Source organism: Protopterus annectens, chromosome 1.part2 (genome assembly GCF_019279795.1).
Source record: "Protopterus annectens isolate FY-2018-M chromosome 1.part2, PAN1.0, whole genome shotgun sequence".
Lineage (NCBI taxonomy): Eukaryota > Metazoa > Chordata > Ceratodontiformes > Protopteridae > Protopterus > Protopterus annectens.
The window spans coordinates 748,719,545-748,863,723 of record NC_056727.1 but is presented as its reverse complement, the minus strand read 5'-3'; positions in this window follow the sequence as shown (position 1 = coordinate 748,863,723).

Here is a 144,179-nt window from a genome sequence, read left to right as displayed (position 1 = left end):
TTCTTACTTGTATAACATTAAAGCATGCATTTGAATGATCAGATGGTCTATAAGTCTTACTTTCACAGACTGACAAAGTAGTCATTAGGAGACAAATGTATGATAACTAAAACAATAACACACTTTCCCTGGGATTCAGAAAGAATTCAAACATGAAGGTAAACTGCAGAGGCCAAAAGGGGCAGTTTACATGTATTACATCTGGTATCATTTCTTGTAAAAATCTAGAAATTCAGCCATATAAAAGCAGGCTTCACAGTTTGCATAACCTTTAGTCAAGAATACTGATAAGAACAGAATGTGCTGTACATTTTACAAACACATTTTTGTTTGTGTGCTACAAGGCTTGGAAACCAAGGCTATGGAGGAATGTAGAGATTTGCAGGATTTTGGTATTATTAGGAATTACTTCAGATGTAGTTAGTTAAGTTAGTTTGTTTGGGCTGATATGCAGAAAGTCATGGCAGTGCAGTCTTCAGAGGGAGTAGAGACACTTTACTATGACTGCAGAAGCCAGGTCAAATATCCAGCATTTCAGAATATTAATTATACTATTCAGGACGAAAAAGATGAATGCAGAGCACTATTTTCAGTTTATCAAAGAAATATGAATATGACTGCAGAGGACTATTTCAGTTTATCCGCACTGTTATTGGAAACAGTATTCGGATGTTGTTGACATCGACCTCCATTGTACATAATGAAGCATTTTTAACCTAACTTCAGTGTGATCATTATTCGTTCTGAAAAGTACAAGAAGATTTGATTCATAAAAGAGAGACTGGCACCAGTTCAGCACAGCTCTGGGTAATTAACATAAAGATATTCATTCCAGTCTCATTCCCGTTTCTTCCAGTTGTTTCCAGCTCATTCCAGTATTATACAGTAATAGCAATCCTTTCAACATGATTGTGTAAATTGTGATTCAGAGACATGATTAGATGCACTGAAGAAGACCTCATTGTCAGATAATTTGCATGTTTCTGAATGACAGATAATTACTGCCAGTGCTAAAAAGCACTTTTCTGCAGTAGTTACTACTGGCAACCCATGAACTGCATCAGCAGTAAAACCCCTTTCATTCACTGTCCCATATAAATGCAAACACTCAACACACACACACACACACACACACACACACACACACACACACACACACACACACACACACACACACAACTCCACTGTAACTCACCCTCCAGCTCAGTTGTAGTCACTAACCTACTCATCCACTCACTCATACACAAACACACATCTACACATACACACACACTAAAATCTAATGATCTCATTACTACCTAGAAATTGTAGATCACTTAACCTGACAATACTCCAAATTCACACCCGCAGATGGACACTTACGTCCAGTAAGTCTACTTGTTAATAAAGTAAATGTTATTGACACAAGGAAGTTTCTACCCCCAACTACCTATCCCAAGTAATGCTCACCACCACAGCCACACATCTGGAAGGATGAGAGTATCTACTATGATAGACATTTGATAATAGTTTTTGAAAATATCACTAAAACCACCTCTAGCCACCAACAAAGTTCAGAAAAAGTCAAAATAGAATACAGAGGCAACACTTTTTGTCACTTTGCCCTTTACCTCAAAGAATATCAGTGTACACAGATTGCATTTAATGAGATACAAAAAGTGATACCACTGTTGCAATTTTTCTGCTATCATTTTAAGTCAAAAATGAATGAAACAGAATTTTTGATGCTGTGTTGTATCTACAGTGTATGAAAGAAAGTGAAATGGATTTTCTGAGTACTTGAAAGCTCTATGAATAAAATACACAGCATCAAAAACACAACTGTATTTTGCTAACATTTTTAACTGCAGCATAACAAGGATGGGGTAAAGGGGGTAACTTCCCCTCAAAAGGTTGGTATTTTTTTCTGTACAGATAGGCACTTTGGTCCAGCTTTTTTTTTTCTTTACTTGAAGAGCTGGGGGGGGGCATAGATTTAGTGAGGCATGATTGGTTGAATTATTGTAGGAAGCCAATCAACTTCCTACAGTTCTCAGTAGATGTATTTCTTTTTTGCTTTTTTTTTTTTTTTTTTTTTTTGCACTTCACTTGAAGAGCTTGGGGGGTGCATGGATAGGCTGCTGTACTGCAGGAAGGCAATCAACTTTTTGCAGTAAGCAAGCCAAAGTCCTGTTTTGACTGTGTGCTATAGAGATGAGGGGGTGGGGCACAAGTTTGTTGGACCTGCACAGGGTACTAATTGAGACAGTTATGCCTATGATTTGTAAAGTCCAGCACTGAAAGTACTGTAGTTAAGAATCTGGAAAATATTTATAAGAAACCCAACAAGGCACATACTGCCACATCCCAGGGTGTCTCATCTCTTAAGGCCATAAGGCATACAACCACAAAACCTGCTATTTTGATCATCCACTCAGAAAGGCACTAAGAAGACCCCCCAAGAAATTCCGTTAATTCCAATTTATTGAATAGCAACAGGAGGCAGAAATAGCACGTAACTGTACACAAAAAAGCAAATTCACTCTTTTAAAGTGTTTTGGCAGGTTTAAAGGCAGACCATCCAGATAGCAGGATCCTTTAAAAGATTATAAGCAGGGGACAAAAGATGCTCAAGGTGTATAGATGATTGTCCTGCATACACTTAAATGGAAGTATACACCATTTCTGGTAACATCACCGATGGTTATGGCCCTTCTGTATTTCCCCTGAGTATTGACATGTTCCCCTTTATTATGGCAGTAATGCTGAAACCAGTGGTGCAGAGCAGACAACTGGGGTAGATGGGGTGCTTCAGTATATGTCCACAGTGAGAAACGCAGAAGAGAGAAGGAAAATATGGGCAGACCTGAGTGTTGTACACAAGGGAGTGGTAAGCAATAGGTAGCCTATCTACCACAAGAGGAGTGGTTTCTAGCTCCCTTTCAACTTTCTGCTTTAAAAGCCTCCTATTACCGGTGCCAGAAAGTCTGCTCTTCAGTTTCTCCCTTAGATCTTGCTAGTTCTCTACTCTCTTGCATGTAACTAGCTTATTTGCCTAGCACTTCATCTGGTTTCTTGTAGTATTTATTGTAGCACACATAAGTGCTAACAGCACTAAATGTTCTATAAGGAAACAGCTCCAGTACTTATTAATAATGACCATCCCTCCTGGCATGTCTAAAGGTCATTTCCCTGTGCTTTCTCCTATTAACCTGGTGAACTTGGGCATTATGAGGCAGTGTAGCAACTGCCTCATGTACACAGACAACCCTCTCTTCTTACATTCCAACACTCAGACTTGTGAGAGATGCAATTATATATCCAAATTGGAAGACATGCACTCTCCAGCCAAGACCAGAATAACTGGTCAAGGGGAGGTCAACAGCTGCACCACACCACATGCAACACATAACCCTCCAAAACACCCACCATCACAACTCTCACATAAAAACACAAACCACACACCCACCTTCACGGAGGCTCTCAATAGAAATCTACCCAAACAGCAGAAACCTCCAAATCAGAAATGCAATCGACCACTACAACACAGCACAAATCGCAAGACACATAGCTGACCTACGCAGTGTGCCCCTCAACCTAAGCCACTAAGGCAAAACAGCTTTCCCAATACACTAATCATAGATGACTCAATAGTGAGGCACACTGATATCCCACTCACTAGGTTGAATAAGGAGAAGGTAACAGTCAGCTGTCTGTCAGGTTCCAGAATCTGACACATAACACACGCACTCAGGTTACTTCACAACAAGTACAAGTATGACTCTGATATTGTCCATGTGGGTGTGAATGACCTGAGACGTACTTCCCTAGACTACATGAAAAGAGACATGGAGGAGCTCTCAGATTATGTGGCCCAGGCAGGTATGACCCTAGCCTGAGCAGCATCCTACCATCGCCCAGAATGATACCACAATACAAACAGAAAATAATTGACTTCAACAATTGGCTAAGTTTCTGGTGTCATTCTAAGGGGATCCAGTATCTGTCTGCTAGGGATGACATGAATGACAGAACACGAAGCTTTGCCAGAGATGGCCTGCATCTGTCACCCGTAGGTTTCCAGATACTGGCTAATGCTCTTGCCACCCCTATAGTGCCTTTTTTAGGCTGTCTTCCAAAGACCAGATTACCACTGTAACAGCTATAAATAAATGCAATATAAGGGTCATGCTGCTCAATGCTAGAAGTCTAAATCTCAAGATGCACTCGCTCAAAGCACTCCTCAAAATGGAGAACATCGACATTTGTGCTGTAACAGAAACCTGGTTTAAAGCAGCTGAAAGCACCCCTGCGCTACCAGGCTATAACTCATTCCATACCTTTCGGCCCCAGAAATTGGACAGAAGCTCCCAAGGTGGTGCATCTCCATATTCATAAAGGATATACACACCTCCAGACTAGTAGCCCAGAATAATGTATTGGAGATACTTCAGGTACAACTAACAGTGGGTAAGATGGTGATTCAGGTCATAGCCTGCTATAGGTCACCAACCATGTCCCAAGACTCACATTCCAAGTTCATAAGCATTCTGGAAACGATTAGAGTCCAACCCCACACTCTCATACTGGGTGACTTCAACTACTCCTCCATTAACTGGGAAAACTACTCATGAACCAATACACTTGCCCAATGCTTCCTGGAATTTATTAATTCCAATGCGCTGGACCAGCTCATTCTTAACCCCACTAGAGGAAGTAGAATCCTTGACCTGGTTATTGCTAACATGGGCAACCATTGCTCAACACCAGTAGTCAATTCCTCCCTGGCTTAGATCTGAGCACAAGCTAATTACCGTGGAAATCCACATCTCACTCACACCACAAGCAATGGTAACCATCATGAAAAACTTCTCCAAAGCTGACTTTGGGCTCCTAAAAACAGATGTGGCTAACTTCACGGCACCTATTCAAATGGAAAATAGGTGCATGACCACTGAATCATACACCAATGCACTGCACGTACACGTACATAAATGCATGGAACTAGCCATACCCAGCAGAACTAAGATGCTCTCCTCCAAAAAAAGGAAGCCAATCTGGTGGTCCCCAGCCATTAACAAACTCTGCAACAGAAGGAAGAAACTGAAAAACTCCCTTATTAGCCTCAACAAAAAGTTGATATTTCTCATCAAAACCTGTAAAGCTAGCTATTAAGGCAGAATTGTGGCAGACACTAAAAATAACCACAAAGCCTTCTGTAGTTGTATCGTACCTTTGTTGAATGTTGTGCGTCAGGGCCGGCACGTAAAAATATACTGCCAATCATTAGCAGACCAGAGTTCCGCTATGGCGACCCCTAACCGGGAAAAGCCAAAAGACACAACAACTTCTATAGTTATATCAAGAATCTCCATGGCAATACCCAGATTTGCTTTGAGTTACTGCACAATGGTACCTCCTATACTGAGCCAACAGATATTGCCATCATACTGGCCTACAGATTCAGTGCCAACTTTACCCCTCTCTCCTCCCCAAAGAACCAATCACAATGCTGGAAGAATGCCAGGCATCTAGCATTACTGCAGCACAGGTTAAAGCTGCATTGTTCAAGGCCAAGAATACAGCTTCCATGGGACCCAACAATATCCCTGTCTGTGTTCTACATGAACTACAAAGTGAACTGGCACCATACCTGTGTGCACTGTTCATTCATAGCCTCACATCAGGCTTTGTCCCTACAGAATGGCACTCTGCTACAGTCATCCCTCTCCATAAAGGGGGGGGGGACTACAGACCCTGGGAATTATCGCCCCATTAGCCTGACAAGTCTGATATGTTAAGCTATGGAGTGCATCATCATGGACCTAATTAACAAGTATATAGGGAATCTCCAAACTCTGGATCCCAATGCAATTTGGTTTTGTGAAGGGTAGATCATGCCTGCTCAACCTGGTTGACTTCTTTGAATCAGTTACTAGAGCTGTGGATGAGGGCAAGGCAGTTCATACAGCCTACCTCGATCTGGCCAAGGCTTTTGATACCATTCTCCACTCAGGAATTATTAATAGACTCACCAAACTAGGCATCAACCCGTATAGGTGGGTTGTAAATTGGCAGATTCACAGATAGAATCCACAGTGTGAGAATAGCAGACTCCAAGTCAGACTGCCAACCAGTCACGAGTGGTGTCCCACAGGGATCGTTCCTGGGTCCTCTCCTGTTTGGCATCTACTTCTCAGAAGTCCAGGCCAATACGGAGGGACTCTTGCTGACCAAGTTCGCTGATGATTGCAAGCTGGGTCACCATTATTAACTCCCCAAGTGATGTAGACATCCTACAGAAAGGCCTCACTGAGATCAACAACTGGTGTCAAAACCATGGCCTTAAGCTTAAGGCCAGAAAATGCATCATCATTCCCTTTGGAAAAAACTCAGTTCCTACTAATTACCACATTGATGGTATCCCATTGAACACTGAAGGTGTTATAAGAGATCTGGGGACACAGGTTGACAGCAACTTCTCCTCTGACCACCACATTGCCACTGTGGTCAGAAAGTCCTTCTATGTGGCATATCTCATTACCAAGGGTTTTTGCATCCAGGAAGAAAGAGGTCATCATCTCTCTCTACTCTTCCCTCATTAGACCAATCATAGAGTATAATGCCCCATTTGGCATTTACCTCACTAAACACCTGCAACAGCTGGAAAGGCCACAAATGTACCTCATGATGAGGATCCTAGGCCTAAAACACATGCCCTACATGGACAGACTCAAAAAACTCCAGCTTTTCTCTGTCTCATATCATCTATTAACAGGTGATCTCTGCTTGACTTACAAAGCCATGTCTGACCTAGCCCAGTTAGAAATGTTACACCTAAAGAAATCCCAATCACTTCACACCACATGGTCCAGGGACCTCAACTTCATTACCACAATCAACAGAAGATGCTGGAGGGTCAAGTTCATAACCCAGAGACTACCCATGCCCTGGAACAGACTTCCCATACATGTCAAGCAAAGCACTTCACTAGCCCTTTTCAAGATAAATCTTGATGAGTGGATGGGAAATAGAAAGTTCACCCCGGGGATCACTCCAGTGGGTCTACTTGGTAGAGGCATCAAGAACTAATGGCGGTATGATGCCAGTGTACTTCTATGGGCTAGGCTTGTAAAGGCTCCAGGGCCAATGGCCTAGTACTCACCTATGACCATATGAACCTTTGAACAAAGATGATTCCAATAATCATGAGCAAATGGAGTGATAAGTGGAAGTCTCACTCAACTTCACAAAGTCTGTTGCTTCTCTTTGTCACTCCTTATATCAAGATCAAAAGAATATTAATATCTAAGTTATATTTTGTTACCACAGATAAGGTCACAAAGAACATGGTGTAAAGGCGTCATCTAATGAATAATGGCAGATGAGATGGAAAATACTCTTGCTAGTGCAATTCCAGAACAGGAATTGTTTACTGCCATAGAGTTAGAAGTTCAGTCTCAGCTGAAAGGATATGATAGAAATACTAAAACGTTGATTGAAGTCAATGTTAAAGAAGTGATAAGAGTAGTGGAGTATATTAGATATGTCTTGTAACATTTAACTGGAATGTTGGCTGCATAAATAATACTTGCAAGGGGTTTACTATCAAATGGGCTATCGGTCATTGTTTGATTTACATTAGTCCGAATGCCCAATTTGATAGTATCCCAAGAATGAAAAATGAAATGTTGAGATGCAAAACAGCAAGTGCACTACATCATTCACTGTTGTGAATGTCAACATTTTAATGCAGATCGCACTATAGTGGGCATCTGGAAATGTGCCTTTTCCCTCATTGTACTGTGATTTTGGAGTTATATATAAGTAGCAGGGGGTGTGAGGGGTGCAGGGCAAAAGTGTTGTTTAGCGTGTGTTGCAGAGTATTAGCAGTTGCGGAAGTGTGAAGAATGTTCGATTTGTGTCAAATTCAACATTCACCACTTCTGTGCTCGCTTTTTGTGCTGGTTGATGTTTGCATTTTTAGTTATCCAGTTCAGTGCAACGATATCCCACACAAAGTGAGATAGGTAAAGTGATAGTAAACCCCTTCAAGTAATTGAAGCAGATAATACATAGTTGTAGCATGACAGGAAAGTCTCAGTAATACACCACTCGTGCAGCAGGTTGTTAAAATTTGAGACAAGCAATACCAATTTTTGGATAGAAAGACTATATGGAGCAATACTTGGCTTTTAAGCAGGGTATTTTTCAGAGGAAAATTTTTAGATTACGTGCAGTGCTGAAAACAGAGAAAGAAAGTGACTTGTGGAATGTTTTACAAACTGTGCCATGGCTACTAATATGCTACGTTTCAGCAGCATATGTAGTTTGTTGGGGATATTAAAGCATGCAAATGAAGGAAATTAAAATATACACTGACATTTCCTGCTTTATGGAAATTATTCTTCACTGATGGGATGTTAACAATTATGAATGCAGATGAAGTGATAATTAAAGCTGAGCGATTTCAATATGTATTTGCCATGTTTGTATAGAGAGATGGAATATACAAGTACTACTAGCAAAGGAGAATCTGTGGGTTCAATAAATGTTTAACATGAGTGGAAGGAGCACCATGATTTGAAACGAAAATGGAAACAGGATCAACATGGTTTGAACTGATGGACATTTCCATATATAGATTTACTGAAAAATATCAAAAGACCCATATATTGATGTTTGACATTAACCACAAAACATCGACAATGCAAATGTTGATATGCTACCACACATGCACTGCTCAATAAATTTAGTGGATGCAAAAGTGAAACAAAAAAAGGCAGGAAAATATTGTTGTTTTGGAGAGGAGTAAAGCCCACCATCCCTACACCCCCTGCTAATGCTGTATACCAACTCCTATCAAGGAAAGGGCACATTCCACAACCCAAAGAATTGTACAGGCTTGCACACCTGTCAGCCATCTGATTAGTCAACTAAATGTTGTCAACTAAACAGATGTTGAGCAAAATGACATTCAACTAAATTTATGGTATATATATATAAATATATATATATATATATATATATATATGTATATATATATATATACACACACACACACACACACACACACACACACACACACACACACATATATATATATATATATATATATATATATATATATATATATATATATGTATATATGTGTAGGTGTGTGTTGGGGTGAGTGTATAGTCAATTATATATAGAGATAAATATTGATCTAAGAAATAGATATGTTTGCTGTTTTGTAGAGTATAAGAAGATGAAAGTCTTGTGGGACATGTAATTATTCTATTTTCAGGGAGTGTATCAGATAGACATAAAACAAAAAGAACTTCCAGGAGTCAATGAAACCATGCTGCTATTTTCGAATGTTAGTATACATAGTTAAGAAGACTATTAGTAATATGTATCGGTGAAATTGAAAAATAACCCCCAGATTTAATAAATTCCATGTAGGCATAGTGTAGAGCCTACATGGAAGTTACCGTGTCCATGTACATGGTTCCTCCTTGGTAGCGCACCATGCATATTAAAGATGAGGGAGAGTTGTGAATCACAGTTATTGAATCAATGTAGGGAGTGTGTCACTGTGTCCACAAATGAGTAATACACTCCCTGCATTGTACATGATATCAATGAATTTAATATCTTTTTTGTTTGTTTTTTAGTTTGCATGGCACTGTGTGCAGCAGTCATGTACCAGACATCTAAAAATAGAAACCAGATGCATTCAATTTTTGATTCAAAGTTCAAGTTTAAGCATTTCTTGGTGGGTTTGCACACTGCTATGCTAACCAGTGCTTAAACGTGGCTCAGTGGTATATATAAAAGTATTGCAGCTTTACAGATATCCACTTTATCAAGTGAATAGAGCCACAGACTTATGTGCAGTAGGTGTAGGGTTTGAATACATGGAAGAGAAATTAAGCAATTATTTTTGAAATAAAAATTATTCCAATTATTTTTAAGTCATGATCTGCTGCACTCAACTAAGCTCTGTTGCATCATGCTAAGCCTGATAAGCACAGCTTAAACTACCTCAGTTTAGGCACTGCTTGGCAGTGCTTGGCACCACTTGGTTGTGCTTAGCTGGTTTGAACACTGCTAAGCATTGCTAGCTTAAGCACTGCTCAGCTCAGCTGTGCTGATTTGCTTGGTGCCAAGCAGCACACAGCAATTTAAAAAATTGCCCAATGGAATGTAAGGGTGGGAAAACAGACTATATTAAATGCAACAGATGGGAATATAGTATAACCAGTTGGAGTTTGAACTGTGCAGGAACTGTGGCAAGTGTTTGAGTGGGTGTGTGCTTCTGTGCACAACAGTGGGGCATTTAGGACTCCAAGGTCATGGTTGGATTCCTGGTGAAAGACCATGAAAACCAGCTGCTGCAGGGACAGTGCCAGGGCACAGAGTGCACGACGGAGACCTGGGACTGGCTGGCATGTGATCTTACCAGTGCTACAGGTATCACCGCACAGGTGAGCAGGTTTGTCACCACTATGATGACAAATGTTGGAAGGAGGATCTTCTGGATACCTGGATCTAAAAAGCTCAGGCTGGGAATGCCCCACAAGTTTCTAAGTACTGTTAGCATTGTTTTACCAATACCTAATATGAATGTTTCATAGACAGGTACGCATAATGTTTTGCTTCTCTCCCTACAACTGCAGAGGAGATACCTCACAACCTAGTGGCGCATGCAGGGTGCTTGGGCAGGTTGCGCGATGAGTGTGGTGAGTACAGATTAATTTGCAATCCATAGTCAAATAAGTAAGATGGAGTAAAGCATTAATTGTCAATAGGTACATACAGTAAAGATTTCTGTATTGCAATGAATGTGGATGTAGCCCTGTACTGCAATAAGTGACTACTGCCAACTGTAGTGCAAAAAACAAGGAAGAGTAAAGCATTAACTCTGGTAATGTCAATGAAATAAAGTTTTGACTGCAATAACTGTGGAATTATAGCTGTATTGCAGCACCTGCATTATATCAACTGTTGTGGAATAAAGACTCAAAGCTATACCATTAACTGTATGAAGGTACCCCTAATAAAGCTGATATTATGATACATATGTGTGGAATTATGGCTGTTTTGCATGAAATTGATGACAACTGCTCTGAAATAAAAACAAAATAATACCATTATCTTCCACAAGGTATAGCTAATAAAGAGTGTTATGCAATAACTGTAAATTCAGAGCTTTAGTACAAAAAATGCATTATGACACCTGTTCTGCAGTAACATCTAAAGCAATACCATTAACACCCAAGGTATGTTGTGTATATCAGGATTGTCTTGTGTTAACCATTGCATTTCAGCTATATTCATTCAGTTTACAAGTTACAGTGCTGCAGGCAAGTATGACAATGTAATAGCTGTAGACTGCAAATAAACTATCTGCAACAGTATATGGATGAGCTAGCTAACCCAATAATCTGATATGGTTTGTACACTTCACAGATATCTCCACTCACTAACAGTATATTGTATACACCTGCATTCTATGTAGTAATGTATCTTCTTCTTCTGGCTTTTCCCAGTTAGGGGTCGCCACAGTGGATCACCTGTCCCCTCATGATTGGCAGTGGAGTTTTACAGTGTTGAGTTGCCAGCCCGGTACCCAACCTTCCACAGAAGGCACACACACATGCACGCACACACTCACGTCTAGGGCCAATCTAGAGTTTCCAATCCACCTACAGCATGTCTTTGGGATGTGGGAGGAAACCGAAGCACCCAGAGGAAACCCATGCAGCCACAGTGAGGACATGCAGACTCCACACAGAAAGCACCCCAGCCGAGGATAGAACCGGAGAACCTCTTGCTGTGAGGTAGCAATGCTAACCACTGCACCACCGCGGCCACCCTCTATGTAGTAATATATAGTTTACCTAATATCTCTGTCATGGATGAATCCCATGCATGTGTGCTCAGTTGTTACTGCCGTCTTGTGTAAAACTGTAGTACTATTATCAGGTCATATTTTGTTCCTAGGTGAGATCTAGGCAAATATCAGTCAGTCAGTAGTAGCTCAGTTTGTTAAATGCTCTGTCTCAAGTCATTTTTCCACACACAGACTGGGGTTTGAATCCAGTGCCATGTTGTAATAAATACTACTGAATCAGTTTTGTATTGATGACAGATGTTCTCTCCACAGGAAATACAGGTAAATGTGTGAAATAGCCCTTATTATGAGTAAATAGTGTGTGTTCAGATGAAACAGACTGTTAAGAGCATTGACCAGGAATGTGATAAGACTTAATAAAATAAAGGTAAAAAGTACAATAGTGATTAAATAAAATAAATAAAATGTGTCATCTTGGTATGGCTATATGACTAGAGTGTTTGTGAAAGTTAGCTGAAGTTCTATTCCCATGCCTGCCAAGGAAGGCATGATAGTTTTTTACTCTCTGTACTGTACACATACGTCTCTGAAGTGTCACACTGTCATGGACTGTAATTAGTGTTGCATAATCCCTTGATCACAGATTATCCTTGACATGATTATGTCTCTAGCACAGTTACACTACATCAGTCCACAGTATACCTTGGTAGTTATATAGGTCCACCTGATGTGTAATTGTTCTCTGTAGATGTGTACCTGCAGGTGTCACTGCTTGGCCCATACTGTCAAATGTGGATAGCTTGAATTGTATGTACATGCTACAGCAGCTATAGGGCACTGTTAAACACAAAGGAGGGACAGACCTGTAGAGTATATAGCAGTAGTGTTGTAAACTATCTAGCCTATACTGGTATTAATGGACTGTATGTCTTTCTCTCCCCACCCCTTACATTCATCTAAATTTATTATTGTCATACATTGGTTATGGTTTACTATTAAGATATGTTGTTCTCTAAACTTTATTTTGGGGCATGCGTTTTATTATTGTTATGTATTATAATGGTTGCATATTAACATATCTTGTTGAATTACCGATGTTGTTGGGCTTATGCTGTAACAGTTACTGGCTTTCTATTAATATACTGACTGCTATGTTATTTATTGTTGTGTTCCATGTAATATGCCTTGATATGTTAATGGGTTATTTGCAATGTTCTGGCATGCTGTTATAACTAACAAAATATTTTTTTCATAACGAACCTATACACAAAGCTTGTCAGAGTAGGCTGGTTCCTGCAGATCCACCTACCCTGCCTCAGCCGGCCATGGCATCAGGTCCTAGCACATATGGGACCCAAGCTGGTGGTGTCCCCTCCACTGGTGGTGCATCACCTTCAGGTGGAACTGCCTCAAGGGACGGGGCCTGTCCCTCCACTGGAAATGGTGGAGGAGGGATGGTAGTCACCCAGGATCAACTACCCGCCATGGTGCACAGGATTGTGCATAGTAGTTATGAACAATGCCTGTGCTGGATTGAGGGCAGACTCAACAAGCTGGTGGGGCCTGCTGGCCCTGGTGCCCAGCCTCCAGCACAGCCACCTTCAGGGCAGTGAAGGAGCAATGTTGATTGCCCATGGGTGGGGAGCTCAGTCATGCTGCTGCCATCTAGGGGCACATGATTCTCTGATTCCACAACACCCTCCCCATCCAAGCTGTTTACTCCCTTCATGTGTCATACACCACCATGTATGCTGTCTTGTCTGTCTTGTCTGTCTGCAAATGTAATTTCTCCTACCCAACTTAACTCCCCACATGTACTTACACCCCTTCTCCAACATTCCACTCTCTCCTTAAAAAAAAAAAAAATGGGCACCTGTCCCACAAAAACAATCACCACATACATAGCACTTATGTTGTCCTCACCCCTCTGTCTGGGGTTTGAGGGGACAAATTCATGTACAAAGTCTGTCTAAACTGCACAGCTTTTGCTGTATAAGAAATAGAAAGCTATGGTCCTTTCCTACACCCTTCCTGCACAACCCTACCTGCCTTTCAGTATGTTTTTCTCCCTGCTTGCTCCCATTTCACCACTGTCCTATCACCCACTTATTCTTTTCTTTATTAATTTTTATTGTGGGTCTGCTCAGAACTAAGCAGCGTGCCTTGCAAACCCATGAAAATCTGCTTAAATGTGCCTTAATGATCTTATGTGTTTCTTACAGTGTTAGGCACATCTGCAAAATAACCACTCCTACCACGTCTCAAACCTGAGGCCCCTGTCAACTACAACATAGTGCATTAGCCCACTAGGCCATTCAGCTCTAAATTAAGGTAAGTGTTTACAGCAAAATATGCTAATTGCCACTGACACACTGCAAGTACATATAATGGGAAAAATGGGAGTATACCTGGGACTGTGATGTAAACACTACACCAGTACACAGCCAAATAAATAATAATGGGTGTATGTGAGGGCTGAGATAGCAGGCATACCTGTCAACTGTACAGATTGTTGCAGAATGTCCAGAGTTTTGCCCCTGTTTTTTTAACATGCTTTACATAAAATCATATTTTTTCTGGCAAAGTAGTAGCAAGTCATTAAAGAGTGAGGTTAGAAATCATGACAGACATTTCAGGTTCACACTTCATACCCTTCAGAAAGTACATGCTAATGCAAAACCTGTTAATCTAGCAATATTCTAAGTTTGTAAGAGCAATATTTAGATTGTCCCTAGTTATGGGCCTTTGTCCCACTTTTATTTATGGCTTTGTCAAGATTTCTTGTTCATAGAGACTGAAAGGTATGATAGGTAATTGTTCCCTTTCATCAGTAACATCTTTAAACACACCTGCTAAGGCAGCAATGGCAAAGTACATGTATACAACTGGAACCCTACTGCACAACAACCATTGAAAGCCATGCACATAATGATTGATACACGTCTGCATCCTTGCACATAATGATGGATATAGACGTGTGTCACAGACTATATGTATGCACATATATATTGCAAATACACCTGTTAGAGCACTGACTCAGTATCTCAGTCTGTTAAATGCCTTGCAGGTAGTATATTTTGGCATCCACAGTCCTGGGTTCAAATCCAGTGTGTTGCACATCAAATACATTCTTGTGAACACAAGTAATGACTGAGTCATGCAATTTTATCCCACACAGGTTGCTGCTACTGCATTAACTGCTACCCGTGTTTGCAAGTCTAAGGCCTGTAGGTAGGGACACACTGCAAATATTTGTATAGCCAAACTATATGCCACCTACTACTCTGTGATCGGCACTGTTATATAACAGATGTACCTTATGCACATGCCTCACTTGGACTGCAAAGGGTACCATTACCTTGGCTCTGCTCTGAAACATATGGCGCTGTATGTTAAGCTATCTGCTATAGACCTACCATACCTCACAACCCCCTAGAACAAGGGATCCAAACACAACCATGCATAAAGGGGGGGCAAATGTCCAGCAAAAGGGACATGTTTCACAGTTTGTCCCTACAAAGATAGTGAGCTGATAGAATAGCAGCTACTGCATCAGCATGCATAGTCTGATGGGTATGAAATCTGACATTGACATGTCTCCCTCTCCTTACTGACCTCAGTCCACAATGTTTACCACTGAACTGCCAGATAATCACAATGTCATCGGACAATGGCCAAACCTATCATGCAAAACTGTGGACATTACCTCAGAAATCTCAATAGTGGATAATATTTGCACTTACCCTCTATGCTGCTGTAGTCCCCACACCTCACTAATGTCCATCTCAAAGACTAAGAAAGGGACCAAGACCATCATGAAAGCCTTAAATATTGCACTGTGGTGCCATGTCATTTGCTAATGAAAGTACAACCCAGCTGTTTTGGATGCAGTTTGCAAGTCTCAGCCACAGATAGGTGCATAGGCAATTACCTGTTAATGTGCATTACCTACAAAAGGCACTCAACTGCCTATGGGCAGCAGGTCTGTATGTTGTTTTGCTCATACAAACAATGGATTTGCAAGCTATTTGCAGATGAACACTTCAAAATGGAGTACTTCACTCTACCAGGTATGTAATAGATGTCCCCATGTAATGGGATGCAGATGGTAGGATGGAGGTATGGGGTATAGGGATTACAACAGTAGGCCTGTCATACATCTAAGGTATTGACATGTTGGTGATAATCTGCTTTTCAACAGCTAGAGGGATGCCTCACAACTGTCCCTCCTTTGAGTCAAATCCCAGCTCTGTCCCTGTTACTCCCTCCTACTATGGTCGGGTGTTGGAGGAAAGCTAGTGGAATCTGTATTAGACATAGTGACACTAAGTAAGAGTGTACACTCCTGTAATATCAAATGATGTACTGCCATTCACAACCTCTCAGTCTGTCAATGCCAGACATAAATAGTGCTGGCTTTCTACAGGTGTCCCTGACTCTCCCTGATATATCCTGGCTAGGTCGCAGTTTTGTTGACATTCATCCCTCATTGGTTGAGAGCTATGGCTAACATACCTGTCACCCCCCTACAGCAGGGATTTGATCATAGGCATAAGTAATGGGGGGACATAGGCCCAACCTCAGTGGCAGGGGATACATATTTGCCATACAACGTAAAACTATGACTACACTAACAGATATTACTGTAGTATACATGTTTTCTGAGGTATCTGGCTTGTGACAGCCAGATACCCTATTGTCTGTCAACAACCATCAATAAATGGCCAACCATTTTTAGACATCCTCATATTTGTGCCAAATGGAACACATTCATGAGCTACATGTTCACATTCTGCACACATCTGTGTAGTGGAGAGGTGGGATGCCTACAGTGAACATGTAGTATAGCAGGTTTGCATTGCTGTCTGTCATTGTGGTACACTGGCTGTTGCTGGACTGTCCCCATATAGTTGTAATCTCAAACAGTTATTTGTCTGGCAGTGGCTGTGTGACATATTAGTGTGAGCTTGCTTGTAGGGGACACACCAAAGTAGACAGCAGTGATGGGTGTAGAGACATAGAGCAGAATCTGCCACGGCACACAGGAACATACCTTGTATTGCTACTATATTGGTGATAACCACGCATGTAGTGTGTTGATAGACTGTGGGGTATGACATGTGAGGGAGCAGTGGATAATGTAGGCCGTATTGGTTGTGCAGTGTCTGTGCATAGTGGATATCCATGTATCTGGTCTTGTAATGTGTCCCACTCTTGTTGTCTTTCAGGAGCAATGTATCACAGGAGGCATCCCCCATTCACAGCTGCTGAGAATGCTGTTATCCTGGATGGCCTCAGACTGCATTATCACATTCTGCTTTCAAGGGGTCACCAACATCGTGACCAGCATACAGCATTGTTGGTTGATCTTTGCAAGGCAGTTAACCAAAGTGGACATCAGGACAGGACCTACAAGCAGGTCTGACACAGGGCCACAGATATGCTCAATGCTTCACATCAAAGGGCAGCTGTTGTGGCCAAGGATCGTGCTGGCACTGGTGGAGGGCCTGCAACAGAACAACCACTCACAGCCACAGAGGAATTCCTGGCAAACCTAGTATCAACTACCAGCTCCCAGACAGCCATCATCCCATACATCCTGGAGGTGGAAGCAACAGCATCCACATCAGAGGAGTGTCCAAGTAAGCTTACTTTGTTCGCCAGTGTAATACTGTATCAGTCATTTTGGCAGGCTCTGCATACCAGTACATGGATGTCAGGTTTATCTGCATTTAGGGAGGATATTTTTTTAATGCACAGTTGTGTACACATACTCAGAATTTCAACAATGTAGGCAGTATCACATTAGCTACTGTACATGTGGATATATGCACATATTACCCTCTAACAGTGCAACAATTGGTATTGCTGACAATCCCTCTCCCTCACATTTTCATAGGTGCATCAGGTGTGGCCAGAGTCTGTGGTCCTGTACCTGCTAAGTATGTTACCATTGTTTTATGGCTTATATATACCATATGAACATTAAGGACTGCCATTTAGCCCAAGGCACAACTGTTATGGTAAGCCAGAGTGGAAGAGTTGTATGTTCTATATCGGAGCACTTGACTACAGTGCATAAAATGGATTATCACAGCTCTGTATTTGTACAAACACTAACACATTTGCAGTTATAGTCATGAATAAGTATCCAGCCTGCTATACAGGAGGCATTGACTCCAGGATGCCTGTTCAATCACTATAGGGAGATGGTACATACCTGCGGCAGTGATACTACAGCAGGCATATCATTCCCAGGATAGGTGTACTGGGTATTATCTGTAGTTCTATCACATACACTGTCATATTGCATACCCCACAGGTGTAGTATACTGGCAATATTCACTGGATGTAGCTGACATGCATGTTAGAAATGGCCTGTCTTGTCTGTGTATGTTGTTGTGTGTTTGTGTGTTGTGCATCGGTTCATAGGTTCATAGGCTGGTACTAGGCTATTGGCCCTAGGGCCTATACAAGCCTAGCCATAACAATTCCCTGGCTATTTCTTACCACAATATTTACTTCTCTGGACCCCTGTCTAGCAGGGTGACTGATGTGATCCCTGGGGTGAATTTCCTATCTCCCATCCACTCGTCAAGTTTCCTTTTGAAGAGGGCCAAAGAGGTGCTCTGCTTGACATGTATGGACAGTCTATTCCAGAGTCTGGGGAGTCTCTTGTTCAGGAACCTATCCCTCCAGCATGTTTTGTTCATTGTGATGACAATATTTAGATCCCTGGAGCATGTGGCTCTGATGGATTGGGATTTTTTTAAGTGCAACATGTCCAACAGCTCTGGGTTTGACATGACCTTGTATGTTAAGCAGAGATCGCCTCTGAGTAGACAATATGCGACATGCGATATGAGTATAGATGGATTTTTTTAGATGGTCAACATAGGGCATCTGCTTTAGGCCTGTGATTCTTTTAGTGACTGAGATCAGTGATGAGAAGATGTGTGACTGGTAATGCAGTTGTGGCAACTCATCTGTATGAGTCTGTGTTAATTACCATACATAAGTGTGCAAGTAATAATGTACTGATGTTGTTTTCCTCCTCACAGGTTAACAAGGGTTTGGAGTCTGATCCCCTCACAACCTGATGTCAGTGTCCCATCATGCTCTGATGATGATGGTGGCCATAGGCTGACATCCCTCTTCTACTAGCATTGTCCCTGCACACATTCAGTATGCCCACACATACCCAGTCCCCAGAGGCCACAGATATTGGGCAGTCACATGGTATTGACATTGAACAGGACAGTGTGACAACAATGGCATCAGTGAGTGCAGATATTGGCAATAGCGACAGCTGATGATGTCCCACACAGGCAGATTGACAGGGGTGCTTGAAGGGGGACTGCTGTACATCCACCTCCTGTCACTGGTGTCACATCACATGTCACATGCCACATGTTTCCAGCAGTCATGGAGGCACAGGCATGTACCGAATACAACACCTGACAGATGTTCAGGGTCATGGATGCAGCATAGTCTGACATCCATGACTGCATCCACTGCATTGGTGACACCATGGATCGTTTCATTGATGTAGTGGACAGACTGTTGGCTGAGACAGTGTCTGACTTTGTCCGCACATTGTCTGTGCTGGAACATCTGGTTGGGGTAGGGCATCGAGCATATGAATGTAGGTCAGCAACACCATCTGCTGAGAGACCGCATGTCTGTGCATACTCACGCTCCCATAGTGGGAGTATCTCCAGCGCTACAGAGGGAAGTGTGCTGTCCACACCATGATGTGGCAGGCAATGGGCACGTGGTCCTGGGCAGTCCCGTGGGGGACATAGGCCCAGCAGACAGCAGTCACCATCAGCTACTAGCACTGCATCCAACCTTGGGCGTGGTGGCACCAGTGCCACTTCTGACAGAACAAGTTCTCATGTTTATGGCCAGAGATGGTGAACTGTCCACTCTGCCATGTACAGTCCACAGCTGCCCAACATACACATGTGTAGGGCTAGCACTGGGCTTGATTGTGTACATGCACACCATCAAACATCACTGTCACATGCAGGACACCAACAGACACACAATGCACCTCTCCATGGCACATCTGACCAGCACCCCTTCCTGACTCACACACATGCTGCCAACTGTATGGCACAGCTTAGGCCTCTGGCATCTCCACACCACACCCTGTGCATGTGATGATACTTGTGCCACATCCCTGCCATCTGTGCCATCGATACAGGGGCATGCAAATATGTTTCTGATGTACAGGGTGACTATATCAATTTCAATGTAGTTGTGTAATGCAGTATTGTTATAACTTTCCAGGTGTTGTGGGCTATGACAGGTACTGTATGCTGGCATGTGTCATGACTACACACTAAACCTTGTGTATCTTAGGTGCATGATGTTAGACTGGTGGTAGTGTGACAGAATGACAAGTGTATCATGGACCTCTGTATGTTTCTCTTCCAGGGTTCGAGTGGTCATACTATGGGCCCATTATCAGTGATGCATATATAGGACCTGGAGCTTGTCACAGGGATGTAAAATGCATAATCATTGCACAGAAATAGCCCATATGGGCATGTTCATAGTGATACTAGGGGATATAGCTGTAACCACACACACACACACACACACATACACACACACACACACACACACACACACACACACACAGTTGGCTGGTGGGAGAATAGAGCCCCTACCTAATTGCTATTACACACTATAGCGAGCAATAGTTATCACATGAGCCATGGAGTTGATTTTGGGTTGTCAGCTAGTACTCTTAAGGTGGATGCCTTATAGGGGAGGGCATTTACTAGCCAGCAGCTAGTCTTAGGCCCATAAAATGCATAACCATTCCATGGAGATTGCCCATATGGGCTTGTCCATAGTGCTGCAGAGGGATACATGTATCAACACATATATGCACAGAGTTGGCTCGTGTGAGATTAGAACCCCCTACCTATCTACTATCTAGTAGTACACATATTACAGCTTGTAATACTTATTGCATGTGCTACGGCCAGTGCTGTTAAGGTGGATGACATCAGCAGGCTTTGTAAAGGAGGCCAATGTAGAGGCCATCAGGTAGTCACAGGGACTTAAAAGGTATAACCATTGCTCAGACACACACGGAGCTGGCTGCTAGTAGTAAACACTACAGCTTCCAGTACGTATTGCATACACCACGGAGATTACTTGAACTTAGATTGTTAGCCAGTGCTGTTAAGGTGGATGACGTCAGCAGCCTTTGTAAATGAGGCCACTGTTGAGGAAAGCAGCTAGTCACAGGGCCATAAAATGAGTAACTATTGCACAGACATAGGCCAAATGGGCATGTTTTTAGTGCTGCAGGGAATATGTCTTTATACACACATAGAGCCCCTACCAATCTATTTGTACATACTGTAGCTCACAGTATTTATTGCATGTGCCACAGGTCATGTCTGTTGCATTTGTGGATGGAGCCACAGTATTTGTAGCCTATGCAAAGTGGCCTTGTGTTACACAGCATGCGTGGCCTACAGAGAGTTCCAGCATGCTCCTGTAATTGTCTCTATTGTCATAAGAGTGGGATACCTACTAATACCCCTGCTATGTGTATACAGTTCCCAGTATGGCCATGTCTGGCTGGTTGCAGTGTGGTAGGTGGACAACTAGCCATGGACAATATGGCCTGTCCAAGGCCTGTGTTACAACCATTGCATATTACACCACCTGCTCACTGTTGTCTGTCTACAGGGAGACAATCCACAGGCTTAGGGTTTTGTGGGTGTGTGGATTCTGTCCTTTTACGACCTTGGTCTGGTACCATCAGAAAATTGTTGTTATATGTAGGTGCAGATAACCCCAGCATTCTGCATGTAAGTGGGGACATTTGTACACCCTCCCCGCACACACACACACACACACACACACACACACACACACACACACACACACACACACACACACACACACACATATATATATATATATATATATATATATATATGTGTGTGTGTGTGTGTGTGTATGTGTGTGTGTGTGTGTGTGTGTGTGTGTGTGTGTGTGTGTGTGTGTGTGTGTGTGTGTGTGTGTGTGTGTGTGTGTGTGTGTGTGTAACAGGGATGTCATCTTAACTCTTGCTGTGTGTGCTTTTTTATACATATATATATATATATATATATATATATATATATATATATATACATATACATTTTGTTAACTTCCTAATGTATATATGTGCCACATACTGATAGCTGGGGTAATCATGTGTGAGGAGGATAGTGGGAGACATACATAACCGTCTGTATGCACAGATATATTTCCACATAACTGTTCTTTGGGTGATAGGGGCAAGAGACATGGGATCAAATTAGCTAAGTGTAGGAGCATGCCCAGTGTGACTGTCAGTACTTACAAGGTGACTTCAGGCCTGACCTACCTGCACTCCAGGCTGGGACTTTGTGTGCTGCAGACCATTGGCTGCTGCACCTATTTCCACATTCCAGCACCTCCCTGATATTTTGTCCAAGGCACGTCCCGGCTGTTTGCTCAATGTAATATGTGACTCATACCTATAAACTGTACAGATTTGCACAAAATATCCAGATATTTGCCTGATATCTTTGGTCTGTGTTACATAACATTGTGGTTTTCTGGCACATTAGTGGCAAATCATTAAAGAGTGACATTAGGAAACAATGACAGACATTTGAGATTCAGACTACAGACACTTCAGAAGATTCACGGAAATGCAAGACAGACCTCTCAACCGTTCCAAATTACTTGTTTTTTACCGAGTTTTGGAGTTCAAAAATGGGGTGCCACGATTCCCGAGTGGCACCCCTTCATTTCTGATTTTTTCAGAGCTTTTTTTTAAAATCCCCCCCCCCCCACTTTTCAGCTGACATCATCGTGTGCGCGATGATGTCAACTTCATCAGCCTGTCGGAATTGAGCTCAAGGGCTCACGTATTTTGCCCGGGAAGAATGTTTAAATGGCTGCTAAGGTAGAGCTATGGTTTGGAATTGGAAACATTATGCAAGCAGGAACTTGGGACTGGTTTTTGAATGCTGGCTGGGGACGGGTATTGCAGAGCAACCGTGCTGATTGAATTGGAGCATGGATAGTGGATATTGCAGAGCTTTTTGAGGTATTTGTGAACGGTTACGGTTGCAGAGCTATTCCGAGTCGGACTGCATGAAGTGTGAAGATTTGAGGCTGCAGCAGAGGATAGCTTTTGAGGTGCGAGTATATAGCATATACTCTCTGCAGAGCTATTCGGACTGCTTGAAGTGTGTGTGTTTGTGTGTGCACGCGCATGCTGTTGTTCTAAGCAGATGGCAATTTCCTCCATGCTTTAGCTGCTAAGACTAAGTTATTTGAATGTAGCATGCATGTGCAGCTCACAGTCATATATATTCCCTATGTATATTAATCTGAAAGCAGCTTGCAGTCGTAGAATGTGAAATTAATCGCATCTAGTATCAGTTTGTGACGTGAACCATTAAGCTACGAGTTATTGGGCTTACTTTTTGTTAGTGAGTGAATGTCTACTTTTCTGAAGTCCAGATGTCTTTGTCTACAGTAGAAAGTTGTTGGTTTAGTTTGCCAATGTAGTGCTTGAGCTTTGTATCCACTCCACTTTAGTTGGCATGGCATATGCATTTTCTATAGAACATTGAAGTTTTTCCCCTTCTCGTTGGAGCTTTTATCCGAGAGCACTTCCCTAAAAGGGTCATGCATTTCTTTGTGTTATGTGCATGCGAGAACAGATAATTTAAACAAAGTTTGCAATATTTATAGTGACTAATACACATTAAAGGGCAACTCCCTATCAGTCATGACTAATGCTTCTGTAACTTGAAAAGTAATGTCACATTTGTGTGCAGACCTTCGTAAATCAATAAATTACTTGCACACATATAAAAAAAAACTTTCTACAGCATTTTCTTTGTAAAAGGTCTTACTCTTAAACCTCATCTCTCCAATACACTTTATAATGTCAATAAATGAATACATTGTCAGGGTCTACTGATTTCTGTAAAGGGTTTATATAGATCCACACATGGCTTTTAAAATTATCATCATGGCTGACTAGGTTGAGTAAAGTGATTATCTTATTGACAGTGAAAGCAAATGTACTTGAATGTTATTTCTGAAAAACCCAGTTTACATAAAGTTTATTTAAAACACATTACAGAGTTAAACTATACTTGAGTACAGTTCAGCTGAGGAAGAGATATGCTTTCATTAAAATGAAATGGATCTTGCTATTAAAAGCTTCCTTTTAAGAGACTAGTTTTCAAACAATTCAGATATATTGTTTTCTTTAACTTAAAGAGCTTGGGGCTGCATATTAGAGACCACATATTGCAAAGAGGTTGCAAAGGTATGAATTACACAGTTCTTAGCCTGGGTCTGGAAGTATAATGCATCTTTGTGTCTGCTTTGCAATTTGCAAGACTGAGTTGGTTTCACTGAGTAAGTATATATCCATACAGGCCCAGAACAGTTTGTCCCAAGGTTGACTTTCTTTGTTAACACTTAGCAGTAAGATAAAAAAAGCATATTAGTAGTTTGCTGCATTTGCTGCACTTTGCTATACTGAATGCAATTGCACATTGTGAAGACACTTCAGCTTAAATGTGTAATATCTGGATGATAGGGTAGGTGCAAACATTTTTCAAATGATTGATGTATGTACTGTTGCTATGAGGTAAGTCAGAGCAGCTGTGAAAATGATGCCACTCCATTCCCTATTGCAATATTACTAGCTTTTCATTTTTTTATATGTAACATAAGTAATTTATTCCTCAAGGGCAAGAGGTACTTTTTTGTAGATAAAACAATTAAATAAAAAGTTGTTTGCTAGCAACAATCTCTTCATTAGTTACAGATATGTTTAATGTGGAATTATTTAGATGACTTTTACTTCTGCAGAGATTGTGCATATTTACTGATACTGGTTGATTGAAGATGTTTGAGTAGACTTTTATGATGAAAATGTTCTTAACTGGGTAGTTTTTTCATTACTCGTTCATGCATTTTGTTTCATTACTCACTGGAAAAATGTTCAAACAATAAATTTAAAATGCGCTCTAACAAGTGTGCTGTATTATACAAGTAATATAATTTAATAAAGTCAGGAAGGTGTATCAAAGAACACATGTATGTTTCTGTGATGTGCAAGGGGTCTATGATTTGAAAACAACCCAAAAGTAATCTTTATCTGCCACTGGCCAGATGCTGCATTTTTCTTTGGATGTGGGTTTCAATGCTGTTTCAATGAATGAGAGTTTCAAGGGCAGAGAAGTTTTGATGCCAAGTTTATTTTCAGTGTAAAACTGTATTGCTTTGTTTAGCAGCTGTCTGTTAGTGTTTGTGCTATAAAATGTAAAATACAATTCAAATCGTAGAAGTAAAGCAGTATGCATATTAGTGTTTATGGTAAATGAGGCTTAATAGCCAGGTAACGGGACATTGGAATGGCTACAGGGGGACTCTGGGGCCATATTTTGGTTTTGTTCTTCAGTTTGCACCTGGAAGTTGGTATCCCACAATGCAGTTGGTGTGGGCGGGGCTACATAATTATGCATGCAAATTTTATGTTAATCAGTGTGCAGATTTGTACCTATTTTTCATGTGCCTTGTCCAGATTTTTGAAGTTTCCAGGTTGAGAGGTATGATGCAAGACCTATTACTATATCAATTCTTTATGTTTGTAAGTGCAATATTTAACACTTGCCTCTATTTTTGGGCCTTTGCTCCACTTATATTCATGGCTTTGGCCAGATTTGTTGCTGTAAGAGGTCGACAGGTTTGATGTGCTGAGGTACATGCTATAACATCACATAGACAGTTTGCCTACATCTCCCTGTACATGTTTTTGCAGAATGTATGGTCTATTGCTCCATATGTCTACTCTGTTCCTCATACAGTTGTGGTTTATCGGTACTGTACTATAAAATGCAGGCACTGAGGTGTTGTAACTACTGAGACATTTAAGTGATGGCCTTTACATCCCATGGCTAATCTGAACTGTTGCAACCTGCTGTTATACTAGCTACCTTGAAGGTTGCTCAGTCCTTGTATAATGTCTGTCTGTAGGTTTATCCCTCTGTTCCCACATTTTCGCTGGCTTTGTCCAGCTGTCTGGCAGTCAAAGATTTCATCATTATGACAGTTTATGGGACTTCTATCATACAAGTAACTCACATGCAAAAGTTGCAGATGCTGCCAGCCTTGAACCATCATCACCATCACCCATGCTAATGTCCTTAGCCCAGTGAGTCACAACAGCCACTAGAGATAGAGGTTTAATTTCTCACACTATCAACAGCATACAGACATTCACTGACCCCTTCATTTTGTGGGTAAAATATGTGGCCAGCTTGTATGCCACAGCCATGGAAATGTGTGGTCTGCTGATCTATCCTTGCAAACATACTCTGTTACTGCAGTTGTATGGGAACACAGAAGTGATGGGGGTAGGGGACTCTGGCATTGACAGTTGTGCATCTGTCCTATGACCTCACTGTTTTTTATTTCCTTTGCATAATGCAGTGGGGTTTCCAGGTATGTGGCCTAATGAATATTATGGGGCACTCAGTATCGAACAGAGTACCTGCTGTCCCATGTGGTTGATAGATCTCTGTAAATTGCCAGTAGCCCACTCTTTTCCTTGCATACATGCAGCAGGTCCATACATATGGTACCATAGTCTAGTATCCCATACATTTGTTGTATAGGAGAATGACTTACCTTAGGAATACAGTGGTTGAGAGACTTCTGTTTCAGGAATTACTCTGTCTGATGTACACAGTACAGAGCCAATACATGGTTAGGTACAGGTTGTGTTGTGTGGCTGGAATCCTTTTTACTATGTATGTGAGTAAGGTGTCAATCCCTAGGACCCTAGGTTTTCAGCACATGTGCTATGTAATACCTATTATAAAAGGCCTCCCTAAAATCCATAAGAATGAACTAAACCCGCCCATGAGACCTATTGTCTCAGGGCGTGGTTGGGTCACAGAAAATATATCCTTTTATATAGAGAAATCATTACATCCCTTATTAGACAAGCATGACATCATACTTAAAGATTCTAAGGATTTTTTATTGGATTTTTATGAGGTCACTAAGAATCAACAAGATAACAATAATTTATTGTTAGTAACCATGGCTGTTAAATCTTTGTTTACTAAGATCCCGAATGATTTGGGTTTGGAATTTTTACATAACCATCTCATGTTGCATTCAGGTCTAACACCAATCAGAATAGATTTCCTATGTACTCTTTTGGAGCTAGTGCTTGATAGCAATGTCTTTCTATTTGATGAGACATACTACCTGCAAAGGAATGGCGTGGCTATGGGCACACCCTGTGCCAATAGCTACGCCAACCTAGTAATGGCTTATTGGGAAGAGAACATGTTATGTAAATTAAGAAGTTACACGGAACATGTAATCTTTTACAAGCGTTTCGTGGACGATCTTTTTTTCTTATGGCAAGGTAACATCCAAGAATTATTAAATTTTGAGAAAGAAGTGAACATGTTGGTGGATTTTCTTAGTTTTACCATGGAATACTCAATATATAGTATTTCCTTTTTGGATATACAAATTTGGCGACTATCAAATGGTGCATTTAACACAGGTATGCACAGGAAGTCTTGTCACAGGAACAGTTTGCTAAGCAGAGACAACATGCACCCCCCCCATGTATTCAGAAATATCTTAAAAGGACAGGGCATGAGAGTCTCAAGGTTAAATTCAAATACAAATACATTTGAGAATGAGATAGAGGCCTTAGCAACCAGATTTAGTGATAGGAATTACAAGACTAGTGAAATTACTGATGCTTTGAGTAAAGTCATGGAACTGAGGCATGGTGATGCAGCCCCTATTTTTTCAGAAGATGGTCAAAATGAGTATAGACAGAATAATCGATCAGTCTTACCTCATGGTAAAAACCTTGTTAGATACACTCTTCACTATACCATGGATACCAATGCCATTAGAGAGTGCATTATAAAACACTGGGAAATTCTTCTGTTAGATCCAGAGATCTCACAATTCATAAGTGAACATCCTAGCTTTGCTTACAAAAACAAGAAAAATTTACATAAATTATTGTGCTGTGCTGATCATACTAAAAACATTGTTTCTGATTTTGTAGGCACTAGCCCATGCAACAGTTGTAATTATTGTTGCCATATATCTGATCTTTCTATCTTCGTACATCCAGTCACAGGAGAAATATTTTACTTGAAAGCTCATGCCACTTGCACGTCTAAACATTTGATTTATATAGCTAGATGTGTCTCCTGCAGTTCCTTCTACATTGGGAAAACGGATAGAATGTTGAAGGAACGCATCAGGGAACACCTTTATCAAATTAGGATAAAATCACAAGTGAATGCTTTATCCAAACACATCCTTAATACAGACAGTACACATTGCTTCTCTTTCTCAGTTTTGCAAGTTTTGCAACTTAGTATAAGAGGTGGTGATGTAAAAAACATCACTGAGTCTGTAGAAGCTCAATGGATAATAAAAACTAGAGCACATTGTCCTCCGGGGCTCAATGACAGGGTTCCCTTAAAACCTATGTTAAAAAGTAGGAGACATAGACCCCAATGAATGGCATTTAGATGCCTTCAAGTAACATTAGTGTGCATACACATATTATATATATTACCACTTCATTTACATCATTTCTTTTGCATCTACACATTTAATACATTTATATATCTCTCATACATTTCACAACACTGTTTTTCTAAACACTTTTAGATACATAGACTCCTTGTATGTTTTACCAACATAGACATACATTACATTACACTTTACATTTACATGCAGCATGTACATTTCATGCATTTATACATATTCATGTTTATATTAGTACTTTTTATACCAGTACACTCAATATATTATGCATTAATACATCATGCATTACATATCATTCAATGTTTAATATTTTATGCATTAATTCCAGTTTTGTTATATGTAAATGCATTTTCATTTTTATTTTTTATTGAGTCTGCACATAATGAATTTATTATGTGGTATTCACACTGAATTCATGGTGTTTATATATATATATTTTTTTATATATATATATTTTTTAAATGGGTTTTATTACCATTATATTTTATTCATTTATATGTTTGATACAGTTTCATTAAATTAAATAGATTTAAAATTGTATATATGAATAGTTTTCACAAACATTTGCTATAAAGTTAGATGTTTCTTTAAATGGATGCGTTTTGTGCTCATCAAACATCAATGATTAGAGTATAAAAGAGGTGTGTTAGTTAACTGTGAAAGTATTGGTTTGAAAAAGCACTTGTTGCGAAAGCGCTTACCATCGTTTGTTTGTGGATCCAATAAATCTACTGTGATTTATTATAACGTCTGATGCTTCTTGAATTTCATAATCATTTTATCGTGAATACGAATATATTTTGTGTTATCTGGTTATTAAGTTTTGTCTACTGCTGGCTTCTGGTCTGAATAGACCTGGACTAATTTTTCATCACAGCATTTCGATCCGTTTACCGCCTAGAAGGCTTTATTGCTTAATTTGGTCTGAATAGACCTTGGTTTGCTGCTGAAAGTGCAACTTTTTTGGTTTGTTTTCAACACTTGTCCCGAGTGCTTTACAACGGGATAACAGTGAAGCATTCTATACTTCATTTTGGTCTGAATAGACTGTGTCTAAATATAAGAAAAGGTAACTTTATCCGTTATAGACACCTATTTTTTCAAGTTAATTGAAGTATCCTGAAGCAGTTTGAACAAACCAGGGATAACAGCCGATGTGCAATTTTGGCTTGTTTTCTGTTGCACGTTCCTAGTAGCGGAACAACAGAGGAATTTCTTTCACTCCATTTTTGCCTGAAAAGACTGTGCGTGATTACAAGGAAAGGTAATTTCATCTTAAATTGACAGCTATTCTTATGCGTTCTGCTTTTTGAATTGAACTGAATGGTTTATAAGAGCTGACACCAACTATTTATTTATTTATTTAATACGTATTGGTTTCCATACAGTTGGTGTAAGTTTCGGCAAAGTGTTTTGGCGGGTCTGTCTTATTTTCATTTTGTGCTACATGTGCTATGTGTTGCCTCTTGGCCAAGGCCAGGGCATACTGGGCACACTTACATCTGCCTACAGTGACAGCCTCAGGGGGTTCCTCCTCCAGGTCCCCTGTGGGTGTGGCTGTGGGGCCTAGGCACTGGTGGGGGGCTGTGTGTCCTTCCCTGTGATGGTCCTGATGTAGCTGTTTTCACAGGATGATATTGTGTAGCATGGCACATAATGCGAACATCTGTGCACATGTGGCTGGAGAGTACTGTAAGGCTCCACCATAAATATCAAGGCACTGGAACCGTGACTTGAGCAGCCCAAACACACACTCTGTGATGTTCCTAGTTTGTGCTTATGCCTCATTATGGCATTCTTCGGTAGGTGTGTGTGCATTTCTAATTGGTGTCATTATCCACGGTTCTAGTGCATAGACAGCATCCCCCAGTAGATGGCTATATGGGATGTACATTGTGATGCATGCCAAATATGGGAATCATGATGACTGCCAGGCCTGCCAGAACATACATTCATGATAATGCCTTGAGCATTGCATATAACTTGGCAGTTGATGGAGTGATACCCCTTGTGGTTGGCGTAGACTCTACCCTCCTCACTGGGCGGTGCTTTGATGTGGACATGAGTGCAATCTATGGCACCCAGTACCTCAGGGTAGTGTGCTACATGGTAGAAGAGATGTATACTGCTGGACCTCTCTTCAGGGGTGCGGGGTAAATAAATGTACTCACTGGCATGTGTTTGTATGGCATCCAGGAACTGGTGGAGTATCCTGGATGCCAATGCCTGTGAGATCCCCATCATATCCCCATTTGGTCTTTGAAAAGTATCTGTAGCTAGTATCCTAAGGGCTACACATACACTTGTTTCCACTGGGATGAGTTCCCCTGTGTTGGCTCTGGGTCTGAATTGAGGGTAGCAGAGCTTGGTGATTCATGTTGTTTGTCCCTGTCCACCCTGTAGCACTCTATAATCTCCAGCTCATGTAGCTCCTGGATAGTTACCCTGGGCTTGAACACTCTTCTACTTCTCAGTCTAGGCCTATTGTCAGTGGCAGCATCAACACTGACCTCAGCATCAAGCACATACAGATGTAGCAGAGCTGCAGCAGTCCCTAGCATTCTCTCAGTTAAAATTCCCAAGTCTGTACTCCAATGGTGCAGAGTGTGGGGGAAAATCAGATTGTAAAGATTGCAAGGTGTATGCATACTTTATAGTGCTCTGCTGCAGATGCAGTCTGTGTGATTGGCTAACTATGATGCATTCCACCTGCAAAGTACATCATTGAGAGGTTGAAATGGGCCAGTTTAGGTGAAACAGGGGTCATCAGTAATTTATATATGATTGGCTTTCTCAGCCAGCTTCTTTATTTTTCTTTTTTTTGACAGTCTTCCTTGCTAAGCACTGCAGTGCAGTGTGCAAACCCATGCTGCAGGTTTAAACAATGCTCAGCAGTCATTAGACACACCCCCATGAATGGGCACACTCAGCACAGCTCAAACCAGCTTAAACACATGCCTCGAAGCTAAACAAAGCTTAGCAGCACTAGACACACACCCTCTGCTGAGCTCAGCTGCACAACATGCGAATGGGCGCCACTGTGCTCCATTGTGCTTAAAGAAACAGAGACACACCACTTTTGATGTCAGTCACCTCTTCTGTGGATACCAACATGGTTCAGGGGCTACACAGGTTTCATCTGCAGGCACGGATACCCATTTTTGCTATTCAGTAACCTCAGCTCATTTACATATAGATCAGTGCACACAACCTGGATACTACACTATTCCAGAGGACCTGCAGCCTTAGCAACCACCGATATCTACTATTGTACATACTCCATGTAAGGCCCTGTAATGCATTATTGTCACATGTTCTATTTTTTTTGTTTTTATACTTTTAAATATTTTTTTTTTGGAAAACCACGTTTGCTCACTGCTGCATGCCACACAAACATAATGTGGGTATGCCACACAAACATAATGTGGGTATTAAAAATGCATTTTAAATACTTTTTCATTACCTTTTGGACACGCAGGACATAGTTTTGCACATATCTGTGTCTACTTTGCAATTTCTGATCTTTTAACAGGGCTTTTACAGCCCCTGTTTACTTTGTAATTTCATGTACACAGAATTTATCCATGTACACTTCTGATGCCAACATTGGATCTGCATGACTGACTGTCTGCTTGTTGGATTGCTCTACACCCTCATTTGCATTCAATTCTCCTGCTTATGAGGTGATTTGCATACCATGGACACTTGCGTGCTGGCATGCTGTTGCACGCCCCTCAGCTCTGTTTACTTGATCATACAGCTGCTAAATTCCATTTAAGTTCCATGCCATTATGCGTACATGGAAATTAATTTGTGTAGGCTTTAATGAATCCCCTTAAGTCGAACAGCATGTGTTGAATACTGTGCATTGAAATAAAGGTAACCAATTAAAATAGTATGGTTATGCATGCTGTATTTGAAAGCAGAAGAAAATTTAAATTTATTTTGATTTATGTGATGAAATTAATTATATTTTGTTTATCTGGTTCTGTTCTGAATGCTCTGAATATAGAAATGGGTCAGTAATGAAAGGACTTATGTTTGAAATATCATAAAGCATTATAAAATGGTGGCAAGAGTTCATCTGTAGTTTTGGTTTCCATTAAAAAAAATCACAAATGTGACTTATTAAGCATGATTGTTTTATTTTGGATATGTCTTTATATTTGCAAATGTCTACAGTGTCACATTGATGTTGAATAATATACTTAAGTTCACTGAACAAGGATTCAAATTGAAAATATTTGCTTTCTCCTTATTTAGGTACCCAATAGCTGACCATCAATGGTCTGTCTGCACAATTTTATCTTGTGCATCCCTGATACAATCACCAGTGCCTGGGACCTAATGATTGCTGGGTTGGAGATGGAAAGTGGAGCAGAGCAGCCTGCCTTCTGCCAAGGATTTTTTTTTTGATAAGCCCTAACTGTATGGATCTGGTGACATTAGGTTCATCACTATACATAATATCAGTTAGCTCCATCCTACTCACAAATGCCAAATTTAGTGGCAATTTGCCATGTAGCAATTACATCATTCATATTACTGGGGATGTGTCATTATCACAGTAGTGACCAAGCTGGCAAAGAGCAGCAAGTTGGTTGAAAAGTTATAAATATTTGTTAACTTCAAATATTAAGTGAAAGGATATAAGTGGCAGACTTATTTTAGTAATATATTTTTACTGTGCTGGAGCAGCCTTGAAAATTATCAAATAAGTATTAATACATGAAAAAAATACTTAGTTACATAGGGAGCATCTACAGAAAAGTGTGCAGAACAAAGACATCTGCAAACGTTATATTTATTAAAAGTTGACCTGAGTTATAGATATTTGTGACTTGGAGTTTTAGAATATAGATCCATAGGTATATACTTGGCTAATGGCCAACAGGGCCTTTATAAGCTTAGCCATGCAACCCAACCCAATTGTGTCCCGATGTAGCATGGGTTTCTATTAGATGGGGTATGTAAGTTAAAGGTGGCTAAGGCTTTGTAGGAGGGTATGTTAGGTAATATTTTACTTACTGTTTGCCTCTGTCCATTAGAGACAATGAGGCCAGATCGGGAGTAAAATTAAAAATTTACTCTACAATTGTCAATGTTACATTTAAATAGGAAAATCACTGGAGCCAAGGTAAAAAAACACTAAGATCCAAAGCAATACCTTGGTAATGGCTAAGCACTAAAGATGCTCCTCAGAAATAACATAAAACATGGACTTTCTACCAAAAAGTTTATTCAATTAAGCACTTTCATCTTGCTAAAAGATTTCGTCAGAATAAAACCAGTTGTTCTTGATTAAATTTGTTGCAGCTAATCACCATTCCATACAAATCATTGAGATATATCATTTCCTGCTTCAAAGTAATAATTAAGAAAATTTCTTATACATTTAAGAAATTCTTTTGTAATTAAATCATCCACATTATTACAGAAGATCACAAATAAAGTTCTCTTTGTGCCTGAAAAAGTTAAAAAAATCTGAAGTAACTTGCTCACACATTTTTATTTTTATAAAATTCCTTGTTTTGAAATATTAGACTTTATAATTTGGCCAATCTTATTTTTAACACAGGGTCCAATGAAAGTTGTCTATTAAGCCACGGTGTCCCTGCATTCAAAGACAGTTGCCATAATAATTCACAGTATTTTAGCAAGGTTTCCCATTGTCCACCCTTGGGGATAGGTTCATCCTGCTCCAACACCCAAAACAGAAAATAACCTTTTTCCCATTCTGTCAAGTGATTACAGAGTGCATTTGTTTCACTGCACTTTGATATTTCATAGTGATGTTCATAGACTCTTGTTTTTAGATGTCTCTTAGTCTTCCAACATAGTAAGAAGAACAAGCCTGGCAAAAAGCCAGGTATATCACCCCCTTAGAGGAACAATTAAAATATCTGTCAGCTTTAATAAGGGTCTCTCTAGTGTTGATCAGCAAGTCTGCTCTCTGAGACATGTGTTTATATTGCTTACACATCCCACTAGGTGCCTACTCTCCTGTGGGAATTCTCACCATTTGATTTCATAGCTCCTCCCTCAAAAAGATGTTTTATATTCTGTCCTCTTTTATATTCATATAGGGTTTTTGAAAATACATCTAATCTATTGGGTATCTTTGAAAAAAAAACATCCTAGCATGTCTGTATTATTTTTTGTATTCCTTTAGTGTCATAGTTAAACTTTGCAGTTATGGACCTCACATGACTCTTATCTAATTTCCCTAAAATATGGGACCCTTTATTTACTGAATCCAAATTTTGTACAACTGTACCATTATTGTTTGGGCCCACTGTTCCATTCAGTTCCTTACTGGAGCCAAGCAAAGGGCCATACTTCATGCCCAATCATTTTAGAATTTCCTCCTTTATGTTATTAACCAAGGGCTCTGGATATGCCTGTTCAATAAATAGCTCAGAAACATATTTGAGCTCTTGCTCAAGATCAGACTGGAAGTGATATGGGCAATATGGACCATTTGCCCTTTTACAATACTCCTTTTCTGATGGAAGGGGTGGTTACTGCTGTAATGTAAATAGGAATTAGTAAAATTGTCATTCCTATAAATACATCCTTAATTAATTTTACATCCAAATAATTAACTTTGTGTGTTTCCATATTGTAAGTAAAGTTCAAACAATCAGTTGTTTGATTAATATAACAGACAAGTTATCTAGCTCATCCATTGAACCATTCCAGATGATAAAAATATCATCCAGAAAGCACAGGTACACAGACATCTATGAAAAGTGAGTTGAGCTAAACACATGATTCTGTCCCAATATAATAAAACCAAATTGGAAAAGAGGTGAGCACACGTTGCTCCCATGGCAACTCCACTTGTTTGTTTATAATGCTTCCCATCATAAAATACATTGTTGTTATCTAATACCAGTTACAACATCTCCATGCCTACTGATAATTGTGCATTAGGTAAATAATAATTTCTAATTATAACTTCTGACACCCATTTCAATCCAACTGAATGTGGAATTACTGAAAACAAATCCTGGATATCTGTAGTGACCAACATAACATCAGGATGGTAATAGTTCTCAGTTATTTTGGCTAAAAAGTCCCATGAGTTCACTAGTAAAGGACTTTTTAAACATCAAACAAAACAAAGTCCACCAGGGATAAACAGTGCCTGAAAACACAAACAAGTATTAAAATTAGAATAAAAAAATGCAGACACTGAAACATGGCTGAGTAACTTATGGGCACAGAAAGAGCACACAAATAAACAAAGTAACACTTTTATTTAACAAGGTAAGTGCTTTCTCATTAGTATAAACTATTCATCAAACCATATAAATACATTAAAACTGATTCTATATATATAAAAGCAAAAAGACCATTCAAAAACTAAAGACCAATAAAAACATAAAGCATTCATAGTTACTAAGTAAGAATTAAAGAATGAGCAATGCTAACCAATCACAAGTGCTAATTCATGGTTAAAATGTAACAGTGTGACCACTATAAAAATTAAAGTGATCTAATTCAAAATGAATTTCTAATATTACATGTCAGATCACTCAACTAACATGATTAAATTAAAATACAACTTAAAACCATATTTTGCACAAATATAAAAGATGTTAAAAAGACGTATCACACTTAAGATCTTTAAATATATAAAGATCAGTAAATGAAGCAGCAGCATCATGAACATAGTCATAGTAAAGAATGTTGCCTAACTCAAAACATCATGTAATATAATAAAGACCCTAAAATAAACAAACAATGAAACTAAAGAAAGTAGCACAATGACCAGATAAATGTCATATTGCCTTAACAATCTCCATAATTTCAGTACCAGCTTAAAGGGAACATGTTCATTCAAACCAGACCAATGTTTATCCACACGTTACATGTATTAAAATTATTTAGTGTCCAAGTCACTTCATCTGTTGTACTTCCTTCTAAATTACCACCAACCTGTTTGACATCAGTGCTCAATTTCTTTCTCTTCCTCTTCATCCCCTTCCTCTGCACTGTCTGGTGTGGTAGTTCTCCACCATCTCCCCTATATCCCTGTTTCTCATTTTGTGTAATCTCTTTAAAGGAGGAAATTCCAAAGGGTCTTGAAAATGTTCCTGGTTCTCACCATTCTGAGTTTCTACATTATAATTATTGACATCTTTAACAGCATCATTAGAATCAGCCTCATTGTTTGCAAAATTAACAGGGAAGTTAGCTTTATGAAACTTAGGTGAATGGTATGTTTGCCTTCAGAGTATTCTTTTCTATCTCTTTCTAACTTGGTCATCTTTTGTTTTTTTAGTTTATCTAAATTCTCATCTACTTCTTTCAAAACAAGGAAATATTTTCTTTTGTGTTCTTCAACTGTAAAAAGTCCTTCTGTATCACTGTATATAATCAAATAATCTCATGATACATAGAAACCAACAGCCTCTCATTATTCCTAATTATAGCTTTCATAATATTTAAACCACAATTATTAAATATCTCTAATAGCTATTTATGAAAATCTGTACCAGGTTCCACCCTATTGGGGTACGTACAAACTCTTAACCCCCTAGGGACCTGGTTTCTATTAATATACTCTTTAAAAAAACATTTTTTAGTAGTATGGTTCCGTACTTAACAATTTTTTCAGCTAAAGTACCATACCTTGGTAAGAGTTCGAATAGTCCATAGAAACACTAACAGTAAAGTCAGTTTTGCTTAACCATTCATTAAGGTTAAGTTCATGATATTTGGTTAAAGAATCTCCCATCTGTATAATCCCTTGGGAACCTGAATGCCTCCATTGACCTCAGTGAGTAAGCCATGACTTAGAACACTGTGTAGAAGACTCCTGCTGGCCAACCATTACCAATCACTGAGAAATTAAGTCAATAGAAGAGGTATTCGGTATTTGAGAGGAAGGCATAGGTCAATCCTCTTTGTCAATGTTTGTCTGCATAATACACAGTGTCTGGCAGGTGTTTCTTCTTGAGAAAATAAATTAATCAGCCTAGTAAGTTCCACAAGGATCTGCTGTTCATGAACAGAGTGCTGAGAAGCCATTTAAGGGTGAGAAGCCATAACCTCTGGACTTAGTTACAAGGATTAAAATCATCGTAGCCAAGATAAAAAAAATACTAAGAACCAAAGCAATACCTTGGTAACAGCTAATCACTAAAAATGCTCCTTGGAAATATTCTGAAACATGGACTATGTACCAAAACATTTATTCAGTTAAGTGCTTTCATCTTGCTAAAAGACTTCTTTAGAATAAAACCACATGTTCTTGATTACATTTTAGGAATTTTATAAACATAAAAATGTGTGAATGAGTTACATCAAATGTTTAAAATGCTTTCAGGCACAACTTGAATTTTATTTGTGATTTTATGCAATAATGTGGATGATTTGATTAGAAAAGTACTTATTTAAGTGTGTAAGACATTTTCTTAATTAGTACTGTGAAGCAGGAAGTGCTGTATTACAATGATTTTTGTGGAATGGTGATTAGCTGCCATACTCTTACTTATAAGTTGAGAAACATAGAATTGACTTTTTTACAATTGTGGCTACATGTTGGTTGAAGGCCAGATTACTGTCTACATATGTTCCCAGATCCCAGGCTACTGATTCAACTCATAGGGGAGTTTTATCATTGGAGTATTTTGCTTGTGTGGACATTTTCCACAAAAGCACAATAATGCACTTCCTGAAACTGAGTTTTAAATCATGGCTTTGGAACCAGTTACTTGTCTGTGTTAGGCCCTGTTGTAGTATATTAGTATCATGGGGAAATCTATGATAACTCCCAGTTCACAGTCATCGAGTACTAGGTGATGCTGCGCGTCTTGACGTTAGCTATGACTTCCAAGAAGTAAATGCCAGACAGGAGCTGGCCCAGCATGTCTCCCTGAGGTACTCTGCTAGTGACCAGTCTCTGCGTAGAGGTGATCTTACCTGTTTTGACTTCTTAGGGACTATCTGTGAGCTAGCTGGCAATCCAGCAAGTTATGTAGCACTTAGAAATGTCAGTGGTTTGACAAGCAGCACATTCATCTTTGCTGCAGAAGGTTTGGATGCTACTCCCACACCAGGTAGATCAATTACTGATACTGCAGTGCAATATAAGGGAGTGCTGCACTCCTGTGTATGTGTGTTTATCATCCTTCACTTAAAATGTTAAACCAAGGCTCCATCTGCTTGAGCTATTGGTAGCTTGGGTGGATGTAAAAAATCCCATGGCAGCTATCGAAATTTGTAGGGGTCCTTTAAGATCTATTTACATTCTAATAAATATATGTACATTATTTATATTATTATTTACACATCAATGCTGTTCTTATATATTTTTTGTTAATTGTCTGGCCAACACTCCAATTTCCATAACAAAATCTTATTTTTCCAGCATTGTCGCCAAATCTGATTTTCCATTAAATATTTCTTTCAATCTCTGATTCCATATAATCCATATTAAATTGCATATTTTTATCTGTTTTCTTTACGTATTCCTTATTTTTATCTTTATAATACTCATATTCAATATTATCCATATGAACATCTCTACTTTTATTTCTTGAAAATAATTAATTTCTATTTTCTCCCATAACTTGTCTATTTACCTACATTTTAAAAAACATATTCAACAGATTCAGCTTCTTTACAAAAATAGCATACTCTTTCTTCCTTCCTTTTATAAGTTATAGTATCTTTTACATGCGATTTCTTTATCATCAGTCTCCACAGAAAGTTTTGACATAAAACTTTTTTTTTACATCTTTTCATTCTTAACTTTATAGCCTTAACCTTTTCTATTCCAAATCTTTCCATGGATAAATATTGCAGAATTTACACATAATATTTTTATACAATACATTTTTCTCTCTTTCTATTGTATCAACATTCATTTTCTATAATGATATTTTTTCTTGATATATCTTTATTTCATTTCTGCATCCTCTAATTCTTTTAAATCTTTGAAATGTTTGCCATTCGTCCTCATAGTTTCTCTTAATATGTTAGCAATTAATCCCTAACAATTTTCTTTCAGCCATTAAATTATCTTATACACATTTAAAGATGATAGAACTACTACAGGATTTATCAACCCTCGACCTCCTTCCTGTTAAGAAACATACAGTATACCCATTTTAATTGAGTTCAAATTAAATCCCCATATAAAAGAGAATATAATGTTATACACCTAATTTTCATATTCCAGAGGTAGACTAAATATGCCTGCTAAACAAGTCATTCTCTCTAATAATATTGAATTTATTAAATACACTTTCTTTGCATCACAGAACTTAAACATTTTCCAAAAATTACATGAAAGTTTCATTTTTTTCTATTATTTTTTCATTGCTGTTCCTTTATGTCTGATTTACTAAATCATATACCCAACACTGAAATAGTCTCATTACTGAATATATTATATCCTATTATACCATTATATATTAAACCTTTTTTCTACATTCAGTTGTAAAGTTACTTTCCAATTTTCATACACATGGGTTAAAGCTCTCTTCAACCCCTCTGTACTTTTTGCAACTATTATAATATCATCAGCATAAGATAACAAGACAGGAAACATAACTCCTTCCTTTTTAACATAACCTAATGCTTTTTTTCCTATTCATAAGACTTGATATGAAATTCATTACTTAAGTAAACATTATACTACTTAATGGGCCTCCTTGCCTTATTTTTCTTTCTACTTTAATCCCCTCACTTAACCATTAATTTACCAAAATTTGGATTTCATATTGTTCATAAGCTGTCAAACATACAGTTTTATCTTATTACTTAATTTATAAAATGCTAATATATTCATAAAATGTCATGCTGTATGGGACAAATGCTTCATCACTTATAATTTATATTTAAGCAATAATCTATTTCTCTATTAACAGTCATTGACTACTTCTCTTACTACTGTATATTGTATCATCTATAATATTATGTTTTTGTACTTCCATTTTTTTGGGGGTTATATCCATGAAAAATGTATAATCTGTATTAGTCAGGACTATTGGTTTCCATTTCTGTATATCATTTTTTATCTCCTGTTTGCATATAAACCTAATTATTCACTTGCATAATTCTTTATATCTGAATCATTCATTAAACCATTCACTGAGTACTTGAAAGAAACATCTCTTCATTTGTACTACCAAAACTCTTTATATGAAATATTCTGTTCCATCAGGTCATGTGGCTGAATTTATGTTTACCAAGTATAGCGTTCTGTCTAATTCTTCTAAATTTATTTTCTTTTCTAAACCTCTGTTGTCTTGCTCTGCCAAGTTTTTAAACTTTCCAATACTCCTTTTCTATTTACATATTTTACTAAACATTTTCTTTAGATATTACTTTACTATTGTCATAATCTCTTTGTGTTAACTCCATATTAAACTTTCTTCATCTTTAATTTACCTCATTAAACTATTTTCTTCTTAGATAACCCAGCCACTGGGGATGCACAAGCCAGTGCATTTCTTTGTGCCAGTCCCAAGCCCGGATAAATGGAGAGGGTTGCATCAGGAAGGGCATCCGGCATAGAATTTTGCCAAATCATACATGCAGACAACAGTACAGATATACATAAAGGATCGGTTGAGACCTGGGTTAACAACAACCGCCACCAATACTGTTGGCCCAACAGGGTGCTGGTGGAAATTGGGCTACTGTTGGCCGAAGGAGGAGAAGAGGGTAAGGCATGCCCGAAGGCAGGTAAAGGCTAGGACTGTGATAGTGAGGGTTGGAACTTTGAATGTTGGCAGTATGACTGGTATAGGGAGAGAGCTAGCTGATATGATGGACCAAAGGAAGGTTGGTATATTGTGTGTGCAAGAGACCAGATGGAAGGGGAGCAAGTCTAGGTGTATTGGAGGTGGTTTTAAATTGTTTTATCATGATGTGGATGGGAGGAGAAATGGTGTAGGCATTATCCTGAAGGAACAGTATGCTAAGAGTGTTTTGGAGGTGAAAAAGAGTGTCAGATAGAGTGATGTTTATGAAGTTGAAAATTGATGGTGTAATAATGAATGTTGTTAGTGCATATGCTCCACAAGTAGGGTGTGCGATGGATGAGAAAGAAAAATTTTGGAGTTTGTTGGATGAAGTGGTGATGACTGTACCCAAGGGTGAGAGACTGGTGATTGGAGCAGATTTCAATGGGCATGTTGGTGAAGGGGACAGAGGGGATGAGGAAGTGATGGGTAGGTATGGTGTTAAGCAAAGGAATGCAGAAGGTCAGATGGTAGTGGATTTTGCAAAAAAGATGGACATGGCTGTGATGAATACGTATTTTAACAAGAGGGAGGAGCATAGGGTGACATACAAGAGTGGAGGAAGATGCACACAGGTGGATTATATCTTATGTAGAAGGGCCAGTCTGAAGGAGATTGGGGACTGTAAAGTGGTGGCAGGGGAAATTGTAGTTAGGCAGCATAGGATGGTGGTTCGTAGGATGACATTGGTGATCAAGAAGAGGAGGATGAGTGTGAGGGCAGCACCAAGGATCAAATGGTGGAAATTGAAAAAGGGTAATTATGAGGTGATGTTCAGGGAAGAGTTAAGACAGGCACTGGGTGGCAGTGAAGAGTTACCGAATATCTGTGTAACTACAGCAGAGCTAGTAAGAGAGATGGCTAGAAAGGTGCTTGGTGTGACATCTGGAAAGAGGAAGGAGGACAAGGAGACCTCTGGTGGAATGAAGAAGTACAGGACAGTATACAGAGAAAGACGCTGGCGAAGAAGAAGTGGGATTATCAGAGAGATGAAGAAAGTAGACAAGAGTATAAGGAGATGAGGTGCATGGCAAAGAGAGAGGTGACGAAGGCTACGGATAAGGCATATGATGAGTTGTATAAAAGGTTGGACATTAAGGAGGGAGAAAAGGACCTGTACTGATTGGCTAGACAGAGGGGCCGAGCTAGTAAAGATGTGCAGCAGGTAAGGGTGATAATGGATAATGAGGGAAACGTACTCACAAGTGAGGAGAGTGTGTTGAGCACATGGAAAGAGTACTTTGGGGGGTTGATGAATGAAGAGAATGAGTGGGACAGAAGGTTGGATGATGTGCGGATAGTGAATCATGAAGTGCAGTGGATTATCAAGGAGGAAGTAAGGATAGCTATGAAGAGGATGAAGAACGGAAAAGCTGTTGGTCCAGATGACATACCTGTGGAAGCATGGAGGTGTTTAGGTGAAATGGCAGTGGAGTTTTTAACTAGATTGTTTAATGAAGACTTGGAAAGTGAGAAGATGCCAGAGGAATGGAGAAAAAATATTTTGGTACAGATTTTTAAGAATAGGGGTGATGTACAGAGCTGTAGTAATTACAGAGGGATTAAATTGGTCAGTCACAGTATGAAGTTATGGGAAAGAGTAGTGGAAGCTAAGTTAAGAAGGGAAGTGATGATTAGTGATCAGCAGTATGGTTTCATGCCAGGAAAGAGCACTACAGATGCAATGTTTGCTCTGAGAATGTTGATGTAGAAGTACAGAGAAGGTCAGAAGGAGTTGCATTGTGTCTTTGTGGATTTAGAGAAAGCATATGACAGGGTGCCTAGAGAAGAGTTGTGGTATTTATGAGGATGTCGGGAGTGTCAGAGAAGTATGTAAGAGTGGTACAGGATATGTACAAGGGTAGTGTGACAGCGGTGAGGTCTGCAGTGGGAGTGACAGATGCATTTAATGTGGAAGTGGGATTACATCAAGGATCAGCTCTGAGCCCTTTCTTATTTGCAATGGTGATGGACAGGTTGGCAGGCGAGATCAGACAGGAGTCCCCATGGACTATGATGTTTGTAGATGACATTGTGATCTGTAGTGAGAGTAGGGAACAGGTGGGGGAGACCCTGGAGAGATGGAGATATGCTCTAGAGAGAAAATGAATGAATATATGCGTGTGAATGAGATGGAGGATAGAGGAATGGTGAGGATGCAGGGAGTAGAGGTGGTGACGGTGGATGAGTTTAAATACTTGGGATCAACAGTTCAGAGTAATGGTGAGTGTGGAAGAGAGGTGAAGAAGAGAGTACAGGCAGGATGGAGTGGGTGGAGAAGAATGCCAGGAGTGATTTGTGACAGACTAGTACCAGTAAGAGTGAAAGCGAAGGTCTACAAGAGGGTAGTGAGACCAGCTATGTTATATGGGTTGGAGACAGTGGCATTGACAAAAAAGGCAGAAGTCAGAGCTTGACGTGGCAGAGTTGAAGATGTTAAGATTTGCAATGGGTGTGACGAGGATGGACAGGATTAGTAATAAGTATATTAAAGGGTCAGCCCAGGTTGGAAGGTTAGGAGACAAAGCCAGAGAGGCAAGATTACATTGGTTTGGACATGTGTTGAGGAGAGATGCAGAGTATATTGGGAAAAAGATGCTAAGGATGAAGCTGCCAGGTAACAGGATAAGAGGAAGGCCTAAGATAAGGTTTATGGATGTGGTGAGAGCGGACATGCAGGTGGTTGGTGTGACAGAGCAAGATGCAGAGGACAGGAAGAAATGGAAACAGTTCATCTGCTGTGGCAACCCCTAATGGGAGCAGCCGAAAGAAGAAGAAGATAATCTGGTTTAGATAGGGAGCCACCTCATTTTTTTTAGCTTAGAAGAAATATTTGTGTTTATATGTGTAATGTTTTATTTTATATTTTTTATTTAACTCATACATTCCCTTATCTGTAATAGAATGCTATTATTCATTTTCAGTTTTTAAATGATTCTTCACTTAAACTAATATATCTTCTCTTCATTAGCCTCTTAATGCCTATTTGATTGTCTTATAACATTTTTTATATATTTTTAAATGCTAGCCACCATTCTGACCAATCTGTGTAAAATCCTCTTATTTCCATGTGATCTTCCCAAAGTTAATTTATCTTAACTTTCCTGTTTCACTCCATTCATTTTCACTGAATATTTTATGCCTTTTCCTATTTGTATATATCCTTTTTCTCCTATTGTTTTTATCCAAATAGCTAAATGATTAGAGAAACTTGTTTCTATTATCCTTTTTAATGATATCAATACTTCTGGATGTAAACTTTATTTCATTTTTATTTTCTCCTGTCTTATAAGTCCATTTAATAGTTTCCAAATATTTAATTCTCCCCAATTACTGCTAATATTTTTAATATCATTGTTTTTGTTCTTCTTTCTTCTATTGCAATAAAAAATCTCAAGGTCACTTGACTGGACGACTCTACTGTCTTCCTCTCATTCTCTTTTTTAATACTAACGTATTGTAAATGTTTTCTTTTTGGAACATATTTCTTTTCTTTCCTTGAATGTAGTGCAGGCATACACAGCAATAATTCTATATACTTCTATATCAAGAATTGCAACCCTTCCCATTGTAGCCAATGGCATATCCAATATTTTAATTATTGCATTACATAGCATTGCATTTCTGAACATGTATCATTTTCAAAATTCCAAATAATCCTGTTTTCTCATAACATTCCCATCTGTGATATTTCTTCTTTTGTTAAAAATCTTATATTTGCTAGTGCAATGATATCCACATCCACATTTTTACACCATTTTAAAATGCGTATTCTTCTTGTTAAACTTTTGAAACTGTTTACATTCATATTCACTACTCTACAGTTATTATGCTCCTTTTCTGGAAGTATAAGGAACCCACTATTAAAATGTATGCTTTTCCTTTTTTTTTACATTTGCTTCAATGATTTTTATTTTTTTCTTCCTCTTACACTTTTACCAATATAATTCTTCATTCTTTCTACTAAATTCCAGTGTATATCTTCTTTTTCACAGATTTCACATCCCTGTTCCAGTTGATTTTTTTATTAAATTTGTCATGTGTTATACTCATTTGTTCTACAATTTCTGTCTTTTGTTGATAACTAGTATCATCAATTTCAACAGCTAAATCTTCTCATAGTATTTCCTGTTCTTCTGCTTTTTTAATAATGTTCCCTTCCTTCTCTTCATTATCTTTCTTCCATCCACATGTGCCCTGGTTCATTAAATTTATAACATTTAAAAACACATGTTTTCACCATCCCAATTTCCCAACAGTTATAACATTTTCTTTTTACACAACTGCTAATTAAATGATCTGCTTTATCACAATGAAAATAAGTTTTAGGTTGTCCCCAATATCTTACTATTCCCATATTACCAGAAACAATAATAACACTTGGAATATGTCTAATCTCATCATTATTGATTTTCAATATGACAGAAAAATCCCATCCCCACAGACCTGTGCTATCATATATTTTTGAAATGTCCAATATATATTTACATACTGTATTTACATAAAGTCTTAAAGTCTCTTTTTCAGCTCAAGACCTAAGCTGTAAATGGATTTTGTTTTTAGCTTCTCTAGTAAAATCATTTATAACATGATCGTTCCAAGAAAATAAGTCTTTTTTTTCATATTCCCCTCAAAACTTCTCCATAATATGTGCAGGCTCCAAAATAGTGTAACAAAAATGTTCTTTGTTAATATGAATACATGCTTTGACTTCATTACCTTTTGTGCCCAAAGGAGTAATCAGTTTATCCCATGGCTCAGATATATCAAGTCCTTTATCTTCTTTACTATAAACTCTTACTGTAATTTTCTGTTTTCTTACCTCTGCATGTTATACTTCATCTGTACCCCTTTTCTCCTTTACCTTATCTGCATATATTTCTTCTTTTTCTATGTTACCAACATCTTCTTTCTGTAATCTTTCCATCACCTTTGCCTATGGTATGGCTTTATCATTTTCTGGCTTAATCTCTGCACAAAGTTTTTCCAATAAATCATCCCACAACTCTCTTGACTGGAGGGTTGTAACAATACGTACACAGGTTCTCACTCCTCCTGAAAGAACTACTGCTGAAATAGCTCTTCTGAATTCATGCCAGAACTATCTTCTCTCTCCTTATACCACAGTCTGTGTTTCCGTGTATTTGATTGGAAGACCTGATTGTCTTTTCCTCATTCTCCTTCACTGACACTATATCAAATAACTGCAATGAAGGTACGATCAGCTTCTCCCCTGAAACATCAATGGACTGTTTAGAAGGCATGACTGCCTTCTGTGATTCAACATGCCTTCCAAAGGCTCCTATTGGTTTAACATCTCCAAATCCTTACAGCCATATTGCTGTCCTTCCATCTGCTTTTCTACATGCTTCTTTGAGCTGCCACAACACCTGAAATAGAAGAAGGAATTGTGAATGTGAAACAGGTTCCTCTCACTTGTAAAAAGATTAAGAATCTTTATTGATTATAACAGTTTATAAGAGCTATTTCAGCAGTAGTTCTTTCAGGAGGACTGAGAACCTGTGTATGTATTGTTACAACCCTCCAGTCTAGAGAGTTGTGGGTACATTATTTACAATTGATAACATCTGACATTGCAGCATTATATAACTTTGTATATTTCAATCATTTCTCCACCACTCTTTTTTCCACAACTAAAAATGTATCTTCTTCAAAATTTCAGACCATACCCATTTCCCATTATATTTTCACTCATTAAATCTTTCATTCCATATCATCCATAAAACATAAAACAGTTTTCTATCAATTTCATTCACTTTCTTTGTTTTTTGTTGCCATAATATGCATATTCTATCATAGTCATGTTTATATGTTTCACAGTTTTAAAACCATCCAATATATTCATTTTACATGCTTTTTCCCACAATTCTCTTAATCTCATGCAATTCAAGAAAGCATGTTCTGTCATCTCAAATTCTCCACAATAGGTAATTAGCCTCTCGTGAATCCTTTTATAGGGCATATTTGCTTAATGGGCAGTTTACATATCATCAATCTCCATATAAAATCTTTGCATTCACACATTTTTCTGCTCCATGTAAGCCTTGTTTTAACTGTATTTCTTATTTTCATTATTTAAGTTTTTTTTTTCAAGGATAAATAAAATAGCATTCCCTCATTACAGTTTCATACTATTCTTTTCTATTCTTTTCTACATTTTCTATTTTTAATTTCCTTAATCGTATTTTTATATTCTTTAATCTCATTATTTATATTATTCTTCTATATCTTTTCCCACATCTTAAACTTTCCCAGACATCCTTATACTTGCTTTTCAGTATATCATTTACTATGCCTCTATTGTCTTCTTTTAATCCCAGCAACACCTTATACAAATTCAGTGAGGCTGCATGGACTATAGGATTTATTAACCCTAGTCCTCCTTCTTCCTGAACATACAGAATTCCTCTCTTCACAGGATTTAGTTTTGAACCCCATATAAATGAAAATATAATCAATAACATTTCTGTTTCATACTTAGATGGGATCATTTATATGCTTGCCAAATAGGCAATCTTACCTAACAGAAAAGAGTTTATTAAATATACCTTTTTCTTATATGATAATCTATATGATTTCCAAAATATAAATGACTCTTTCAGCTTATGAATCAATCTCATCTATTGTGTTTCCTTCTTCATATTAACCCCAAATGTTATTCCTAGAATATCTACCTTTTCATCATTAAAGTGAATGCCTTCTAATTCACTCCAAAGTCTGATCCATTTACTTTCATCTTTATTAATCCTAAGACCAAGCATATTTAAGTACTTATTTAGTTTCCTAATTCCTTGTCCTATTCATTTCTTATTCTTAATAATTAAAACTATATTTTCTGCCTAAGTAAGAATAACTGGAACATATATTCCCTCTCTTATACTATACCTCACCAGTTTCAACTTTCTGTTCATTGTGTTTACAATCACATTCATAACTAACACATTTAAGATAACTGCTTGTTGGACAACCTTGTCTTATCCCACAGTCTAATCTTATTTTTTTGATTATCCATCCATTTAGGATGTTTTTAATAATATTATTCTAATATACTGATCTTATATCCTTTATTACTTTATCACTTACATTATAATCTGATGCAAAATTCAACTGGAACCAGAAGAAGAATATAAACAGCTCTCTTATTTTATTGTATAAAAACCAGCAGTTGTTAAGCACTTTCATCCAAGTACATATGGACTTCATCGATGAAGTCCATTTATATTTTTTCTGCTGGTTCCAGTTGAATACATCAGTAATCCAGGAATTATTTTATCTTACATTATAATCTCTTAATAGCGTCTATATTAGAACACTGAACATTCAAAATGTTGAGTGTTCTAATATCGAACCCTATGAATCAAAAATTTAAAACATCGAACATTCAGAACAGCAAATTTTTTCCTAGGGAAAAAAATTGCTGTTCCAAAACACATACACACAACACAAGCACACCAAACAAACAGCAATCCACACACATACACCTAAACTCTTATACCTAACCCTACAATAAACTATACATACACCACTAATTATCCACTTACCTTAACCCAAACCCTAACCCTAAGGTCCATCACTATCGTACAGTCACCTCAACTGCGCCCTAACCCTAACTCACCTACCCTGCCCTAACCCTCATGGCCACACAATCGCACACTTACCTGACCCACGCCATAACCCTAACTCACCTAACCCGCCCTAACCCTCACATCCATACAATTGCACACTTACCTAAATCTGACCTGTAACTTTCCACCACAGCGCTGGAAATACCAAAGCAACAGAAATGGACAACCAAATTCGTTCCCTAAGAAAAAATTTGGTTTTCTGTTTCTTCAATATTTTCAGCGTTCTCTGAAGGCAGGTCGATATTAGAACACTCAACATTTTGCACATTTGGTGTTCTAATATAGACCCTCTTAATATACGCCGTGATTCCTCATATTGTATTTTATCAAATGCTTTATTCACATCTCCAACCAATACATTAGTTTCCACTTTTTTATTTATAATGCCATCTATTGCCTCTCTTAATATCACGATAATCAAGACTCCCTTTCCCTTTTTTCTAAAAATCATAGACTCCATCAGTCTACCCACACCTTTTCGTAATCTTTTCCCTATTATTCTCATAAATATTTTATAATCTGTATTATTTAACACTATTGGTTTCCAATTACTTATATCTTCCTTCCTCTTCTTCCATTTAAATTTCATGGCCCTCAATATCTCTTTTTATTCATCTTTTTTTCTAACTATTCATTCATTTTTCTGCTCCATATAAGCCAGTATTTCATGTTATAATACATATAATACTGAATTCCATCTATTCTCATAGCTTTCTTCTCTTCATGTATAAATCTTTTAATATTTTATCAAGGTCTCCTATATTTATATTTTTCCATAATCTCATTCTCTGCATTATTTTTATATCATATACATTTTCTTGTAACTGCTCTTTTGCTCAACATGTAAGTGTTCATCAGAATACTGATTAAATCATGCCCCATTTTCACATTTCTTGCATATTCATGTTTTCTCCTTCATTATTTTCCACATCTCTTATTATCCGCTCATTTTCTCTCACCATTTTACTCAAATACTGAGCACATTTTTTTTCCTTATATCTTTCATGTAAATTTACTTCAATTATTACACTCTTATATACAATGTTATTCATTTCCATCTTCAACATTATCTCTCCCTTCCATAAAAATCATTATTATTTAATATTTCTCTAAATACTGTCTGACTTAGCAACCTATATTTTTGTTTTTCTTTCTCTTTTCATCTTTTGACATTCTAAAAAAAACTATTTTTTATATTTTTCTTTAAAACATTACTACCATCAGTCCAAATTTCATAAAATAGTCTCATTTTTACATATTCTTTCCACAACTGATCATTTCAATCCTTTAAATATCTTTATAGTCAAATGGTCTAAAAACCTGTTTCCTGTTCAAAGTATTAATCTATTTCTGTTTAATAATTTTATAAGTCCAATGTATATTATCCCGCATGTATGGCTTTCCACTTTTTATTATTTCATATACTGTCTTAACATCATTCCCTTTTTTCTTTCTTTCCCTTAAGTCACAATTAAATTCTCCTAGCAATATTATTTCTATATTCATTCCTACATAATTTAATATTTTTAAAACATTTTCTCACTTCCTTTTTTAGTGACATGTGCATATATTGCAATGATTCTATACACATCATTCTTATACCTTATATCTAACAATATTATTCTACCTAACTCAACTAAAGTATAACCTAGGACATTAACTATTTCATTACACAACACATCAATCCTTGAACATGTATCTTTTCCTGTATTCCATACAATGCCCCAGGTCATAAATTTCCTATCAGTTTAATTTCTTCTTTCATCAAGATTCTCGCATCTTCTAGAATAATTAAATGCATATCAAGTAACATACAGCATTCCACAATACCTAACCTTCTTTTAATATTTTTTATACTATTAACTTTAATTGATAAGATTCTCAGGTTCTTCCAAATGTATTATATTTTCCTTCTTACCCCTTACCTTTTTTTAATTTAATTTCATAATCACTGTTTCAATTTTTCTTTTAAGATCATTCACCCTTTTCCTTATTTAATTTTTTTACCTCTTACTATTTTCCATCTGCTATATTCCTATGCACTTGTTTCCAGTATTGATTCCTCACTTTTTCATTTTCTTTATACATCATATTTTTGTTTTCCTTTTGCATGATATTTTTTCATGATATACATTGTTTTTATATCATATACATTTTCTTGTAACTGCTCTTTTTGCTCAACATGTAAGTGTTCATCAGAATTAATTAAATCATGCCCCATTTTCCCACATTTTTTACACATCGAATCTTGTTTCTTTCTTCATGTCCCACTTCCTCACAAACAAAATGTCTTCTCTTATTACAATTTCTTAATAAATGGTAATTCTTTGTATGAAAAGAGCACATTTTTGGCTGTTCCTTATAGCTTTCATAACCTCAATTTCCTTCAACATTTATTAGACTCTGAATATGCACAATATTATTAATTTCCATCTTCAACATTATCTCACAATCCCAACCCCCAGTCCATAAACCTCTATCATCATTTATTTTCATAATGTCCAACACTTCTTTATAAATAGCTTTTAAACAGTCTTTCAATGCTTCCATATCCACTTCATTTTGAAATGTTACAGCAGTTCTTATTTTAGCCTCTCTGTTCAAAGTATGGATCACATAAGAGTCCCACAGACTACAGTCTTTCTTTTTTTCAAATTTCTCTAAAAAAACATTCCATATATTGTTCAATTTCAAATTTAATGTAACAATAAGTCTCAGTATTAAGATTAATAAAACCTCTTACCTCATTAGGTGATATTCCCAAAGGTGTAATAACTATGTCCCATACCTTATATCTTTTGAGGCGTTTATATCACGTTATCGAAAGATAGAAATAGTGAATGCTATTTCATCAAACCTAAAATATCTAAACCACATAATACCGGTCATTCAGAACAGCAATTTTTTTCCTTGGGAAAAAATTTGCTATTCCAAAACACATACACACAACACAACCACACCTAAAAAACATCAATCCACACACATACACCTATAATCCTACAACTAACCCTACACTAAACTCTACATACACTACTATCTATCCATTTACCTTAACCTAAACCCTAACCCTAACATTAGTCACAATCACACACTCACCTAACCCGCACCCTAACTTACTTAACCTGCCCCTAAACCTAATTCACCTAACCCGTGCCGGTGTGCCCTAACCCTAACTCACCTAACCTGCACCCTAACCCTAACTCACCTAACCCACCCCCCTAACCCTAACGACCACACAATCGCACAATTACCTGAACCCGACCAGTAACTTTCCACCACAGTGCTGAAAATAGCGAAGCCACAGAACCGGCCAACCCATTTCTTTCCCTACGAAATAATTTGGTGTTCTGCAGCTTCGCTATTTTTCACGTTCACTCAAAACAGGTCGATATTTGAACATTCGAAGTTTTAAAACTTCGATGTTCTGATATAGACCCCTTTTGAGTTCTTTTTCTTTCTTACTTCTGAGCCAGACAACAAACTTCTTCTTTACAACCTCTATCCCCCCCTCCCTCTCTTATTTTCTCCTTTTCTTCATTTGCCATAGATGCATATGATTTTCTCACTTCTGTAATTTCTCTCATCTCCTCTTCCTGAAGCTTGGCCTTAATGTCACTCCATGATGCCACCACTTTACTTTCCGGTTCACTCTGTATAATCAGTTCTTTAAGATAAACATCCTGCAACTCTTCTGATTGGAGGGTTTTAATACACTTTGACTTTGACCCAGAAAACAAATCTTTTTGAAACAAGTACTCAGAATCTTGCAAAGGTTTAATTACCTTCACACCATCATTTCCTTTACTCCAGCCATTTCCTTCTTCATCAACAACTCAACTGATCCTTCAACCACAATCTCATTATTTGAACAACAGCTCTCAGATCAACTCTTTCTTGCATACACTCCTCTTCTTTTTTCCAGTCACCATTACACATTCGCACTGCCTCAGTCTCACTTCCAGTTTCTCTGAGCCGCTTTTGTACCTGGAATGGAAACCCGAAGTGTAGCAGCAAAACAACGGTGCACTCTCCAAAAAGGTTAGGGGAAGTTCCTGATGCCATGGCCAAATTTCCCTATAGGGATTCATGCCTAGTTTGCTGAGTTTATGAACAATACCTGAGTGGGCGATCATATCAAACTCCTTAGCCAAGTCAAAATAGGTGGTATGCACAGTCTTCCAGTCATTTATTGCCTTGGTGACCTTCTCAAAAAGTATACCAGGTTTAGTAGGCAAATTCTTCTCTTGACAATGTGGATGAGTCCAGAATCTGTAGGTTGTCAATGTCCTTATTGACCATTTCCATGATCATTGATTTCATCACTTTGCATATTAGACTTGCCTCTGTAGTTTCTAGGGTCAGTTGATGGACCACCCTTGTGAAGAGTGATGACTGTTGCAGACTTCCTTTCACTTGGTAGGTAAATGGTTCTGAGGCTAGTTTTTAGAAGTGCCTCAAGTGGTCCTGAAAGGTCATGCTTAAGCTATTTAGGAAGCAATCAAGAATATTTTCAGGGCCTCTTGAGGCAATGTTTTTAGCCTTGGCAATCACTAGCAAGAACTACTTTGTGCTGATAGTTGGAGGGATATGGTAGAAGTGTTTCTTAAGGGGTAGAGGGGCAATGGAGGTGAAGTTTGACTTGAATTTGCCAGCCAACAGATTTACTATGTCTCTGTGCTTAGTGAAGGTGGTGCCATTTACAACCAATTCAGTACACTGCTGTGTGGTACCTTTAAGGTTTTGGACATAACTATAGAAGGCATTGTGGTTGTCCTTAGCCTGAGATGTTATCCTGACCTTGTAACTGGCCTTGTTGGACTTAATTAATCTTCTTAGTTTCTTGTTCAGTTTAACCAGTTAATTATTGTCTTCATGAGAGTAACTCTTTCTGATTTTAGCCATGACTTTTTCCCTTTTGTTGTATGCCTTGTTAAGGTTGGGATTCCACCAGTATGGTTTGCTTTTGGTGTTTATATAGGCTTATTTCTGGTAGGTACAGCAGCCTCTTTGCACTTATTTATATGCTTGTACATGTTTATATGGGGATTCTTTGAACAAGTCTGCATAGACTGGGTTCAGACGGGTATTGAATTTTGAAATACTGTCACTCAGTAGGATGACGTTAGCTTTAGAATAGTTCCTAACTACTGCAGGTTTAGTTGTGTTTTCTGAGTTGATTTTTATTTCAAAGTAGACAGCTTAGTGATCTGACCTCTCCAGTGAGAATGTAACATGGGGAGGGGGGGGGGGGGGAGTGCAGAGCTGCCAAATGTTAATGAGTACTAGGTCCAGTATGTTTGAACCTCTGGTTGGAAAATACATTATCTATTCCAGGGTTTCTGTTAATAAAGTACATGAAATGTTGTGCTAATGAGTTTGAGGCAGTGTATGTTTCCCAGTCTATAGAGGGATAGCTATAGTCACCCATGAGTAGTGTATTTGGTGGGATGCTGAGTGTCTCCAGGAAGAAATGCTATGAGTTATGAGATTCTTGGGGCATAGCTGCTGACCTATAGTTATCTAGGAAATGGTAAAAGACTTTATCTATGGTGACTTGCATATGGATGAACTTCAGGGCATCACCCTGTTTAACCAACCTGGAGTTATATTTGTTGCTGATGTTGGTCAAGATACCTCAGGTTTTAGACCCTATCTGTGCTGCTGTTGATCTATATGTGTGGAAAGCACTGTAGCCTTTCATCTTCAGAGTAATTTCTCTGGCTTTAAACCAAGTTTTGATAATGGCGCAGATGTCTATATTCTCCAGAGTGAGCAAAGCTTGTAGGTTGTAGAATTTCTTATTGTGGCTCCTAACAATGAGCAGTAAGACATTAAGGTTTCTTTGAGTTTTTTTTTAGTTAGAAGGTTTTTCATTTTGGCATTGCTTCAAGAAAGCTATAAGGGAGTGGGTAAAGTTTTAGCTAATATTTGAAAGCCCAGTGGTGTGGACAGGTGCAGTCCATCCTTTGCAAAGCAACATGGTCTGTTAACCATGTCCTCCCATGTTGACAGATATTGAATCTCCCGGGAATGACACCAGAAACTAAGCCTATTTTTAAAATCAATCAATTTTATGTTCACACTGTGGCATCATCCTTGGCAAAGGTAGAATGCTGCTCAATGCAAGGGTCATACCTGTCTGTGTCACATATTCAGAGGGCTCCATAATGTCTCCTTTTACATGGTCTGGTGAGGTATACCTCCAGTCATTTTTACCCACACGGACTATGATAGATTCATATTTGTACCTCTGGTGCAGTGACTTGAATGTTTGAGTGGTACTGCAGATCCTGACTCCACATAAACAGCTGATCATTATCTTCTCTTGTCTAGCATGTTGATTGAGGCATCTGCGTGTAGTACAATGGAACGCCCGATGACAATTGTCCTAGGTAAAGTGTTTGCTTGCCTTATGAGCTTCAGTCTTGGGGACAATTGGATGTAGGCTTATGTGTGGTGCTTGTTGTTGCTTTTGGTATGTGGTTTAGGAATTGCTGGGGATAGGCATTGACATTTGTAGGCTTAGGAGATCTTTGAGGTTTGGGAAGGTTCCTTTTAAGTGCCTCAGCATAAGATGGTCTGTGGGTGTGTGTGTGTGTGTGTGTGTATGTGTGTGTGTGTGTGTGTGTGTGTGTGTGTGTGTGTGTGTGTGTGTGTGTGTGTGTGTGTGTGCGTGTGTGTCTATGAGATGAGTAGCATGTGTGGAGGATGTAGAGTGTGAGTTCTTGACAACCTTTTTCTGAACAACATTTTTGCGTCCAAGGAAGTTGTGTATGTGCAGCTCTTGCTTACTGTGTTAGTTTAAGGACTAAATAGTTGTCTCAAAACATGAGAAAATCAGTGCATGTCTAAGGATGCCAGTATTTACCAAGCTGCCCACAGAAACAGTTGGAAATTGTATATCCATGTTGTCCAGACCTGTATTAGGGTGGTCTATTATAGTTTAAGGACTGGGTTTTATAGAATCTTCCCATGGTGGTTTCTAGGGTTAAGGGCAGATGTTAGCTAGAGCTAGAATATGGTATTAGTGCTGTTTAAAGTGACAAGTAGTGTCTCTAATCTTAACTCAGTGCAGTGCTTCACTGTGTTACAGGTTACAGTCCTAATACTGTTTTATAGGTAAATGTTGCTAAGTGTTTGCTTCTCTACAGGGCACTGCCAGCTGTCACTGCACAGTGAGCAGCTCTGCACAAATGCACCAAATTTATTCCAAACAGAAAGAAATGTACAAACTGACTCCTTTGACCTCTGCCAAATTAATTGCTACACTTTCAGCTCTCCTGGAGTGCTTCCCAACTCAGAGACCAGGCAAGCACCTTCTGTGATAAGATGGATGATCTTGAAGTTCCTAATTTCAAAATATAGCAAAAAGGACTCAAATGCAATTCAACAATCAACTAAGTCCCTGGCTAGAGTGTCATTCTGTGAGGTCATTTAGAAACCAAACAATTCAAAAGACCAACAGACAAAGAGTGCTTTTTCTGTCACAGAAATTAATTAAATGCTTTATGTAGTCAAACAGTAAGTACAGGTGCAAAATATCGATTAAAGTAGCTTATCTTAGCCTGGATCGCTGTGGATGCTGTAGAAATACTTAAGGCAAGGTTGCCAAGCACTGCTGAGTTTTGTGGAAGTGAGCACAGAGCTGCACAACTGCACTTAATTTATAGCACATAGAAGAAAGATAAAAAATGTCTTCTATGCCCTCTGTGCAATAAATGACCACAATTTGAAGTCTCCTGAAGTGCCTCCCAACTCATAGAGACCATGGAAATACCTTCTGCCACAAGATGGATGATCCATGACTTCCTAATGTGAAAGCACAGCAAAAAGAACTCCCACATGCAATTCAATAACAAGGAAACAAAGTCCCTGATGTACAGTTTATTATGTATTTCCCAAATCACACAGACCAGGGCACTAAGTGGACTATCCCAGTCCTCCTAAAGTAAAACACAAAAATGATTGCTTGAGCGTGTAACATTACGACAAAACATAAATTAACTACCTTGACAAGGTGCCTGCTGAAGGGCTTCAGCCGAATATTATTAATCTAGATTATCATTAATGTGAGGCATTTTCATAACATAGAGGATTATGATCAGTTCTCCAGTCATAGCCAACTTATTATGTGTTTAAAACATAGATGTCAAGAAATTTACCACAAGAGCAAAGTGCTAGAGGTTAATCTTGGCATGTATGTTGAGAACACATTATGGAGTTTTATGGTCAGTGATCTGATTATAATTCTTTCGAAGTTCATACAGAAAGACAGGGAAAGTGTAGGCGGGAAAATATTTTACTAGCTTTGCAAGACAGTACAGCACTCAAGAGTTGTCAGGCAAAAGCACACCTGCCAACTTTTTTGTTTAGGAATTCAGAACAAGTTTAGAAAGAATGGGTGGGGGATCAACATCATGAACAGTCTTTAATTTGCATTCTTATACAATTTAAAATTTAATAGAATAACAGGTTTTGCACCAATGTGCATTTTTCTGAGCAGTTAAAAGTATGAATCTCTAATGTCTGGCATTACTGATTGTAATCTTCAGTGATTTACTAGCAAGTCAAAAATATTACAAGGAACAAGGCAAAAATTTGAGACAAAATAAGGGATTTTCTGTAAAATCAGAGATAGTTGTGAGTTATGGACAGCAGGGAGAAGCAATGTTATTCTCTGTAGAACAAACGGGCTTAATTTGTTACCATTTTTATTTGTAATATAACAAAACAAACACGACCATTTACACTATTTATAAAACAATGAATAACATGTAAAGAGTTAATTCACATTTGTATTATAGATTTTCCTGGAGAACGTTTAGTTGACAATTACCTATATTTCTCCAGCAATAATTTCAAATTTTCAGATATCTAAAATTGAGTTTTTTTACCATGAGTTCTCAAAGTTATGCTGCTCATTTCTTTTTGACATGTGACAGCAGCTAGTTTTATAAATTCACTAAATCCACATGATGATTCACTCTTCTTATTCATCAAAGTTCCTTTCCTTGGTATTACTTGTGAAGCCGAAACCAAAGGATATTGTGAGGAGTATATACAAGCAGGCAATGGTGCATTTGTCAGTATCAAAAAATCTATTATTTATCTTTCAGAACTCACCTCTTTAAACGAGACTGGAGTTCTTCTAGCACTTATTATTTTTTTCACGTTTAAGAAAATATGATGTTAGTCTGTTTTATTTATTTACATCTCCTTCATGTAACATTGTATTTTTGCTTTTATTGGCCAGGATAATCCAATTGTGCTGTAGTAACTTCTTTCCGTGGAGGCCCAAGGAAAAAAGCTCCAATTATAAAATAGGAAGTTTTATTCAACAGAAAAAAAAGTTGAAGGTTAAAGTTTTAAAATGTACATACAATAAATGAAATGCAGTTATGCTAGAGAAACTCTGAAGATTTGTACATGTTATTGATTTTATAAGGAGTAATAAAATTATTTCCACATAAAAACACTCCAGAAAGTAATGGCTGTTGTTAAACCGGGTCTATATTAGATCACCAAATGCTTAAAAAGTGAACGGTGTTTAATCAACCCTATGTAAGCAAAAGATTACAATTTCAAATTGTCAGAAAGATTTTTTCCTAGGGAAAAAAAATCACTGTTCCAAAAACAAAAAAAAAACAAAACAAACAAAAAAAAAACACTTTAAACATTACATTAAGTGGGGGGCTTCGACCCCACCCCTTCTACTTAAATATGCCAACTCCGAGACCACACTACAGTGCTGAAAATGGCAAAGTAACAAAGCGGCCAAGCAAATTCTTTCCCAGGATAAGAATTTGCTTAAAAGCCGCTTCAATATTTTGCTATTTCAGGCTTTTGAGTTCGACCAAGATACATTCGAAAGAATGCGTCTTTGGTCTTCTAATAGGGAACCATTAAACCTATGGATTTTAGAATCAGTTCTTCACTGTTGTTATTATCATTCTAATTTAAGTTATATGGGTGGTATTCATAGTCCCGAAAGTCACTTATGGGCAATGGCAATTGATAGAAAATGGCATTGATCTTATATGTAAATCAGCTATGAACAGAGAAATGGAGCTAATGTACTAAAACGTTAGCCCTGTGACAAAGCTCTCACAGCAGCTTTGCACATTTGTACTGGCACAAAATGGGTAAAACTTACTCTATTTACTTGTGCAGTAGAGGTCATATGTGCAAAAAGTCACAAAAGCTTTTGCTTATTTTCACTATATCTCACTATATCTCTGTGAGTGCGTGAGCTTGCATAGATTTCTCAAGATCTTCTATGATAATCTGCACTGAGCACTGCTGTCCTGCAACTAATGCAATCTGCTATAAGGTTTTATCTATTTACTGTAAAGGGTGCCCATATATGGACACCTTGACTGGGCTTTTATAAGGTTGGAAATGGGTAGGATAGGAAAAATGGAAAGAAGGAGAGATAAGGCAAGGGACACACAGAAGGAAGACATCAAGAGGCTTGTACTAGATGAGGTGGAGAGGATGGGCACTATATTTTTGTGGAGGATAGAACCTTTTTTTCCAATTTTGGGAAAAGGTAAGGGTAGAGGGTTTAGGAGAGAGGTTTAGGGAAGAATGAAAAAAGACATATAAACATAAAATAAAGGCAAGGCAGACAGGAAGACTATGATAGGCTGATGGGAGTGGTGACAAGATATACAAATGGTAGACAGAAGCAAAATCAAGGTGGCAGAGGTGTGATGTGCAGGTACCACCATGGTTTAGAGGACCTCAATTCTCACCCCTTTGATTGCCCTTGAGGTTGGATCCTGATTTTGTGGGGGTAGACCTTTAGTGGCACAATAGTATGAGCTAACTGTGTCAGTGAGTTTAACACCCCCTGAAGAAGGCAATGAATGGGTCATAGCTGCTTCTCCACTGTCTTCTCAGCTGCTGCCTCAACAAGGCCCTGAAGTACATTGTGTTCACAACTTACCAGGCTGTCAAGCACTACATGGCTCATAAGGGTGCAGCCACTGCAACTATCCTGTGAAGATGTCCATGGAAAACAGAGAGAGGACCCTAAACAAGCAAAAAAGATGGTGAGCAGTCCCTCCCCTGAGAGTCATGCAGTTGATCTCCCCCATGATATCTGCATTAGTAGAAAAACAAAAGACAGAAAAAGAAAAATTGAGACAAGAACAACTCATAAGTGCTTTGAAATCACTGCAATGTGTTTAATGTAATTAAATTAAACATTTATTCATTTATTCAGATTTTGCTATTTTGCTATTAAGTACTGTTTATACTTGTCCCTATTATTACTTACTGTATTCTGAGAAAAAGTATTGATGACACTTGTCTTTAGTGTTTCATGTATATCTATATGTATCTGTCTATACATATATTTTTATAAATGTGTGTGTGTGTGTGTGTGTGTGTGTGTGTGTGTGTGTGTGTGTGTGTGTGTGTGTGTGTGTGTGTGTGTGTGTATATATATATATATATATATATATATATATATATATATATATATATATATATATATATATATATATATATATAGGGTGTGGGGGCACAGCCCCTCAAGTCGGGGGGGGTGGGGGGCAAAGCCCACCCCCACATTAAATAATGTTTTACTGTTTTTTTGTTTTTTTTTTCGGAACAGCGATTGCTTTCCATTGGAAAATAATCGCTGTTCTGAAGTTTCGACGTTGTAAGCTTTCACTTATATGGGGTCGATTATCTGTCATTCGCTCTTCTGAGCATGCGATATGATAATATAGACCCGGCTGCAGCTGCAGTGTCCAAAGTGGAGGAAGTAAAGCATTAATGAATTCTGTCACAGCCACTGATGAGCCCCTGAGTGAACTGGCAGAAAATTGTGCAGCTGTTACTGCAGCTACTAACCAATGATTACTAAGACTTGTTGGTGCTATTACAGCCTTACAAGAAAAGCTAGCCACGTTTGACCAACATTTGGTCAGTTTGCAAGAACAACTCACAAGTTTAGCCATTGTTATCAGACAATTTCTAGACTGCACTGGGAATTTTGATTAACAGTAATCCTATAAAAAGCTTGGTTTGGATGTCAATGTGAAGGCCTACTAGATAGTGTTTGAGAGGTATACAGAGAAGGAGAACTGGCCCAGGCTTGCCAGGTCAGAATGTTAGTATATCATCTGATGACTTGGTGTACTCTGAAGTACACAGTTACCAAAAACAAAAGAAAGCAATTGTGTCCAGAGCTCCTGGTTCACATCAGACTCAGCATGTAAATTCCACAGCTGGGTGTTCAATGTACATAAACTGATTATGTCAGATTTAATGCAGATTCTTAAACTGTTGTTAGAACCTGGTGCAAATTATGTAAACAATGCTTTAGAAATTCTGGCTGTGGTACATTTAAATGTTCAATCCATAATAATTTATATGTATGGAGGGAGATAAATAGTTGTGAAGTATAGGTTGGCTGTGTAGATAGTGACAATATCCAACATCATGAATATGTTAGTACTTATCATAATTTTAACATATTTAACTATAGTGGCCTGGACATAGATGAAAGTTATTTTCACCTGTTTATGAAAGGACTGAAATTTGTTCCAAGAAAAAATAGTGATATAAGTAAAGTATTGGTTGATTTAAAATTATTTATAAGGAAAAAGAACTTTGAGCTGCTTTATGATAGAAATAGGAACAAAAATGAAGTTGCTATGGAACTTAGGAAGAAAAGCACTTATAACCCAGTAATACATCCAGAGCTAAAGAATTTTGAAAAAGTAGTGGAAATGGAACTTAGAAGCAAGCTTGTTAAGTTAGGGTAAATCTAGATCTTACCCTAACTTAACAAGGCAGGAGAACCAGTTGTTGAAGGAATTAAGTGAGAATAAAAATATTAGGGTGATGAGACCAGGTAAAGGTGGAGGTATGGTGATTATGGACCACATCACCTATGTGGCTAAAATGGAAAATATTTTAGGGGATGAAGAGAGAAACAATAGAGTATCACTTAATTCCAAAATTGATTTTGCATTAAGGGAGTTACTCCATGATGGTTTAATTGATCACCTTTAATTTTCTTGTTATAGAGAAACCATTGATTCCTAACATTTTTGGGTTAGTTAAAGTGCATAAAAATATTAGTGATCCCCCTTTGAGGCCAATAGTTTCAGCCAATAGTTCTAAGACACATTCTTTAGCTAAGTTTGTAGGCTGTAAAATTAAAGAAGTATGGATGGAACAAGAAGGGTTTCTTAAAGATTCCTGGGAAATATTAAACCTGATAGTTTTAAACAGAACATTACTTTTCAGACTGTAGATATTATAGATTTGTTTTCTGTTATTCCTCATCAGGTAGGCATGGAGTGGTTCTTAGAGGCCTTGTTAGAGGTTAAAAAATTCCATTGGAAAGAAATTAGGGTCATCATGGAATTATTGGAGCTAATACTTAACAACAACTTTGTAAGTTTTGAGGGGGAATTTTTCAAACAAATAAAGGGCGTAGCTATGGGGGCATGTCGTGCACCCAGCTATGCAAACATTGTTTTAAATATTTGGGAGAAAAAAGTTTCTCCTCAACTCTAGTTTTAAGGATTGTTGGTGCCTTTATAAAAGATACCTTGATGACCTATGTTTCTTTTGGATTGAGAGTGATGAAAAATTAACTGAGTTTATTCAGTATATTTATGGAACCACATATTTTCTTAAATTCACTTATAACATTTCCAAGGAAGAGTTAAACTATCTAGATGTTACTATATACAAAGACTATGATAACATGGCATTTGAGTCTAGAGTATACAGGAAACCAACATTTTCCAATTCTGACTTATATTTCACAAGTTCTCATCCTTACAAACAGAAAATAAATTTAGTAAAAGGGCAGTTTATTAGAATATCTAGGATGACCACTAAGATGGAAGATTTTGAAAATGAATGTGCTAAATTATAGCAAATGTTTTCAGAGAGGAAATATCCTGAAAAATGGTAGAAGAAGAGGTAGGGGAAGGTAGAGAGAAGTAAAGGATGGAAGGGTGGACAGGTTTAGTCCTATTTTAGGTGTCAATCAGAGTGATATGACAAGGACACAAGTTGTCAGTGGTAATGACAAAGAGGACAAAGATAGATTTAAGGGGGCTTTTATATTAGATTTTAATAGTGATTCAGGGTTGATTAAGGAAATAATTCAAAGGAATTGGAATCTGTTTTCCAACTTTTCTGACCTTACTAAAATATTTCAGCAACCAATTATCTTTAATTATAGGAAAGAAATGTTGAAGATATCTTGGAAAAGCATAGTAGGTACAGGAATGAAAATGGTAAGAAAAATGGGACATATAAATGTGGAAAGTGTGCACAATGTTGCCATTTACACAATGGGGAAAATTCATACCTGGTAAGTAAGGATAGATTGCTTACCAGTGAACATTTTGTTAATTGTGATACTAAAGGAGTAGTTTATGTAGCTTTTTGTGTGAAATGCCCCTCCTTTTATGTTGGAAAATGGAGAGGGCATTAAAGAGGAGGATATATGAACATATGTATGATATCTGTAGGTTAGATGGTAATAATGCTTTATATAAGCATACTAGAAATTGTAAAGAAGCTGTTTTTAAGTTCTTTGCTTTAAAGCATATTCCCTATGACATAAGAGGAGGAGATTGGGAAAACAAAATTGAAGTTAGAGAGTTGTACTGGCAGTTGGTATTGAATGCCTGCAGACCAGCAGGTTTGAATGAAAATGTGTCCCTTGTGCGCATTTTGAAGGTTAGATCAGCTAAGCTATGATGTATATTTTTATGGGGTTTAAAATACATGATGAAATGGTTAGATCAATTAAATGTCTATGTATGTTTTGTGTTTATATACATATATATATATATATATATATATATATATATATATATATAAATGTGTATTTTTGATATTTATATATATTTATTTATGGTAATTTATGGAAATTGCACTTATGGATTTAAATTTATACAAACGTGTTTATTACATAGAGTTTTATATTGTTGGAATTGATTGAGATATTTCAGGTTTCATAGTTTCCTTAGTTCAGCCCTTTTGCTTAGAAAAGAAAAAAAAAACATTGTTTTAGCCACTACATGGCAGCATTGTTATTACAGTTTTTAACATTAGGGACTTATATTTCTTATTTTATAGGGATATTTAAGTTTTTAATATTGTTTTTTAATTTATGTTTCATCAGGTCATTAAATATGTGGAAAGAATTTTATGGATTGTATAACTTATTGATATATATTATTTTTATTGTCAGTTGGATTAAAGTAAATGGTTTATTTTATTTTGGTCAGTATGTCTATATGAATATTTATTAGTATTTGTGAGGCAGGAATGGGATTGGTTCATTTGTTTTTTAAAATGTGTATATAAAGGGGTAACTGATTGTAATTAAGTGTTTTGCATCTGATGAAGTTCCATTTGGAATGAAAAACGTGGTGAAGCAGTTAAGGGTTTAGTGCATTGTGGTTGTTGTGTACCTCTTTGGGATTATTAAAACTTTTTATTTTATTCCACTCATTGTGGCTTTTGGTGCTTTTCTTGGTATATTATTGTTGGAGCTTGGCTCTCAAAAGCACCTGTATCTCTTTTTTTGAGTTATATGTAGGTAGCCTACAGCAACTCTCGTCATACTCTGAACAGTTAGTTGTCCTTGTACAAGAATTGCTGTTAACTGAAATCTGTAAGACTGAATTCCGTGCACTAAAATCTAAAACTAAATCTTCTGTAGATATCTGGATCTACCAACATGCAAACAAACAAAATGTACTATAAGTTGAAATAATTTAAGTTCACTAGAAAAAGACATATAGCTTAGTATTGTCTAATTAGTGACAGTAAAGTTACATCTGCAAAGCCTGCTTATGCCAGGCAACCCTCTGCTATGTAAACCACACCGGAAACTATGCCTATGGAAGGTTATCAAGTACAATGTAATGCAATTTTAGTAACCAGAAAAGGAAGTTACTTGTGTGCCAGCTTGTTTACTCAAAGCTGCAGTGAGTTAAGCCTTTTGCCCTTGCTCTGCTGTTTTACAAAAGCTGCTGTGAGACTACAGAAGATAAGTGCATATTTTAAACTGTTTTCTGCACTTCTTATTAACTAAAACAATATTTTCTGCAGATCTGTTTAAACCATGCAACTGTTTTTTTAGGCTTAGTGAATTCAGTCCTTACTTCTTTTCTGATTTTGTATCCCCACCTACCCGCCCAACTATTGTTGTGGTCTTAAAGCTTGGTGACTTTTGAGTTTCCTGCCTCTACTATAAATATGACATTGGACACTCCTTCCAGTCAAATTGCATCAGCTCATTCTACTGAGTACAGTGAGATCAGTTATGAAGGCTTGCCCATTGCATCAACTCATTCTACATAGTAGAGTGTAATCAGTTGTGAAGGCCAACCCTTTTAGCTTCTTAACATTGAATTACCTTTTGTCTCCTCACTTTCTACTTAAAAAAATATTGTGTCTCTTCCTATTTCATTTTGCTGCTTGTGCTTAGGTGTTCAACTGCAATTAGTTTGCAACATTTGTTACTGCTTGCCTGATTAAATTGATGACAGTACTCTACTGAATTGCTGCTTTAGTTGAACTGTTTTTACAGTTGTGATTGTGAACTAATTTATCACATTTGCACTGCTTTAAAACCATTTACTGATTAACTGCATTTCAATACTGTTTAACTGTACTTCCTTGCTATTTACTGCAATTCATTACTGTTTAACTGATTTTACTGCATTTTTGTTACTGTTTAACTGTATTTTTTCATACTGTGAGTTCTGTTTTTGTATGTAAGTGGTTAATCTGTGCTTTTTTGTGAGTCTTACTGTGTTCTTAACCCTTAAATTGAGTAGCATATTCTGGATATAAACTTGTTGCATCCAGAGCTGTTTTTTTATTTTATTTTTTTGCCTTCTGTGTTTCTGGCAGCCACCTGATGTTGGTAGGGGCATCCAGAGCTGTTTTATTTTGCCTTCTATTTTTCTGGCAGCCATCTGGTGTTGGTAGGGGCCTATCTCCTTTGATAGTGAGAGTAGCAGGGATGTCCGGACCTTGTCTGGCATAAGCTGATCGGTAAAGAAAGCAGGGACTAGCAGGATTGGCTAGATTTCTGTGTTACTAGAATTTTCTGTATTTTGTTGTATTTAAACCCCACATTGGAGCTGGTTTGGGCTTGTTTCCATATCACATTTTATTTATTTATTTATTTTATTTTATTTTACATTTGTTGACTGGGCTAGTCTAACTGGATATATGTCCATTTTCAGTAGAGGCCTGTGGAGAAAAGCTCCATGACACACATGATAATAAAATTGCAGGACAATATAAAATAACTTCAGATGTGTATACAAGTACAAAATTGGATAATACAGAAATAATACAGAGAGGACAGAAGTCAATACAATATGAAATGCATTCATTACAGTGTACAATTCAAAATAGTAAGTAGGTACATTACTTAATATAGAAAAAAGGGGAGGTATACAGGCTAATTCCATACACAAGTACGCTACAATAAAAGAGGCAGATAGAAAAAAATTTTTTTTTTTTTTTTTTTTTTTTTTTTTTAACAAGTAAGTATTCAGAGGGATGGAAATAATGAAATACAGAGTGAGAAAGGTAAGGTATAGGATACGCTGACAGTATTTGGTTAGAGTGGAGAAATAGTCAGGTTTAGTACAGAGGCATAACCAGTGTGTTTTGAGGAAAACTTTCAGTCTGTTTTTGAAGAGCGACATAGAGGAAACTGAGGAAAGTTCGCTGGGCAGGAGATTCCAAAATTTTCCTACAGTATTAGAGAAGAGACACATGCCACAGCTGCACTGTTTTTAACCCTTTCTGAGGTATTCCAGCTACAGATTTTCCCATAGTAGTACTTGTGTGATCACCTAGTAGTACTACTCTTAGACCTTCTACCCTTTACCCTCTTTGCTCTCTCTGGCCTCTCTCCCTCAGATTCTGACAAATATGGATGGACAATTTCCTATGTTTTCTCTTGCCAGTCTGGTTGATATGGGCACCCTGAGACAGTGTAGTAACTGCCTCATATATATATATATATATATATGAACAGCCCTCTACTGCTACCACCTAGAAATACAATTTGTGAGAGATGCAGTTATGTGAAGAACCTAGAGTCTTTGCTCTCTCTCCCTCACAAGTCAGTATATTTGGCACTGAGGAGGCTGTCAATACAAACACCACACCTCAAACACCACCCACACCTATGCAACACACACCCACATATGCAGAGGTCTTCAACAGAAACATACCCAAACAAAACAGACCTCTGAGGCAAAAACACATGCAAACTCCACTGCCCACCACACCACACACCACAAATAGTTCACACACCTGTGTCTCACAGCCACTAAGGCCTAAATATAAACCCAACATATTAGTCATAGGAGACTCCATTGTGAGACACACAGATGTGCCCCTCACCAGGCTAGATATGTAAAAAGTCACTGTTAGTTGTTTGTCAGGTACCAGTATCTGCCATTTTACCCATGCACTCAAGTCTCTCAACAACAGGTACTATTATGACTCGGTCATAGCCCATGTTGGCATGAATGACTTGAGACGCACCTCCCTGGACTTTATGAAGAGAGACATAATCAAGCTCACTGAATATGTGTCCCAGGCAGGTATGTTCTTAGCCTTAAGCAGCATTCTACCATCACCCAGAGTGATGATTCAATACAAACAGAAAATGATTGACTTAACAATTGGCTTAGTTTCTGGTGTCATTCCAAGGGAATCCAGTACATGACAGCCTGGGAAAATATGATTGACAAACCACAATGCTTTGCCAGAGATGACCTGCATCTGTCTCCATTGGGCTTCAGGCTTCTGGCAAAGGCTGTTGCCTCCCCATAGTGACCTTTTTAGTTAATGCCATGAGGTCAGCACTACCAACATGACAACTTCAACAAAACACAGATTAAAGATCATGCTGCGAAACGCGAGGAGTCTAAATATGATATTGCACTCATTCTAAGCATTCTCAATCCTGGAAGATGCTGACATTTGTGCAGTCACTGATTCAAAGCTGTGGAGAGCACCTCAGCCATACCAGATTACTCATCCTATTATAAGTTCAGACCCCAAACTGTGGGCAGCAAGGAAAAGGAGGATGAGTTGCAATATATATATAAAAGACATACACACTTCCTGGCTGGTCAAACAATATGATGCACAGGAGACACTCCAGGAGCAGTTAACCATTGACAAGACCCCTATTCAAATCATAGCTGGCTACAGACCCCCAACTTTGACTTAAGCTGCCCACTCCACCTATCTGGACCTCATTGAATCTATCAGGATTCAACCCTTTACCCTGATCCTGGGTAACTTTAACTATCCAGCCATAGACTGGTAGAACTACTCATGCCAAAACACAAATGCTCAGAGATTCCTTGATTTTGTCAATGCAAATGCCTTGGACCAGCTGGTTGACAACCCTACAAGAGGTGAAAATATCTTGGACTTGGTATTAACCAACATGAGTAACCACTGCAGCATACCTACTGTGTCATCCTCCCTGGTAAGATCTGACCACAAAGCTGTCACTTTCAAAGTCACCATCTCTCCTGACCCCCCACCCCCAGCTAGGGACAAAAAAAAGTTCTCTAAAGCTGATTACAACCTCCTGAAGGAAGGTATAAACAGCTTTACAGCCCTCTCCTCCTCCATAGGAACTGGCACATATGTCCAAACCTACACGAAAGTACTATACAAGGATGTATATAGCTGCATGGAATCAGGAATACCTGACAAAACAAAATCCTCCTCCTCAAGGAAGAGTAAACCTGTCTGCTGGACATTTGCAATAAATAAACTCTATAATAAAAGGAAAAAATTGCTGTCCAGGGCCAAGAAGGAGCAGGGGCCTAATTGAAAGCAATCTCTCCTTAGCCTGATCAAGCAAATAAGAGTACTAGTGAAATCCTCCAAAGCAAACTTCAAGTCCGGACTGGCCACATCTACTGAAGGCAATCATAAGGCCTTCTTCACATATGTCTCCAATCTCAAAGGAAACACTCAGATCTCCTCAGAACTGATGGTCAAGGACACCACATACACAAGTGCCATAGATATAGCCAACCTTCTGGCAGACAGGTTCAGTGAAAACTTCACCCCATCTGTCCCCAAAATCAGTAAATCATGACATCCCCAGTACCTGCCACCCTCCCCTTATCTCTAGGGAGCAAGTCATCACTGCCCTCTCAAAGGCAAAAACTACAGCCTATATGGGACCCGATAACATCCCAGGCTGCATCCTACATGATCTCAAGCAGGAACTTGCAGCACCATTAGGCAGTCTATTCAACCAAAGTCTGAGTATGGCTTTATCCTAACCAAGTGGTGGGCAGTCACTGTCATCCCTTTGCACAAAGGTGGAGAGTCGCCCAGTCAAGGAAATTATAGACCCATCAGCCTAACTAGCCTGATCTGCAAGGCCATGGAGCAGATTATCATGGACTTCATTAACAAGAACATTGGCAACTTCCAAACACTCGATCACGCACAGTTTGGTTTCATCAAGGGAGGTCATGCCTGTTAAATTTGTCCGACTTCTTTGACACAGTCAACAAAGCCATGGACGATGGGAAGACGATGCACACCACGTATCTTGACCTGGCCAAAGCCTTCAATACTATTCCCCACTTGGGTATAAAAGATAAACTCTCTCAACCAGATGGGTCACAAAGTGGCTCACTGATGCAACCCACCTAGTCAAAATATGGGAAGCTACCACAAGCAGTAGACCAGAAATGAGTGGTGTAGCCCAGGGATTGATCTTGGGGCCTCTGTTGTTTGGGATATACTTTTCTGAGGTGCAGGCCAAAACTAGTGGTCTATGGTTGGCCACATTTGCATATGGCAGCAAGCTGGGCACTGTGATCAATTCCACTAGTGATGTGGACATCCTCCAAGAGGGTCTCAAACAAACAAATGACTGGTGCCAAAAACATGGCCTCAAACTGAATGCCAAAAAATGCATCATCCATCTCCTTTGGGGAGAGTGACACCCCCACAAATTATCACATAAATAACAATGTCGCAATCAGTTGTGAGGGTCTTGGGCACCCAGGTTGATAGCAAACTGACTTTTCCACCATATTGCCTCCATTGTAGGGAAAGCTTTCTACATGGCCCAACTCATTAGTAAGGGTATCTCATCCAGGGTGAAGGAGGTCATAACATCCCTGTATTCTTTCCTTGTAAGACCATGCCTCTTTCATCATCTACCTCACAATGCACATGCAGCAACTGGAGATACCACAGAGGTTCATCACCAGGAGAATCTAGGGCCTCCAAAATCTCCCCTACACAGATAGGCCTAAAGCCCTGTCCCTCTACTCAGTCTCATACAGACTCCTCAGAAGTGTCATCTATCTGGCATACAAAGCAATCTCAGACCCCTCCTTGATGGGACTGCTACATATCCGAGAGTCAAGCTCCACTTGAGTATCCCTTACACATGACCTCAACCTAGTCTGTGACTTCAATAGGACTTGTTGGTGGGACAGATTTGTGTCCCAAAGACTCCCCCTTCTGTGGAATAGGCTCCCTCTCAACATTAGGCAGAGTACCTCATTAACCTTTTATAAGCGTAACCTGGATAACCAGATGGGGAACAGAAAATACACCCCTTGGATTCCACCTGTGCCCTGCTAGACAGGGGCATTTGCTGCTGACTTGTTGGAACATGGGGTAATTTTTTGGCTAGGCTTGTAAGGGCCTCAGGTCGAACAGCCTAGCAACTTCCTTTGATTCTATGATCCTATGATCCTATGCAATGTGACATAATAGACTACCCCATAACCATGACGGAAATTCTAAATCTTTAAGGATGATTATTTCAGTGCCTTTCTTAACCTATGATGTGATAATTGGTAAAGACTTTTCACAATTTAAGGAAATCTAGAAACTATCGTAAGGGGGAAAAGTACAGGCAGAGAAATTGGCAGTGCACCAAACAGAAGAAAAATCTATTCATGAGATACTCCTTATAGGGGGTGAGTTTGATGAAGGAGAAAATGTGCATTTATCATTACAGGATATGCTACTACCTTCACCCCCCACCACCCCGCCCCACACACACACACATTGTCAGACTACTGATGAAAGTAATGCTGACTTTGGTGACCTCCATATAAGTCATATTAATTTTAAGAAGTCACAGTGGGAGGATGACACAATAAGTAGGACAGCAAAGAACACAGCAGGAGTGTCAGAGAAAGACAGACAAACATAACAGCCCCACTTTACATTCATACACTGAGATAAGAAATTACTTACCCTGTAGGGTAACTCAAAAAATAAAAAAGAGCAGATGCTAAGACAAGTACTGGCACCAAAGCCCTTAAGATGAAGCTAGAATAGTCATGCCTTAGGTGTTCATCTGGAGATGGATAAGCTAAGACTAGAGCTAGAGTTCTAGCTTGACTATACAAGCCTGGTATCATGGAAAAATAGAAAATGTGTCCAGAGTACCAGAGGACATCATGAAATCCAAGGTTTACAAACCCACTTCTGCTTTTGCTTATAATAGAAGTATCATTTTATCATATAGACATGGTCAAAGTATGTCCATATATGAAATCAAAAAGACGTCACCAGTATATAATAGTAACTACTGATTATGCAACACCATTTCCAGACGTGTTGTACTTACGGAGAAAGAATACCTACTGCTGTTACTGCTTCTCGTTTTGAGGATGGGAATTTCTTGTGAAGTCCTTAATAAGGCACTCTACTTAAATCAAGAGTAATACATGAACTTTGCCAGCTTTTTAAGGTGATAAAGTTAAGAATATTTCTGTGCCATCCCAAAACAGATGAGCAAGTTAAATGTCTTAGCAAAACTATGATTCAAAAAGCTACTGGAAAAGATGGAAAGAAGTTGAAACAACTGCTTCCTTAAATTATTTTTGCTGTAAGAAAAGTACTCAAGCATCAGCTGCTTTCAGATCATTTAAGCTATTATATGGCAGACTCTATGGAGGCTTCCTTTATACAGAAAAAAACTTTGGAAAAAGTAAATATTCCTTTCAAGAGAGTGATAGGACATTTCACAGATTTGTAGAATAGGCTTCCTATTGTAATGTTTGTAGTCATAAAACATACTGAGTGAGTACAGGAAGCACAAAGAGAAATTTTAATGGAAATACTCACGTTATAGATTCAAACAACAAGGAACAAAGTACTTGCTTTAGTAGCCACTCTAGAAAACAGTTCTAGCCAAGTGTCAAGGCCATTTTGAAGTCACATAAAAAGGAGGAGGAAATAAATTACAATGTAAGGCAAACTGATTTAAGGAAAGAAGAACAGTTGTATCACATACATATCTTAAACCTTGGAGTGACACTGACATTTCTGTAGTGTTTGTTTGCAGAAGAGTCATGAATTCAAGATAGGTAAGACAGACACTGTCAGTGACCCAGGAACCAAAAGCTAAATATATACTCAGGAACAAGGACTTATGGAAATTTGAAACCATGTTGAATTCTAAAGTCTCAATGTCAAACAGTTAAAGGTGGAAATTCAAAAAGGACTTAATTTTGGTGTCATCAAAGAATCACATATACAGTAAATAATAATACTCTTTGAAAAGACAGCCATCACAGGAAATTATTACGTTGATAATACACCTTTAAAAATAGACTCAGTGGTAAGGGATCTGGGATCACATGTTGATGTAAACTGCCCATTCACCATCACATGTGAAGAAATCATTATGTGATTCACAATGTATAAGGGCATGACATCCAGGTTGAAAGAGGTAATTGTTCCACTCCACTTTGTCTCATCAGACCAGTCTTCGATTCCAGGGCAACCTTCAGCAAGTACCAGACCAGGCACTTGAAACAGCTTGAGGGTTCCTCACAAAAAACGTATACAGAATAAAAAAAAAGTATTATGCAGACTGGCTGAATGCCCTGTTCCTGTACTCAGACACATATAGGGTGCTGCGTGGTGATCTATCTCTTGCCTACAAGGCATCCTTTGATCCCACACTGTTGGATCTGTTACATATTTGCTGTAAAAGGAAAAAACTTCAAAGACTAATACACATAAGGTTCAGTTAAGGCACATTTAATAACTTGCTGCAAGGAGACAAACACATGCAAATACAGGATTTTGCCTAACTACTAACAGGAAGTATGCTATTCTTATACTGTTCTACAAGACATTGCCTCCTATGGCTGACGTAATCAAACACAACTTTCAGTATTTTCCTACAGCAGATGTTACTCAGATTTTCTGCTGACATGACTGGATTTATGAAAAACATTTTGAGAAAAACAACCTGGCCTTGGTGGGCCCAAGCCCGTTACAAGCTTCTATTGTGTAGTTCTAATACATGTGTTACATTTCAAGGTACTTTTCTAACTTAGACACAAGCAAATGCTGATTGCAGTTCATATTTTCAAGCAGTCTTTGTTCTGATTATCTATAGCTTCTGCAGCTGTGTGTTTTCTCACAGCACAAGCGGAACTCCTTGTCTAAGTCTCATAACATTAATACATCTATTCATTATTTTCCTGACACAAGTAGAACTTATCTGCTTTCTTGTAAATTTCCAAAGCATAAGCAATAGCTGCGCATATTTCATGACAATACAAGGTTAGAAAGCTTCTGCAATTTGTACAGATTTTATGCAGTGTGAAATAGAATAATTGTGTTAACCCTTTTCAAGCCTTAAATGCACTAAGCATATTACTAATACATACACTAATACATATTTTTCTGACATTTCCCCCCTTTTAATACTTTTATTCTACTTTCAAAATAAGCATAAACAGTTTTTTCTTCTCCTAACCTCTTCCTACTCAGGATTTGCAGTTAAGAGAGTCATTCAGTTTAAACTTATGAAAGCATTTCGGTTTTTCAATAGTTCTTCAAACTCAGCACTTTGATATAAGGTTTCAGAAACTGACATGTCTATAAAGTATTTAATCCATCTTTTCATGCAGGGGATGCCACAGCAAACACATACTCCCAATACGAGCATTCCTACACAAATGGCAATCAGGATGTTCATTAGGATGGTACCCCACCCCCCAAACCATTTCTGGAAAAAGTCGTCAGTGGGTTTGGTCCTGGTTTGGTCATGGCTGACACTTGCTGAATTACCTCAAGAAAGCTAAATATATAAATATCTCGTCTTTATGTTCAGGAATATATGAACAGCACTCCTCCTGGATTAAAGCACAAGTACTGCCTCTCACCGCTAGGGTGAAGTTGAGAGCCATGCGGTTTTGAAGCACTACAGTTCTCATGGCATTCAGTTCATCAATCACCAAGTCGAGAGTGGAAAAAGTTGCATTGATCGTTATTTCGAGAAGTTTAGACAGTTTTCTCAGCTCCCAGATCGATTTCACTGCTCCATATGCTGGTGATATGCCTGCCCATGATATAACACTGTCACTCAAGTCCATGTGTGTCAGTTTATTGCCTATAGAATGATGGTTTTTCCAGCATGCATCGATTTGCCTCACTGGATTTTCAGTTTTTTTAACAGTTTTCTTGACGACCTCTCGGACATTCCGAATTCTTCCTTGAGGTAAAACTGCAGTGTGTCGTATGGCCGGAACCAGGTAGCCCAAAAAACAACTGCTGGACCAATTCTCAGGTAACCATTTGTAAGCCTTTCTGCCACACACAAAATACCAGTCCTCTACTTTAGTAGTAACTTTGCTATGAATATACACTTGCCCTGCATGAAACATTTTTCTATCAATTATAGACAGTTGTTTATAAAGAACAGAATTATGTTTTACTTCATCAATTGTTTTGTGCACCAATTCAAGAAATGAATCATAGTTTGTATTACAATAAGAACCTGCATTGTTAGCTTTAGTGTAACATTTATAAGGAACAGTCACATTGCAATTGCTCCAACCCACCTGAACAGTATCATTTTTATAAAAACACACAGTTCCCTTTTGTGGAACAGACAAGTGCAATGCTATTTTATCTTGTGATGTAATGGTTGAGGAATCTTAAATCAAGTTTTCCCGGGTCTCATTGACCCCTAGGGGGACTGCAGTCATTAATAATCCCCTGTATGCTGTCAGTAAAGCTGTGCAAATCCAGCAATTCGAAACATTGAAAGTCTCAGCATACACATATTTAATTGCCTGGTAAGTGTTGAGTGGATGCCAGTCTATGAGTAACGCTTCACGTTTATTCAGTTCAGTTTGTGTGGCTGGAAAAAGGAATGGCCACAACAAAAAGATTATTGTCACTAGTACAGTTAACAGGATGATTATGCAATACTTCTGAGGAAATGGTTGTTCTGCATTCCTGTTTGTTCTGGATTCTATCATTTTTGCTCTTGACATGTGACAAGATTTTTGTCCAGTTCAAAGTTCTTAACTAGTTTGCAGTGCGTCAGGTGGATCCACGAGGCATGCTCTGTGATCTTGACTGCAGTGGGTATCGACAGAAGCACTTGATATGGACCTTCCTACTTTGGTGACACCCAATTCTTCTTCTTTATTGTTTTCACCCAGATCCAGGTACCTGGTGCCACTGCCACTTCTGATGGTTTGGTTTGTTCTTTATCTGAAACAGAATTTGACTGCAACAGATGTTTAGAATTCAAAAAATTTCTCATATACTCTGCTAGTGTACAGTCGGCTTCCTGGACTGCGGGCATGAGAGGTTTCCACTGAGGTATATAATAAGCCCTTCCAAATAGTTTTTCAAAAGGAGTCAATCCTTTTGCATTCGGAACAGTTCTCATGCTCAACAGTGCCAGGGGCAGACAGTACACCCAATTTCTCTGTGTTTCTACTATTAACTTCCTTAGCTTACTCTTTAAAATCCCATTATGCCTCTCTACTAACCCTACAGATTGCAGGTGATATGCACAATGATTTTTTAAAGAAATACCAAAATGTTTACTTAACTGTTGTATGGTTTGGTTTACAAAGTGTGTACCGTTGTCACTGTAGATCCTTTCTAGAATGCCAAATCTAGGGATGATTTCTTTAATGAGAATTTTTGCTACAGTAGCCACATCTGGATTTTTAGTCGGAAAGGCTTCCACCCATCTGGAAAACATATCTACAATGACAAGGCAATACTTCTTATTTTCACATTTGTTCAATTCTATGAAATCCATACAGATAATATGAAATGGATACGGTGGTGTAGGGAAACTCCCTTGCTTGGGCTTTAATGCCCCTTGTGCATGATGTTTATTACAAACGTGGCACATTAAACAAAATTTTTTAGAGTAATTTAAGAATCCATATGTCAAGAACACTCGGTTCACCAGCTGTACCATCCCCCCTGTTGAGACATGGCATTGCCCATGGCTCTACAAAGCTGCATATCTAAACAAATTAGATGGTAATATCAGTTTGCCCTCTTTAGAGATGTACAGCCCCTTTTCGAGAATTGCTCCTCGTTTTACCAATCTTTGTTTTTCAGCCTGCGTAGTAAGTGTCTGCATTGTCTTTAACATTTCTAAGTCTAAACTCTCAGAGGGTTGTAATTCCTCATTCAAAAGAAATACTTCTGAAGCTGCCTGCTTTGCAGCTGTATCAGCTCTCGCATTACCTTTTGAAATCCTATCCTGTTGCTTGGTATGAACTGTGCATTTACAAATAGCTACTTTCTGAGGTAACTGAATAGATTCTAAAAGATCTAAAATAAATTGTGCATGATTGATTGGTTTGCCAGTAGATGTTATCATTCCTCAATTTTTCCACTGTTGCCCAAAAACATGTACAGTAGAGAAAGCATACTGGCTGTCAGTAAAAACGTTCACACATTTACCCTTTGCTAAGGTACATGCCCGTGTCAAGGCAATCAATACTGCTGCCTGTGCAGATAAATTGTGTGGTAAGGGTTTCGCTTCTATAATCTCAGTATCAGAAACTACTGCATATCCTACTAGGTTCTGTCCTGCAGGACCCCTTTTGCATGAGCCATCCACATAGTATGTCACCTCGGCATCATCCAAGGGGACATCCGTGAGATCTTTTCTAGGCAGTGTCTTTTGCTCAATCGCCTGCAGGCAGCTGTGTGGTGTGCCATCTGCAGGGGTTGGGAGCAAGGTAGAAGGGTTCAAAGTCATGCATCGTTCAATTGTCATATGAGGTTGGCTCAACAATATAGTCATGCAGGAAAGATACCTAGCAGGGGAAAGATATGCTACCTTCTCTTGCAGTAAAATAATTGTGACTGCATGAGGCACTCTCAATGTGAGAAGGTGGAACAAAACTACTGAGGACGAAGCCTGTACTGCCATTGCAACTGCAACTACTGCTTCTACACAGTGGGGTAAAGACCCTGCCACTGGGTCTAGTTGTAATGAGTAATAAGCAATAGGGCGTTGCTTGTCCCCATGCTGCTGTGTTAACACTGATGTCATATAACCTTGCTTACAATCTACAGTTTGGAAAAAACATTTATGATAGTTTGGTAATCCTAAAACTAATGAGGGTGCTATTAACTGTTTCAGTTTGCAGAAAGCAGATTCTGCTTCTGGTGTCCATTGTAACAAATCCTGTGCTGCCATAGGCTTTTTATATATCAGGTTAGTCAGCGGTGCAGATTCCAAGGCGTAGTTTGGAATCCAGCTCCGGCAAAAATTAGTCGTACCCAGGAAGGACATAATTTCCTTCTTGGTAGTGGGTTTTGATGCTTGTAAAATCGCAACTTTTCTGTCCTCATCTAATGTCCTACCCTCTTTGGATATTACATATCCTAGGTATTTAACTTGTTTTCTCCAAAGATGCAGTTTATTTTTGTTTACTTTATGTCCCTCAGTGGCTAAAAATTGTAATAACGCTATGGTATCTTCTTTGCAATCTTGCTGGGTGGGGGCCGCCAGCAGGATATCATCAACATAAAGTAGAATCTGACTGCCTCTTGGTGGGGTAAATGCCGCCAAGTTGCTTGCCATTTCTTGTGAGAATATTGTCGGACTTTCACAATATCCCTGTGGTAGTTGCGTATATGTATACCTTTTCCCCTGAAATGTGAATGCAAACCTATATTGGCTGTCAGGGTGTATCGGTATCGAAAAAAACACATTGCTGATATCTACCACAGAAAAATATTTCTGTTGAGGTTTTAAATCATTCAACGGAGTGTGTGGGTCTGGCACCGTAGGTGCCCTTGGTATTACTGCGTCATTTACAGCTTGTAAATTTTGGACCATACGCCACTCTCCATTCGCTTTCTTAACAGGAAGTAAGGGTGTGTTACATGTTGAATCAGGAGATTCCACCAGCACCCCTTCCTTAAGTAAAGCTGCTATAATAGGTTTGATTCCTACCTCTGCATCTTTTCTTAAGGGATACTGTCTTTTCTGTGGTCTAAATGCTGACTTTGGTGTGATAGTAACTGGTCCCACTGTACGAATAAGTCCTACATCTGACTTTCCTGTTGATCAAATAGCTTCTGGTATAGTCTGTAAGGCATTCTCTTCCTCCTTTAATAGGAGTGCTAATCAGCTGTCCTTGCTAGACTGCAAGTGTACGGCTGGGTGGGTCTGAGTTATCCAATTCAATTTCTGCATTTGTATTCCCTGTTCTGACAGTTCTAACTCTGTCTGCTTTTCCCATCTCGTGACTTTTTCTCCTAAGTCTACCCATTTTACATTCTTGTCCTTAGTTAAGCTAACATGTGGTAATCAATTAGATTTATAGAGTGCAAAGAACTCCTGGGCCAATGAACAGCTGGCTACACTGTTCCCTTCCATGTCCCAGTACAGATTACGTAATATCAATCTGTTTGCACAATTTCTAAACAATTCTTGCTCATATTCCTTATCAGGTCCTGGTGTGTTAGAATAATACAGAGTACAGTGCCACAAATGTTGTTTATCAATGTCAAGGGAGGGGAACTTGCTGATGGCTACGTTCATCAACTCTTCGGTCACTGCCCCTGGACCAGTCGTAACCAAGTCCTGGCTGTACCAATAAAACATTTCGCCCTCCGATTGCACTGCAAAAGTATCAATTTGTCGCTGTGCTTCCATACCCTGCATAGTCGGAACTACTGCTATACCAAATAGCTGCATAAGGTCTCTGCCCAAGAGGTTTACTGGGCATTTTGCAGAAACAACAATTTTGCTTTTCTGGGTCAATCCTGAAACAGGATCAGTTATCACAATATTATGGGAGAGGGGATCCCGATACAGCTGTCCATTAGCTGCTTTCACTAGTATGTAAGCAAGTGACTCTGAATTTTCTGGCAGTTTGGAGGGATGTATCAGGGTCCGTGACGCCCCTGAGTCACACAAGAATTTGACTTCCCTCCCCTCTACCAGGAGTGTAACTTCTGGTTTTGTGTCTGCTAAATAGAGCTCTAAGCTCAATAAAGCTAAATCCAATATTTCATTTTCTTCATTATCCATAACTTCCTGCACTTCCTCTATTTCTTCTGTCACATCCTCTACTTCCTCTATCACATTCTCATTTGTCCTTTCTCTGCTATCCCCTTCTAGTGATTCTTGACTATCATATAGTCAGTCCTCACCCTCCTTGTCTTCCTCCATGGTTGCCCTCTTGTTTTTCTTGCAATCCCTTGCCAAGTGTCCCTTTTTACCGCATTTAAAACATTCACCCCTTTTCTTTCACCCTTCAAAGTCCTCTGATCGCTGATCAGATTGTTTGTTTCCCTGGGTATTTCTCTTGCCCTTTTTCCCGGACGGTACTACATAAACTTCTGCTCCATCTTCTACAGAAAATACTTGGGCTTTCTTTTTCTTTTTGCTATTAAAGTGCCTTCCGGCATGCCTAGCATATTCGAGTAATGACTGTAACCTGCTTGTACGATGTTCTACCATGTGCTTTGTAACAAAATTGCTTATGGGTGCAATGCTGCCTTTCAAAAATGCATTCTTTAACTGCTGCTCATATGGGGAATCTTGTGTCTGATCTTCAGGAACCTGCATTCCACAATGGTTATTAACACATTCTAATAGTCTGGCATAATATCTGTCAATAGTTTCACCTTCTTGTTGGATGCTTTGATTAATTCAAGTCCAGTCTGCCCTAGGCTTCCATTTCTCAGAGATTCGGTCTGTAAGATCTTTCAATCTATTGCCTAGCTCTGCGCTGCTATGTGGGAGGGGCCTGAGTGCAGCATCATGGGGATTCCAGTTGCCACTAATCATTTGCCAATCTGTTCCAACAATTTGTCTGACTACTTTTTCTACCTTTTCTCCATTTAAATTATAACTTAGCCTCATTCCTTGTAAATCTTCTAAGAACTTTCTAAAATTAACCTTTGGATGGGGAATTCCCTCAGTGGCTTTCCAGATGTCTTACGGAGTCCAGGGTCTATACACTAGAATAGCTGGATCCTGACCTTCTTGCCCTGCCTGAGGATTAGGCACTTCTATAAGTGGGCATATTTCTTCTTCACTCATAGATCATGAATTCCTACCCATTTGATATAATTCAATGTCCCCTTTTGAGTTACCTGCCCGTGCTCGAGACCTGGTCTCAATGGGATCTCTAATAAATGGTTTTGCTTTTGTTGTGTCTCTATTTACGGTGACAGCAGGATATCGTGGGGGGTGGACTAACCTGTTCACGTGCTTCATATTCTGGTAAGGGAGGCGGAGGAGCCGATGCTATTACTAAATTATTTTCCTCCTTATCTAAAAATATTGCTTTTGAATCATTATTCTTTTATTCCCTACGGTTTACTTCCTCAATCCACCTGTGTTCCTGAGGAATTCCTAATTGGCGCTGCTTTTTTACCCGACCTCTGGAATCGGTTTTAAGCTGTTTGATAAGTTTAACAAGCGAGGATTTTTCTAATTTACCGTCAAATTCATACTTATTCACCTATTTTGTGTAGTATTTAATATTATCAGCACACTGTGACTGCATGTATTTCGCGCCTTTGGTTAACGGCGGATTTTGGGGTCTTTTTGTGCAATTATTACCCATTTTATTCTAACCGTTTAATCGTTACGTAACTCCTTATTTTTAACGTGGTACCACGGATTTTGTTATAGTCTCTTCAGAATGACGGCCTACCTACTCTGTTTTCCCTGATCTATGAAAAGACAGTAATCTTTTCTGTCCCTGACTTGTAAAAATACAGTCCTGACAAAAACAATACAAATCTTGTCCCTGATCTAAAACAGAAAAAAAAGTAGATTCACCTTACCTGAGCCTTCGTGATTGATCACGTGGTTCGTGAAAACCCGTCCTTCAGTCACAGATCAGAAAGTGGCTGGCCTCTTTTGTACGACAATTCAGTCAGAGGGCTTTTCAAATAAGAAGAACCGATGTGGTTTCTTCCCCGTATGGTTTCAAGCCACCTGGCCTGTCTGATCCGAGGTGAAGTGAGGGCAATCTGTCAAAGGAAAAAACTTCAAAGACCAATACACGTAAGGTTCAGTTAAGGCACATATAATAACTTGTTGCAAGGAGACAAAAACATGCAAATACAGGATTTTGCCTAACTACTAACAGGAAGTATGCTATTCTTATACTGTTCTACAAGACATTGCCTTCTATGGCTGACGTAATCAAACACAACTTTCAGTATTGTTCTACAGCACAAGTTACTCAGATTTTCTGCTGACATGACTGGATTTATGAAAAACATTTTGAGAAAAACAACCTGGCCTTGGTGGGCCCTAGCCCGTTACAAGCTTCTATTGTGTAGTTCTAATACATGTGTTACATTTTAAGGTACTTTTCTAACTTAGACACAAGCAAATGCTGATTGCAGTTCATATTTTCAAGCAGTCTTTGTTCTGGTTATCTATAGCTTCTGCGGCTGTGTGTTTTCTCACAGCACAAGCGGAACTCCTTGTCTAAGTCTCATATCATTAATACATCTATTCATTATTTTCCTGACACAAGCAGAACTTATCTGCTTTCCTGTAAATTTCCAAAGCATAAGCAATAGCTGTGCATATTTCATGACAATACAAGGTTAGAAAGCTTCTGCAGTTCGTACAGATTTTATGCAGTGTGATATAGAATAAATGCGTTAACCCTTTTCAAGCCTTAAATGCACTAAGCATATTACTAATACATACACTAATCCATATTTTTCTGACATTTGCAAAAAAATAGTATCAGAAATACCCGTTCTAAGGACCTAAGCCTTTTCTGTGACATAAACAGGATATGTTGGAGTGACAGATTTTCCAGCTATATGAAGCAAAACTCATCACTAACCTTATTCAACTTCATACTTGGATGAATGGATGGGAAATCACAAATTTACCCCTGGTTGGGCACATGTGTCCCTAATGGAGATGAGCAGCCTATGAATGCTTGATGTGTACAAGCCTGTATCATTACTGTAAAATTCCTTTGGGTAATGACGCAAAATGCATGTCAGTAATATTTTGGTAAATTCTAGGTAAGTTTGGTTAGGTTTAAAATAGTTCTTGAGCCAATAGAAAAATAACCACCTATGAACCAAAAATTTATAAAACCGACAGGAATATAACATTTTGCAGGGACTTCAAACTGAATACAGTTTCGAATTTTGATTCTTACCCCATGCCTAGAGTGGATGAAGTTGTTGAAAAATTGGACATAACTAGGTTTCCTTATGCTCTGGGCTTGGACAGGGGTTTTTGCAAACACCATTAACTTCAGAAGTCATGGAGAAAACAACATTCTTCATGTTGGATGGACTTTTTCACTGTATGGTCATGCCATGTAGCCTAAATTGAGTCCCAGCTATGGTTCAGCAGTTTATTGATCAGATTGTGAGACATCACACTCAGTTTTCCACAGATTACATTGCTGATTCAGTTCTTTTCTCCTAGTACAGGGCATGTCATCACCCTAACATCAAAGCTATTCTAACTTATTTATGTCAAACAGGGTTAAAAGCCATCCTCACTAAATGTAAATTGGGCATGGTCAAAAACAGATACTAAGGCTACATCATAGGAAGAGAAATCATTAAACCACATGCAGAGAAGATTGAAGCCACACAAAATTGACCCATATTAAAAAAAAAAAAAAAAGAACAGGTCATGGCTTTTTTAGAGCTAGACAATCACTAGCACAAGTTCATTCCAAACTTGCTAATGGTGCAGGCTCCCTGACTGATTTGAATATGAGTAAAACTCAATTAGACAACAAGTGGTCAGAAATGACGGAGCAGATACTCTGTAAGCTGAAATATGTGCTGTGTTTCACCCATTTATTTGGTCTATACTTTTCTAAGCAATTTACTATACTCAGATGCCTCAGAGATAATCATTAGTGTAGTACTGACATAAAACATGGAAGGGGATAAACACTAAATGCATAACATATAAGCAGAAAACTGAGTAATGATGACTGGGGATATTCATTAAATGAATGGCAATGTTTAGCTGTTAAGTTGTCTCTCTCCATTCTTCAGTACTACCTATTGGCAGACAGTTCTTGCTAGTTACAGATCTTGCATCTCATCAGTATCTCTATAGACAAGAGGGTAGTAATTCCAAACTATCTAGGTAGGCCTTATTTATACAATATTTAAAATTTAAAAATTTGCACTTGCTTGGTTGTGCACAGTATGAATGCAGATGGGTTGCCATGGGCATACATCATATCTACTGTTGGATCTACTTCAAAAGCTCAAAGTTTCAAAACTTCAAAGTTCAAACAGCCAAGACCATAAGATTGAAGTTTTCAAACATCAAAAACCTTATAAAAAATAAAAACAAAAAATTTTTTTAATTTTGCAGACGTGTAAGCCCCCCTGCACCACCACGCCCCTGCTAAATAAATATACCAACTCCAAGATAACATTACTTTTCAATAATCATTTTTTATTATTTTTCACAACCATATTACAAATTCACACATTATATGCAATATATACAAAATGCTTCCATTGGTTAATTTCACATATATATCAACCTCATGTATTGATCAAAGGTACAGCACTAACAATCAAAAGGAAAATAATAAAAAAAAAAAAAAATTCAACATTAACAAATCCAAGCCAACAATCTGTCTTTTCTGTACATTTTCTATCTAATCTAAGGTTGATTTAGACTATATTCTGGTTCCCGAGAAAAGTGGATAGTAACCTCTTAAGCCAAAATAATATTAAAAATTTGCTCCCAGATTTTATGTTGTTGATATTTTTCTTGTGATCACTAATTAACAGTTTATGCGCTAAGATGTGTTTTATTGCCAACAATCTGAAATTTTCCCACGATGTCTGGGCTGGGTTCAACCAATTTGTGGCTATATATAATTTAATTAATAGGCAAATATTCATAATTACAATCGTTTTGATTTATTTAGATTCTCCGGGGAATATGAAGAATCATAAACTCCCAAGAGAGTGTTGAATTTTGGTAACCCATTTTTGTAACTGCAATTTTAATGAATTCCACAATTTATAAATGCACTTACAACTCCAGAACATGTGAAGCAAATCTGCTGTCTGATCAAAGCAATGTGGGCATATGGGTGAATTCTTCACATCAAATTTGTGCAAAGTGAGACAGTATAGTATGCATTGTTAAATATCATCAGCTGTAAATACCAATTTCTGAAGGGATACGGACTTTAATGTTAATTTAGATGCCTCCAATATCTTATTGTCATCTGGGAATATCAATTTCTCTCTCCAGTAACTCGATAAAAGAATATAATTATTATACTTCCTCTCTTTTATCAATTTATATGCTGCGGTTATATATTTTCTATCCTGCAAGAGCTTCCCATAGATTACGAGAAATGATTAAATCTTCCCCTTTCATTTCAAAGTTGTTAAAATAGTTTATAACCAAGTCTTTTAGCTGTCTTACTATAATTAAATAGGAAATAGGCAGTTCTATTTCTTGTAAAATATCCTGTACTGGTACTCCTAGAAAAGGATATAAATCGAGTACAGTTAACTCCATGATTAAAGGGAATTTCTTTAGATCAATCAATTGACCACCAATTGTTAAATTTGGGTTCCTATGAAACGGTTGGAAAACCATCATATATTTTAGTAAATTTAAGGAAGCGAAAAGAGTTTGAATTGCCGTTACATAACTTTTGATGTGCTCCATTAGCTTATATTTACTCATTGTCCAATTATTTAAAAGGGTAATGCTTTAGCGTTGACTCCCACTTCATTTATATGCTTGTATCAAGAGCACCCATTTGGGTGTCCATTTTCTATTATCACTATCAAGTAAGACGTCTTTAAAATCCTATTGGCCTGAATCACTAAATAGTACATTTCAAATCCGTAATTCCAGCCCCCTTATTTTTGGAGCCATCAATTTTTCATATGAAATTCTCATCTTCCTAGGTTCCCAAAGAAATCTTCCCAATCTTATATGAAGCTGTTTAAAGAATGTTTTGGTAATTCTGAGTTGTGCAGCTCTAAAAATATATAACATTCTAGGAAGAACATTCATTCTTATGACAGCTGCTCTTGCCATCATCGGTAACTTCAATCTACTCCATCTTTCAAGATCCAATGTTATTTGATCTGTAGTTGACTTTACATTGTTAATAAAAAAATCTCTATGTTCAGTTGAGAAGACAATTCCCAGATATTTTATCTTTTCTTCCGTCAATACTTGTCCTATTAATGGTAGCATTGAAAAAGGTGTGGGTGTCTTTAATGGGAATATTTTAGATTTTTTAAAATTTAGCTTGTAATTGGAAATTCCCTCAAAGATTTCTATTGCAGCTAATATTTTTTCAGTATCGGAAATAGGTGTGGTACAATATATGTTTAAATCATCTGCATAGGCAGCCATCCTAACCTTTATTCCATACAGTACAGGAGAATTATAAAAAAAATTTTGCTTAAGCTGTAAAAATAAAGGCTCCAAGTAAAGATTAAATAAGATGGGAGATAATGGGCAGCCTTGTCGGGTACCATTTATGATTTTTATCCTATTCGAGCATTCGTGATTTATAAATAAATTTGTGTATGCATTTCTATATAGTATCCTTAACAATGAGATAAACTCCTGCGGTATATTAAAATAAGGTAATGTATCAAATAAATAATCCAAATTAACCCTATCAAATGCTTTCTGAGCATCAATAATTAGGGCATACAAATTCAGGTTTTATATTTGCATAAGAGATTAAGGTATGGAGCGTTAAGGTATTATCCGTGGTCTGCCTCCCATCCATAAACCCCGCCTGTTCCTCTGATATTATTGAGTTTATTACCTTTTTCAGCCTACTCGCCAGAATGGATGTCATGATTTTCATGTCCATATTTAAAAGTGATATAGGCCTGTAATTATCAGGATTTTTGGAATCACCTTTCTCTTTTAATATCAGAACTGTCCTTGAGGCATTAAAATGAGGATCATTAATTCTATTTAGAGTGATATAATTAAAAGTCTGTGACAATACACTGCTCAAAATCTCACTAAAAGATTTGTAGAATTCGAGGTCAAACCATCTGGGCCTGGGGCTTTGTGAGGCTTCAGTTTCTTGATTGTTTCGACACCTCCTCAACTGTAATCGGTTTGATTAAATCTCTATGAAATTCCTTGTCAATATTAGGGAAAGTGATTCTCTGTAAAAATCTTTTCTGTCTTTATCTTGCAAGAGTGTCTGCTTCTCACCATAAATCTGATTAAAATTTTTTCAAAGGTCTTCATGATATCCCTTGTCAGTATATGTAGTATTGTTATAGTGTATTTCAGTAATTAATCGTGTTGATTTCATCTGGTTAATAATCTGAGCTAATGCTTTAGTGGGTTTGAATATGATTTGCATATTTAACTAAATTTCTTTGTTCATAAAGTGACAAATTTCTATTATGAAGTAAAAATAGTTCTTTTGACATCTTAATAGCTCAGTTTCTGTCTGTTCATTATAGTTCCTCATCAAATCTTGGTCCAATAATTGTATTTTAGTTTCTAAATCCAATTGAGTCTTCTTTGTAATTTTTATAATATGTAGCTTTTGTATAAATAGTCCTCTTAGCTGCTTTTAGTTGTAGCCCATTCTATATCTATTGGGTGTCTATTTTGGGAAATATTATTTAATGACTGTTTAAGTATCTCCTTGACTTCCATTAATATATCTTCCTTGGTTAGTAAATATGGGTTCAAGGACCAATTATACCCTCGAAGCCTCTTAGTATCCATATTACTACTGTTTAAGGTTAAAGTTATCTTTGAATGGTCTGAGAGTTGTCTGACTTGATTAGAAACACTAGGGTCAGCTGAGATCAACACCTCTGAAATTAAGAAAAAGTCAGTTCTCGACCACATTTTATGGCAGGTTGAATAATAAGTAAAATTCTTTGCTTTCCCTTGTGAGTGTATGTGTTTAAAAGGGTCATAGAGTTTGAAATCCATTTTCAATTCTTTCAATGCTACCATTGCCTGTTTATTGAACGCTGAAGAAGCACCCAACTTGTCTAATTTAGGATCTTGATAAGAGTTCCAGTCACCTCCCAACACTATATAGCAATTATTGTATGACTGTAAAATGGAATAGATTGAAGCTATGAAATGATGCTGATTAACATTAGGGGCATATGCACATATTAGTACTATAGGTTTATCATAACATTTGGATGTGAGAAGGACCAAACACCATCTACCCTCCTGATCCATTTTCACATCCCTAATATCTCCCTGAAAGTGATTCTTAACTAAAATTGCCACCCCTGCACTATTTGTTGTTCCTTCTGCCGTCACAATCTTCCTAACCCATTTCTTATCCTTCACTGACTCCCACTGATCATTAGTCATATGCGTTTCTTGTAATAAAATACAACATGCTGATGATTTGAGAAACAAATGAAAAAAAAAGCTTTCTTTTTTTCATGTTCTGGAGTCCTTTGACATTCCAAGATTCTATTATCCACATTTAACGTTCATTAGAAATATAACTTGATATCTAATCTCTTTGAGCAACCTTAGAATAACATAAGTTGGTGTATCATCAATTGTATGGAAGCAAAACTGCCATCCTATCCCTACCCAGTGCCTACCCACTATTCCTCTGGACCAGGATGAACATAGGTTTTTTACATTACTGGAAACCATCTGAGTAACTAATCTACTAATTCTATTATTTAACAATGAAACCCCATGCAAAAAACCTACAACAACTACTTCTACGTCTACAAAGCCTAATTCTGACATTCCCTACTAAACACTACTTATAGGTAACTACAGCTCTGTACATATTTATGGATATACAAATAAACTAATTGTACCCTGAGATTCTAATGTACTTCAATTCACTTCAGCTTTATATTCAGCAATAGCAAATAACATTCTAATTTGTTGTTCTATACAGCATTAAATATTAGTTGACATAGAAAGCAGACAGTTATTTAACATTTCCCAACATCCTGTATCTACTGAATAAAATGATCTAACTACTTTAATCTGCTTTGTTCTTCCACTACAACTTACCTACTAACATATTAATATTGAAAACCAATGCAGTTCAAAATAAAACTATAATGGCACTTTCATTTGTAATAACCATATGTGAATAAGAGAGGAACCAAGGGGTTAAAATAAAAAAAAAAAAAAAGCATGAAGGGAGCACAGCAAAAGGAGAAGAAATAAGAAAAATGCCTTAAATTACACATAAAAAAATAACTTATTTTATGTTCTTTTATTATTATATGCACATTGTTTAAATCTGATCAACTAAACATTTTACATCATTTATCAGTTAGAAATAATACCACCTATCTACAGGAATAAAGGAAAGGAGTAAAGAGAAGAGAGATATAGGAAAAAAAAGAGAAAACAAATATATAAAAAAAAAAAACTACAGTACCTTATTCTGCCACTACACATAACCATCTCCTTTTTTAATACACAATGCATTTCCACAGTGTTTACCTGCATCACTTTGACTTCACACACTATCTTACAGTCCTTTTCCTGCAAAATAAGTCCAAACAGGTTTCTTTTTACTTCACCAGCAGTTCCTCTTTCTTCTCAGCTATTTAAACTGCAAAGGCAGTTCAATCAACTGGAACTACGAGATAAGAAGATAAGAAAATAAAATTCCAGGCCTGCTACAAGAAACAGAACAGACAAAGGATTTTAAAGCCTCAGATTGTCATAAATGAAACATCCCATTCTCCCTGGTGCTGCAGAAAGCCAAAATGGACTGTTCACATTTCTGAAGATGGGAGAGCCTTAAAAATCTTCAAAAAAAGTAGGTCTTGCTTCTTTCCTTGTGCTTACAGAGTATTTAATGCCATCCACAGTAAAAATTAGGTTATTAGGATATTTAATTTGAAATCTGATATTTTTGTCAATCAGAAACTTACAATATGGAGCCAGCATTTGTCTAGATTGCCTTATTTGTGTTGGTAAATCATGTGCTATAGAAATTTTATTATTTTGCCACATTATAGATCCACCAGATTTTTTAATAGTTAACAGTACTTTGCTCACATCTTGGTAGTTCAATATTTTAACATAAACAGGTCTGGGTATATTTGAAGCTTGAGATTCTCTGTATGCTCTATGCTCCCTTTATATGACCATCTGCTTAACAACCTCAGAGTCCTTGAGCAGTATTTTGAATATTTGTGTAATAGAAGTGATCAGGTCATTATATTGAATAGATTCTGGGATCCCTCTAATGATTATATTGTTACGTCTGGATCTTGCTTCCAAGTCCAGAATTTTATTTTGCATCATTTGAATGTCAGTTCCATGTGTCTCTGTTCTTTTAGTGAGCATTAATATATTGTCTTCATTGGTAGCAATTCTAGTTTCTGCTTTCTCCATTCTTTCGAGAATCCGATTACGTGTCACTAAATGAAAGTGTTTGAGATGTTAGCTCTTTTAAGGCATCCTGTATAGGTAGCAATGCTGATTTGATTTCTTCCATTGTGACCTGTTGATCAGATTTTGTTGATGGCCCTGTTTTTGCAGTCTCTTGCTGTTTGATAGTTTTCTGTCTCTTCATTAAAGATTCTTTCTCCGGTGATTGCAAAGCTGACAGCTTGGTTTTGGAAGTTGTAGTTTCCATATTTTTGTCCTCCTTTGACATTTCGAAATTCTGCATGAAGATTTATTTCCCAAAGAAAAGTTACAAAAGTGAGATCAATCAGTTCTTTGTTTGGTGCTCTGTTCAGAGTCAACCTGACAATCAGATCCAATCCTGCTAAAACCAAGTATTTTTTTTCGATTTTTCTTTCTCAGAACCAAACGTGACTTCTGGTCAATGAGTAATAACTGCCAATTAGTTTGTTTACTCTAAGTATAACTCCACAGGGTTGATTTTTTTCTCAGGTATTTGAAGAGCTGAAGTACTGCAGTGCTTATAGAACTGCAGCCATCTTTGTTCTGTCCCAAGATAACATTACAATGAGGGAAATTGTAAAGATCCCATTCTGTGCTGTATGGTGATCTCCCTTCCAAACGTTCAAAGTTTCAAAACTTCAATCTTATGGCCAAAGTTTTGAAACTTTGAGCTTCTGAAGGGCATCCCTGTTTTCGTGAGAGCTGATCATTCTACACTGGAAAAGGACTCTTTAATGAAGTAATTACATGTCTAATGCTGAGCAACAGGAAGAACATGAGAGATGAAAGCTCCTGTCACTGTTGAGCCTAGGATATATACTAGGGAGAACTTGGCAGAAGGGAGGCACAGAGCTTTTAACAACTAACAAGTTTGCTTGTGTCTTTCGGCTTTTTCCAGTTAGGGGCCGCCACAGCGGAACTCCGGTCCGCTAATGATTGGTAGTTGATTTTTACATGCCGAGTTACCAGCCCTGATGCACAACCTTCAAAGAAGGTGCGCCCATTCATGCATCTCCACGCAGAAGGCGCTCTAGCTGTGAATAGAACCGGACAGCGTCTTACTGTGAGGCGACAATGCTACCGCAGCACCAACAACAAACAAGCACTGAAGCTATTTAGAGACAGTTGCTCCATTCTGTAAATTAACCCATTCGCACTGAGCAGCTGTAGAATGTCACAACTCTTCAAGCCTGCACATGTACTTACATTCCTAAGAGCATTTTCTGAAAAGTTAAGTTAAAAAGCACAAACTAAACAAACGTAAATAACAATAGCGACGATTAAAATTGTGCAAACAGCAATGTTTTTAGCAAATCACTGATTAATCAGTAAATAATAAGTCATTAGAGATTCATTCCCCTTAGTGTTCATAAAATGCATACTGATGCAGGAGCGGTTGCTCTATTAACACTTTCATTGATTCTTACTTATAATGAAAACACTCTCTCGTGTGTCATCTAGTGTTCTTCCTGGCACTGTTGTGAAGTCTCCCCTACTACTGTCACCCTCACATCTTAAAGACTGCTACATTCACTAAATCCTGTCAATCATGAGAGTGTCATACCTCTTATTATGTAAAATAACCCTGATTATAGTGATTATTAATTATTAATTATTAATGTATTTATTTGTCTTTGTTGACCAGGAAAAACTTGACTGGGAAGACTCCATTTTCAGCGGAGACCTTGAGAGAAAAGCTCGACATTTAAGTTACACATGATGAACATTTATAATTGCAGGTAAAACATCTATATATGAGCTCATTTACATGATTTCTAAGTATTTTTTTAATATTTTGTTCACAAGCATAATATTTTAACACAAAAAGAGAGAAATTAACATAAATTGGCAAATAATTGAATACAGAATTAACTTATTAGTTAATATTGGGGAATAATTCTGATGCAGGGTTCAAAACTCCCCCCCTTTTTACTTTATATCACTTTTTTTCTTTTTGAACAAGCATTTAAGTAATATTTTTAAGTATCCCTGGGGTCTAATAGTGGCATGTAGGACTGATAGGTATAGTATTCCTGGTGTGTAGTACTCCCACCAAACCCATTTCATCTTTCTTCTCTCTCTTCTCTTCTCATCTTTTCTCTTCTCTTCTCTTCTCTTCTCATCGCTTCAATTCTCTTCTCTTCTCTTTGTTTTGAAGTGCCTTCAGGGAACAATATAAATATTATCTCTGGTGTCTAAGTACTCCCCAGAGCCATGTCATCTTTCTTAATTTATTTTCTGTCTTTAGGCATGATATATAGGGTGGTTTCTATTGCTTTCCATGTCCCATTTAATCTTTATTAATTTATTTTCTAAGTGCCTTCAAGGCACAAAATGCAAAATAATCTTAGTGCCTACTGTTTCCCCCAACATTGTTGCAGGATTTGTTCATTACTGTAGGAGAGTGAGAAGGTATGATATCTTCTCTCTCACACACACACACACACACACACACACACACACACACACACACACACACACACACACACACACACACACACGCACACACGCACTCATACACACATACACCAACACTTCCTGTCTGCTAGAGTTGCTGGCACTTACCTCTACTTCAGTGGGTGAACACAAGCTTTTGTCTATGTTCAATAACATTAAAGGCCATAAGTGATCATTCTTCTCTACACAGGCAGTTCTGGGAACAGCACATGGCTAATTAGCATAGACTCCTCCGCAGGAATGCATGATTGCATGTAACAATGTCGAGGAGACAGCCCACTGTGGTGCTGGACCTCTTTGTGGTAAAGCATTAATGAAGGGCTGTCCTTAAATAAAAAATGGTTACTGCAAGGTGGCAACCTATCTAAATTGGTCCCTATACCTATTTGCATAATTAACAATATAAATTACACTCAATGTCTCTCAAACAGTAAAAATTATAGTGCATATACCAGTAACATTTTTACAACATCATCTAAGTTTTACCTGATGCCATGCAATAGTTCATAAGTCGTAGGGTTTAAGAATATACCTATCAATGTATTGCATTTTTTATAATTATTAGTTAACACCTGGCAATATCTACATAAATTGTATGTTGAAATATTGTATAACTATTAGAAAACAACTAGCAATATCTTCAAAAACATTACATGTTAGGGATGTTGGGCTATGTGGGATTGAGTAGGGTAGAGTATTTAGTAAGTGATAATCTCTTTTTTGCTAATGGAAATTATGGATGAATTGTATTTAAATGATTTGTTAACAAGGGGATATTTAATTAAATGCAACATTTGCTTAACGTATGGAACTGCTATAGAAAATTTTAAGGAAAACAATGAGTATTGTAATAAATTTTACAGCAAAGCAGGTACATCTGATAATATTCAAGTCAGCCCTTTCGCAAAGATTAGAACTTTAATTAATTCAAAAGTTCAGATTGCTTTAACTCACATGTGAGTCAACTCAGACAGATGACAATATTCTATCATTTGGTTATGTCTGCTAAAAAAGCAAGAGGGGACTGGTAAACATAGTAGGTTTGGTGAATTATTGATTGATTTGACAAATTGTGAGAATGAAAGAGATACTCTACTGAGGGAGAATATATTGAATGATGTTATCTTACACAAAGCAGATAAATATTTTGTGGCTAATTTGACAATAAAGCAGGGTAGAGGTGATCTGGGTGATGTATTTAGTAAAAATGATTGTGTCCCCACAAATAAGCATTTATGGAGTGAGACAGAAGAATGTTCAAATGATGATTCTTTACTCACTCTCTTAAGAAGTGTCATCATTGGGCTGTTGGTAGAAATCAATCTGCATTAATGGTAAAAATTATAATGTTCTCTATGAATCGGCTAATTATAACACCAATCTTTACAATCGGGTGTTAATACTGGGGACTCATTATAAAAAAGTGTAAAATCCCTGTTCCGAGAATATATCGAAAACAGGTCACTGTCTCATCTTTACTTGGTAGTATATGGCAAGTATAAAACATAGTATCAAATGCTTATTTATAAAACAAATAGGTTATGACCCTGTCATTGCTGTGTGCGGATGTAACGATGTAAGAAGAACTAATGATGCTGCATTCCAAGTAGTTGCAAATGACATTACTGATTTGAGTAAGCATTTCAAATTTAGGTTGGTTTTCAGTGATCTTCCAATTCCATGTTTTCAGGGAGAGATTAGACAAGTAATGTATTTCACAAACTAAATAAGGTAAAAATCGTTACATAATTCTGTTCAAATAATCCACTTTGGGAATTGTTTGATGAAAAAATTAAGTTCTTTAGTAAAAACAAGTCACACTAATTAAGGCAACAGGATAATTTGCACGCAGTTGACTAAATTAATAAAACAGTTTTTAGGGTTAATTCATTGACTGTAACTAATAGTACAGGGTAAGAGTGAAATGTCTTCCATTAAATACCTCAGTTTAAATAAATTTAGAAGGTTTAGAGGTCTGTATATCTGATAATAGGATGGATGTGCTATTCATTACAGAAACAGTTGCGATAATAAACCAATAGTTGTACCAGGTTTCTCTAATCATCACAATTTTAGAACCAGTAGGAGAGGAGGTGGGATGTCTATCTATGTAACTAGTAAATACAATTCTGTTATAACATTTAATAACATGGTCTCCAAACTTCTTATAGTGAATATTGATGTTAGTGGAACTAAAATAGATATAGTAATATTTTACCAATCTCCTAGTGTTTCAAAGAAGATGGATGAGCAACTTTTAAATCTTATTTGGAAGAGTAGTTTTCTGGATAAGGTGGATTTAATTGCTGGAGACCAAAATGCTTTTAATATAGACTGGGTAACTTCTGTTATATCTTCAAAGACAGTAAGCTATTTCATAACTGAAAGTTTGACAAATGGTTACACTCAAATAGTGAATGAGGTATCTAGAAGAAACAACTTATTGGGTATTGTTTGGATATCTAAGACATTCAATCTGGATGGTTGTAATATTGGTTCTGAGCTGGGAAGCTCTGACCACTTACATATAAGATTTACTATTGTTTTCACATATCCTAAATTTACCATTTATGAAAAAGAGAAAAAATATAATCAGTTGGAGTCTGAGTGGATTAATGAGGCTATTCAAACTTGGAACTGGTATATTACTTTTGAAAATAAAGATGTAAGTGATAATTGGGATGTTTTTTACAATTTTGTTAATAATTTGATACAATATCATGTCCTAGTTGGAGTGAAACCCCCCTGGAAGGTGAATCCCTGGTGGAGTGTTATGTTATCTAAACTAAGAAGGAAAAAGCTAAGTTTGTGGAGAAGATATAAACATTCTCCTTTGGTTTCAAATAGTAACAATTACAACAAATTCAGAAAAATGTACTTCCTGACTATTAAAGAGTAAGATCTAATTATGAGTTATATTTAACAGCTATTCTGAAGGATAATAAAGGTTTATTTAACCAGTTAATCCATTATAGACTATAGCCATTTAATCCAGTATAGCTTAAAAGGTGAGTCTCAAACAATCATTGACTCAAATGTATTAGTGAACTTTTTTGCAGATGTTTTGTTTAGTAATTATGACCAAGGGATCTTGGGAAATGATTTACCTATACTTGTTAGAGGCAACTGTCTGACCATAAATGATTAAATTGTAAAGCAAGCCTTATCTAAAATATCAAAATTCAGCAGTGAGAACTGATGGTCTTAATGGATATTTCTTACAAAGAATATTTGAAAAGCTGATTCTATGTTTAAGTTATTTGTTCCAAAATCATTCAAGGAAGCATTTGCTCTTTAACTGTAGAAGGAAGTTATCATAGTTCCCATTTTGAAAAGTATACCAGGATATATGGTAGAGAACTCTCAATCTATTAGTTTGATTTGTATATTAGGTAAATGTTTTGAGAGGACACTGTGGCTTTCCTGCAAGCAAGTTCTAGACTTTAGCTCTGATAAACAGCAACATAGATTCCATTCAGGGAGATCGTGTGTCACTAATATGATAAGTTTTTATGAGCAAATTGCTATCTAATTGGATAAGTCACTAGCCACTAATGCTGTGTTTTGGATCTGTTTAAGGCTTTTGACTCCATCCCTGTGAAACAGTAATAAGGAATTTAATGAGAACCGATAATTCTGGCTATGTAGGTAAATGGGTATCTAAATGGCTACAGAGTGAGAATTGAACATTCCTTCCCCAAGCATAGATTGATGGCCAGAGATCTTCTTTCACACAATCCATCAACTCTTTTGGGACGCCAGCTTCCTCTTACCTTCTTCCTGTCTGTCCCAAATCTCCCTCACCAGAATGTCTTCTGCTTTTCTACACATGTGCCCAAACCATCGTAATCTGTTTTCTTTGATCTTTTCTGCAATTGGAGCTACTTTGGCTTCTGCTCTTATGTCTCATTTCTGCCTGTCCTGCAGTGTGCATCCTACCACCTTCAGGCACTTCATTTCCATCACCTCTAGCTTCTTCAACTGTTCTGCCTTCAGGTTTCTGTACCATACAGACCTTACTTTTCAGCTTCTATGGCATTCACACCTGATACTCTATGCCAGTTGGCTGCAGCCCCTCTGATTCTAGCTTTGACCTCTCATTCAGACTTCCTCAACCACCCTCCCAGATACTTGAAATCTTCCCATCTATCTCTGTTCTCAGCTTCTTCTGGTTTCCCCAATCTGCTGCCATTACCACTGTCTTATCTGTGCTTAGTTTCATCTCATGTGCCTTCAGATTTGCATTCCATTCTCCTATCCTTTGCTGAAGTTCTAGATCAGAGTCTGCCTGTACTGCCACATCATCTGCATACAGCAGCTTTGTTGCTCTGACCCCTCCAACCTGTTTGCTGATGTAAATTCATTGATGATATTAATAAGGGGGAGGGCAGAAAATAACACTAGTGATTGGTATCTGTTGCCATCTTACTTGGATAACCTATATGAATGGATAACAGCCAAAGGTATCAGATTTAACAACAGTAAATGGACCATTTTGCATTTTGGGCATAATAATAATCAGTACCCTTATGCCGTGGACAATCAGATTTGTGTTTTTTCTGAAGTAATGAGAGATCTAGGTATCATGACAGATAAAAATCTTACCTTTGAAATTAACATGACAAACATTATTAGGAAATGATAGTGTCTTATGATGAATTTCCTTTAATTTTTCTCAAGCAGAGATAGCGGTGTATTATTAAAGATCTACTTAACAAGTATAAGACATATTATTGAGTATGGGGATCTTTATGTGTATTAAATTTTTTTCAACTGAAGTAGTTGGAAATACTCCTTCCATCTGCCTTTGATGTCCTGTGGCCTTTACCAGACACATAGATGGCTGTCAAAACTTATCTTATAAAGAAAGACTGGTATATTTGTCTTTGCATTCTTTGGCTTACTGGTTTCTAAGAGGTAACATTATTATGATATAAAGATGTCTTAAGGAAAAATTATTGTCTGTCATGTTAGATATTGACCTTATTGATCATGTTATTGGTACAAGGAATAGATTCATAGATTCATAGAATTATATTATAAACAGTTACTAGGCTAATGACTCATGGTGGGGGGGGGGGCTTTCTAAGCCAAGCCAAGTTTTCCTAAAAGAATAATGATGTCCTGTATCCAAATAAGACGTTGAAGGCCAGTCATTTATAAGCTACCTCTGTCCATAAGGACATGGGTGCCAGGCCCAGTGTAGCTTTCCTAATCCCCATCCACTGGTCTTGGTTGCTCTTAAAGTGGATAAAAGATGAACTCAGCTTCACATGAATGGGAAGCATGTTCCATATGAGGAGCTGTCTCTGGGATACATATCTGTCTCTCCAGCATGTTCTGTTTAAGCCACAGACAAAACTCAGGTCCCTAGACCATGTATTTCTGGTACTCTTTGACTCACAAATATGTAGAAGCTTCATAGGTATGGGATATGTGAATGCCTTGTATGCCAGCAATCTATTGGAGACTGAGAAGAGGTAAAGGGCTTTAAGGCATTCTGAATAAGGTAGGTTTGTAATGCCTTGTATTTTTTTTGTAAATAACCTCTGTGGTTGATTTAGTTGCTGTATATGCTTAGTCAGGTACGTAGCAAAGGGAGCACTTTCTTCTATGATTGGTCTGATGGGGTAGAGTACAGTGGGATAATGACTGCTTTGGATCTAGATGCCATAGGTTCATAGGATCATAGGTAGATAATAAGCTATCTGCCCTAGGGCATTTATAAGCCTAGCCAGAGTGTATTTGGCTTATTAGATTAGCCTACTGTGCCTCTGTAAAGTAGGTCACAGAAGGTACCCTTTTAACATTAGTTTACTGTGCCTCTGTCTAGCAGGGACACAGAAGAGTCATAGGGGGTGAATTGATGATTTCCCCCCATCCGTCAGATTTTTTCTTGGAAGAGGGGTGTTGAGGGGCTATGTCTAACATGAATTGGGATTCTGTTCCAGAGTGAGGGGAGCCTCTGGGAAATGAATCTGTCCTTCCAGCATGTCCTATTTATTTTTGTGCTGAAGTTTAGGTCCTAGCTCTAAAGGACTTGGATTTTTGAGGTGGAGCATGTCCATTAATTATGGGTTTGACATGGCTTTGTATATCAGGCATAGAGTAAGCAACTGAGTAGAGCTGGAGTTTCTTTAGTACATCTGTTTGTAGCCCATGATCCTCTTGGTGAAGTACTTTTGGGGTCTCTCCAGTTGCTGCAGGTGTCGGGTAAGGTACATCCCAAAATGGGCATTGTATTCAATTATGGGCCTGATGTACAATGACCTCTCTTGATCTAGATAATAAGGTGGGCTATATAGAAGGTCTTTCTAACCACTTTGGCAACGTGATTATCAAAGGAGAGATTACTATCTCGTTGGTCCCCAAATCTCTAATTACTTATTGATTACTACCTATATGTGGTGTGTTGTGGGCATCTTTTTTTTCCCAGGGGATGACTATGCACTTTTAGCATTTAGCTTGAGACCGTGGCTCTGCACCAAGCATCCATCTCTGTGAGACCCTTTGGAGGATACTTGTGTCAGCTGGAGATTAGTTTGCAGTCATAACTTTGTCAGCCATAATCTGAACCTCACAAGAGAGGTCCCAGAACTCCACTTGTAACTGGTTTGGATTCGGACATGGCACCTATTCTGACCATGTAGATTCTATCTCTGAGCCAGTTTGCAACCCATCTTGTGATATAGGGTGGATATTTAAGCTGGTAAGCTTATTTATGATGCCCGAGTGGGGTATTGAGGTAGGCTGTATGGACTACCTTGCCCTCATCTATGGCTTTGGTAACTATTTCAAAGAAATCAACTAGGTTTAAGAGGCAAGATCTGCCGGATCCAGTGTCTGGAGGCTCTCAATGTCTTTGTTTATGAGTTCCATGCCATGGCTTTACAGACCAGACTAGTCAGGCTTATGGGGGGTCCATTGTGGCACCACCTTTGTGGAATGGGACCACTGTAGCTGTACACCATTCTTTGGTACATATCCTGTAGTAAGGCTAAGTTTGAACAGTGACTTAATGTGAGGGTTCAGTTCTTCTTGGAGCTCATGTAAGACACAGCCTGGGACACCATAGATGCCGTTTTTTTGCTTGGTGAGGGCAGCTTTCACCTGTGCATCTGTGATGTCAGGAGGTTACATTCAGTTGGGATAGGCATTTGCTCCTTTGGGTGAATCTATCTGCCAGGATGTTGGCTATGTCTGTAGGTTCGGTATATTTTATACCATTATGCAACAATTCAGAGCATATCTGGGAGTTTCCGGCCATGTTCCTGACATAACTAAAGAAGGCCTTGTGATTATCTTTAGTGTCTAGGGCAATTTTTCTTTTGAATCTGGCCTTTGATGATTTTATGAGGGTTTCTTGCTAATACTGATCAGAGATGCCTTCCTTTTGGGATTTGCTCTGTCATGTAGTAGCTTCCTCCTTCTGTTGTATAGCTTATTTATCCACCAGACCAGTCTCCTGTTTTGGAGGATTGAGTCTTGGTTTTATTTGGGATGATCCATGCATTCCCTGCTCATAGAATGCATTTGTAAAAAAATTCTTCTGTGGATTGTGATTATATATCCTCTGGGGGGGGCTTTGATTCCACCATTCCAGTCTTGAATGCAAAAAAAGTTGTTTTTGAAATTCTTCTTTACAGTGATTTCCTTGGCTGGGGGGGGGACAGGATATGGATGTCAGGGAAATTTGTTTATGGTCTGATCTTACAATGAGGGGTTTACATCTGGTGTGGAACATAGAGTCCCCATGTTGGTGATGACAAGGTCCATATGTTGTTCCTCTGTGGGAGTGGTGACCAGTTGTTCCATTGTGTTAGAGTTTATAAATTCAAGGAACCATTGGGGCAGGCTGTGTGGGCTTGATTACTTTTCCCAGTCAATGTTTGGGTAGTTGAAGTCACCCAATAACATAGTGTTTGGAGAGACCTTCATATTCTCCAGTGTTCTCAGGAATGCCAAGTGGGGTTCCTGTAATAGGGAGGGTGTTCTGTAGCAGGCTACAAACTGAAAGGCAGTTTTGCCCACTGTTATTTGCACATGGATGGTTTGCGATGCTTTGTGCAGTGTCACTAACCTGGAACTGTAGGTATCTTTGATGAATATAGATACCATGGCATGAGTTATAACCTGGTAGTGCTGGGGTGCTCTCAGGAGCCTTGAACCAGGTTTCTGTTACTGCACAGACATAGATTTTCTCCATACTGAGGAGAGAGAGTGCGTGCATCTTGAGGTTTAGACTTCTGGCATTGAGTAGCATTACCTTTAGTTTTTTTATCCTTGGGTTGTCTATGGAGGTGGGTTTGTCCTTTGAGCCTTGCCTAAAAAAGGCACTATGGGGGTGTCCTTAGTTATAAGTTTCACAACATAAAAAGATTTCCTCACCACTATGGCCACATGGTGGTCGAAGGTTAAGATACTGTCTATGTGCATACCCAGATCACTGACCACTGGGTTGACTGTTAAGGGTGCATTATCAACATGATAATTAGCTGGTATGGTTGACTTCCCAAAGGGTGCAATTATGCATTTCTTAACACTGAGTTGAAGACCATTGCTTTGGCACCATTTTTTAGTCAAAGATAGACCTTCTTGAAGAATGCTAGTGTCTGCAGGGGAGTCAATGATAACCCCCATCTTGCAATCATCTGCAAACTTAGTCAACAATAAACCTTAAGCATTTGCTTCCATTTTAGAGAGATAGATGCCAAAAAGGAGTGGGCCCAGTACCAAACCCTGAGGGAGAACCCTAGTGACCGTGACCTTGGTGGAGGTTGGCTAATCTATTTTGACCGCTTGCGTCCTAACAGTGAGCCAAATGGCTATCCAACAGGTGATAAAAGGTTTATACCTAAATTAATGATCTTGTTTATAATGCCTGAGTGGGATATTGTATCAAACATCTTACCCAAGTTGAGGTAAGCTGTGTGCACAGTCTTACCTTCATCCAATGCTCAGAAAAATCCACCAGACGTAATAGGCATGACCTTCCTTTAACAAAGCCAAACTGTGATGAGTCCAGCATTTGCAGGTTACCTGTGTTATTATTTATTGTGTCCACAATGATTCTTTCCATGGCCTTACATATTAGGCTGGTAAGACTTAGATGTAAGAATTTCTATTTCCAGTTTGAAGTTAAAGAGATCTTTCTTTCATCTTAGGGTAGGAAATATGTGGAATTCATTACCTGCTCATGTAATATTGGCAAATGATTTATCATAGGTTCATATGTCCATAGGATATTACTAAGCTAATGGCTCAAAAGCCCTTACAAGCCAATCCAGTTTTGCCCAGATTTTACCCAATATTCTGTCCCTACGGGAAAGATAACAAGAGTCAGCAAGCAGGGTTTGGACAATTTTTACAGACTACCTTTGTCCATAAGGAGCATGGGCACCACCCCAGGAGTGAATTTGTGTTTTCTCATCCATTGGTCCAGATTTCACTTTAAAATGATCAGGGAAGGGCTTTGTTTCACATGAATAGGAAGTCTATTCCAGAGGAGGGGCAATGTCTGGGAAGCATATCTGTCTCTCCAGCATGATCTATTTATGTCAGTGATTGGATTTAGATCTTTGGAATCGGTAACCCTCGTGCAGTTAGTTTTGTGAATATGCAACATTTAGATCAAGGCTGGGTCAGAGATTACCTTGTAGGTCAGGCACAGATCACCCCTCATTAATCACTAGGAAAATGCAATACAGTGATAGGACTTTTACTTGGTCTGCATATCACATGTTGGTTATTTTTTTGATGAGAAACTCTGAGGATGCTCCAACTGTTGCAGGTGACCGGTGAGGTACATGCAAAGGGTGCACTGTACTTGATCATTGGTCTGATGAGGACTAAGTAATGTGGTGCTATGACAGCCTTAAATCTGGATGTCATGCCCTTGCTTATAAGCTAAGCCACACAGAAGGATTTCCTTCCCACAGTGGACACATGGTCGACAAATTTCAGTTTGCTATCTATCTGAATACCCTGACCTTTCACCACTGGGCCCAGTCTTAGGGGGTTGCTATCAATGTTGTCATTTGCAGGGGTATTTGATTTCCCAAAGGGTATGATTATGCACTTTTTCATATTTAGTTTGAGGCCATGGCTCTGACTCCAATCATTAGTCTGCATCTGACCTTTCTGTAAGACATCAACATTGTTTGGGGAGTCAGTGATTGCCCCCAGTTTGCAGTCTTCATCAAACTTGGTCAGGAAGAGTTCATCTGCATTTGCCTGGACATCTGAGAAGTATATCCCATACAAAAGAGAGAGAGAATCACTGAGTCCTGTGGTACTCCAATGATGACTGGCCTCTTGTTGGATGTGGATTCCCCCACTCTAACAATACATGTCCTGTCTATGAGCTTTTGGCTATCTGTCTGGTGACATAGATGTTAATGGTAGTTTTGTGAGTTTCATAGGTTCATATGTCCATAGAATATTACCAAGCTAATGGCTCAAAAGCCCTTACAAGCCAATCCAGTTTTGCCCAGATTTTACCCAATATTCTGTCCCTACAGGAAAGATAACAAGAGTCAGCAAGCGGGGTTTGGACAATTTTTACAGACTCCCTTTGTCCATGAGGAACATGGGCACCACCCCAGGAGTGAATTTGTGTTTTCCCATCCATTGGTCCTGATTTCACTTGAAGATTATAATACCTGAGTGAGAAATTGTGCAAATGTTTTGGCCAGGTCATGGTCGGCAGTATGCACCGTCTTATCAAGAAGTCCACCAGGTTTAGCAAGCAGGACCTGCCCTTGATGAAGCCAAACCGGGTTAAGTCTAGAGTCAGGAGATTTCCTATGTCATTGTTAATCAGGTCCATGCTTATCCTTTCCAAAGCCTTGCATATGCAGCTAGTCAGACCTATGGTTCAGAAATTTCCTAGGTTCATTGATAGTCTCCCCTTGTGCAGAGGGATAACTGTTGCTATCCTCCACTCTGCTGGAACAAAGCCTGTGGAGACTGTGGTTAAATAGAGATGTGTGTGAGTCTGCTAGCTCATGTTTCAAGCTATTTAATAGGCACCTTGCAATTCCATCAGGCCCACTGATGTTGTATTTCTAGCTTCAGAGAGCTCAGTGATAACCTGTTCTTTTTTGATAACAGACAAAGGAATGGTAGGGAGTTTTTCTTGGGGAGTGACCACAGGTGACGAAGAGGTAAAATCTGAGCTGAATTTATAGGCCAGTAGATTACTTATTTGTTCTTGTTGAATATTGGTAGTGCCATGCACAGACAGTTCAGCACATTGCTGAGTGTTTCCCTTAAGATTTTGGACATAACTAAAATTCTTTGTGATTAACTTTACTTGGGAGGCTAGTTAAGTCTCATATTTAGCTTTGAAGACTTGACTAGTTCCCTGATATGCCTCTTAAGACTTATAAGAGATTTTTTTCCCTGTCATACATCCTCACACTTACTTCTAGATAGTAATTTCTTCCATCTTTTGTATAGTCTATTTATGCCATGGGTCCACCAAGGTGACTTGTTTTTCTGGCTAGATTCAGTAAGGAACTGCCAATTCTATGCAGTTGTTTTAGTGGCTGTACATGGCATTTTTGTATACTTCTGCATAAGCCTCCATGTATTCAAGGTTAAGAAAGCTTGAAAATTACCTGTGCTATCACTTAATAGACGGTAATCGCCCTTGGAAAAGCTTTTTAGGGTTTTAGGGTTTAATGGAGGTTCTGCAGCTACATTTATTTCACAGGAGACTGATTTATGATCTGATCTTACAAATGAGGACATTACATTGACTATGTGTGCGTGTGTGTGTGCGTGTGCGTGTGTGTGTGTGTGTGTGTGTGTGTGTGTGTGTGTGTGTGTGTGTTTTCTTGTTCAATGCCTCCCCATGTTTATGAGTATTATGAAAAGGATATCTGAGCCCCTTGTGGGGGGTGTAGTCCAGCAGTTCCAGAGCATTTGCATTGACAAAGTCCAGGAATCTTTGACCCTGCACATTAGTGGTCATGTATGTTTCCTAGTTTATAGAGTGGCAGTTAGAAAAGCCCATGAGTAGTGTGTTGGGCTGAATGGTAATTGATTCTAGTAACCAGGTATGCAGAGTGGTTTTCATGGTTCATGGTTGGGGAGAGGTTATGGTGGTGGGATTTTGCCTAAGGTCAGCTGGACATGGAGTAGCTCAAGTGAGTCATCCTTCTTGACCAATCTATAGGTGTGATTGTTTTTTATGAAAATGGAGACATCTCCTTTCATTTTTTCCTTTTCAGAGGATGGCCTGTAAGTGTGATAGGCATTGTAGCCATGCACTGCTGGGGTATTTTCCACAGCCTTGAACCATGTCTCTGTAACTGCATAGACAACAGCATTCTTCAGGGTGAGGAGAACTTCCAATTTTGCAGTTTCTTGTTAAGACTGCTAGCACAGAGCAGTGGTACTTTCAGCATGTCATTAGAAGAATTTGTTGCATTGGTAGGTCTGTTTGTTTGACACCACCTAAAAAAGTCACTATGGGGGGGGGGGGGTTAATGCCTTGGCCAGTATTTGAAAGCCTAGCAGTGACAGGTGCAGATCATCTCTAGCAAAGCAGCATAATCTGTCAATATTGTCTTCCCAGGCTGAACAATACTGGCTCACCTTGGAAAGGCACCAGTAGCTAAGCTAATGATTGAAGTCAATAATTTTCTGTTTGTATTATGTTATTGTTCTTGGTGAGGGTAGAATGCTGCTCAGTGCAAGGCCTGTGACACATACTCAGAGATGTTCATCATGTTTCTTTTCATATAGTCCAGGGAGGTATGTCTCAGGGCATTCACACTCACATGGGCTATGACTGAATCATACTGATATTTGTGGTTGAGTGACCTGAGTGACCTGAATGCCTGGGTGATCTGGTGAATCCTAGCCCCTGGCCCTGATAGGTAACTAACTGTAACCCTCTCTTTATCCAACTTGGTGAGACAGGCATCTGTGTGTCTCATAATGGAGTCTCAAATGACCAAGATGTTTGAATGTGCGGTGTTTTGCCTTAGGGACTTGCTTATGGAGACAATGTGATGTGTATTTTTATATGTAGTGATTGGTGTTGACTTGATTTTGTTTGCATGTGGTTTCTAAGGACAGGGCACAGGAGGCCTCTGAGGTTTTGGCAAGTTACTTGTGAGTACCTCCGCATATGTGGGTTTATGTGTTGACACAATTTTAGTGAGGGAAATGATATGCATTTGCTGATAACCTTTTCTCATTTGATTTGTCAGAATGTGACAGTTGTGTCTCAATTTTCATAGTTTAACTACATCTCGCACATACTGACTTTCTTTGTTTCAGGATTATTTATTTATTTATTTTACATTTGTTAACCTGGTTAGTCTATCTGAGCTTTTGGCTCATTTTCAGCAGAGACCCGGGGAGAAAAGTTCCTCAGGGAAAACAATTTTAAATGTTAGAAACAAAGTATTAACAATCAGCTTTAGGCTTTTTTCAGCCGAGACCCGAGGAGAAAAGCTCCTCAGGGAATACAATTTTAAAACAAAGTATTAACAATCAGCAGAATAATATGAGACTTTTTACAATATAATTTTAACTGCTTTGTGTAAAATAAATTAATAGTCAGGAAAAGATTTTCAAACCAGTTACATATCCCTTAAAATGAGTAGTACCTAGTTGTTTTGGTCAAAGGAGGTCGGACCTTCAAAATGTAATAAAAACATAAGGAGCTATGGATATTATAAGGAAATATACAAAAAAGTTGCTATAGATGTGAATAGAAAAAAGGAATATTCAAATAGCTAGTTGAAGATATAAGGGAAATAGAGTAGAGGTGACCTTTTAGACAGACTAGATAAAGTAGGTTATTTTGGAGCTGAATGAATCACGATTGGTTAGAGTGGGAGGAAGGGAAGTAGTGGAAGGAAGGAAGAGGTAGGAGGAGGAGGTAAGAGAATTAAGTGGCTGCCAGTACACTTCAGACAATTGTTACATTGCATCTGGATGCCCTTGTCCACTGACTTGACCACAGAGATAGCATGAAAGTGTATATCAATGGTTTCAGTTTTTTTACTATGGATGTAACAAGGGACAAGAGTAGGTATGTTTACCTGGACTGGATGATAGCACACGGATGAATAATGGGTGCTACACTCAGTGTAAACTTCAGCTATCCAACTAGGTGATGCTGCGCTGTGTGCAGCTCAGATGCTCCAAGAGCAGCAAGGGGATTGTGGAAGGTGCAAGATAGGGAAGTTTTAACTTTAAAGTGTCTGTACTGCTAACCACTGTTGTGTGGAGAGCAGACTAGCACAAAGACTGGGCTTATATAGAATCAGGAAAACAAGTTATACAACAGCAAGGCCTTCAGACCAATCAGGAAAACACACAATAAGCTTTCCCCCAGCAGCCCCCAACTCAGATAGGTTTGCTAAAGCACACTTCTGCCACAAGAGTGCAGTCAGAACACCATCTTAATGTAAAAATGCTGGTTTTAGTGCTGAAGTGCAAGGGAACAACACAATCTAGATACTGCAATCCTGTAGAACTAGCAGACACCATGTAGGTAAGCACTACAGATGCAGTGGAAAAAGTTCAGCTTTGAAACTCTACTAAAGTGCAAGAAATGCAACAATTTATGCAGGATTTTATGAAATACAGTAACACTAACATGCAGAGTGCAAAATGAAATTTATTTTCATTCTTTTAGCCATGGATGGCTTTGGATGTAGCAGATCCTATGTAACTCTTATGCAAAGTAGCCAAACAGGCATTAGATAAACGATTTTCTAAACATCTGTACTCTTCAGTGATTTCTGTTAGGCAAACATTAAACTGGCAAATCTAGGCCATACGTTTGTTAGTTTATTCATTGAACCATTGAAAAAGTATGTTATACAATGACCCTGAAAGTGCATTTTTCTGCCTTACATTATGACATTTTACACTGTAATTCTACAACATGATGTAGCTTTCAGTTACAAACATATGAAGGTAACTATGAAAAGATGAGTATAAAATGGCAGCAGGTAATATGTCCACTGTAGTGTATCATCCACTAAAAGTCTTAGATTCATAAGTTCCAGGATTTATACTAGACTAACAATCACTAGGGCCCTTATAAGGCTAGTCATGCAACATGAATGTGAACCACAAAATTGATTTATACAAGGGGGAAGATTTAGTGACTGCCTCTGTCCATCAGAGACATAGAAGCCAGTCCAGGGGTGAATTTTCAATTACAGAATAGAACAACCGGCAAGTACGGCAGGTGCAAATGCTCCAAACATACAGCTGCAAAGTCAAAAATAAAGCCAGCACCACATGTGGAATAGCAACATAAATTTAATGTGTAAAAATACATATAAAGTAAAACTAATAGCACAGTAATACAAAAAAATAGCTCATAGGTGTAGGGAGTAAACAAAAAAACACCTAAACCATAGCTAATAGGTGTAGGGAATACCATATTGAGATGGTTGTGATATAATATTGGTATTAAGTTTACTGATACATAGCATTGTGGTCATTATATGCTGGTTACACTGTACATAAGAGGTACTTATGGTATCAATTTTCACCTGATGGGTCAAGTGTCTTTGTACACCACTATATGGGTATTATACCCATTGGATACCATGTTTTGAACTGTAGTGTTGGCCCGTTCTCCAGAATATCAGTTTTTCTAGTTTATTAGTCTCAGTATAGAATGTTTTTTGTTTTAGGTACATGACTGGCTTCAGCTATTGTTACTTCAAGTTGTGGAATTCATTGACCATAATTATTATTTATGGTCAGTTTCATTCACCTATATGTTTTAGGGGGTACACTGTCTAATCTATCCAAACCTTCCCAGCTGACGCTAGTGGTCCTACATCAGATGGTGTATAGATTTGTTATTTAGTTAATCTTGTTACAGAGAATTGTTGTATTCTTTATTAGTCATGGATTTGGCTTCCCTTATTCAGGGTCTATCATCAGATAGAGACGATTTTGAGGTATTTGGTTTAGGATCAGGTAATGATCATATGGGCTTGGGCCCTATAGATAATGATCCTGTTAATCTTTGCAAAGGCACATTTTCTAAACTCATCAAAGGCGTGAATCACCTTAGAACTAACGTTTTGCACTTGAGACTTTTCAAGGCATACCAACATAAGCAGATCACCCCTAGGATATTGAGGGTTAAAATACAACCACTTGTTCATAATGTGGATGACCCATTAGCCAAACAATGGGCACAGGTCTAGCAACATGCTTCTATGGGCTTTGTTAATGCACTAGCATCATTTTATGAATGCACAGTCCAACAAGACACCCAGACTGTTGAATCTCTATGAAGCATTAGCCTTTGAATCTTTACCTTGTTATAAATCTTGTTTGAATCAGTTGAGTAATGATCTTTTGGGTCTGTAACAGACCCTTAAAGAAAAAAAAACTAAGAAGTTTAGCATGGAGTTAGGGGATTATGAAAGAGGTAAACCCTTTTATTACCCCAAAAATGTGAAGTTTAACCTTCCTGATAGGAAAACCCCATGTTTAAGAGGAAAAGATCCAACTCCATTTTGAAGAGGAATAGGGATATCCCAAGCTACATCTCTGGGGATGAATCCTCCTCAAATACAGAGGTGGATGCATACCACACAGTCGACTTACCTGATCCAAAAATAAGTAATCTGGGGCACCCTTTAGGGCCAGGACTCACAGAGGGGAAAGGAAGAACAAATCCCATAAGCAGTCTAGAGGGATTACTCAAGTTGATGAAGCAACAATAGTTCCGTGTATGAATGTACACAATATATCGTCAGTGGTCCTATCTGAATCAAAAATTAATGTCTTGAATAAAGGTATAAATTTTGTGCCCAAATTTTTGTCCCTGAATATTCTTTCACCAAAGATGCTATAGACTTTTGTAGTTTGTTAAATCTTAGATTATTTTTTTGAAGATAGTGCACCTAATGCAACTGTTGGATTTAAATTTCAACAATCTACTTTCATGTCTCCCATATCATCTACTGTTTCTATTTTTTTACATAAAATTCTCAAAGATCTTCATTTCAATAAGTTTAATGATTTTTCTTCTTCCAACAACATTACCCGTGACGAGATGCTGTGCATTGATAAACTAAAGAATAATAAGAATATTGTGATTTCATCAGCAGATAAAGGAGGGACTATAGTGGTTCAAGCTTGGGTCTCTTACCAGGCCGAGGCCATTAAACAACTTAATGGTTGTAGGTACTAAAATCGGATGCCTTTTGATCCCACTAAGGGGTTCAAATTGGCTATTGATGCGTTTTTAAGGGAAGCCAATGAAGAGGGTGTTATTACTAATTCAGACCTGACACAACTGACTGTTCAGACACCCAAAAAACAACATCTTTATCTTTTACCAAAGATACATAAGAATCCTGTCTGTCCACCTGGTAGACCAATAGTGTCATACAGCTGCAAAGTCAAAAATAAAGCCAGCACCACATGTGGAATAGCAACATACATTTAATGTGTAAAAATACACATAAAGTAAAACTAATAGCACAGTAATACAAAAAGTAGCTCATAGGTGTAGGGAGTAAACCAAAAAACACATAAACCATAGTTCATAGGTGTAGGGAATACCATATTGAGATGGTTGTGATATATTATTGGTATTATGTTTACTGATACATAGCATTGTGCTCATTATATGCTGGTTACACTGTACATAAGAGGTACTTATGGTATCAATTTTCACCTGATTGGTCAAGTGTCTTTGTACACCACTATATGGGTATTATACCCATTGGATACCATGTTTTGAACTGTAGTGTTGGCCCGTTCTCCAGAATATCAGTTTTTCTGGTTTATTAGTCTCAGTATAGAATGTTTTTTTGTTTTAGGTACATGACTGGCTTCAGCTATTGTTACTTCAAGTTGTGGAATTCATTGACCATAATTATTATTTATGGTCAGTTTCATTCACCTATATGTTTTAGGGGGTACACTGTCAAATCTATCCAAACCTTCCCAGCTGACGCTAGTGGTCCTACATCAGATGGTGTATAGATTTGTTATATAGTTAATCTTGTTACAGAGAATTGTTGTATTCTTTATTAGTCATGGATTTGGCTTCCCTTATTCAGGGTCCATCATCAGATAGAGACGATTTTGAGGTATTTGGTTTAGGATCAGATAATGATCATATGGGCTTGGGCCCTATAGATAATGATCCTGTTAATCTTTGCAATGGCACATTTTCTAAACTCACCAAAGGCATGAAACACCTTAGAACTAACATTTTGCACTTGAGACTTTTCAAGGCCTTCCAACATAAGCAGATCACCCCTAGGGGATTGAGAGTTAAAATACAACCACTTGTTCATAATGTGGTTGACCCATTAGCCAAACAATGGGCACAGGTCTAGCAACATGCTTCTATGGGCTTTGTTAATGCACTAGCATCATTTTATGAATGCACAGTCCAACAAGACACCCAGACTATTGAATCTCTATGAAGCATTAGCCTTTGAATCTTTACTTTGCTATAAATCTTGTTTGAATCAGTTGAGTAATGATCTTTTGGGTCTGTAACAGACCCTTAAAGAAAAGAAAACTAAGAAGTTTAGCATGGAGTTAGGGGATTATGAAAGAGGTAAACCCTTTTATTACCCCAAAAATGTGAAGTTTGACCTTCCTGATAGGAAAACCCCATGTTTAAGAGGAAAAGACCCAAATTCATTTTGAAGAGGAATAGGGATATTCCAAGCTACATCTCTGGGGATGAATCCTCCTCAAATACAGAGGTGGATGCATACCACACAGTCGACTTACCTGATCCAAAAAGAAGTAATCTGGCGCACCCTTTAGGGCCAGGACTCACAGAGGGGGGGAGGAAGAACAAATCCTGTAAGCAGTCTAGAGGGTTACTCAAGCTGATGAAGCAACAATAGTTCCATGTATGAATGTACACAATATATCATCAGTGGTCCTATCTGAATCAGAAATTAATGTCTTGAATGAAGGTATAAATTTTGTGCCCAAATTTTTGTCCCTGAATATTCTTTCACCAAAGATGCTATGGACTTTTGTAGATTGTTAAATCTTAGATTATTTTTTTAAAGATAGTACGCCTAATGCAACTGTTGGCTTTAAATTTCAAAGATCTACTTTCATGTCTTCCATGTCATCTACTGTTTCTATTTTTTTACATAATGTTCTCAAAGATCTTCATTTCAATAAGTTTAATGATTTTTCTTTTTCCAACAACATTACCCGTGACGAGATGCTGTGCATTGATAAACTAAAGAATAATAAGAATATTGTGATTTCATCAGCAGATAAAGGTGGGGCTGTAGTGGTTCAAGATTGGGCCTCTTACCAGGCCGAGGCCATTAAACAACTTAATGATTGTAGGTACTATACTTGGATGCCTTTTGATCCCACTAAGGGGTTCAAATTGGCTATTGATACCTTTTTAAGGGAAGCCAATGAGAGGGTATTATTACTAATTCAGACCTGACACAACTGACTGTTCAGACACCCAAAAAACAACATCTTTATCTTTTACCGAAGATACATAAGGATCCTGTCTGTCCACCTGGTAGACCAATAGTGTCAGGCAATGGCTCCCTTACTGAACCCCTTTCTGAATATTTTACTTACTATTTGAAACCATTATTGCCCCTGGTTAGGTCACGCATTCAAGATACAACACAATTTTTCAGGGTTATATCTGATTCACAGTTGGAAGCTGATTGGCTTCTGTGCACCCTGGATGTTACATACCCTTATACCAACATCCCACATTGGGCTGGGTTGATGGTCCTGCAACATTGGCTGGATGTATCTGAACTCTATAGACCTGGGTTTAACATGTTCTTAGTTTGCCTAATGGAACATGTATTGACTAAAAATGTTTTCTACTTCCAAGACCAATGTTTTTTACAGATACAGGGGACAGCAATGGGTGCTTCTTTTGCACCCATACATGCAGATCTATTTATGGACTACTTAGAGGAGGAGTTAATTTATAACTCCAGCCACAATCTGTTTATTGATGAAATAGACATCTGGAGGCATTACCTTGATGAATGTTGGCTTGTGTGGAAATCGGATGTTACTTATCTGGAGGAATTTGTGACTTATTTCATTGAAAATAAATGGGGTATTGAGTTTAAAGTCTGCTTCAACAAAACCCATATTACATTCCTGGATGTTCTGGTTAGTCGTAAGCCAGACAATACTTTAATTGTTCAAGTTCATAGGAAATTTCCACAGTATAATTCACTCCTCCATGCTAGTAGTTTCCACCTACAACATGTGATTCGGAACATCCCCAAATTTCAATTCTTCCGTGGTCGTAGAATCTACTCTGACACTCAGACCTATCATCAATACGAACAGGATCTCATTTCCTGTTTTCGGGACAGGGGTTATTCATCTGTAAACATTATAGGGGCATGTAATTGGGTCGTGAATCAGACTAGATCCAACCTTTTGAAATATCATAAGAAACCTTTGGCGAACAATTCCCCATCAGATTAGTGACAACTTTTGGTAGAAATACCAATGCCTTCATACAGACGATCAATAGACATTGGAATATCTTGATGGGGGATGAGAGACTTGCTAGCTGTTTAGGAGGCAGATGTTCTTTTTTCATTTCGGAGGGGCCATACTTTAGGATCACTGTTTTCCCATTATAAAGGTATGGGTTACAATAAGGAATTGTATGTTCAAATAACTCTTACAGGGGATATTCTGAAGGGTAGTATGGCATGTGGGCATTGCTCACATTGTCATAGGGTTTTTAAAACAACTGAATTCACCAGCCAAAATACACCCAATGTGTACAATATTGTGTTTTTTTCCAGTTGCAGTACCCCTTGGGTGATTTATTTGGCTACGTGTTCTTGTTCTGCCTTTTATATTGGGCAGACATCACGGCCTTTGAAATTCAGGATAGGTGAGCATATCAGTGACATTAAGAATAAAAGGCAATCAAACGCACATTACAAACACATCTTGAAACATACCCATACAAACTTCAAGTTCACAACTATTGACTGCATTAAGGGTGAATGTAGTGATAAATCATGTTGGCACTCCATATTAAACGTTAAAGAGAGGAAATGGATAATTAATTTGGGGGGTTTGTTCTCCCCAGGTTTGAATGAACATTATTAATTAATGATGCATGATCCAATGGGATTGTTTGGTGGGCTGGTTTTGTGTCTTTATAATAGGATATGCTTCATTAGTTATGGCACTTCACTGAAGAAGGCATTCTGGCCGAAACTGGTTTGGTTTAGGTGGTTTTGGGTTTACTCCCTACACCTATGAGCTATGGTTTAGGTGGTATTGGGTTTGCTCCCTACACCTATGAGCTATTTTTTGTATTAATTTGCTATTAGTTTTACTTTATGTGTATTTTTACACATTAAATTTATGTTGCTATTCCACATGCGGTGTTGGCTTTATTTTTGACTTTGTGAATTTTCAATTACCCAGCCATTGGTTCAAGTTGTGTTCAAATATGGATAGTCATTTTATGTCTTGCACCTATCTTTTCCATGCAGTGCCTATTCTTAATTGATAGGTCCCTTCTTTAAGGAAGTTGGACCCACAAAATGTCATAAAAACATAAGGAGATATGGATATTATAAGGAAATATACAAAAAAGTTGCTATAGGTGTGAATGTATTAAGGGTGTTAAGAGTATAAATCAGGAATAGATTTAGTTTCAATTGTCTCTAATTCTAGAAGGAATTCTTGAGGGAGTCACAAGGACATTGTGTTGAAAGAGAAATCAGTCCAAGAATTTGCAGGATATGCCTGTTTTGCTAGGGAAGGAACTACAACCATTTTTAATTGGATTGATACTACATATGCAGGAAAGTTTGAGAAAATATTCAACTTGCTTTATGCCTTATTTTGTAATATGTTGGTCTGTAGACAGTCAAATGATAAATGCACCTGAAGGACTGAGGAACTATTTCTTAATTATGCCAGTGTAAAGTGCCTGCTTGTCACTGCTGCATTTGGCTTGCTCTGAGAAATCTCACTGATGATAGACTACAAATATTGCCTCTTGCTCTGGTATAAATCAGATTCTTTCCTGTTTATCTGAACTCTTCTCATTTGTTATCACCAACATTTCATTTACCACAAAAAATGTATAGTCTCTGCATTAAAACAATAAAAAACATCAGTACATTTATATAAATAAAAATTCAGAATTTGACCATTACACTGTCAGAGGCTCCACCTCCCAATATGTACTTAGGAAAAAAAGAAGACATATAGGACGATAAACTCTGTGAAATTATTATCCTTTAATATCCTTTTATTGCTGGACTTAAGATATCTGGGTTAAAAAAATGATAGGTGAGTTTTTCCATCCGAATTCAAGACTTCATCTGATGGTTAGATTCATAATAAACAACTAAGAAAATAGTGTTTGAAAACTGCTATGAAGTAATTCAACTGTGTAAACACTATTGATAGGATACCAAAGGATAGAAGAAGAAGTCCACATTGTAGTGGATGAAAGCGCTAGATCCGTTATGTATTTGGAACTTATGTTATTTTTATTGTAATAAACTGGTGGTATTATCGCTTGTCGGCTTGAGCTCTATCCTTTGGTATCCTATCAATCATGTTTACACAGTTGAATTAATAGATTCATAATAAACTATGAACACTAAATGAAGCTCAGCATCAGATACTATAAATAACCAATTAGGATTCTTTATGAGAGAAATTAGTCAATGGGAAACATTAGAGTTATAAATTCATAAATAAATAAAAGAAATCTATAAATAAAAAACAGCATTGGCAGCACACAGACCATGCTCTAAATATTTAAGCTAAATAAGACAAAGTTAATAAAAATATATATGACTAAACTATGGAAATAATTGACTAGATTCATGAACGAATTACAGCTATCATTTTGGTAGAGTGCCATGCCACTGCCACAACTACACATTGTTTGGTGTTCATTAAATGGCTCTACATGTTGTGTAGGACCGCTAAACAAAGAAAAAGGCCTAATATGCTAATGAAATGATAAACAGCCAGAGTTATTGCTAATTAACCAATCCAATATGGGCGGGGCTATTCAACAAACAATTATGTGCACTCACTGTAGGCTTTTGCCCTGTACACTAAAAGTCTTTAGAATACAGCATTATTACAGTTAGAAAAAAACATTGTAAGGGTTCCTGCTGCTATTATTATGCTGTGTGTGCAAAATGTATGCTGCTGCCAGACTACGGGCAAGAAGAAGAAAGGTTGTTAGACCCCTTTTGACTTATCATGGACTGCATGACACAAAAATTGTTGAGAGATACAAGAGAAACACTGGAGGAAATATGCAACTTGTGCCGCCTCCCATCTCAGGCCCCAGGGAAATTGTGGAGAACATATCTCAGTGAAAACAAAGGTGTGTTAGTATTATGTTTATGCGCTACTGGTAGTTTCAAGGTACCCATAATGGATATATTAGGTATGTCTCAGGCATCAACCTCATATTTTAAATGCAATGCTGCTACATACAAGGGATCACATCTGTTTCCCATGTAACCCACATGAGACAGCAAGAACCATATAGGGATTCTATGCAGTAACACACTTCTCTGAAGTGTTGGGGGCCATAGATTGCACACACACACACATAGAAATAAAAGCCCCACCTGGGGAACAGGGAAGGAGGTAATCAACAGAAACACTATCCACTCTATAAACTGTAAGGTTGTCTGTAACATCCAATGGATCATTTATAATGTCTGTGCAGGCAACCCAGGCAGTTTCTATGACTTACACATATGACACACCTATGAGCTGTACACCAGGTTTGCTAGGGGTGACATTTCAAAGAGGGAATCTTGTAGGGGGCCCAGGTTATGAACTCAACCTCTAGCACCCAGGAGAAAACCACACAACTCCAGCAAAGATACAACAAAGCCCATGCTCAAGCTAGGAATACCATAGAGCATATGTTTGGATAGCTAAAAATCAAGATTCTGGTGTCTAGACATATGAGGAGGTGTACTGCAGTACAACCCAGGCACCTCTGCCAAAATATTTACAATCTGTGCATTGTTACACAATATAATTTTCAGAAAACAGTTTCAACAAAGATAGCAAGGGGCTGAACCACATTTCAAGGACCACAGGCAGGGCCAGCATCAGTAGATACAGATGAGAAGTCTGAGGGAGAACCACCAGCTGCAGATGGTGCTGGCCGACAGAGGCATGCACAGTATGCCCTGACTCTGGTCAAGAGGCAAGAGATAGCACATACAATCACTAAGTAGGTCAAAGCATAAGATCCTATGTACATACAAGTAGAATAACCAATGCCTGTCAAACTCCATGACCGTTACATAACCATGTACTGGCTGTGTTCTGATAGTATCAGATAGGGACAATCCCCAAGAACACAGTTATTACCTGCAGAAATGACAAGGTAAGTGTAGAACCTATAAAGGAAAAAAATATATTGATTACTCTCATATAGAAATATGTATATGCCCCTAAGCAGAGCATGTGTCTGAGGTATACAGTTATGTCAGTAATATCTGTTATATCAGCTTTTTGCAATATACAGTTACATATTAGAACCAATATTGTACAGAAAGTATTTCAGTTGACCACCATCTATAAAACGTGGGGCATGTGAATTATACCCTCATTTGAACAAATATGCCAAGAAGCAAAACTAAAGTATCTAATGCTTCCACTGATTTACTTACAATACTAACTTCTGTGTGGAGATATGCGTGAATGGGTGTACCTTTGTTGAAGGTTGTACATCAGGGCCAGCAACTCGGCATGTAAAAGTCTACTGCCAATCATTAGTGGATCAGAGTTCCACTGTGGCGTCCCCTAACCGGGAAAAGCTGAAAGACACAACAACTAACTAACATGTAATGAGGTTCAGCAAGTTTATATATAAGCAATTATATAAGCAATTATTTACAAATGACTAGGAAAAATAAATAAAAAATGTTTCTTCTGCACTATATATTGATAAATGCAAGCTTGTAAGCAAGTATTATCTACCCATTTGAGCATCAGATACACATGCAACCATATCATATGCACAGGGTGAGGGTGGAAGGAGGGCAAGCCTGACACCAAAGAATTGAGCATGTGTGAGCAAGAAAAATGTTTCTATCAGTATACAGTGTTCTGGGCCAAAATAAAAACAGATGTGTAACGCTCAACAGTACTGCCTAGCTAGCTTGCATGTGTGTAAGGTAGTATGGGCTGATGTGGTGATTTTTTTTTCATTTTGTGTGTGTGTCTGTATGAGCACAATCAAGCAGTTTGCTAGCACTATATCCTAGCATTTGGGCAGGTGTAAGCTGTGATTGGTAGAGAAGTCAGTTAAGGATCATCACCCCTACCTTTGCCAGGAGTTGCTCTGTTACTTTCATGGCCCTGGCTAGAAGTCTGGGTGCTATCTGAGCATGAGTGATACCTGCTGGATGAGGTCTCCTCATAACTATATCCAGGACCACTTACCCATGGCCTATCACATCTGAATGTGGACACTACAATCACTGAAGAAGCAGTGAAAGTAGTGTCACTGCAGGAGTGGGATCTTGCATGGCCACATCTGCTAACACCAGCAAATGTAGTGGCTCTCCAGCCACATGGATGTCCATCCCCCCCAACAGACATTCCATTGCAGACACTGCCTAAGCCAGGGTGTCATTCATCCTGCCTAGTGAGTTGCCCATATGACTCAGGGAGTCATGCATGACAGAATGCACAATGTTTAGTACTCACACTATCTCTTCCAACACTGGTTGAACATGACTGTGACTCCACTATGGTCCTAACCATATGTTGGTGGCACCTAATGACATAACAGCATCAGGAGGAGGGTGGCACCTCACCCTCACAATGGTTCACAGGGAGAAGCTGCCTGTTCTGCAGTCAGAATAAGCACACTAACCTGATCAACTGTGCCATCATCAACCTGTCCAATATCAGAGGTCTTCATGTCATGGGTATGAGTAGGCATACTGACTTTGAACTATGGGCAGGGGATGTGGACTGAACCTCTGCTCCCACAGAATGGGCCTCTTCATCACCACTATTATCATCAGGAACTGCATATAGTCTCACTTCATGTGGTAGGAGTTCCACAGTTCCACTCTCAGGATCACCTATTGTGATGATATGGGGTAGTGCCATCTGTGCCACAGAGAGTAGGGCAGTACATGTGTAATGTAACATATGCCAGCATAGCTAGCTGGAGTTTTGAAAAGAATTTTATGTCATTTGACTATCACACTGATTTGTAGAGATGCTTTGGTTAAATAATGTATTTGTAAAGTTGCTTGTGTTAAAATGCACCAACAGTGGGTTCTGCTGGACAGAAAAGAGATATGCATGCATGTCAGTCAGTATTATTATAACCGATTAAATGCATATGTTTTAACAGAAAATTTTGGTAGGGAAGAGATTTATCTCAGTCCAGCTGAGTTTGAAAAATAGGTTGAAAATTAAATGGGTTGGTTTAGGCCATAAAGATTTTATCTTACAGGTCTGACTGCAGCCAGAGACAAAACATCTGAGAGAACCAGGAATATGAATCTTACTGTATTGGCCTTAGGAGTGAACTAATTACTGCCCTGGAAGGGTGGAAGTTTTTGAAATTGTTTTATAGCTTTCAGATGATGCAACAGATCGTTGCAAAGCTCTGTGTATATATATTGTACCAGAGTAAAGTAACCAGGTGTAATGTCATTCTATAACCAGCACTGAAATGATTCTAGAACTCTTACAGCGGCACTTTGTTTTTTGGAACCTGCCAGGAAAGATCTCTTACAGATATCTCAGACAACCACACACCTCATCTTGCCTTGCTGTAGTAAGCAACTTAACTAGGGAAAAGTAATTCTTTAGTCAATGAGGAAAATAGAGTGAGATTAGTTAAGTATTGTTTTCTGCATCTGTGTGAATCTATCCAACTGTGTTATTTTTTTATATCTCCTGTGATTGAAACTATGTTGTTTATTGTAACAAGAAATTCAGTATTCACATGTTTTCTATTTTATTATTTATTATTAAATATGTCTATACCATTCATTATGGATGGTCTTTTAGAGAACACTTTTAACATCTTAAGAGTACTTATGCATCTTTTAGTAACATTGTGGCTGCTCCTGAAAGCCTTGTTGCATTGGTCAAACTCTACCATTTGTATTAGTATTAACTTTACTCAATATTATCAGGTACCCTTGTAAGAACCTTAGAGTAGCTGACTGCTGGTAGCATAATTACCCTGTAGTCTGGGCAGAGGGATCACAGCTGGTAAATCTGTGCCAGCCTTTCCCCGGTGTGTGTATGTGTGTGTGTGTGTGTGTGTGTGTGTGTGTGTGTGTGTGTGTGTGTGTGTTAGTCACTTGGAACAAGGACACAGAGCTCCAAAGTTGTCAGTGTGGTGTTTTGTTTGGGGCCTGGAGAGAGACAGAGTCCAGCCCTTGGTCTGGAGTGTGTTCCCTGTATGCTCTTAAGGGAAGTTGTGTTTGGTGAACAAAGCTGCATCTGAAAATGCTGTGTGTATCCATTTCTGTTCATAGTGGCCATCATCCCTCACTGGTGTCAGTGGTGAGGATTGAATCTCCTTGATTACTGGCCCAGAGTAGGGACCATCGCACCCATAATGACAAGCAATAAATACAACAAAGAGACAAACAGAGAGTAAAGCTGATCATATATTCTTCATTTACAAAAGGTATGCTAAACTCTAAGATGTGCTAAAGCAACACATATTTTACTCTTATTTAGACCTGAATCTACCTTACATACAGTAATAACAATAACCAAATGTGTGCTTAACCATGAGCAGGTGGACTGGTAGCCTACAATACAGATGTCCCTGTATGTGTGGAAGGGAAAGGAAAGAAGGCTGATAAGTATCACACTTCAAATGAAACAAGACAAAGAGAACAATCCCCTTTCACATGTGCAAATTAAGAATGTTCACATACAAAAATGTAGTGAACAGTTGGATCACCCCACCACCACACCACCAAACACCCTCCTCTATGTCTCTAGTACTGCCATTTGAATCACACTTATTGCTGGATCTATATATATATATATATATATATATATATATATATATATATATATATATATATATATTAATAAAAATAATCTGCTACTAAAAAAAAAAAAAATGAATGATATTCATGTTGCATTATTGTATAGTTATAGTTTGACTGCATTGCCTTGTTCTTTAGTCTGATGAAGTTCCAATACGATAAAGGAACGAAAGCTAATCATACAAGCTTGGGGTTTGTTCATTCATTTCATTTTTATTTGTTTATTATTTTTTTAGTAGCATAAGTTACTTTTATTAATAATTAATTCTCTTCTGGTGTTTTTCTGTCTGTATATTAAATATATATATATATATATATATATAATCCACCTGCAGCATGTCTTTTGGTGGGGGGGGATGTGGGAGGAGAGAGAGGAAACCCACCACGACCAGAGGGAGGACAGACAGACCGCTTCCAGAAGGCACCCCGAGGAGATCGAACCAGAGAACCTCTATATATATATATATATATATATATATATATATATATATATATATATATATATACATATACAGAGATATATTAGACATCTAAGATAAGGTTATAACAATGATACTTGCATTTTACATACCTGGAAGGCCTGCTTGATACACTCTGGGTCCCTTGTCCACATCAGCGCCAACATCAAGGATCCTGTGTGAACCCTCTGCTAAGCTATCTGGATATTTCACTGTAGACAAGAACTCATCTGTTTCAGTTAGTGGTCATTCAATAGTAGCTACTCTACAGTGGGCAGATGTTATTATATCACTTGCCCAGTGTTGCATACTATCTTCTCCCATGCCTTTCAACAGCATTGATGTCATCGACACCTGCTGCCATATTCTCTCTCAGGCAGATTGACCACCTCTACCTCTTCCTAACAGAAAATATTCATGGCAAAATAAGGCCTGAATAATTGCCTCATTTTCAGCATTAGCACACAAGAGCTTGTATGGTATCATATTCTTCTTGGGTGCCATGTCCCTGTATGAGATGAAACAAAAAATAGACACATAATTAAATATATAATACACAGGCAGGATAGCTGTGAATTCAGGTATGTATTAATGTATGACTCCATCATACACACAATACTTTAAAAGGTAATGCTCCCTATGACTACACAAATGTTAGGTCAGACCCCCCAAAAAAAACAATATTCTAAATGAAATATGAACAACATTCTATAACAGTTCTGTAATCCAGATAACACAGGTTTGTTTAACTGTGTAATACATTGAAGCATTAATAATAATGAATCACAATGTAGCAGTAGAAATGTACAACAGCTGCTATAAGTGAAATCTCTACTGTTATGGAGAGCAGTCAAGTAGAAATCAGAAATGTAGCACACTTTTCTTTGCACTTAGACATAAAAATGCCAAACCTTGCTTCAAATGTATAATATAATCAACTGCAATAACTGTGCACATAATTAAATACAACCTCCAAAGTATAGATCAGGTAGCATTCTGTAGCATACTTTTTGTAATGCAGACATAACCACTATACCTGGGCTATGCCAGAAGAAAGGAATATAGAAAAAAACATTATAATAAAATATTTTGAGCTGTCTTTGCAATTTACCATTTAATGTTACACTAAAAGCAATATGTAAGAAATGGAAGCATACTTTGGCACTAAAGCAATATAGAAAGTGGATGTGTCCAAAAGTTGTGTTTATTTAGCAGTATCAAGCTCTCTGGATCCAAGTAGTCTCCCCACTACTGTACTGGTGCATTAGCTATGCAATTAACTTTATATAGTGCAGAGTCAGCCCTATGAGCACTGTCAGCATGCAAATGAGGTGCTAAATCATTAGATTTTTTGAATCACACAATCTTCACTGAGGTGCACGGAATGTAAATGTGGTATAAGGAGCTACACAATTAAATGTACATGCCATACCACTGCAAGGATAAGCTTTGAGAAGCATTACCTGATAATGGCTTGCAGGTGTCTATGATTAGTCTGACATTAGAAAAATACTTTGATACAAACTTACTGAGGATATGTTAGGGTGAAAAGTTTTATTAAAAAGTCTGAAAGCACATTGACTTATTTAGGAGAGTAATATGCCTAATATACAAATGTTGGCTTTAATGACTACAGTTACTGACCTTTACTAAAAACCATTGCTCATATGCAGTGGACCACTTCAAGCATTTATGCAGATAACATACGAAATAAAACTGAGATAGAATTGCTGGGAAGAAAGCACAGATAAGGGAATGAGGCACAGTAAAGAAAGAGATGAATACACCTGTAGTGTTTGCAGTCTTTGTTTAATATCGTATGAGTGCTTGGGAGTCCTAACTGTTGGCAATATCACAATCATCCATACATTTCCTGTCAAATAGTGAGGTACAGTGGTGTAGAGTATAGAGCTATTACAGTAAGAGATTCCCTTGATTTGATTATCAGCTAGGTACCTTCTATGTTGTGCCTACATGTCCTCATGTTTGAATGGGTTTCCTCTCACATTCCAAAGACATGTAGTAGGTGGATTGGATACTCTAAATTGGCAATAGGTGTGACTGTGTGTGTGGTGTGAAAGAACATCAGTGGCAGGGCTAGCCACCCAGTACTGTCAACCTTGGCTCTGGATGATTGTCACTAGTGAACTGACACCCCAACCCCAACCCCATGTGTAAAAATTCAGAAAACTTGGTTCTGGATGCATGTATGTATGTATGTATGTATGTATGCATGTGTGTATGTATGTATGTATGTATGTATGTATAGATGGATGTGTTTATTGTTAAATGCAAAAGGACAACTTTCACTACTTGTTTCTCATGCACTATCAATATGATTGGATACAATGTCACACTATCAGTACATCTAAAACACTTTTTCTCCATGCCAGTATATGTCCTTGTATAGGGCAAATATTTTAAATACTCATCAGTGATTGTTCTTGTTTGAAGGTTAAAATCCATGCATGTTCCTGTTGCAAGATAATGTTGATTAAACACCAGAAATGTACATTTAAAGTGCTTGTTTCTGATTATTTCCTTTATTGTTTGTGTACTGTTTAGCATTGCACTCTATTAACTGGCAACAGTCAATAGCGGTGAATGGCAGTCCTCTGCCCAAATAAAAAAAAAATGACAAATTTTATTTGGACTGCCATCAATAGTGCAATTAAGACCAGCATTGTTGTACTTTCCTAAGCAATCTGGACAGTACTGAATTAAGAAATGTAAGTTATCACAATCCTATCTATGGGGCATAATTTGTAAATATATTGAGCTTAGATAAACAGTCCATGTAATGCAGGGTTTGAAACCTATTCACAGATCATTTTATTGAAGGAGGTCATAATGAATCTTGATACTCGTTTTGTTATATGAATGTATTGATATGGGAAACTCAAGTGAGTTTAGTATTGACTAAAACTGACAGACATATAACACATTTGAAATGATGTCAATATTAATTGCATGTGCTGTGTAAATAATGAAAGCATCTCTGCTGTTCCCTGTGCCCTTCTTCATTCCCATGGCATTATCTAAAGTCCTGATATTGTTAATTACACATGATAGTACTGATGTGGAAAAGATGTGAGAAAGCTGAATGTATCATTGTAATGCAGTAGTAGATCTACTCATTGCTACATATACACTGTGATTCATTTCATTATTAATTTCATGTTTCTTCAAATTGTTATCCGAAAGCAGTCATGTGAATGCTTCTCATAAATATTGCCTTCTGCATTTGTGTGCCACTTGGCATCATTAAATTTACTTTCATGGCTTAACAAAAAAAGTGAAAAATTTAGTTTAGCATGCCTTATGTAGTACAGACATGCTTGATGGCACTGAAGGGCTGGCAGCACTCTGGATAATACTCACTGAAGAAAATGCACCTGTCAGGTAGCTTACTCTGTGGCACAAGATGTAACTGAAGTGATTTGAGAGAAGTAAGGCACAGAAGCAATTGTCTGAATCCTGTTTAGAGATCGCATTGCAATTATTCTCAATTTGAATGCCTTGTAAAATATGTATGTAACATACCCCAACCTGTATTACTCCACTAATTCAACTGCATCCACCTGAAATATATATACAAGCAGAACTACTGACTTTTACATAAGGATGCATTCATGTATATTCAGTTAAATGTACATTTCCACAAGCTGAAGAGATGTATGTACAGATTACACTGGCAATAGGGTAATGAAGATGAATAGATGCATTCACGTTTGCTGAAATCTGTTATCAAATGTGAACTATCAGAAGTATTGCTTCCATTGTGGTATGCTTAGATAATACTCAGGTATAAATGTTTCTCTTGCAATGCTGTAAAGGTTCAAATTCAGATGAAATAGAAAATGCATTAGAATGTTTTGTATGACTCCTGTGGCTATAAATGTTGGCTACATCTTACCATAACACTTCATTATCCTGCTGTTATGTTAATGCACCTGATCCCTGTTGTGAAGGCTGTCTTGTACTGATCTTTGTGTGAAAGTCTGCACAGAGCAACACAGAGTACTGCTAATTCCCATTCTAAGTTCAACACTTCAAGATATGATTATGAATGTGCTAATACTTTCTCATCAGCAACACAATTCAGCTTGGCCATGCTGTGCTCAAGAGTAAGATAAAAAAAGAAAATCAAATAATTGTTGTTTTAGGTTGCCCACCATTTGCTTGTTTATATTAATTTTGACAACAGGTTATCTCAATTTCTGAATGCTGGTGACTCAATTAGTTCACTCATTTAATGTGTTCTTGCTCTACAGTGTTTATGCTTGCAGCTCTGTTACAAGTTTGGTTAACCTATTCTCACATAATTCATCACTGTCATTCTGCAGTGCACTCTCCTGTGTATGAGTTGCACGTTTGTCTTGTCAGTGCACATAAGTATGAGACAATACAATTGTGCAATCATTCTGATTTGAAGTTGCAGGAGAGTTTGATTGATAATCCACTATTTTTTACAACATGTCTGCATTTAGTGGATATTTTTACAAATATGAGTGTGTATGGCATCCCATAATGTGAAACATGTCAATGTTCCTCACAGTAATGTAATGGACTTGAAGGATAGTATCTAAATGTTAGTACAGAAGTATGTAATTACATGTGACAATATGCACTTGTTGCAGAACTTGTGATGCACAGTACCATCTGTTCCAAACAGTGAATTTTCAAGACTTAGGAATATGCTACTTCATACCGCTAAAGTCAGTCTTCTCCTGTGGCACTTGCAAAGAATACTCTCTAGATTGTGTAACTTGATAGGGAGGAGGTTCAGTACTCAATGGGGGACATATGTGTGGATGTGTAATGCTTGGTGCTGTATCCACTTCCTCTGAGAAGTTCATCCTGCTTAAGAATCAATTAGACTTGTCCTGTGGTGCTTGTGACAAATACAGCACTCTCTAGAAGATAAAGGAAGTGCAATGCTCAAAATGAGGAATGTGTTTGTGTGTGCGTGTGTGTGTGTGTGTGTGTGTGTGTGTTGTGTGTAGCACTTTGTGCTCCATCCACTTCCCCAAAGAGAAAGGCATTTAAATTTGCACACAGTTCCCTAGCCCACTTTTTTTATAAACATCCTCTCTGCAACACAGAGATGAGGTCATCCCAAGAAAAGTGCACTCTCTTCCCTTAAGATTTAGACTTCTCATGTGATGCTTCTGACTAATACAGTGATCTTTAGATTGTGCAAATAGCTAGGTGGTTTGATGCTCAACATGGGAAATCCGTGTGTATTTGTGCAATGCATTGGTATACATAACAATGCATTACACAAATACACACATATTTCCCATGCATGCTGTATCATGTATACTTTCCCTGAAGAGAATGCATTTAAATTGTCACAAACATCCCTTATCTCACTTTTCCAGAAATATCCTCGCTGCAACATGGTGATGAGGTCATCCTCGCAAAAGTTCCCTCTCTCCCCTTAAGAGATGGACTTCTCCTGTGGCACTTGTGTTTTTTACACTATTTTCTAGAATGATAATGAAGATAGATAGAAAAGTAGGGGGGTTGATTACAGCAGTGCTTAATTTCTACCAATGTGTGTATTACTATAAATGAATTCATGGTTTTGTACATACATTTGTTGTGGCAACTATTACAACTTCAGATAGCTGCAGACATCATTTTACCAGACACATCTCCTTGGCAATAAACTGCTGATATCATCCCCTCATAGATGCTGTATGCCTCACTTGTACTCAGTATTCTCATGTGGTGCTGACTGCTGATAATGTGCTGTATAGGAAGTGTAACTAGATAAGTAGATGACCAACTCCATCCCTGCTTAAATAGTGTGACTTTGATTACTGTCATATACTGTTGTTCACCTCACAACTCCTTTTATGTACACTTCCATTTATGAGATGGATTTACAGTGTCAAAATATTACACTAGCAAATCCTAGCATCCCTAGAAAAAATAACTTTTTGGCCACACAGTGATATCATAATCCTACCATAACTGCCATATCTCACAGATGGATTGTAAATTCTCCTGTGTTGCATAACTTTGACAGTGTGCTTTGTACATTGTATAACTACATATGTAGGACATTTGAAACCAGCTGTGTGCCTTTCACCCTCATACAGTGTATACTACTCTTTAAATACATGTATGATATGCAACCTTCTATTACTGTGCACGTTGGCCACTTTTTAGCATAATCATCCAGCTAATAACAGTGATGATGTTATCCATTTACTTATGCATTGACCCAGTTGTACCTAACATGCTGTGTGGCACTTGTGACTCAGGTACTAATCTGTAGCTTGTGAACTTAGGTAGTTAGCTCAGATCCAGCCATTACTGCTCACCCTACCTTGTGTCAGTCTTGTTGTGAATGCACATGTTGCTAATACTGTTATCAAGCAGATCTGCTGTGTACATGCATAGATGTTGATTCCTCCTACAAAAAGCTATGATAATTTCTCACATAGCAATACTTTTATTCAGAGTAATGATGGCATGTCATTACATTTTCCTTACATAACACATGTAGTAAGTGTTATTCCCTGGCACAAGGGAATGACACAACATTCTATATGTTGTTGTCTTAGTACAGCAATTACAGGCATGCATTTCCCTTGCAACAGTAACATGATGTACTGCCATGACATGCCAACATATCTCACAACTGTAGTGAAACTTTTATCATGGCACATTCATTCTCTACAATATCATGTATTTCCTGTTGTCAAATGCTCATTTGTTCAGTAACCACATTCAGTACCTGTTAGCATTGTCATGCCTTATACTTTAATACATGAATGACATCCACCACAGTTATAATGTTGTCCATTTACAGTGGGAGATGCCTGCACCATCCCTTTATCTCAAAGAGATTTCTTACAATATATACATCTAATGTAATACGTTAGCATAGGTGGAGTGTCACAGTTGTATTTAGACTTCCACTGTGGCCCTTTTGATTCATCCATGTGTCATTAATAGGTAGAGTTGCACAGCTTTCTGTTAGTTTCTGAAGGGGTGACAGTATGCGAATGTTCTGACATTATGTAAACATCGTGGCATCTAGTTATTCCTATCCATTTTTATTTTGACTAATGACATATCATCACAGGTTGTGATGGCATGGCAGTGAAATAATTATCTGTGGCGTGTCATGCTGTAGCTACTCCTGTATCACATGTATTTAGTGCTGGCTTATATAGAATACCTACACAAATAGACTGTAGTTCTATTAAGGGATAGTGTGTGTACTACATGATAGAAGTATCTTCCTTGTTAAAGAAGCATTGATATTGTACTGCTCACTGTTGTGTGAACAGTAACATGTGTAGCTCCTTTCCAGCATTCTGATTAAATTTGATTGCTCATATTATATTCCTAACTCCTTTTTTAATGCACACATTCAATTCAGTTGTTTGGGACAGCCTCCATAATATCTGATGTGGCACATGCAGTTAATACAGAGGTCTGGAGAAAGCCTTGAGTAACAGGCATGGGTTTGAATCTAGTAACATCTGTTTGTCAGAGAGCAGTGGCTTGCACCCAGACAATAGTTATGGCATAGCCAGAGGGCCACCTTTTTCAGGGTACTGTCCTACAAGGTAGGGCATCCATACCCCTTATGATAAGAAAGTGCTATAAGCCCTTCCAGGGTGTTCTTCATCACATAACCAATATGTGTATTTCTGTGGTGTTTGTGACTGATATGCATCTCTTTGATACCTGTCCTGGCATGTGTTTGGAAATGATATGATGTGAATGTTTATTATGTCATTCATTGCTCACAGGCATTGATCACAGCCATTACCTTATCCCAAAAGAATAATGCTGTGTATTACATTTCTTAATCCAGACATTACTTTATAACTGCAATTTGTTATCACACTGTACAGCTTAATGGCACATGAGGACTACCATAAATACACCATCAGAAACTGTAATTGGTCCTCTGTTGCAATACTTTCTTCTGTGTTGGTGCTGCTGAGTTGATGTTATGCTACTGTTCTCTGTAATTCCATGTCAGCATGCCTTGTACAATAATGTCTGAGATGTTTTCCATTCACCAATAGAAAACCTGAAATCATAAAATGTCATCTGATCTGTGTTGTCATTGTCACTTATGTATGTTGTGTGTTGTTATATTACCATCTAGCATTTACATGACTATACAACACATGCTTGCTTGTTACATGTTTATAGGTGATAAACCATTTTCCTATGGGTGCCACTTACATTTCTTTGCAATAATATATCCCTTTCTAATGTACATGGCATTACAGTTGTAAGCTCCATTTGTGCTTATGTATACATCCTGAGGTAGAGAATACAGCAGTGCTGTTAGCTTCCTTGTATATACATCTCATATGCAATAACTGATGTCTATGCATTCATCCCATACTGTATATTTTGTCCTTAAATGTTATCTCAAGTCAACATTTTATTAACTTTTGACACATTTAACTCCCCTTTGTTAAACTGCAGCTTTATATTCCTATACCACCCTTTGTTTACATGTCCATTTTTAATTATGTGCTAATACAGGTAATGCCATTGACATTAATTATCATTACATCAGTATGGCAGGATGTATGTTAGAAACTTTTCTTTGATACGTCATCACATTTGCCTGCGTTATACGTTATATTACTATACTTTTATTTCTCATCCCCTATTATTATGCACCATTATTATTTCTCTACAATTCGCCCATTTTAGTCCCATCCTTCAGAATTTTTTCAGCTTACTTGTCCTTAATATTTCAGGGGCACAGTGAGTGCTTGATTGTATCTTAGCTTTTCCTATAAGCAAGCTGTTCTGTTTACATTCTCTGCTAGTGCATGCAAGCAACTTTCCATGGCTGCAAACTTCATTACTGGCCATGAACCGATTCATTCAAATGTGTAGGTGTGATGATCAGCATGCATATTTGATTAGCACTTCTGCTCATCACACTAACATGCTTACATTGTATAAGCTTAGCGTGAAGCCTACGTGATTGTTATTGAATCCCAAGGAATGTATCAACAAAAGTCCTTCTTGATTTGAAAAATAATATAATATAATATAATATAATATAATATAATATAATATAATATAATATAATATATTATAATCATCTGGCACTATCAAATTAGATCGGAAATAGAACAAAGATTTCCACAAGAGAGTCCATTTTTAAAAACTTACTAATAAAAAATGTACACAGAGAGCATAACTGTCACATCTTATTGAAATGAAAGACAACAGAAATTGAAACAAAAACTGCTAAGTTTAATATGTAGGGATCTGCTTTTACTAGTACATGTAGAACATTACCTTTTAGGATTATGGAAGTTGATTCTACCATTCATTAGAACTACACTGTAAGATTTTTCGTCTTTCACACCAGACCAACATGTGTTTCACAAAGAGGGAGTGTGTGTGTGTGTGTGTGTGTGTGTGTGTGTGTGTGTGTGTGTGTGTGTGTGTGTGTGTGTGTGTGTGTGTGTGTGTGTGTGTGTGTGTGTGTGTGTGTGGGAGCACTACAGAATCCTGAAAGCCCAAAATCCTTAAGACCAAAGTCCTGAGACCAAAATCCTGAAAACTCTAAATCCTGCAAATAGACTGGATACCAACACTATATTCCAGCAAAAGTACATAAAGAAACATATTACCCTTTAAATATACGCAGGGTGGCAAGCCCCCCTGCACCCCCCTTGTGGGGGGCAAGCCCCCCACACCCACTGCTACTTAAATATAAAAACTCTGAGATTGCACTTCAGTACACTAAGTGCAATCTTGGAGTTGATATATTTAAGTAGCAGGGGATGTGGGTGGTGCAGCCCCCTTCACATGGTGTGTGCAGGGGGACTCCCCCCCTGCTTATACTTGGAGAAGAGTAATATGGTTTGTGTTTTATTTGTTTCTGTATGTACTTGTGCTGGAATATAGTAAGTGTTGGTATCCAGTGTGTTTTCAGGATTTTGAACTTACCAAAGGTCCACAAAAATCCAACAGAGCCTCCCATGAGACCAATCATCTCTGGGGATGGATGGAGTACACAACCTATATTGATATTTGTGGAAAAACAGTTGCGGCAGATTGTCAATAAAAACAAATACATATTGAGAGACTCCCAACATTTTTTAGAAGATCTTTTTGGATTTTTAGAGCTAGAGAAAAGTAGCCATAGAATGTTACTAGTAACTTTGGTTGTCCACTCACTTTTTACTTCAATTCCCAATAAAGAGGGTAATAATCCAAATCACGATAGCATGCCACCAGAAGAGCAATAAAGAGGGAGTTGAATATTTAAGGGAATATTTAATTAATGAAAGTGGTGAGAAGCATGAAAAAATTGATTTGATTCGCCATCTCATGGAATTGATTTTGAGTAATAATGTCATGTTATTTGAACATCAATTATACCTACAGAAAGATGGGTGGCGATGGGCACCCCATCAGCGAATAGTTATGCCAACATAGTGATGGCCAATTGGGAGAATAAATATATTTTGAACAATGACAACTGGCCGCAACTCAGATTTTATTGGCGCTTTGTAGACGACCTTTTTATGTTATGACAAGGTGATAGTAATATGTTAACCACTTTCCATACATATATTAATCGAAGCACTCAGTTTCTGAAGTTTTCCATCAAAAGTTCTTATGACGAGTTGGATTTTTTAGATGTTAAGATAATGTGCAACATAGAGGGTGAATTTTCAACTAGGGTACATAGAAAAGAGTGTCACAAAAATGCAATTTTGCACAGGGGAAGCATACACCCCCAACATATCTTAGAAATGTAATTAAGGGGCAGACCTTATGGACATCAAGGTTAACTGCCAGGGATGATGATTTTAAATGTGAACTCACTGAATTTAAGGAAAGGTTGTCAAGGAGGGGCTATAATGACTCACATACGGAAGGAATACTAGAAGGGGCTGGTGAATGGAGAAAGAATATAGGTAAACCCTATTTTTCATCTAAAACAACTTTAGACAGAATAGTTTCATTGAAAAGTAAGGTGAACACAGGAGTAACGGTACCAACATACTATACTAGAAATACACACATAGTAACTGATGTAATAAGAAAACACTGGCCCGATTTAGTATCAGACCACGAACTTAGGAATATAGTAGGTGATAAACTGAATTTTCTTTTTAAGAACAGAAAAACAATAAAGAAGATGCTGTGTTATCCAAGGGGAACAACAATGAGGAATGATGGTAGGAGAGGTACTAGCACCTGTAATGCATGTAACCAGTGTTGCTATATAGACACTACCAACAGTTTTAACCATCCTGATACAGGACGAACACTGTCCTTTCAAGTGTCAGCTGTTTGCAATTCAATGAATATAGTCTATTTGGCAGTATGCAATGTCTGCTCTGCATATTATGTGGGAAAAATTAATAGAAAATTCAGGTACAGGATAAGGGAACATATAAATAATATCAGGAAAGGGACCCTTACCAATGCACTGGCGAAACATGTTAGTCAGGAGGGACAGCAGCACACATTTAGATTCTTAGCAATAGAAGAAATATGGGAAAATGAAAGAGGGGGAGATATATCCAACTATACTGAAACTTCAGAAATTAGGTGGATATTCAGGCTAAAAGCAGACAGAGGAAAGGAACTCAATGACAGAATCCCTATAAGACCTATTCTGAAGAATAGGAAGCTTTTTAAATAGTTTTATTTCATTTTAGCAGGTTGCATGAGAAATTAATGTTTTTTTGGCTGTTCTTGTTTTCACAACTTGTGTAGTAATGAATGAAGCAATATTCAAGTGATTTTATTTACAAAATATTGGGAGCATGGTATTTTATAGCTTGTATGTCTTAATGTTAAATGCATTGAAGTTTGTTATTGGTCCATTTGAATTAATTGGAGTATATATATATATATATATATATATATATATATATATATATATATATATATATATATATATATATATATATATATATATATATATATAGATATATATATATATATATATATATATATATATATATATGTTTTGTGAAGTACTGTTCTCTGTTATGGTCTGAAGAAGTGGTGGTGACACCATGAAAGTGCTTACCTTATGAATAAAAGACATTCCAGCTTTTAAACAGCACTGAAGTCGTGACTTCCTACAACATTGTTTGGTCTGTGGATGTTTTATGATATATTTTTGAACTGTTTTACCAACAGCTCATTTATCCTTGCTGCATCTTGTTTGGTGTTTTATATATATATATATATATATATATATATATATATATATATATATATATATATATATATATATTTCACTTACCAGAAACCCATACCTGTGGGAATAAATAGCCAGGGAATTGTTATGGCTAGGCTTGTATAGGCCCTAGGGCCGATAGCCCAGTACCAACTTATGAACCTATGAATCTATACCACTGAGATAAAAAGGCCGACAGCACCAGAACACCAACATCCTGTAACACAAACTTATCTCTCCTGATAAGTAAACACTTTGCTATCCTGAAAAAAAATGGAAGCCAAAGGAACATAACGCGTCAGAGATACTTCAGGTGCAGCTAACACTGAGTAAGACAGCGATTCAGGTCGTAGACTGCTATAGGTCCTCAACCATGTCCCAAGACTCACACTGTACATTCCTAAGCACCCTGAAGAATATCAGGGTCCAGCCTAACACTCTCATACTGGGCAAATTCAACTACTCCTCCAGAAACTGGGAAAACTACTCGTGTACCAATACACTTGCCCAACATTTCCTGGAATTCATTAATTCCAGTGCCCTGGACCAGCTCATTCTTACCCCCACTAGAGGTAGCAACATCTTTGACCTGGTCATTACTAACATGGGTGACCGTTGCTCTATGCCAGTAGTCAACTCCTCCCTGGTTAGGTCCGACCACAGACTAATCACCTAGGAAATCTACATCCTTCCCACCTTCCACCCCTCTGCAAAGGTAACCACCATGAAACACTTCTCCAAAGCTAACTTTGGGCTCCTAAAAATAGAGGTGGCTAACTTCATGGTACCCATACAATTGGAGAAGAGCTGCATAACTACTGAATCATACACTAATGCCCCGTATGAATACGTACACACATGCATGGATCTCGCCATACCCAAAAGAACCAAGATGCCCTCCTCCAAAAAAAGGAAGCCAATCTGGTGGTCCCCTGCCATAAACAAACTCTACAACAGAAGGAGGAAACTGATGCAGAATAAGGTGAAGTCCCACGACTGGAAAAACTCCCTTATCAGCCTCAACAAAAAGTTAAGATCCCTCATCAACTCCTCTAAAGCTAGCTATGAAACAGAATTGCAGCAGATAATAAAGACAACCACAAGGCTTTCTATAATTATGTAAAGAATCTCCATGGCAATACCCAGATTTGCTTGGAGCTATTGCATAATGGCACCTCCTATACCGAGCCAACAGATATTGCCAATATACTGGCTGACAGATTCAGTGCCAACTTTACCCCTCTCTCCCCCACCAAAGGACCAATCACAATACCAGTAGATTGCCAAGCATCCAGTATTACTGCTGCACAGGTTAAAACAGCACTGTCCAAGGCCAAGAATACAGCTTCTATGGGACCTGACAATATCCCTGGCTGTGCTCAGCATTAACTACAGAGTGAACTGGCACCTCACCTGTGGTCCTGTTCAATCACAGCCTCACCTCAGGGTTTGTCCCTATTGCATGGTGCACTGCTACACTCATCCTTCTCCACAAAGGAGGAGCGATACAGACCCTGGGAAGTATCACCCCATTAGCCTGATGAGTCTGATATGCAAAGCTATGGAACGCATCATTGTGGACCTAATAAACAAAGATATAGGGAATGTCCAAACTCTGGATCCCACACAGTTTGGTTTTGTGAATGGTAGATCATGCCTGCTGAACCTGGTCGACTTCTTTGAGTCAATCACCAGAGGTGTAGATGAAGGCAAGGTGGTTAATACAGCCCACCTTGATCTGGCCAAGGCCTTTGATACCATTCCTCACTCAGGAATCATAGAAAAACTCACTAAGCTAGGCATCAACCCCTATATCACTAGGTGGCTTGCAAACTGGCTCAGATAGAACCCACAATGTGAAAGTAGCTGACTTCAAGTCAGACTGCCGACCAGTCATGAGTGGAGTCCCACAGGGTTTGGTCCTGGGTACTCTTCTGTTGGGTATCTACTTCTCTGAAGTCCAGGCCAACATGAAGAGATTCTGGCTGACAAAGTTTGCAGACAATTGCAAGTTGGGAGTCATAATTAACTCCCCAAATGATGTTGACATCCTACAGAAAGGCCTCACTGAGACCAACGACTGGTGTCAGAACCATGGCCTTAAACTCAATGCCAAAAAATGTGTAGTCATCTCCCTTGGGAAAAACATGGTTCGCATTAATTACCACATCAATGGTAGTCCACTGAACACAGAAGGTGTTATAAGAGATCTGAGAACGCAGGATGACAGCAACCTCTCTTATGACCACCACATTGCCACTGTGGTCAGAAAGTCCTTCTATGTGGCACATCACATTACTAAGGGTTTTGCATCCAGGAAGAAAGAGGTCTTTGTCTCCCTCTACTCTTCCCTCATTAGGCCAGTCATCGAATACAATGCCCCATTTGGCATGTACCCCTCTAGACACCTTGCAACAACTGGAGAGGCCACAAAAATACCTCACAAAGAGGATCCTAGTCCTTAAACACTTGTCCTATATGGACAGACTCAAAAAACTCCAACTATTGTCTGTCTCATATCACCTACTTAGAGGTGACCTCTGCTTGACTTACAAAGCCATGTCTAACCCACCTCTGTTAGAAATGCTACATCTAAAGAAATCCCAATCTCTCCACACTACACGCTCCAGAGACCTCAACCTCATTACCACAATCAACAGAACAAGTTGGAGGGACAGGTTCATAATCTAGAGACTGCCCATGCTATAGAATAGACTTCCCATACATGTCAAGTGGAGTGCCTCACTGGTCCTCTTCAAGAGAAATCTTGATGAGTGGATGGGAAATAGAAAATTCACCCCATGGATCACTCCAGTGGCTCTGCTTGACAGGGGCAATGGGAACTAAGGTCAGGTGGCATGATTCCATGGTAATTCTATGGGCTAGACTTGTAAAGGCAACAGGGCCATTAGCCTAGTACACACCTACGAACCTATGGAAGCAAACCCACCCATGAGTGGGCTTTGGCACCTACACCCCCACACCCCTCCTAACTAAATACACCAACTCTGAAATCGCACTACCACATGGTAAAGGGCAAAGTTAAACAGGATGGCAGAGTATTTACGTAGTGGTAAATCGGTATTCTGGGACATCAGTTTTCTGGTACTGTCAGGCTTTTTTTCTTGGTGATATGGATTTTGGGTAAGTAAAATTTCAGTTTACTGACTTAGACCCATATATGTGTGTGTGTGTGTATATATATATATATATACACACACGGGTCTACTTCTATTCACCAACTCCCATTTCACCGAACTCCCATTTGACCGAAACTTCATTACATCGACAAGCATTTTAGGTGGGGGGCTTCGCCACACTCAATGTGGGGGGCTGTGCCCCCCACACCCCCCCTACTATATATATCAACTCCAGGGTCGCACAACATTGGGGAAGGGGGCAAATGCTTGTCGATGTAATGAAGTTTCGGTCAAATGGGAGTTCGGTGAAATGGGAGTTGGTGAATAGAAGTAGACCCATATATATATATATATATATATATATATACATACACACACACACACACACACACACACACACACACACATATATATATATATATATATATATATATATATATATATATATATATATATATATATATATATATATACACACACACACACACACACACATTTTATAATATATATATATATATATATATATATATATATATATATATATATATATATATATATATACATACACAGTGTCATCCTTGTAATAATAAAGCTTATAAACCTACATAAACATTCTTTATTGTTTCGTAACTAGATTAACTCAGCAATATACTGTCTATAATTTAGAGACAGTATGTATGAGCAGTTCTCTGGAGAGTTTACATGCTTTTGTTTTGGAAGCATTCTCATATTCTGCATCAGTTTTCATATTTCATTACATATTAGCCAGGAATGAGTAAAAACAGTATATTCGTTATATCATTCTGAAAATCAAATCAGTGCACCTGTTGTCTCATACTGGAATTGATTCTACAATCTAGATTTCACAGACTAGGTGATAAATTTAAACTGACAACATCTGCGCAGCATTAAAATATGTATATTTTGTAGACATTAGGAACTTTTATCTAATCAGTTTATGTCTTCTGCTGCTGCTTTTGCAGCTTTGTATCAAGCACAACTAATTTACTCATATTTTACTTATTCCTGTTGCAAAATAAAACCATGCAGTGCTAGTCACTGAATGTTTTCCATAAAGAAAAATCCTGAAAATGAAAATACTGGTAACTACACAATATTTCTTCATCAACTCTTTCGTTTAAATAGTTCTTTAGATTACATTATTTCATTTGTTCTCTAAAATCCATAACAAAGAAAGATTTTTTTATAGCATTCAGTTGGCTTAAGGGAGAAACACCTCACCTCAGACAGGATGTCAGACTATTTCAGAACATATGCACACACTCACTCATGCCATCGCACATATGGGCTGTTTTAAGTGTCACAATTTAAATTATGCATGTATTTGGGATGTGAGAGGAAGCTTGAACACCTACCAAATATCTAAAAAGACATAGTAAGGACATGCAAACTCCATATGAAACCAAACTGGAGAACTTGAAGTAGCAACTCTACCTTCTAATTCACTGGCCTGCTCACTTTAAAATAAACACAAATATTATTGTTAGGTTTTCCAATGACTTAAAGTTACATGCTTGTTTGCAATCTGTATAAGCAACTTTTTTTTTCTTAAGTGGGCAAGCTTGCTGGTTAAAAGATTAGCTAAACCCTACACTAGAGGTAGATAGTGCATTAAATGTCAGAGAACAAAATGGTTTTGCAGTGACAGAGTACATTTAATAACCAGTAAATATATGCGGTATGCATTCATAGTGATTGTACAAAAACACATACTGAGTTACTAGACACATTAGAATGTTAATTCATATAATTGGGAGTTGACAAAACCTAACTCAGTGATTAAAAAAAAAAAAAAATATATATATATATATATATATAGAGAGAGAGAGAGAGAGAGAGAGACAGGCAGATATGTAGATATATAGATCTCAATATCAACAACTGTGTGCAGTTGATAACTTTCTCACATGCTGAAAGAAATAGACTCGCGAAGCATAGAGGGGGACCTTAATGTTCTAGAGAAGGAGTGTTCTATTAACAAGTAAAAATGAATGCAAGTGCCCCATTAAGAACTAATGAGTACATTTTCACCAAAGAACGACAGAAAACTTAACACAAAAACTTTTACAATATTGTCAATGACATGTTCCATGGTTTGAAATGATCATGGCTTTAGTCACCTGTATCACAGCCAAGAGACTAACAGCCCTTATAGCATCTTAATTTTTTATTCTTCAGTGGTCTGCAATATGAACGATTTTATAGTTTTACAATCAGTTTATCATTATTTGCTTAGCTTTCTACTCTGTTTTCAAAAATTTTATATTTTCTTTACTATTTGTACATTATTATTATTATTATTATTATTATTATTATTATTATTAGATTTATTTTGTTTTAAATTTTGTTTGATAATATTTCTTTGTATTAGCACAATTTTATTTTTTTTGTTTGGATCATTGTCTAATGGACAACCATTTTTTTCCACTTATTTCATAGGTATGCTATTACACATTAGTCATACTAGTATACCTTTTTTGTTTATTAATTAAATGTCTCAAGAAGGCTCACTTTAAGGGTGGACGTACAGGCTATGATACTTAATTTTGGCTGCCTTAAACTGTACCACTCTATTAACACAGTTATCATGCCTGTATTCTCCCAGTCCATGGGAAAGGACAGGTATGTGTTGCTGTTAGCCAACCAGGGAATTAAGTCAATTTTTAATTTAAAGATTAGTGTTAGTCATCCCAGTAAAATTTGAAGATGGTTTGTACTCTATGCAACCATGCATCTGTGTGGGCCTCAGCACTCCTATGACAAAGACTGTGCAGTACATCTTGACTTGTATGTAGAACTCATTACTGCAGGAAATCTGACTCCCCACTAGGTACTACCTGCTCTACCAACTCTCATATGCAGGTGGTCAAGTGGTGACGCTGGTCAACCAAACCTGACAATTGACTTCAAATGGAAACTCTGAGATCTCAAGATTTGTCTCTGTTATCCAATGGTGAAGTATGTCAGCAAAGCGAGTCCAGTTTCCTTTTTGGAATCAGTCATGGACACTGACAGTCTCCATTAAGATACACTGAATGAGAACTGGTGGAGCCCTAAGTTTTGGATTTAGGCACGTCACTCCATGCCCAAATCCTTTTATAAACCAGCTGTCTGTGTTGCCTCTTGTCCATATATGTGCGTGTTTGTGTATGCATACATGCACACACATGTATGTATATATTTGGGTCTACTTTAATTCACCAAAAGTACACCTCTTTGAATCTCACAAAGCTGAACTCACATAAGCGAAAGTGCAGTTTAACAAAAGCACACTTTCACAAAACACAAATAAGCAAAATGAAATATAATAACTAAAATAAACACTAAAAACAAACTTTTTCTTGGTGGCAAGCCCCCCTGCACCCCACACCCCCACTAATTATGTATACTAACGCCGTGATCACACTACAGTGGGGAAAAGGGTACATTTCCTTATCCTCACAGTACCGCTACCTATATCAAAAAGCCCCAACTGCTCTAAACCTGTAAAAAAGAAATAAAAAACACCACACCTGTACTTCTACAGGATCCTGGAATGGCCAACAGGTACTTGCTTATTTGTATTTCAAAAAAGTGCATTTTCGTTAAGCCATTAAGCTGCATTTTCTCTAAAGTAAGATTGGCTTTGTGAGATTTGAAGAGCTGTACTTTTGGTGAACGAAAGTATATATGTATATGTTTATATATATATATATATATATATATATATATATATATATATATATATATATATATAGATGGATCTTCAAAACATCTAAAACTCATAACATCGAATTTCATAACATCGAAAATGTGCATCAGAACATCGAACACTACAAATCACATGAAAATAACATCCCCTCCACATATAACGACACCAAACTACCAAACACACCTTTTACTATGTTTATGCAGGGGGCAACCCCTCTGCACCCCCCATGTGGGGGGCTCAGCCCCCCTCCCCACAACCCCCGTAAATTAAATATACCAACTCTGAGATTGCACTACAGTGGGAAAAAGTTAATTTCCAAACCACACTGTATCAAGCCCCCCTGCAGAAACATAGTAAAAAGTGTGTTTGGTAGTTTGGTGTCGTTATATGTGGAGGGGATGTTATTTTCAAGTGATTTGTGGTGTTCGATATTCTGATGCACATTTTCGATGTTATGAAATTTGATGTTATGGGTTTTAGATGTTTTGGGTTTTAGAGACTCTCGTCTCGATGTTATGAAATTGCATGTTATGTATTTTAGATGTTTTGAAGGGGACCCATATATGTGTATATACATATATATGTGTGTGTGTGTGTGTGTGTGTGTGTGTGTGTGTGTGTGTGTGTGTGTGTGTGTGTGTGTGTGTGTGTGCACCATAAGTTTACCAGAAAGTTCTGCTTTAAGAGGTATATATAAATAATTATGACCTTGTGAAGTGTAGTTTATTGATGATTGCTCAGGAGGTGCACTTCACTATAATATACAGATTTTTTTTTTTTTTTTTGGCAGAGAAATTAAGATGGGTTGTGATTATATTTTATTCTATAAAAACTGTCTGTATCTCAGATCTCTGTTTCTTTTATGATTTTAGTACAAATATAAATGTAGCTTAGTTAAATGTTATTTTCATTTAAATATGGAGTAGGTATGCTTACGTTTTAGATCTTGTTCATTTCCTTTGGCACCTTTTCTTCTTTGCATTTTGGTCTTTGGCATTTTCACTTTTTATGGAGGGGTAATACTATACTATGCTGCCTACATAGGTGATACAGCTGTACTAGGAAAATGATGTGAGCAAGACAGCATAACAACTCTGGAATCAGTCTCTGATGCATGTGCATTCCATTTATTTTATATACGTGTGTGTGTGTATGTGTGTGTGTGTGTGTGTGTGTGTGTGTGTGTGTGTGTGTGTGTGTGTGTGTGTGTGTAAGTATGCATGTGTATAGGTGTCTATGTCTGTGCAGGTATATAATTAACTAGGGAGATTGATATGAGTAGATAAATAGATAAATGTTAGGGTTTGTGTGTTTTTTTTTAATCTGGGTTCCCCTTGATCATGTCAACAATCACCCCTCCTCATCTTGAACCCATTTGTTCTCTTGTAGAATAAAAGATGACTGGAGGGACTATTATTCAGGCAGATGTGTAGTGAAGCTGGTTCCTCATCTCCCATCATTCTCATGGTATGCCAGGGGCCATCCTCTTCCTAATAATCTGAAGATCTGGGTTCCCCATACCCCAGACCAGGTCCATGTACATCTAAAGATGGACATTAAATGCCCCTAGAGTAGGTCACTGCATGCCATCCCAGTCCTATGTCTGTTTAACAATGTAAAAGAATGAGGCCTCTCTTAGATTTGATTATACAAGCTACAACTTTCATTTCCTTTTCTTGCTCATCAGTTATGGAGATGAGAAAGTGTAGCTGTGCTTTGGGCATGAGGCAGATGACTGGCAGCTTGCCCTTTTTTGGGAGGAGGGTACAGCACTACACCAGCAAATGAGCACTGGGCACTAGATAAGCCAGCTGCTGCTCTGCTTCAGAGACACAAGTGCCAGCGGAAACATGTCAGTTAATATGGTAGTTTTAAGAGCAACATCTTAAAATTTCCATAAAGTCCTTTGGGACTGCTGTGAAGGTGGTAGGCGTAGCTCCACCTTTATGGGCACCCAGTGGCAAGCATCCTGCATAGTCAGCATCCCTATCTTTGGGAATGGTAGAAGTTGAAGTGCAGGGAGCTGTTGAGAGGCACTGATGACCATGCATAAAGGGAAAGTGCAAACTGCAGAGCTTTGCAGATATGTAAATGCCCAACCACAAATGAATGACACTGGTTTTGAGACTTCTCAAGACTGTCAAGAAACACCTATTAAAAGTTTATGGAACTAAAAGTAAGTAAAGTCAGCTACAAAGAATGAAAACACATGCAGAATATCCACACTTGTAAGTGATTTCTGGCAATGACAGCAAGTGCCAGCAGCAAGCTCTGTCTTGCACTAATGAACTTTGAACTTTGCCTGAGAGCTTGCTCTGCCTGTGACTGAATGCTGCTGGAGAGCAGCATGCACAGACTTGTAAAGGTTTGCATTTCACTATCAAGCTATAGTTATATGGATACCATATTTGAACTTTTATGAGTTTGGAAAACGGGACATTAGGAAATCCAGAAAAAAAGGGGGATAGAGCACATAAGCAGCACAGAATAGAAAGGCATTAAGAGTGCTGCGTTGGAGGAGTTGGTTATGAATGGAGATTTTTAGAGAGATTGACCCCCTTTTTTCTAAAATATATATAAGAGAAGGATAAAAAGCAATAAGTACTTTAGCAAAACATGTTTATAAGCTATACAGTCTTAAGTACACCTAGGGTAAAAAAAATGCATATTAACTATTGCTGTAGTAATGTTGGTATCATACTTAATACACAACTCCGAACTTATCTCTCGAACATCTTTGCTGCCTGCACCATTGTCCATTGCGAGAGACTCCTTTAACTGCTGTGTGAGTTTATCAGCCAGTTGGGACCAAATATCAATTTCTTTGAAGGGCTACTCACCCACTTGCTTACGCCTGGCCTTGTATGATGCCTGTCAGTTGAAGAGAAAGATCCTTATCTTTCAAACCAGCTTTAGAGCCCTACCCTGAACTCTAACAGAAGAGGTAATTTTAATGCCATGTTCCAGTCAGAAGGAGATAGTTATAAAATTAAGACTCCTAATGTCTGATCTACACCCACTGAATTTTGGTACACATGTAGTAATGTGATTCATAGACCATAGAGCATAGAGTGGATTTCTGGTAACTTTCTGTCAGTCACCATATTGAGTACTGCTAATCACTGTGTTTCTCCACACGTTGAAGAAAAGTAAATAAATAAAGCCAATACATCAGAATAGGTACATGTAGGATCAGAGAAGAAGAAGGAAGGTTCTTAACGCTGGATTTTATTGTGAGATCGTCAGGAATACCTTCTGAATTGCTGATAATGTAGAAATTGTTGTATAATTGTGTATGGCACTGTAGCTGCAGAGCCCTTCTTTAGTATGCTATAATTTTTACTTTAGAGAAGTAGTTTAGTACAGCCACTGGTATCTGATAATGAAATGGTAAGAAAAATGTGCAAACTTATTGCATTTTCCAAGTAAACCATCAGTGAATTACTATGCCTCACTTACTCCACCCCTCCCACACACCCTTATAGACCTGCATTGCAATGTACACACTGCCCAAAAAATAAGCATTGACACTAAATTTGAAGAAATAATCATCAAAACTGTGCTGTCACCCACAACAACCTTTTTATTGCGTAATGCTGCAGTATTAAAAAAGCATTTAAAGGTATGACTGAAGTCATTGGGGGGAGGTTGAACGTTGGACTAGTAACTACAAAACTTGTTATTTCTAGAGAGAAAATGTCACAGAATGAACGAACAAGACACAAGACTGAAACTTCACTGCTGAAGGGAACCATATTGTCATGGATGCACTTAGGACATACAGGAAATATCTTCTTGGAAAAGGGGACCTAAAATAGGCAGATTGAACTAAGATGTGGAATGAAGTACTGGCTGACGTAAATGCAATAGAGGGAAAGAACCATACCTTGGCACAGTGCAGAAAGAGAGCTAATGATGTATTTTCCCATACAAGGAGTAAAGCCAGAAGGAACGTAGCTGCACATACTACCACTGTCTAATGTTTAACACCTGATGAGAAGTATCTGATCTCCCTTTGGGGGGATGACTATGATATAGAGGATGAAGGTGTTCTATTCATTTAAGCTGACATAGACAGCAATAGTTTGGTAAACTTTCATCATCCACACACATGCGGTGCAGGTTAGTATTTGTGGCATTTGCAGTATCAGGGCATGTATCCTTTGATACAGTAAATGTTGGACTATAACTGAAATGTTTCTACAACACATACTTCGTCAGCTTCAGCTGTAATACCACCTCAGCAGATGGCACAGAGTAGGAGGGGACATCGTAATTGTAATAATAATTAAGATGTATTTCACAAGAGACATTAATTGGGTAATTATATATTTTCTCACAGGTGCAGCACCCCAAACAATAACATTCTATGATGCACCACAATAGGCTGATGTTGACATCAAAATGGCCACAGATGAATAAGCCACTGGTCTCATACTTGTGAAAAAAGCATCAGCATAGTGGCTCATCACCACAATGTGTAGTAGCAGGGCCCTGTACAGATAAGCAGATATATAATTCCACACTGTCACTGACATATTGAGCATAACG